The 118,757-nt window shown below is 54.5% G+C and overlaps 10 protein-coding genes and 5 long non-coding RNA genes across 31 annotated transcripts; 10 read left to right on the top strand and 5 right to left on the bottom strand.

Annotated features, from left to right (window-relative positions):
* Positions 1 to 6,258: 6,258 nt before the first annotated feature.
* On the bottom strand, positions 6,259 to 15,845 carry dnaaf4 (dynein axonemal assembly factor 4). 3 transcript variants are annotated; one of them, XM_057052762.1, is made up of 9 exons: positions 15,464 to 15,844; positions 15,216 to 15,363; positions 11,806 to 11,936; positions 11,598 to 11,718; positions 11,382 to 11,515; positions 10,713 to 10,822; positions 6,909 to 7,062; positions 6,723 to 6,828; positions 6,259 to 6,655 (listed from the first exon to the last, which is right to left on the bottom strand). In XM_057052762.1, the coding sequence occupies exons 1-9, from the start codon at positions 15,584 to 15,586 to the stop codon at positions 6,513 to 6,515; spliced, it is 1,170 nt and encodes a 389-aa protein (XP_056908742.1). In that variant the 5' UTR covers positions 15,587 to 15,844; the 3' UTR covers positions 6,259 to 6,512. The 3 variants fall into 3 exon arrangements, with proteins under 3 accessions (XP_056908742.1, XP_056908739.1, XP_056908741.1); XM_057052759.1 differs by lacking the exon at positions 6,909 to 7,062 and having other exon boundaries at positions 15,464 to 15,845; XM_057052761.1 differs by lacking the exons at positions 6,259 to 6,655; positions 6,723 to 6,828; positions 6,909 to 7,062 and having other exon boundaries at positions 10,820 to 11,515; positions 11,591 to 11,718; positions 15,464 to 15,597.
* A 297-nt stretch (positions 15,846 to 16,142) lies between these two features.
* LOC130536659 (uncharacterized) lies at positions 16,143 to 17,305 on the top strand. The gene is made up of 2 exons (XR_008953425.1): positions 16,143 to 16,279; positions 16,361 to 17,305. It is a non-coding gene; the product is annotated as an uncharacterized LOC130536659 (long non-coding RNA).
* Positions 17,306 to 18,995: 1,690 nt separating this feature from the next.
* On the top strand, positions 18,996 to 32,516 carry tango6 (transport and golgi organization 6 homolog (Drosophila)). The gene is given in 19 exon segments (XM_057051084.1): positions 18,996 to 19,158; positions 19,377 to 20,026; positions 20,207 to 20,329; positions 21,543 to 21,753; positions 21,833 to 21,939; positions 23,803 to 23,965; positions 24,073 to 24,140; positions 25,632 to 25,744; positions 26,145 to 26,321; positions 26,385 to 26,523; positions 26,703 to 26,897; positions 27,773 to 27,913; positions 27,985 to 28,485; positions 28,616 to 28,673; positions 29,106 to 29,264; positions 29,344 to 29,397; positions 29,400 to 29,494; positions 30,655 to 30,768; positions 31,973 to 32,516. Coding segments are annotated over 19 exon segments (3,297 nt in total). The 5' UTR covers positions 18,996 to 19,106; the 3' UTR covers positions 32,150 to 32,516.
* On the bottom strand, positions 24,268 to 25,656 carry LOC130535802 (uncharacterized). The gene is made up of 3 exons (XR_008953208.1): positions 25,236 to 25,656; positions 24,958 to 25,177; positions 24,268 to 24,595 (listed from the first exon to the last, which is right to left on the bottom strand). It is a non-coding gene; the product is annotated as an uncharacterized LOC130535802 (long non-coding RNA).
* Positions 32,517 to 32,664: 148 nt separating the features above from the next.
* Positions 32,665 to 38,091, top strand: has3 (hyaluronan synthase 3). Of its 4 annotated transcripts, none has more exons than XM_057051085.1 (5): positions 32,665 to 33,173; positions 35,491 to 35,584; positions 35,714 to 36,246; positions 36,926 to 37,027; positions 37,147 to 38,091. In XM_057051085.1, exons 1-5 carry the CDS (start codon positions 33,072 to 33,074, stop codon positions 38,074 to 38,076), a joined length of 1,761 nt encoding a protein of 586 aa, XP_056907065.1. In that variant the 5' UTR covers positions 32,665 to 33,071; the 3' UTR covers positions 38,077 to 38,091. The 4 variants fall into 4 exon arrangements, with proteins under 4 accessions (XP_056907065.1, XP_056907066.1, XP_056907067.1 ...); XM_057051086.1 differs by having other exon boundaries at positions 32,665 to 33,155; XM_057051087.1 differs by having other exon boundaries at positions 32,665 to 33,119.
* A 2,079-nt stretch (positions 38,092 to 40,170) lies between these two features.
* Positions 40,171 to 60,908, top strand: cnot1 (CCR4-NOT transcription complex, subunit 1). Its single transcript, XM_057051089.1, is given in 49 exon segments — positions 40,171 to 40,330; positions 41,549 to 41,845; positions 41,929 to 42,036; positions 42,600 to 42,698; positions 42,824 to 42,892; positions 43,005 to 43,059; positions 43,497 to 43,700; positions 43,809 to 43,977; positions 44,264 to 44,390; positions 44,571 to 44,681; positions 45,446 to 45,616; positions 45,871 to 45,998; positions 46,608 to 46,848; positions 46,961 to 47,080; positions 48,297 to 48,419; positions 48,500 to 48,651; positions 48,920 to 49,070; positions 49,149 to 49,341; positions 49,894 to 50,007; positions 50,417 to 50,541; positions 50,655 to 50,941; positions 51,028 to 51,106; positions 51,207 to 51,446; positions 51,806 to 51,946; positions 52,015 to 52,194; positions 52,324 to 52,440; positions 52,873 to 52,983; positions 53,453 to 53,530; positions 53,694 to 53,871; positions 54,097 to 54,251; positions 54,321 to 54,617; positions 55,131 to 55,271; positions 55,346 to 55,450; positions 55,519 to 55,638; positions 55,988 to 56,182; positions 56,252 to 56,394; positions 56,719 to 56,827; positions 57,045 to 57,214; positions 57,924 to 58,099; positions 58,102 to 58,150; positions 58,232 to 58,484; positions 58,562 to 58,725; positions 58,805 to 58,922; positions 59,012 to 59,113; positions 59,193 to 59,516; positions 59,593 to 59,773; positions 60,058 to 60,190; positions 60,263 to 60,397; positions 60,510 to 60,908. Coding segments are annotated over 48 exon segments (7,122 nt in total). The 5' UTR covers positions 40,171 to 40,330; positions 41,549 to 41,743; the 3' UTR covers positions 60,589 to 60,908.
* A 1,874-nt stretch (positions 60,909 to 62,782) lies between these two features.
* bbs2 (Bardet-Biedl syndrome 2) lies at positions 62,783 to 73,607 on the top strand. The gene is given in 19 exon segments (XM_057052603.1): positions 62,783 to 63,033; positions 63,394 to 63,511; positions 63,791 to 64,018; positions 64,745 to 64,870; positions 64,942 to 65,004; positions 65,592 to 65,669; positions 65,755 to 65,859; positions 65,982 to 66,068; positions 66,152 to 66,287; positions 66,448 to 66,587; positions 68,597 to 68,723; positions 69,001 to 69,172; positions 69,969 to 70,098; positions 70,159 to 70,278; positions 70,567 to 70,704; positions 70,828 to 70,858; positions 70,861 to 70,940; positions 72,795 to 72,942; positions 73,111 to 73,607. Coding segments are annotated over 18 exon segments (2,133 nt in total). The 5' UTR covers positions 62,783 to 63,033; position 63,394; the 3' UTR covers positions 73,218 to 73,607.
* Positions 73,608 to 76,211: 2,604 nt separating this feature from the next.
* Positions 76,212 to 81,380, top strand: b3gnt9 (UDP-GlcNAc:betaGal beta-1,3-N-acetylglucosaminyltransferase 9). Of its 2 annotated transcripts, XM_057052702.1 has the most exons (8): positions 76,212 to 76,334; positions 76,947 to 77,042; positions 77,155 to 77,271; positions 77,941 to 78,051; positions 78,979 to 79,275; positions 80,001 to 80,242; positions 80,464 to 80,719; positions 80,786 to 81,380. In XM_057052702.1, exons 2-8 carry the CDS (start codon positions 77,040 to 77,042, stop codon positions 81,116 to 81,118), a joined length of 1,359 nt encoding a protein of 452 aa, XP_056908682.1. In that variant the 5' UTR covers positions 76,212 to 76,334; positions 76,947 to 77,039; the 3' UTR covers positions 81,119 to 81,380. The 2 variants fall into 2 exon arrangements, with proteins under 2 accessions (XP_056908682.1, XP_056908683.1); XM_057052703.1 differs by lacking the exons at positions 77,155 to 77,271; positions 77,941 to 78,051.
* A 2,121-nt stretch (positions 81,381 to 83,501) lies between these two features.
* On the bottom strand, positions 83,502 to 91,031 carry phaf1 (phagosome assembly factor 1). 10 transcript variants are annotated; one of them, XM_057052536.1, is made up of 20 exons: positions 90,777 to 91,031; positions 90,210 to 90,352; positions 90,040 to 90,122; positions 89,691 to 89,774; positions 89,583 to 89,626; positions 88,801 to 88,880; positions 88,204 to 88,298; positions 88,004 to 88,068; positions 86,282 to 86,394; positions 86,025 to 86,158; positions 85,864 to 85,947; positions 85,714 to 85,796; positions 85,523 to 85,566; positions 85,356 to 85,408; positions 84,915 to 84,973; positions 84,764 to 84,836; positions 84,203 to 84,660; positions 84,121 to 84,153; positions 84,009 to 84,088; positions 83,502 to 83,839 (listed from the first exon to the last, which is right to left on the bottom strand). In XM_057052536.1, exons 2-17 carry the CDS (start codon positions 90,271 to 90,273, stop codon positions 84,592 to 84,594), a joined length of 1,227 nt encoding a protein of 408 aa, XP_056908516.1. In that variant the 5' UTR covers positions 90,274 to 90,352; positions 90,777 to 91,031; the 3' UTR covers positions 83,502 to 83,839; positions 84,009 to 84,088; positions 84,121 to 84,153; positions 84,203 to 84,591. The 10 variants fall into 10 exon arrangements, with proteins under 10 accessions (XP_056908516.1, XP_056908519.1, XP_056908517.1 ...); XM_057052539.1 differs by having other exon boundaries at positions 83,502 to 83,801; positions 84,007 to 84,136; positions 84,253 to 84,660; positions 85,356 to 85,405; XM_057052537.1 differs by lacking the exon at positions 84,121 to 84,153 and having other exon boundaries at positions 84,009 to 84,120; positions 84,253 to 84,660.
* Positions 84,913 to 85,319, top strand: LOC130536528 (uncharacterized). Its single transcript, XR_008953395.1, has 3 exons — positions 84,913 to 85,031; positions 85,073 to 85,149; positions 85,190 to 85,319. It is a non-coding gene; the product is annotated as an uncharacterized LOC130536528 (long non-coding RNA).
* Positions 91,032 to 93,604: 2,573 nt separating the features above from the next.
* LOC130536712 (uncharacterized) lies at positions 93,605 to 96,912 on the top strand. 2 transcript variants are annotated; one of them, XR_008953444.1, is made up of 5 exons: positions 93,605 to 93,828; positions 95,109 to 95,176; positions 95,247 to 95,324; positions 96,615 to 96,663; positions 96,743 to 96,912. It is a non-coding gene; the product is annotated as an uncharacterized LOC130536712 (long non-coding RNA). The 2 variants fall into 2 exon arrangements; XR_008953445.1 differs by lacking the exon at positions 93,605 to 93,828 and adding an exon at positions 94,153 to 94,233.
* LOC130536714 (uncharacterized) lies at positions 96,898 to 97,772 on the bottom strand. Its single transcript, XR_008953449.1, has 2 exons — positions 97,639 to 97,772; positions 96,898 to 97,213 (listed from the first exon to the last, which is right to left on the bottom strand). It is a non-coding gene; the product is annotated as an uncharacterized LOC130536714 (long non-coding RNA).
* A 3,719-nt stretch (positions 97,773 to 101,491) lies between these two features.
* st3gal2 (ST3 beta-galactoside alpha-2,3-sialyltransferase 2) lies at positions 101,492 to 105,966 on the top strand (the record flags this gene model as incomplete). Its single annotated transcript, XM_057052641.1, has 7 exons — positions 101,492 to 102,019; positions 103,019 to 103,078; positions 103,437 to 103,570; positions 104,090 to 104,269; positions 104,337 to 104,382; positions 104,469 to 104,588; positions 104,695 to 105,966. Coding segments are annotated over 7 exons (1,242 nt in total), but the record flags the coding sequence as incomplete, so codon positions are not given.
* A 1,276-nt stretch (positions 105,967 to 107,242) lies between these two features.
* aars1 (alanyl-tRNA synthetase 1) lies at positions 107,243 to 114,589 on the bottom strand. Its single transcript, XM_057052824.1, has 19 exons — positions 114,431 to 114,589; positions 113,346 to 113,503; positions 113,079 to 113,267; positions 112,641 to 112,978; positions 112,365 to 112,509; positions 112,085 to 112,230; positions 111,889 to 111,997; positions 111,646 to 111,796; positions 111,447 to 111,571; positions 111,064 to 111,208; positions 110,808 to 110,986; positions 110,562 to 110,675; positions 110,288 to 110,494; positions 110,030 to 110,214; positions 109,804 to 109,912; positions 109,600 to 109,713; positions 109,334 to 109,540; positions 107,937 to 108,050; positions 107,243 to 107,871 (listed from the first exon to the last, which is right to left on the bottom strand). The coding sequence occupies exons 2-19, from the start codon at positions 113,487 to 113,489 to the stop codon at positions 107,692 to 107,694; spliced, it is 2,901 nt and encodes a 966-aa protein (XP_056908804.1). The 5' UTR covers positions 113,490 to 113,503; positions 114,431 to 114,589; the 3' UTR covers positions 107,243 to 107,691.
* A 366-nt stretch (positions 114,590 to 114,955) lies between these two features.
* Positions 114,956 to 116,549, top strand: exosc6 (exosome component 6). The gene is made up of 2 exons (XM_057052832.1): positions 114,956 to 115,302; positions 115,437 to 116,549. The coding sequence occupies exons 1-2, from the start codon at positions 115,025 to 115,027 to the stop codon at positions 115,981 to 115,983; spliced, it is 825 nt and encodes a 274-aa protein (XP_056908812.1). The 5' UTR covers positions 114,956 to 115,024; the 3' UTR covers positions 115,984 to 116,549.
* The last annotated feature ends 2,208 nt before the right edge of the window (positions 116,550 to 118,757 follow it).

Below are 118,757 nucleotides of genomic sequence, written 5' to 3' on the forward strand. Positions count from 1 at the left end.
CTCATTTGATGTGGTCTAAACTCATTAGATGTGATCTAAACTCATTTGATGTGGTCTAAACTCATTAGATGTGATCTAAACTCATTAGATGTGGTCTAAACTCATTTGATGTGATCTAAACTCATTTGATGTGGTCTAAACTCATTAGATGTGGTCTAAACTCATTTGATGTGGTCTAAACTCATTAGATGTGATCTAAACTCATTAGATGTGGTCTAAACTCATTAGATGTGATCTAAACTCATTAGATGTGATCTAAACTCATTAGATGTGGTCTAAACTCATTAGATGTGTCTAAACTCATTAGATGTGATCTAAACTCATTAGATGTGATCTAAACTCATTTGATGTGATCTAAACTCATTAGATGTGGTCTAAACTCATTAGATGTGGTCTAAACTCATTAGATGTGATCTAAACTCATTAGATGTGGTCTAAACTCATTAGATGTGGTCTAAACTCATTAGATGTGATCTAAACTCATTTGATGTGATCTAAACTCATTAGATGTGATCTAAACTCATTAGATGTGGTCTAAACTCATTTGATGTGATCTAAACTCATTAGATGTGGTCTAAACTCATTTGATGTGATCTAAACTCATTAGATGTGGTCTAAACTCATTTGATGTGATCTAAACTCATTAGATGTGGTCTAAACTCATTAGATGTGATCTAAACTCATTAGATGTGGTCTAAACTCATTAGATGTGGTCTAAACTCATTAGATGTGATCTAAACTCATTTGATGTGATCTAAACTCATTAGATGTGATCTAAACTCATTAGATGTGGTCTAAACTCATTTGATGTGATCTAAACTCATTAGATGTGGTCTAAACTCATTTGATGTGATCTAAACTCATTAGATGTGATCTAAACTCATTTGATGTGATCTAAACTCATTTGATGTGGTCTAAACTCATTAGATGTGGTCTAAACTCATTAGATGTGATCTAAACTCATTAGATGTGATCTAAACTCATTAGATGTGGTCTAAACTCATTTGATGTGATCTAAACTCATTAGATGTGGTCTAAACTCATTTGATGTGATCTAAACTCATTAGATGTGGTCTAAACTCATTAGATGTGATCTAAACTCATTAGATGTGGTCTAAACTCATTAGATGTGGTCTAAACTCATTAGATGTGATCTAAACTCATTAGATGTGATCTAAACTCATTAGATGTGGTCTAAACTCATTTGATGTGATCTAAACTCATTTGATGTGGTCTAAACTCATTAGATGTGATCTAAACTCATTAGATGTGGTCTAAACTCATTAGATGTGATCTAAACTCATTAGATGTGATCTAAACTCATTAGATGTGATCTAAACTCATTAGATGTGGTCTAAACTCATTAGATGTGGTCTAAACTCATTAGATGTGATCTAAACTCATTAGATGTGATCTAAACTCATTTGATGTGATCTAAACTCATTAGATGTGGTCTAAACTCATTAGATGTGGTCTAAACTCATTAGATGTGATCTAAACTCATTAGATGTGGTCTAAACTCATTAGATGTGGTCTAAACTCATTAGATGTGATCTAAACTCATTTGATGTGATCTAAACTCATTAGATGTGATCTAAACTCATTAGATGTGGTCTAAACTCATTTGATGTGATCTAAACTCATTAGATGTGGTCTAAACTCATTTGATGTGATCTAAACTCATTAGATGTGGTCTAAACTCATTTGATGTGATCTAAACTCATTAGATGTGGTCTAAACTCATTAGATGTGATCTAAACTCATTAGATGTGGTCTAAACTCATTAGATGTGGTCTAAACTCATTAGATGTGATCTAAACTCATTTGATGTGATCTAAACTCATTAGATGTGATCTAAACTCATTAGATGTGGTCTAAACTCATTTGATGTGATCTAAACTCATTAGATGTGGTCTAAACTCATTTGATGTGATCTAAACTCATTAGATGTGATCTAAACTCATTTGATGTGATCTAAACTCATTTGATGTGGTCTAAACTCATTAGATGTGGTCTAAACTCATTAGATGTGATCTAAACTCATTAGATGTGATCTAAACTCATTAGATGTGGTCTAAACTCATTTGATGTGATCTAAACTCATTAGATGTGGTCTAAACTCATTTGATGTGATCTAAACTCATTAGATGTGGTCTAAACTCATTAGATGTGATCTAAACTCATTAGATGTGGTCTAAACTCATTAGATGTGGTCTAAACTCATTAGATGTGATCTAAACTCATTAGATGTGATCTAAACTCATTAGATGTGGTCTAAACTCATTTGATGTGATCTAAACTCATTTGATGTGGTCTAAACTCATTAGATGTGATCTAAACTCATTAGATGTGGTCTAAACTCATTAGATGTGATCTAAACTCATTTGATGTGATCTAAACTCATTTGATGTGATCTAAACTCATTTGATGTGGTCTAAACTCATTTGATGTGGTCTAAACTCATTAGATGTGATCTAAACTCATTAGATGTGATCTAAACTCATTAGATGTGGTCTAAACTCATTAGATGTGATCTAAACTCATTAGATGTGATCTAAACTCATTAGATGTGGTCTAAACTCATTTGATGTGATCTAAACTCATTAGATGTGGTCTAAACTCATTTGATGTGATCTAAACTCATTAGATGTGATCTAAACTCATTAGATGTGATCTAAACTCATTAGATGTGGTCTAAACTCATTAGATGTGGTCTAAACTCATTTGATGTGATCTAAACTCATTAGATGTGATCTAAACTCATTTGATGTGGTCTAAACTCATTTGATGTGATCTAAACTCATTAGATGTGATCTAAACTCATTAGATGTGGTCTAAACTCATTAGATGTGGTCTAAACTCATTAGATGTGATCTAAACTCATTTGATGTGATCTAACTCATTAGATGTGATCTAAACTCATTAGATGTGGTCTAAACTCATTAGATGTGATCTAAACTCATTAGATGTGATCTAAACTCATTAGATGTGGTCTAAACTCATTTGATGTGGTCTAAACTCATTAGATGTGGTCTAAACTCATTAGATGTGATCTAAACTCATTAGATGTGATCTAAACTCATTAGATGTGGTCTAAACTCATTAGATGTGATCTAAACTCATTAGATGTGATCTAAACTCATTAGATGTGGTCTAAACTCATTAGATGTGATCTAAACTCATTAGATGTGATCTAAACTCATTAGATGTGGTCTAAACTCATTAGATGTGATCTAAACTCATTAGATGTGGTCTAAACTCATTAGATGTGATCTAAACTCATTAGATGTGATCTAAACTCATTAGATGTGGTCTAAACTCATTAGATGTGATCTAAACTCATTAGATGTGATCTAAACTCATTTGATGTGATCTAAACTCATTTGATGTGGTCTAAACTCATTAGATGTGGTCTAAACTCATTAGATGTGGTCTAAACTCATTAGATGTGGTCTAAACTCATTAGATGTGATCTAAACTCATTAGATGTGGTCTAAACTCATTAGATGTGGTCTAAACTCATTTGATGTGATCTAAACTCATTAGATGTGATCTAAACTCATTTGATGTGATCTAAACTCATTTGATGTGGTCTAAACTCATTAGATGTGATCTAAACTCATTAGATGTGGTCTAAACTCATTTGATGTGATCTAAACTCATTAGATGTGGTCTAAACTCATTTGATGTGATCGAAACTCATTTGATGTGGTCTAAACTCATTAGATGTGATCTAAACTCATTAGATGTGGTCTAAACTCATTTGATGTGATCTAAACTCATTTGATGTGGTCTAAACTCATTTGATGTGGTCTAAACTCATTAGATGTGATCTAAACTCATTAGATGTGATCTAAACTCATTAGATGTGGTCTAAACTCATTAGATGTGATCTAAACTCATTAGATGTGATCTAAACTCATTAGATGTGGTCTAAACTCATTAGATGTGGTCTAAACTCATTAGATGTGATCTAAACTCATTAGATGTGATCTAAACTCATTAGATGTGGTCTAAACTCATCGTTTAAGATAAAATCCTAGTTAGGGCCATTTTAACAGTGAACTCTGCTCTCCTCTTGTCTTCTTGACCATTGCGCTCCTGGAGGGGGTCACGGGGTCACGGGGAGGGTCCACGCTGGGTGAAGGCAGGTCCCTCCCCGGATCAGTCGGCAGGTCATCACATATGAGCATTTGTGGGTTCGGTACCTTGCTCAAAGGTACCTGGGCGGCGCTCTGACGTGTTCTGGCCCCTCCCCCGACCCCAGAACCCCTCCCGTCTCAGCCGGTCAGGGTCTCAGCCCAGCTGCCGCCACCATCACTGAATCCTGCTGTGATTTAGTGTTTATGAAACATCAGCTTGACCAACAGCCGCTCGGTGCCTGGAGAACCTGGATGTTTGTGCAGGTTCTGCCGCCATCTAGTGGTGAACCTACGCAGCTGCACCTGTGGTGCTCAGTCAGATCATCAGATTACAGTTTTTCTCAATTGGTTTGGTACATTTCTCACATCAGAATTGAAATTCTCAAAAGTTCTTGTTCAATTGTCACATCATCATGCCATTTGTGCAGATGAAAAAGGCAGTTTCTCATTGCATTGAACAAATTGCAAATGCTTTTGTCCATCCATGCAAATGATTGTGTACAATTCTCAGGTTTTTCGTACATTATCAATTGCTTTTGTCAGGCTAATCAAAATGCTTTGTTATAGGAATCTATCAAATAGTCTCTTTCCCCAAAACATTTAGGCTATAGTTCATCATATAAGTCTTCACATGCAAAATGATTTACCAAGCCATCATAACATGTCAAGCATATATACATTTCCATAAGACATTTGTCTGTAAATATGATCTAAATTGGTAAATTCCTCCCAGGTGAATCTAGACTTTCTCTAATGAAAAGAGTTGATCAACCAATGATCGACAGTTTTCTGAATGAGCTCAAGGGAGCATCTCATGAACAATCTACTGGGGAGTATATAGGTAACCAGAGCACAATAGAAAGTTACAATGTCTGACAATGGAAGGACAACAGCCAAGAAGAAGGAGAGGAAGAGGGGTGAGGCTGTGTGGTGGAGGAGTAGGAAGAGGAAGAGGCAGAAGAGGCGGACACATGCGTGTTCCTGATGAAATCAGAGCAACACTTGTAGACCATGTTTTGAATCATGGGCTGACTATGGCTGAAGCGGGGAGAAGGGTGCAGCCAAATGTTGGCAGAACAACTGTGTCCTCAATTATTCAAACTTTCCGCAGAGAGAACAGGTGTGTAATCTAACAGTATGTGCTGAATTACATGGAGTTTACTGTATTTACATGTCAATACAGTAATGCCCCATACAAAATTACAGTAGCCTATTCCACTGATGCTCTATACAATGCCATTGTGTCTTCCTCAAATTTGTTTTGGGTGACATTTCTATTTCCCACAGGACTGCAAGACAAGTACACAGGGGTGGTAGAGGGCGGATTTTCACACCACAGCAGGAGACGGCTATCTGCAACATTGTTGTGGAAAACAACGCCATTACACTAAGAGAGATACAGACTACTATTTTGCAGGACAACGACACATTTGCAAACATCCAAACAGACAGTATCTCTACCATTGATAGAGTGCTAAAAAAACAACACATGCGCATGAAACAGCTATACACTGTCCCATTTGAAAGAAATGGTGAGAGGGTGAAGGAGCTGCGCTACCACTTTGTCCAGGTACAACTTACGTATTGTATTTCACCTTTGTTATGTGCAGTGCTGTCTTTTTTTTTTCTTTACGCACTGCAATGTCAATGTTTGCCAATAAAGAAGTCATTCTGTAAATGTGAATCTTGTCTTTTCCAATCAATCTTACACATATACATTATATGAGGTCAAATGTACAACACTTGTCATCACACCTAAACCACATTTTACATCAACATGTCCCTTCAAAGTGCACTATTCAATTGCCAACATGACTAATGAATTTGACTGTCTTATCCGTACACAATGACACAATGATTAAACATTAAACATTCTGATGGCTTTTGCAGGTGATCCACGGTGTTTTGCTATTTGTTCAAACTGTTTTGAGAAATGCACTTGATCTTCTGCAAATTGCAAGAATGATTGGAAAAATGTACCAAAGTGATTGAGAAAAACTGTAGTTGAACCTACTGTCATCTTCTCCATATGTTCTGCTGCTTCTATCAGGAGAACCGGAATATCAATGGGTGAGATTATTTAAGGGGAACCACACAGATCCAGTTGGGACCCAAACAGAGCAAAAGACGCTTTATTTACAAGAGTCAAAGACAGTTACAAACGGGAGAAACAGGAGCAGGAAGGTCCCAAAGATGGGGATGCTCCTCCCACACCGAGGACTCCCTCAGGTGTAAGGACGAGAGCTCCTCGGAACCCAGGAACCACCTGGAAAAGAGCCGTGGACTGTGGAGAGACTCAGAGCTTCGCCTCCCAATCCAGCTGTTGCTGTTTGGAAGGTTCTGTAGGAGGTTCCAGCGGGTCGTCGGCCCCTAAAGCAGCTTTTGGGGGTCCAGCTTGGGGGTGTTGGTGATGTCAGCAGAGCCTTGAATGGTGTCTCTGATCTTCTGCACGTCCGCCTGTAGCGCCTGGTTGGAAGGTGTGATGGCCACGGCTGCCTGGTAGTCCTGCAGGCCTGGGAACACACAGCAGCACCGAGGCTAGAACCTGACAGGGCGGAAACACTCAGCACCTGTTCGGACCTTCTGCGTAGAGCTGCAGCTGGCAGAAGGCCGCTCCTCGCCGGGCGTGCGCTCTGGCCCTCGCTGCTGCGTTGGCGTCAACGGGCGGAGCCAACAGATGCAGAGCCTGCGTGGAGAACAGAGTCAGACCCAGACCCAGACCCAGACCCAGACCCAGCACCTCCAGCAGCTCCACTGTCACGTGACCTGAGACGAGTCCTCAATGGACTTGTGAAGGTTCTTCAGCTTCAGGTGACACGCGGCCCGGTTGGAGTAGAGCGCTGGACTCTTGGGGTTGAGTCTGAGGGCCAGGCCGTAGGCGTTCAGCGCTCCCAGGTAGTCCTCCCTCAGGAAGCACTTGCTGTGAGGAGGCAGGAACAGGTGAGGCAGGAACAGGTGAGGCAGGAACAGGCGAGGAGGCAGGAACAGGTGAGGAGGCAGGAACAGGTGAGACAGGAAAAGGTGAGGCAGGAACAGGTGAGGAGGCAGGAAAAGGTGAGGCAGGAACAGGTGAGGAGGCAGGAACAGGTGAGGCAGGAACAGGTGGGAGGCAGGAACAGGTGAGACAGGAACAGGTGAGGAGGCAGGAACAGGTGAGGCAGGAACAGGTGAGGCAGGAACAGGTGAAGGCAGGAACAGGTGAGGCAGGAACAGGTGAGGAGGCAGGAACAGTGAGGAGGCAGGAACAGGTGAGGCAGGAACAGGTGAGGAGGCAGGAACAGGTGAGACAGGAAAAGGTGAGGCAGGAACAGTGAGGAGGCAGGAAAAGGTGAGGCAGGAACAGGTGAGGAGGCAGGAACAGGTGAGGCAGGAACAGGTGAGGCAGGAACAGGTGAGACAGGAACAGGTGAGGAGGCAGGAACAGGTGAGGCAGGAACAGGTGAAGGCAGGAACAGGTGAGGAGGCAGGAACAGGTGAGGCAGGAACAGGTGAGGAGGCAGGAACAGGTGAGGAGGCAGGAACAGGTGAGGCAGGAACAGGTGAGGAGCAGGAACAGGTGAGGAGGCAGGAACAGGTGAGGCAGGAACAGGTGAGACAGGAACAGGTGAGACAGGAACAGGTGAGGAGGCAGGAACAGTTGAGGCAGGAACAGGTGAGACAGGAACAGTGAGAGGCAGGAACAGGTGAGGAGAGCAGGAACAGGTGAGGCAGGAAAGGTGAGACAGGAACATGGTGAGGATGCGGAACAGGTGAGGAGGCAGGAACAGGTGAGACAGGAACAGGTGAGGAGAGGCAGGAACAGGTTAGGAGGCAGGAACAGGTGAGGAGGCAGGATTGACAGGTGAGAGGCAGAACAGGTGAGGAGGCAGGAACAGGTGAGACAGAACAGGTGAGGAGGCAGGAACAGGTGAGGCAGGAACAGGTGAGGAGGCAGGAACAGGTGAGGAGGCATGAACAGGTGAGGAGGCAGGAACAGTTGAGGCAGAACAGGTGAGACAGGAACAGTGGAGACAGGAACAGGTGAGACAGGAACAGGTGAGGAGGCAGGAAACAGGCAGGTGAGACAGGACAGGTGGAGGATGCGGACAGGGTGAGGAGGCAGGAACAGTGAGGCAGGAACAGGTGAGACAGGAACCGGTGAGGAGGCAGGAACAGGTGAGGCAGGAACAGGTGAGACGCAGGAACAGGTGAGGAGTCAGTAACAGGTGAGGCAGGAACAGGTGAGACAGGGAAACAGGTGAGACAGGAACAGGTGAGGAGGCAGGAACAGTGAGACAGGAACAGGTGAGGAGGCAGGAACAGGTGAGAGGCAGGAACAGGTGAGGCAGGAACAGGTGAGGTAGGAACAGGTGAGGCAGGAACAGGTGAGGCAGGAGAGGTGAGGAGCAGGAACAGTGAGACAAACAGGTGAGACAGGAACAAGTGAGGAGGCAGGAACAGGTGAGAAGCAGGAACAGGTGTGAGGCAGGAACAGTGAGGCAGGACAGGTGAGGCAGGAACAGGTGAGGAGGCAAGAACAGGTGAGGAGGCAGGAACAGGTGAGGAGGCAGGAACAGGTGAGGCAGGAACAGGTGAGGCAGGAAGAGGTGAGGAGGCAGGAACAGTGAGGAGGCAGGAACAGGTGAGGCAGGAACAGGTGAGGCAGGAAGAGGTGAGGAGGCAGGAACAGGTGAGGAGGCAGGAACAGGTGAGGCAGGAACAGGTGAGCAGGCAGGAACAGGTGAGGAGGCGGAACAGGTGAGGCAGGAACAGGTGAGGCAGGAACAGGTGAGACAGGAACAGGTGAGACAGGAACAGGTGAGGAGGCAGGAACAGGTGAGACAGGAACAGGTGAGGAGGCAAGAACAGTGAGGCAGGAACAGGTGAGGCAGGAACAGGTGAGGAGGCAGGAACAGGTGAGGAGGCAGGAACAGGTGAGGCAGAACAGGTGAGGCAGGAACAGGTGAGGAGGCAGGAACAGGTGAGGCAGGAACAGGTGAGCAGGCAGGAACAGGTGAGACAGGAACAGGTGAGGCAGGAACAGGTGAGGAGGCAGGAACAGGTGAGGAGGCAGGAACAGGTGAGGCAGGAACAGGTGAGGAGGCAGGAACAGGTGAGCAGAACAGTGAGGCAGGAACAGGAACAGGTGAGGCAGGAAGAGGTGAGGAGGCAGGAACAGGTGAGACAGGAACAGGTGAGACAGGAACAGGTGAGGAGGCAGGAACAGGTGAGGAGGCAGGAACAGGTGAGGAGGCAGGAACAGGTGAGGCAGGAACAGGTGAGGCAGGAACAGGTGAGGCAGGAACAGGTGAGGAGGCAGGAACAGGTGAGGAGGCAGGAACAGGTGAGGAGGCAGGACAGGTGAGGCAGGAACAGGTGAGGAGGCAGGAACAGGTGAGGCAGGAACAGGTGAGGAGGCAGGAACAGGTGAGACAGGAACAGGTGAGACAGGAACAGGTGAGGAGGCAGGAACAGGTGAGACAGGAACAGGTGAGGAGGCAGAACAGGCGAGGCAGGAACAGGTGAGGAGGCAGGAACAGGTGAGGAGGCAGGAACAGGTGAGACAGGAACAGGTGAGGAGGCAGGAACAGGTGAGGAGGCAGGAACAGTTGAGACAGGAACAGGTGAGCAGGCAGGAACAGGTGAGGAGGCAGGAACAGGTGAGGAGGCAGGAACAGGTGAGCAGGCAGGAACAGGTGAGGAGGCAGGAACAGGTGAGGAGGCAGGAACAGGCGAGGCAGGAACAGGTGAGGAGGCAAGAACAGGTGAGGCAGGAACAGGTGAGGCAGAACAGGTGAGGAGGCAGGAACAGGTGAGACAGGAACAGGTGAGGAGGCAGGAACAGGTGAGGCAGAAGAGGTGAGGAGGCAGGAACAGGTGAGGCAGGAACAGGTGAGGAGGCAGGAACAGGTGAGGAGGCAGGAACAGGTGAGGAGGCAGAACAGGTGAGCAGGCAGGAACAGGTGAGGAGGCAGGAACGGTGAGACAGGAACAGGTGAGGAGGCAGGAACAGGTGAGGCAGGAACAGGTGAGGAGGCAGGAACAGGTGAGGCAGGAACAGGTGAGGAGGCAGGAACAGGTGAGGCAGGAACAGGTGAGGAGGCAGGAACAGGTGAGGCAGGAACAGGTGAGGCAGGAACAGGTGAGGCAGGAGAAGGTGAGGAGGCAGGAACAGGTGAGACAGGACAGGTGAGACAGAACAGGTGAGGAGGCAGGAACAGGTGAGACAGGAACAGGTGAGGCAGGAACAGGTGAGGAGGCAGGAACAGGTGAGGAGGCAGGAACAGGTGAGGAGGCAGGAACAGGTGAGGCAGGAACAGGTGAGCAGGCAGGAACAGGCGAGGAGGCAGGAACAGGTGAGGCAGGAACAGGTGAGCAGGCAGGAACAGGTGAGGCAGGAACAGGTGAGCAGGCAGGAACAGGCGAGGAGGCAGAACAGGTGAGGCAGGAACAGGTGAGCAGGCAGGAACAGGCGAGGAGGCAGGAACAGGTGAGGAGGCAGGAACAGGTGAGGAGGCAGGAACAGGTGAGGAGGCAGGAACAGGTGTTGCACCTGGACTAACCAAGTCACTCAAACGGGACGCTACTCACTCCCCCTTGTCTTTCAGCCAGGCTGGGTTCCTCTGGGGCTCCTCCAGCTCCTTCAGCTCTGCATCATCTGCAGCCTCCACCTGTCGAGCTTCAGCCTGTCTCCTCAGCCACTGCAGAGTCCACACACACCTGATCCATGTGACTGGGACTGGGACCACTGGGGCCACAGGGGTCACAGGGGCCACAGGGGCCACAGGGGTCACAGGGGCCACAGGGGCCACAGGGGCCACAGGGGCCACAGAGGTCACAGGGGCCACTGGGGCCACAGGGGCCACTGGGGCCACAGGGGCCACTGGGGCCACAGTGTGTGTGTGTGAGCGTGTGGTGTGAGCGTGTGTGTGAGCGTGTGTGTGAGCATGTGAGTGTGTGAGCATGTGTGTGTGTGTGGTGTGTGTGTGTGTGTGAGCATGTGTGTGAGCATGTGTGTGAGCATGTGTGTGTGTGTGTGTGTGAGCGTGTGTGTGTGTGTGAGCGTGTGTGTGAGCGTGTGTGTGAGCATGTGTGAGCGTGTGTGTGAGCGTGTGTGTGTGTGTGGTGTGTGTGTGTGAGCGTGTGTGTGAGCATGTGTGAGCGTGTGTGTGAGTGTGTGTGTGTGTGAGTGTGTGTGTGTGTGTGTGAGCGTGTGTGTGAGCGTGTGTGTGAGCATGTGTGTGTGTGTGTGAGTGCCACCTCCTCCTCCTGGGCCACCCTGGACTCCCGCAGGGCCGTGGGGAACACTCGGGGGGTGAAGGTGACCCCGATCCTCCCTGGGGCTCTGGGAGCAGGCGGCTCCAGGCAGCTCTGGAGCTTCCTCCCTCGCCGGTCTAAACATGAGGGGAAGGTGTTTATTTCAGCAGGGCCGGTCCTGTCAGGGAGGGGGGTCCCCCAGAACCTTTGACCTTTGACCTTCTGGTCTCTTTCCTGCTGGTTCCTCTGGTTTCTGCTGCCAGGCTCTGAGCTCTGCTGAGACTCTCTCCTGCTCCGTTTCCTTTAATTCTTTGATCCTAGCTTGTTGCTTCTCTTCCAGCTGCCATCAAAACAAACACGTTTCACTTATTTTCGGTTATTTTGGGTTATTTGAGGCGGCACCAGAGGAGGAGCGGCTCCGGCTCACCTTCATCATGGTCTTCAGGGCGTATTTGCTGTCTGCACGGCTGCTCTCTGCCCTGAGCCTGGACTCTGAGCGGAGCTTCTCCTGGTAGCTCAGCAGAGCCTTTTCTCTCAACCTCTTTGTTGCTTCCTCACCTGAAACAGAGAAACTTGTGACCAAGAACCAGGAGAAGCTAAAACCCAAACACACGTTTAGTGTCACGACCACACCAGGGTTCAGTCATGAGAGTAAACGCTGATGCTCGCTAGGAAGCACCTCGCTGTCTCTGGCTTCCTTTCCTCTCTCCTCTTGAGGGTGTCAGAGGTCCTAAAGGTCACCTTGAGGTTTTTAACCACAGCTGGATGTTGGCTCACTGGTGTGTGTGGTGGTAGGAACATCTGGCTGCATCCGCTACTGATACTGCTACTGCTAACCCTGACCCTAACCCTGACCCTGACCCTAACCCTGACCCTAACCCTGCTAACCCTGACCCTAACCCTGACCCTGACCCTAACCCTGACCCTAACCCTGCTAACCCTAACCCTGACCCTAACCCTGCTAACCCTAACCCTAACCCTGCTAACCCTAACCCTGACCCTGCTAACCCTGACCCTGACCCTGCTAACCCTAACCCTGACCCTAACCCTAACCCTAACCCTGCTAACCCTAACCCTGACCCTGACCCTAACCCTGCTAACCCTAACCCTGCTAACCCTAACCCTAACCCTGACCCTAACCCTGCTAACCCTAACCCTGCTAACCTAACCCTGACCCTGACCCTAACCCTGACCCTAACCCTGCTAACCCTAACCTAACCCTGCTAACCCTAACCCAGCCTACATACCTGCATGAGTGAGCAGACCCTCCCAAGGCTCAGGAGTCCTAACCCTGACCCTAGCCCTAACCCTGCTAACCCTAACCCTGCTAACCCTAACCCTAACCCTGACCCTGACCCTAACCCTGCTAACCCTAACCCTAACCCTAACCCCTAACCCTAACCCTAACCCCTACACCCCCCTAACCCCAACCCCTACCTTCCCCCCAACCCTAACCCCAACCCTAATTCTTGCCCCAACCCCAAGGTCAATCCTAACCACATACCTACTTGCCATTCCACCAAAGTCTTCTCTGACTGGGCGATCCAACTCTCTCCCCTATCCTGTCCGGAACTTCTCGAGCCCTGGCTAATTGCCCCGGGGGGGCCCTCACCCTCCGCACTCCCCTGCTTTCCCAATCAGTAGGCCAGTGCAAAAAAAGTTTTATCCCAAACCTGAACCCTAACCCTAACCCAACCCTAACCCTAACCCTAACCCAGCCTACATACCTGCATGAGTGAGCAGGCCCTCCCAAGGCTCAGGAGTCCTAACCCTGACCCTAGCCCTAACCCTGCTAACCCTAACCTGCTAACCCTAACCCTAACCTGACCCTAACCCTGCTAACCCTAACCTGCTACCCTAACCCTGACCCTGACCCTAACCCTGACCCTAACCCTGCTAACCCTAACCCTAACACTGCCTAACCAGCCTACATACCTGCATGAGTGAGCAGACCCTCCCAAGGCTCAGGAGTCCTAACCCTGACCCTAGCCCTAACCCTGCTAACCCTAACCCTGCTAACCCTAACCCTAACCCTGACCTGACCCTAACCTGCTAACCTAACCTAACCCCTAACCCCTAACCCTAACCCTAACCCCTACACCCCACCCTAACCCCAACCCCTACTTCCCCCCAACCCACCCCCCCTAATCTTGCCCCAACCCCAAGGTCAATCCTAACCACATCCTACTTGCCATTCCACCAAAGTCTTCTCTGACTGGGCGATCCAACTCTCTCCCCTATCCTGTCCGGAACTTCTCGAGCCCTGGCTAATTGCTCCCCCCCGGGGGGGCCCTCACCCTCCGCACTCCCCTGCTTTCCCAATCAGTAGGCCAGTGCAAAAAAAGTTTTATCCCAAACCCTGAACCCTAACCCTAACCAAACCCTAACCCTAACCCTAACCCAGCCTACATACCTGCATGAGTGAGCAGCCCTCCAAGGCTCAGGAGTCCTAACCCTAACCCTAACCCTAACCCTGACCCTAACCCTAACCTAACCCTGCTAACCCTAACCCTAACCCTAACCCTGACCCTAACCCTGCTAACCCTAACCCTGCTAACCCTAACCCAGCCTACATACCTGCATGAGTGAGCAGGCCCTCCCAAGGCTCAGGAGTCCTAACCCTAGCCCTAACCCTAACCCTAACCCTAACCCTAACCCTAACCCTAACCCTAACCCTGCTAACCCTAACCCTAACCCTAACCCTGACCCTAACCCTGCTAACCCTAACCCTGCTAACCCACCCAGCCTACATACCTGCATGAGTGAGCAGACCCTCCCAAGCTCAGGAGTCCTAACCCTAACCCTAACCCTAACCCTAACCCTGACCCTAACCCAGCCTACATACTACATGAGTGGAGCAGGCCCTCCCAAGGCTCAGGAGTCCTAACCCTAACCCTAACCCTGCTAACCCTAACCCTCTAACCCTAACCCTAACCCTGACCCTGCTAACCCTAACCCTCTAACCCTAACCCTAACCCTAACCCTAACCCTGCTAACCCTAACCCTAACCCTCTAACCACCCTAACCCAACCCTGACCCTAACTAACTGCTAACCCTAACCTCTAACCCTAACCCTAACCCTAACCCTGCTAACCCTAACCCTACCCCTCTAACCCTACCCTAACCCTGACCCTAACCCTGCTACCCTAACCCTGACCCTGCTAACCCTAACCCTGACCCTAGCCCTAACCTAACCCTGCTAACCCTAACCCTAACCCTAACCCAGCCTACATACCTGCATGAGTGAGCAGACCCTCCCAAGGCTCAGGAGCCCTAACCCTAACCCTAACCCTAACCCTGACCCTGACCCTGACCCTAACCCTGACCCTGACCCAGCCTACATACCTGCATGAGTGAGCAGGCCCTCCCAAGGCTCAGGAGTCCTAACCCTAACCCTAACCCTGACCCTAACCCTGACCCTGACCCAGCCTACATACCTGCATCAGTGAGCAGGCCCTCCCAAGGCTCAGGAGTCCTAACCCTAACCCTAACCCTAACCCTAACCCTAACCCTGACCCTAACCCTGTCTACATACCTGCATGAGTGAGCAGGCCCTCCCAAGGCTCAGGAGTCCTAACCCTAACCCTAACCCTGACCCTGACCCTGACCCAGCCTACATACCTGCATGAGTGAGCAGGCCCTCCCAGGCTCAGGAGTCCTAACCCTAACCCTAACCCTGACCCTGACCCTGACCCAGCCTACATACCTGCATGAGTGAGCAGGCCTCCCAAGGCTCAGGAGTCCTAACCCTAACCCTAACCCTAACCCTGACCCTAACCCTAACCCTAACCCTAACCTAACCTGACCCTAACCCTGACCCTGACCCAGCCTACATACCTGCATCAGTGAGCAGGCCCTCCCAAGGCTCAGGAGCCCTCTTCAGCAAACGGAGGAACACAGCGGAGTCAGTGACCCTGGCTGAGCTGCCCACGTCATCAATGGGCTGGAGAAGGAAGGCTTCGAACAGGTAGGGTGGGTGATGGACCTGAGCACACACACCATCAGATAAGAAATAATCTAGTTAGAACAGATCCTCCATCCGTTCCTGAACGGGGGACCTTTAAATGCTGAATTTGTGTGGTTACTTTCAGATAGTCCTGAGTCAGCACGATGTCCACCTTCCCCGCAGCGGCTCCTCTCAGAGGTAAAGTAACGTAAACGGTGGATTCACTCTGAGTCCACGACCAGTTGGAGAAGTTTAGAGGCATTTCGGCTGGATGTCCTGGAGATCGCTGCTCCTGCTCCTGGAACGGAGGCACAATAACACAGCCACGTCGCTCCGCTCAGCGTCTCGTTGCTATGGTGACGCAACAGACGGGACGGTTCCGCAGAGGTTGGGACGGTTGCTTCTGCCTCTTGACCCCAAACGCGTTTTCCGCGCCAGCGCAACGTTAAATGAACGCAACTTTTACCATTTTAACGCACATTAATCGCAATTTTCGTTGTTTGCAAGCGTCCGAGTGTCATCAAAGCGGGACAGACCAGGGCTACTTCCGGTCTACTTCCGCGCCTCGCGTCTTTACTTCCGGTCAGCAGGAAGGCGGTTTGTTCGCTCGCATGTTAAAAACGGGAAATTCTTCGTTTTTCTCGACCCGTTAAAGTTGTTTCACAAAGACTCACCCGCCGGTAGTTTACGGTGAAGCCCAGAAATATCGGTAGTTGCTAGTCGAGATAAGCTTTTATTACGGTGGATCTCTGCCGTAGTCATCAGCGATGATGAACAGTTTAAAACCGACCCACATTAACAAGTGCTCGCCACTGAGGCTCATACCTAAAGAGGATGCTCAAAAGTAACAAACTGGTAACTTTGAAATGTGTCTGTGCCCCATTTGTAAGCTTACATTTGTAAAAACAAATTACGGCTCCAGCATCCTCTTGGTGACCCAGGAGGGGATAAAGCGGTCAGGAAAAAGAGGAAACTATTAAGTTTGACAGCACGTGTGTCACGGCCACATCTTGACAGTTTTCCTCCCTCTCTGCAGGACTTGATGTTACATTCAGGAACATCCACATGAGGGAACGCCGCCATTGTGGGACATGTTTTGTGCATCTTGTATTTTATGCAGCTGCACACAGAATCAAACGTTTTGTTTTCAGTGTTTCACCTTGTGGACTTTGTATTTCTGTAGTTTCTAAATGTAACCGGTCTTGGCGTCGCAGCAGGCGGTTGTAACAGCGTAACAGGCCGATAGTATCGATCAGATGTCAAAGCTTCTTCCATCCTTTGATCTTTAGCCTTGCCTGGTCCCATTTCTGCTCAGTTAGGGGTGAAGGGGTTAACAGACAACACACTTTGCTTTCCTATGGGCCAAAATTCTAGCACAAGGAAATTCTGAGACAAAAGTCCGAACGTCATTACAGCTGAGCTCCTTGGCCAGATGTGAAAAAGATAAAGGTATCAACCCAAACCCAGAGGAGACCGTGAAGTTCAGATAGAGTTCAGATTTCATTGCTCTTCCTTGGAATGTTGAGACAGTTAAGTTGTTGTTGAGGAAGCAGCTGTAGTTCCAGTCAGGAAATCAGAGAGAGTTACAGGCCAAAATTAAGATGATAGATAACTGAGTGTCTGAGTAGCAGGAAAATACAAGTGAGGGGAAATAACTGATAATAAATAACAAATAAGTATTCAGAATGTATGACAGTAGACGGGGGGGCTCCTCAGGGCAGTATTATTAGCCCAATTATACTTTCAATTATGATAAATGACAAGTGAGAATCAAATATCTTTGTTTGCTGATGCTGGAGCAGGAATGTGGTTAAACGTTTACAAAATGTCTTTGCAAGATGCCATTCTGGTCAACAAGTTCAGATTTACAGTGGGGAGGACAAAAGTTGGATTTTTCACAAAAGAAAATTCAAGTGTAACCTTTATAAAAAGTTAGTGTGAGTTGTTAAATTTCTAGAGATGTGGTTTGATAAGAGAGTCACTTGGCAGATACACAAAAAAGAAATGGGTTGGGAGTAAAGTGGAGTAAAATGTTCTGAAATCAATCAGAACATTTGATTAATTGGATTAATAAGATCAATTATAGGTTATGATATACAGCAGCACAAACAGTTAAAAGAGCTTGATGTCATTTAAAGCACAGTGATGAGAATATGGTTGGAATGATCACCAGTGTGTGTGTGTGTGTGTGTGTGTGTCTAATTAAATCATTATTAGGCTGAAAGCCCTTGCAGTTACCACCATCCACCACAAGGCGGAGCTAATCTCAAACAGGGACATAGAGCGTCAACCGTCTATACAGGTTTAATCGGGTCTGTGTTAAATTGCAGGTTTATAGTAGATGAATCTGCTTCTTATACAATATTGGGCACTAGGAGTGTGCTGTGGTGCCAAGAAAAGCGCACCAGTGTCAGCCCTAACCCTAAAGCGCACCAGTGTCAGCCCTAACCCTAAAGCGCACCAGTGTCAGCCCTAACCCTAAAGCGCACCGGTGTCAGCCCTAACCCTAAAGCGCACCGGTGTCAGCCCTAACCCTAAAGCGCACCGGTGTCAGCCCTAACCCTAAAGCGCACCAGTGTCAGCCCTAACCCTAAAGCGCACCAGTGTCAGCCCTAACCCTAAAGCGCACCAGTGTCAGCCCTAACCCTAAAGCGCACCAGTGTCAGCCCTAACCCTAGCCCTAAGTGGAGATGGGTGTAGAAATAAGACCAGAGCAATCATGAGTGGCACATTTAAGGGTACACAGCTTTGGAGGGAGGATTCAAGGCTGCATTAGAGAGAATAGGAGTGAGGACACAAGTGTGAGTAGGACAGTCCCTCGGTGTTGTCCCGCCTTGGACACTGGAAGAGACACATATTGATTTGAGTCTCCTGGAAACAGATCAAGGGAAAAGGGAGACTGAAGGGAATACAGTGATCCCTCGCTATATCGCGTTTCATCTTTCACGGCTTCGCTGCTTCACGGATTTTTTTTACAGTGCGGATATTTTTACAGTGCATTGTGCTCTGAATCCTGATTGGCTCAGGGGCTTTACTGTTGTCTAGAAATAAAATATTGGCGCTGTACTGTATTGGTTTTTCACTTGTCAACAGTTTTCGTTTCTGTACATTCTGCCAACTTTACATTTGCAACTTTACGTCCTGCGCCTTCAGTAGAAACAGACGCTCCAGCGGAGCGGAGTCAGGACGCAGAGGCACAGCTGGGACTGGGAAATACGCGAGGGACAATGTTTCCAACCTTGTATTACTATATTAAAATTATTGTTTTAAACAAATTTTGGGCTTTAAAACAGGTTTTGATTTTTGGTTTCATTCTATAGTTCAGTATTGCATTGTAAAATAATAAAAAAAAATAAAGCTGACTACTTCACGGATTTCACTTTTCGCGTGTTATTTTTGGAACGCAACTCCCGCGATAAACGAGGGATCACTGTAATTATATAAGAAAAAGCTCCAGGTATGTCCAGAGTTACAAATTAAACACATACACTAAAATTAACACTTAAAAGAAAAATGTACCGTTTAACCTTACAGAATTATTGAGGACATCGAACGATGTTACTTTTAGGGTGATTTTTAGATGTGCCAGGGCTCAGCAGCAGGGTTTAGAGCTGCGCCGCGCTCCGGTCCAGCAGGTGGCGCTAATGCACTTAAAGCTGGGTTCCAACCGCCATAAAGAAGAAGAAGAGCGGAAGCGGAAATGGCTTGAATCGGTTCTTGTCGTTCCGTAGAAGAAGATGCGGAGTTGCTTCGCATCGTTTTGAGGTTGTAAAACTGGGGAAATGACCGCGTTAATCCTCTCGGCCATTAATATTCTGACCAAACCTCTTGGCGGTAAGTGAATATAAACCTGATCCAACCGGGGACTAAACTCAGTCGCGGTTAGTGCAGTTTGGCCATATGACATAAAACAAGGAAGCAGTTTAACTTGTTAAAAACTTCACACATGCAGCTAGAATACAGATCTGGGAATTAGGTTGGTATCCGAACCCCTTCCTGGATCAGGCCCCTTCCCTAATATCTGTCACCATGTGTGTGTTTGGAATCTGCAGAAACATCAGGAGATGATGCTCAGTGTAGCCCAGAAGAAGCTGTTTCTGCAGCGCTGCAGGCAAACACGAGCTCGCTGCTGGAACAGCTGGAGGAGGACAGGGCCCTTGGGGAGGTGCGGAGGCTGCGGGAGGCCGTGAGGGCACAGGCGCTGTGGTTCTCCAGCCCTACCGGAGATGTCGCCTGGGATTTTGTCCAGGAGTGCCTGATGCTTCTCCTCACTTTAGCCAGGCATCTTTCTGCAGAGCTGGAGCGGTTCCAGCAGAGCTCTGCCTCTGTGCCAGCCGAGCCCCCTGCTGCAGAAGCGCCGCCTCCTCTGTCTCCAGACGTCCTCAGCGTCGCGCAGCAGAAAGCGCTCTCCTCGGCTCTACAGTTCGTGGTTTCTCTGGGGCTGTGTCCCTACCTGGCTCCAGGCGTGGGCCTGCCTCTGGCCCACAGGTCCGCCTTTGGTGCCAAGGTGCAAAAGCTGTGTTGCAGGACAGTGCAGGAACCCAGACGGCGCCTGTTTACCACCACCACCGTCCTGCTGAAGGTGGCAGCGCTGCCATCTCTGGCTGCAGTGGTCTTCATGCAGCACCTGAATGATCTCATGGCTGCGTTGTGCCAGCTCGGCTACCAGACAGAGTGTGTGAAAGGAAGCGATGCGGAGAAGGTAACTCAGCCGGGAATATCCACCAAGGTTGCCCTCAACGACCTGACACGGTTCTCAGGACTAATCAATCACTGGATAGAGAAATGTGCAGTATAACTGGAACAGAGAGAAACGCTTTATCTCCCAAAACGTTCCGGTCCAGATAAATAAGGGATGCTTTGGGTCTTGTCAACCTCTCAGGTTCTGGAGCTCAGTGCTGAGGAATGCCAGGCTTGCAGAGAGGCCCTTAAAGGTCTTCTGAGGAACATCTACCAGCCCATCGTGATCCAACAGCTGCTTCTTCTCCAGAACGGTCCAAAAAAGGTGAGCATATATTTGCAACATTACGCAACCTGTGAGTTCAGGGATGGAACTGATGCCAGGAAATACCAGTAAATACCAGTAAATACCAGTAAATACCAGTAAATATGAGTCGTTTTGCTGATACTGATATTTCCTAGAATTTGTGGGATCCCGGGAACTTTGGGAATTGTCTACGTTGAGTAATAGAGTGATGAGTCGGTGACTTGTTGAACTACAACATGTTTCACACTAAAATCCTTTTATGTTCGGCTACATTCAGACTATATTAACTCGTTATTAAGCCTTCGTTTGGAGTTGCAGTGAAACAATGAAGATCTTTATTTTTACTGGCTGAAGCTGCATCTGTTCATGCTGGAGATTACCAGGATAGAGGGTTGTGTTACCATGGTGACAGATCAGCTTCCTGCACACATCACACGTGACAATGTCATCATCGGCTCCAGAGTGTCGGGTTGGTATCACCAGGGCTCTGCAGGGTCTCTGGCAGAGCAGGAGGGGGGACCACATGGGTCTGAGGACCACTGGGTCTGAGGGACCATGTGGGTCTGAGGGACCACTGGGTCTGAGGGACCACGAGGGTCTGAGGGACCACTGGGTCTGAGGGACCACTGGGTCTGAGGGACCACGAGGGTCTGAGGGACCACGTGGTCTAAGGGACCACTGGGTCTAAGGGACCACGTGGGTCTGAGGGACCACTGGGTCTGAGGGACCACGGGGGTCTGAGGGACCACTGGGTCTGAGGGACCACTGGGTCTGAGGGACCACGTGGGTCTGAGGGACCAGCAGAGAGACAGAGGTGACTGGACTGGTCTCCTCATGCTATGGATACTTGGGTGGATGTGGGTGGTAATAAGAGCAGAAGGGTTCATGTCGTCATGGAAACCGTGTTGTTGGGCAGTTTTGAGCAGACCTGTTTGCAGATCTCTGTAAACGTGACCGTTGATGTTCTGAGGAAGGCGAGCCCTGACCAGCACTGACAGCATGTGAACACACACAGCTGGTGCAGCAGAAGCCGGAGAGTGGACTCAACTATGGGATGGATGATGCTCGAACCCGAACCCTTCAGCATCAGCCAAGGCCACATTAGACTGCAGCCACACACTTCCTTTATCTTCTTCCTCTTCATCTTTTCTCTCTCATTTGTAACTTCTCAGCATCATCTGGGATCTGGGTGGTTTGACTTTCCCATTTTATGTCTGGTCTCTGTCCTCAGTCCAGGTCCAGAAGAGCCTCCAGCAGCAGAGCCGCTCCAGGACCCAGTCCAGGACCCAGTCCAGGACCCAGTCCAGGATCCAGGCCAGGATCCAGTCCAGGATCCAGTCCAGGGTGGTTGAGACGTCTCTGCGGTCAGCTGCTGTCGGAGCGCCTGATGCAGCCTCGCGGCGTTCATGCTGTGGTGACGGCCATCTTGGGTCAGGGTGCAGGTAGATCAAAGAACCTACAGGACAGAATCGAATAGTTTCTTTGATGTCAGTAACACAAAACGCTGTTGCTGTTCTTTAGAGGAGACGTTGGACTGGAGGAAATGTGAGGCAGTGGCCAGGATCCTGGTGACCTGTCCACAACAGTCAGCCTCAGCAGACAGCTACTACAGGACAGTGTGTCCACAGGTACGGCACACACCTGCCTACTACAGGACAGTGTGTCCACAGGTACGGCACACACCTGCCTATTACAGGACAGTGTCCACAGGTACGGCACACACCTGTCTATTACAGGACAGTGTCCACAGGTACGGCACACACCTGCCTATTACAGGACAGTGTCCACAGGTACGGCACACACCTGCCTATTACAGGACAGTGTCCACAGGTACGGCACACACCTGCCTATTACAGGACAGTGTGTCCACAGGTACGGCACACACCTGCCTATTACAGGACAGTGTGTCCACAGGTACGGCACACACCTGCCTACTACAGGACAGTGTGTCCACAGGTACGGCACACACCTGCCTACTACAGGACAGTGTGTCCACAGGTACGGCACACACCTGCCTATTACAGGACAGTGTCCACAGGTACGGCACACACCTGCCTACTACAGGACAGTGTCCACAGGTACGGCACACACCTGCCTACTACAGGACAGTGTCCACAGGTACGGCACACACCTGCCTACTACAGGACAGTGTGTCCACAGGTACGGCACACACCTGCCTATTACAGGACAGTGTCCACAGGTACGGCACACACCTGCCTACTACAGGACAGTGGTGTCCCACAGGTACGGCACACACCTGTCTATTACAGGACAGTGTCCACAGGTACGGCACACACCTGCCTACTACAGGACAGTGTGTCCACAGGTACGGCACACACCTGTCTATTACAGGACAGTGTCCACAGGTACGGCACACACCTGCCTACTACAGGACAGTGTGTCCACAGGTACGGCACACACCTGCCTATTACAGGACAGTGTCCACAGGTACGGCACACACCTGCCTACTACAGGACAGTGTCCACAGGTACGGCACACACCTGTCTATACAGGACAGTGTCCACAGGTACGGCCACACACCTGTCTATTACAGGACAGTGTCCACAGGTACGGCACACACCTGCCTATTACAGGACAGTGTGTCACACACCGGCACAGGCACACCTGCCTATTACAGGACAGTGTCCACAGGTACGGCACCACCTGCTACTACAGGACAGTGTGTCCACAGGTACGGCACCACACCTGCTATTACAGGACAGTGTCCACAGGTACGGCACACACCTGCCTACTACAGGACAGTGTCCACAGGTACGGCACCACACCTGTCTATTACAGGACAGTGTCCACAGGTACGGCACACACCTGTCTATTACAGGACAGTGTCCCAGGTACGGCACACACCTGCCTATACAGACAGTGGTCCACAGGTACGGCACACCACCTGTCTATTACAGGACAGTGTCCACAGGTACGGCACACACCTGTCTATTCACAGGACAGTGTCCACAGGTACGGCACACACCTGTCTATTACAGGACAGTGTCCACAGGTACGGCCACACCTGCCTATTACGGACAGTGTCCACAGGTCGGCACACACCTGCCTATTACAGGACAGTGTCCACAGGTACGGCACCACACCTGCCTATTACAGGACAGTGTCCACAGGTACGGCACACACCTGCCTATTACAGGACAGTGTCCACAGGTACGGCACACACCTGTCTATTACAGGACAGTGTCCACAGGTACGGCACACACACCTGCCTATTACAGGACAGTGTCCACAGGTACGGCACACACCTGCCTATTACAGGACAGTGTGTCCACAGGTACGGCACACACCTGCCTATTACAGGACAGTGTCCACAGGTACGGCACACACCTGCCTATTACAGGACAGTGTCCACAGGTACGGCACACACCTGCCTATTACCTGTTTTAGCCTCGCGGCTCTTCATTATTCTGGATCCTCGTGTGCTTGAATAATGAAGAAATGGTCAGATTAAAGTGTGTTTCTGCTTGTAGATCCTTGATCTCCTGCACTTCAGAGATAAGCTGGTAGCTCGGCCGTATCATGGCGTGGCGGTCAGGACCGTGCAGGTGATGGCGGAGGAGAGGCCCGGCGTTGCTCAGCAGCTCCTGCTCCTCCCGCTGTTGACACCTCTTCACCGCTGCATCCCTGCACCCCGTCAGTCTTGCTTATCTCCCCCTTCCTGTGATACACTCATGTTTGGAGCCAATCAGCAGCTTCCAGCTTTAGGTGGTGTTTAACTCATGGCTGTGACCCTTTCCCAGGAGAACCTGGTTCCCAGGAGGCGGTGGAGGAGTGGGAACTGAGCCGCTGTATCGATGGTGTGCACAAGGTGAGGCCAACAAGGCGTCAGGCAGACCCAATAGTCTTCTGCTGTCCCGGTTTGGGGGCCGACCAAGAAGCACGATGTGACCTCGCCCCCGTGCAGTAGCACGAGCTGCATCAGCTGGAGGGTGCGGGCTTCACTGTCATGTGATCTCAACATCAGACAACATGTGGACTGTGAGGCTGATTCTAGAAGGTGCTGTAGTCCGGGCCCAGAGGAGGGTTAGCCCTCATAACACAGAGGCACAGACGCCTTCCAGGCTTGGATGGGAAGCAGCTTCCAGGGGTTCCTGCCAACATCTTCTGCCTCCCTCTGACCACAGCTTTCACACCATCATGCCAACGAAACTGGTCTGAGGCTGCCCGTCTGCATCTGGACACTCCAGCCTCACCAGCCTGGAGGAATGTTGAATCAGGAACCGGGGCCAGTGGAGGTGGGGGTTAGCAACAACCGCTGTTAACCTGCAGGGTCCCGGTGGAGGCGGGGGTTAGCAACAACCGCTGTTAACCTGCAGGGTCCCGGTGGAGGCGGGGGTTAGCAACAACCGCTGTTAACCTGCAGGGTCCCAGTGGAGGCGGGGGTTAGCAACAACCGCTGTTAACCTGCAGGGTCCCGGTGGGTTAGTGGATTAGCAGAGGGTTAGCAACAACCGCTGTTAACCTGCAGGGTCCCGGTGGGTTAGTGGATTAGCAGAGGGTTAGCAACAACCGCTGTTAACCTGCAGGGTCCCGGTGGGTTAGTGGATTAGCAGAGGGTTAGCAACAACCGCTGTTAACCTGCAGGGTCCCGGTGGAGGCGGGGGTTAGCAACAACCGCTGTTAACCTGCAGGGTCCCAGTGGGTTAGTGGATTAGCAGAGGGTTAGCAACAACCGCTGTTAACCTGCAGGGTCCCGGTGGGTTAGTGGATTAGCAGAGGGTTAGCAACAACCGCTGTTAACCTGCAGGGTCCCGTGGGTCAGTGGATTAGCAGAGGGTTAGCAACAACCGCTGTTAACCTGCAGGGTCCCGGTGGAGGTGGGGGTTAGCAACAACCGCTGTTAACCTGCAGGGTCCCAGTGGGTTAGTGGATTAGCAGAGGGTTAGCAACAACCGCTGTTAACCTGCAGGGTCCCGGTGGAGGCGGGGGTTAGCAACAACCGCTGTTAACCTGCAGGGTCCCAGTGGGTTAGTGGATTAGCAGAGGGTTAGCAACAACCGCTGTTAACCTGCAGGGTCCCGGTGGGTTAGTGGATTAGCAGAGGGTTAGCAACAACCGCTGTTAACCTGCAGGGTCCCGGTGGGTCAGTGGATTAGCAGAGGGTTAGCAACAACCGCTGTTAACCTGCAGGGTCCCGGTGGGTCAGTGGATTAGCAGAGGGTTAGCAACAACCGCTGTTAACCTGCAGGGTCCCGGTGGAGGCGGGGGTTAGCAACAGGGAGGAAGGAAGGGAAGGGAGGGAAGGAGAGGAGTGTGTTTCCATATTGAGCTTTTCTCTCTGATGTCTCGCTGTCCTCAGATCTGCCTGCTCGGAGACGGCCAACCAGCGTCTCTCCTCAAAGCTCTCCAGGAAGTTCTTCCCATCATCTTCACGCTCTTCTGCTTCACCAAGCAGAACGTGTCCCACTTACGGTACTGTTGTTCATGCACATTCCAAAAGTACACGTGTTCATAGCATCATGTAGAGACAAAGCCGAGTCGAGAAGCTCCACCGGAACCTTTAAACGAGCTCAAGAATGAGGATGTTGGGAATTCTTCTCACAGCTTTATCTTTAAATCCTGGTTCCACCTGGACCACCTGGTGATTCCAGAGACAATTCAGGGCATTTAAGCACCAGTAGAACATCAGAGGTGGAAGCTCTCATCTAAACAGGGGTTGCATCATCACTGCGGGGTGGGTCATGTGACCCAGGCGGGTTGGATGATACTGGTGACCTCTAATAACCTAATCGAGTAATTCTCATGTCTGTATGATGTCGTCTGTGGTGTAAAATGACTTCAGAAGGTGAGTGTGATGCGTGTGTCGTCCCAGGACCTCCTGCCAGGAGATCCTGCTCTGGTTCCTGGGCCACGCCCACCCGGGTGAGGCCCTGCTGGTGCTGCAGCAGCTGTCCGGCCTGCAGGGGCCACGGGGCCAGGCTGCTGCCTCCCTCCACTTCAGCCCGGGCAGTGAGGGGGGGGCCCGGCTGTGTCCCAGGGACAGCACCAGGTAGGACCACCTGAGCTTCTGTCCCTCTGTAGACGTGGCTTCTCAGTGTTCCTGTACTGACAGTGAGGAAGATGAGGATGAAGAGGACGTCCTGTATGAGAAGCTGTCAGCAGAGCAGTGGAGGCTGGAGTGTCTGATGCACCTGCTGGCTGAGCTCCAGGACAGCGACCTGCCCGGGGCCTTCTTCCTGCACCTCCTGCAGGCAAGAGTCCGCAGAAACCCTGAGCAGAACCAGGCTGGGACGGGAGACCCTCCTGCTGTTGGACAGATAGTTAAAGAGGGGGGACAGGACAGAAGAGACACGTAGTCCGCGTAGATCCTCAATCACAGTCTGCTTCATGTAAAATCTGACCTTGTTCGACCTTCTGCTGCGCCTGACAGGAGCTAACGACCTGGGCCTCCAGTGAAGAGGAGGGAAGTGATGAAGAGGAGCTGGCTGTTGGGTCCATGACGCTCCAGGCTGGAGAGGACGGGCCCAGGACGGAGGGGCGGGGCGGCAGGCTGGCCCTGCTCCAGGTGCTGGCTGGGATGGTGGAATGTCTTCATCACACTGTGCTGCTGAGGAAGCGCACACAGGTGAGTCACCTCCGCCCACCAGGTCTGATCTGCACTGCGTAGACAGGGGACACACCTGTGCCAGGTCTGATCTGCACTGCGTAGACAGGGGACACACCTGTGCCAGGTCTGATCTGCACTGCTCAGACAGGGGACACACCTGTGCCAGGTCTGATCTGCACTGCTCAGACAGGGGACACACCTGTGCCAGGTCTGATCTGCACTGCTCAGACAGGAGACACACCTGTGCCAGGTCTGATCTGCACTGCTCAGACAGGGGACACACCTGTGCCAGGTCTGATCTGCACTGCTCAGACGGGAGACACACCTGTGCCAGCTCCAGGTCTGATCTGCACTGCTCAGACAGGAGACACACCTGTGCCAGCTCCAGGTCTGATCTGCACTGCTCAGACAGGAGACACACCTGTGCCAGGTCTGATCTGCACTGCTCAGACAGGGGACACACCTGTGCCAGGTCTGATCTGCACTGCTCAGACAGGAGACACACCTGTGCCAGGTCTGATCTGCACTGCTCAGACAGGAGACACACCTGTGCCAGGTCTGATCTGCACTGCTCAGACAGGGGACACACCTGTGCCAGGTTTGATCTGCACTGCTCAGACAGGGGACACACCTGTGCCAGGTCTGATCTGCACTGCTCAGACAGGAGACACACCTGTGCCAGGTCTGATCTGCACTGCTCAGACAGGAGACACACCTGTGCCAGGTCTGATCTGCACTGCTCAGACAGGAGACACACCTGTGCCAGGTTTGATCTGCACTGCTCAGACAGGGGACACACCTGTGCCTTGGCCTCCATCCAGATGTTGCTCTCCATGATGGTGTGTGAACAGCTTCTGTATTTCATGTGCTGTCTGCTCTGATGTTCTCTCCAGGTGGTGGATTTCCTGGCGACCCTGTTTCAGAGGGCCTGTGTGGGTCTGGATCAGGCCTCTAATCCTGGTCTTGTGAACCTGGTGGACAGGGAGACGCTGAGCCTGGGGATGGGCCTCCTGGCCTCTCTGCTGTCTGAGCAGGTACCTGTGACACCGCTCAGATGTTCCACTGTTCCTCAGCTCCTGCTGATCTTCTGGGCTTCCCGTGGCAGCTCACTGCGGATGACTACCTTCCCATGTTGAAGCTGCTCCCGGTCCTGGAGAAACTGTCTCAGGTCCACTCTGTGGCAGCGGTCCAGGAGCTGGCCTTCAGCCTCAGAAGTGTCATCGCCACCCGCGGTGCCTTCCAGCCTGAGGACCTCCGTCAGCATAGCAGAAGGTTTAGGTCCACAGGGAAGCAGAGGACCCCAGCCCAGGTGGACCACTCTCGGATGCCCCCCCAGTGTTCTGCCTCAAATCGTTTCCCACCTCCCAGCACACAGAAGATACCCTCGGCCTCCTCTGGAGGGGCAGCAGGAGAAGCTCTGAAAAATGCTGAATGCTCTTCAAGACCCACGGACCCACCTCAGACCCACTTTAGGGGCTTTTCTGATGTGCTGCTGGAAGCTTTGGACCCAGATGTGCCCACTCGAGCTGCTGCATTAAGGGAACTGACCCAGATGGTGCAACATAAGAGACCAGAAGCTCTGCAGGCCCAAGAGGAGATCCTCAATGTCAGTTAAGCCCTTGGTTTCTTCCTTTTTAGGAAGCAGGTCTGCCAATGCTGTAGTCGCCACCACTTCTTTAGCTTCATTAGCTCTTACCTGGTGTCGTACCCTAACTCCTGACTAATGTCTCTTCTAGCTGTTCTTAAAGAACGTGGAGCACGAAGACTCGTTCATCTACCTCTCAGCTATTCAAGGTAACACTTGTGTTGGGTTTGTGCAATTCAATCATCAAATTATCACAGATTTCAAAGAGTAAAGTGAGATCATAAACCAAAGTCGTATTTTGAGACCCTGGAAGGTTCTTGCTGCCCTTTGATCTCCATCAGACTGATCAGAAGGTCATTGGCTGCATGTTTCCTGCAGTGTGACCTGATGTGGTCCACCAAGCTCCAGACGTCCCTTAAATGTTGTAGATGAAGCTTTTTCAGTTAGTCAGCAGTAAGAGTGCAGGTAACCAGCAGGTAACCAGCAGGTAACCAGCAGTAACCAGCAGGTAACCAGCAGGTAACCAGCAGTAACCAGCAGGTGCAGATGATTAATGGTCACTAGAAGCTTCTGCTGGCAGCTCTTGGTGGAACGCCTGTGTCAGGTGATGGTGACGTGCTTCCTGCCCGGCTGTCACACAGGCCTGGCTGTACTGGCTGATCTACACCCCGAGCCCATTCTCAAAAGGCTGCTACAAGATTTCCAGCGTGGTTCCTCATCGCCAGCGGCCGATCACGGTCGTTCTCTGGAGATCCGCCTGAAAATGGGAGAAGTCCTGATGAGAGCCAGCAGCGCTCTGGGTAACCTCTCACTCTGCCGACTCTATGACCCATCCTCCCTAAATTAGAGCTTCAAAGCCTTCCTTTCTTCTCGCTCCAGGAGATCTGACCCCACATCTCGGCTACCCTTTGGTTGGTGTCTTCCTGCAGGGGACCAAGACCCCGACCAGAGCATCCGAGCCAGCAGCCTGGCCAACCTGGGGGCGCTCTGTCGGGGGTTGGATTACTCTCTCGGACCCCTGGCTGCAGAGGTGAGAAGGCCCCCCCCCAGGACCTTCACGCAGCAGCGTGGTTACCAGAAGCGGTCGGAACCTTAGAGATTGGCGCCGCTCTTGGTGAATGTAACAAACGCCTGGTCAGAGTATCGAGGCGGCAAATCCAAATGTTGTTGGAGCAATGAGAAAGGAAGAAAGGGAGAAAGGTAGAAAGGAAGAAAGGAGAAAGGTAGAAAGGAAGAAAGGAAGAAAGGAAGAAAAGAGAAAGGAAGAAAAGGAGAAAGAAGAAAAGGAGAAGGAAGAAAGGTAGAAAGGAAGAAAGGAAGAAAAGGAGAAAGGAAGAAAAGGAGAAAGGTAGAAAGGAAGAAAGGTAGAAAGGAAGAAAGGAAGAAAAGGAGAAAGGAAGAAAAGGAGAAAGAAGAAAAGGAGAAAGGAGAAAGGAAGAAAGGAAGAAAAGGAGAAGGAAGAAAGGAAGAAAGGTAGAAAGAAGAAAAGGAGAAAGGAAGAAAGGTAGAAAGGAGAAAGGTAGAAAGGAGAAAGGAAGAAAGGAAGAAAGGTAGAAAGGAGAAAGGAGAAAGGAAGAAAGGAAGAAAAGAGAAAGGAAGAAAAGAGAAAAGGAGAAAGGAAGAAAAGGAGAAAGGAAGAAAGGTAGAAAGGAAGAAAGGAGAAAGGAAGAAAAGGAGAAAGGAGAAAGGAGAAAGGAAGAAAAGGAGAAAGGAAGAAAAGGAGAAAGGAAGAAAAGGAGAAAGGAAGAAAAGGAGAAAGGAAGAAAAGGAGAAAGGAAGAAAGGGAGAAAGGTAGCATGGTTAGCAGCAGGTGTTGCTCAGTGATTGGCCAAAGCTGCTGATGGGGGTGGGGGGGTTCCCGGGTTAGGGTTAGGGTTAGCTACTGGTTAGGGTTAGCTACTGGTTAGGGTTAGTAAGTGAGTAGGGTGAGTAAGGTGTCACCATTTTCACTAAAAATGGCACTTCCTGTTTACATGGAGATGAAAACAACCTTTTCAAAACTCTTGATGCTGAGCCCATAGCTGGTTCCCTTCTGACCCCCCCCCCCCCCGTTGGTGTAACGCTGTATCAATGATCTAAAACTCAAGAATGGAACAGAATCATTGAAAAAAACACCTGGACAAACATGAAGGTGTCCTGTAATTTGTGTGTGTGTGTGTGTGTGTGTGTGTGTGTGTGTGTGTGCTACAGCTGAGCTCCTGTTTGACTGCCCTGATAAAGACAGAACGGGAGGCAGAGGTGAGACGAGCAGCCGTCCACGTTATCACCCAGCTGCTCCGAGGCCTGTGTGACAGGACAACCCAGGTACACACTCACACACACGCGCACACACACACACACACACACACCATGAGCCCAGTGCTGCAGCCGCTCCTGGTCCGGGGCCGCTCCTGGTCCGGGGCCGCTCCTGGTCCAGGGCCGCTCCTAGTCCGGGCCGCTCCTGGTCGGGGCCGCTCCTGGTCCGGGGCCGCTCCTGGTCCGGGGCCGCTCCTGGTCCGGGGCCGCTCCTGGTCCGGGGCGGTGGCGTGTTAAGACCGTGTTAAGATCTTCTACTGAGCACTAAAAAGACACGAGTAGCTTCTCCTTGAAAGAGAGTGGTCATTTGTGTGATTTTGCCCTCTGGTTATCTGGTGGAAGCACAGCTGTGGTCTCAGGCCAGTTCCTGTCATTAGAAACAGCTGGACCTGCTTAATGATACAGGTGATGGGACAGAGGACCTCAGAGGCTGGGACAGGTGTGCTTAGGGTTAGGGAGTGTGTTTAATGTGTGTGTCGCGTGTAACATTGGTAAAGTGTATATCGTATCGTGCGTAACGTATCGTGCGTATCGTATCGTGCGTATCGTATCGTATCGTATCGTGCGTATCGCATCGTGTGTATCGTATCGTATTGTGTGTATCGTATCGTATCTATCGTATCGCATCGTGTGTATCATATCGTATCGTGTGTATCGTATCGTATCTATCGTATCGCATCGTGTGTATCGTATCGTATTGTGTGTATCGTATCGTATCTATCGTATCGCATCGTGTGTATCGTATCGTGCATATCATATCGTGCGTATCGTATTGTGTGTATCGTATCGTATCTATCGTATCGCATCGTGTGTATCGTATCGCATCGTGTGTATCGTATCGTATTGTGTGTATCGTATCGTATCTATCGTATCGCATTGTGTGTATCGTATCGCATCGTGTGTATCGTATCGCATCGTGTGTATCGTATCGTATTGTGTGTATCGTATCGTATCTATCGTATCGCATCGTGCGTATCGCATCGTGCGTATCGTATCGTGCGTATCGCATCGTGCGTATCGTATCATGCGTATCGCATCGTGGTATCGTATCGTATTGTGTGTATCGTATCGTATCTATCGTATCGCATCGTGCGTATCGCATCGTGTGTATCGTATCGTATCGTGTGGTGTGAGAACAGAAACACTGTCTGAAATGATTGTCTTGGGGTGGGTGGAACAGGAATGGTTATTAATGAGACTCGGCCTCCTTCAGGTCCTGAGCGAGGTGCTGCTGGACCTGTACCGAGCTCTGCGGTGGGTGGTGGGCTCTGATCCAGACGATGTGGCCGTGCTCCATGCCCAGCTGGCTCTGGAGGAGCTGGATACCATCATGAGAAGGTTCATCTTCCCTGAACAGAAGCTGCAGAAGAAGATTGTTGTGCTCCCCTAGAGCTCGCGTGTCTCCAGCACGTTGGACCCACTCGAGGAGGAGGAACCTGAGCGCCGAGTCAGCTGTGATGACAACAACCATAAAATCCTGTTTATCAGTAAACAGGAAGTGAACACCAATACAGGAGTACTGGTAACCCTGATGCTCCTATCGGAATCTTCAGGTTACTGAGGTTTACACAGTACTGATTGTTTCCACGGATCCTTCCGGACACTTCCTGCTCCGCCTGGAGGCGTGAAAATCGGTGTAAAAGCTCCTTATGGAGCCGTTAGCATGTAGCTTAGCATCTCAGCACAAAATACATGTTTGCTAATCAAAGAGTGGGTGAAACTGCTTCATGATGAATAAAAAAGAACTTTCCCCATCATTCCCTGTGTCTGTAGGAGCAAACGCTTGTTTTCCAGGTGGGGAGGGGCACAAATAAGCTCATAAAGGAAACTTTGAGCGGGCAGGGAGGAGGGTGGAGGGGTGGAACAGGAACGGGGTGGGGGTGGGGAGTTGGAGGGGTAGAAGAGGTGGTGCAGGTGAGACGGAGCAGCACCATGGTTCCCACCGATGTGGGGGGGGCTGCAGCAGCAGAGATGATGATGCTGAAGGACACGTCTGTCTCCACCTTCGTCCCAGCGTTGACGCCTCAGGCAGCAGAAGCTGGGGGGGGGGTTCATGTCCCGACTCCTCCAAGATTAATTCAGGAGCCGGAGCAACGGAGGAAAGCTGCCTCTGAACTGCTGGAGGGCGGAGCTCCAGGCTTTATTTTTGGATTGAGGATCTCCTGGAATAAAGATGTAGTGTGAGCTGGTGGAAGGCGTGGAGCAGAACAAGGAGGGTGCTGTGCTGAGGAGGAGGAGGTGGAGGAGGTGGAGGAGGAGGCGGGAGGACGCCTCCGCTCAGGAAGCAGCCCAGGCAGACGCCGGCGGGGGGGATGGTCCTGACAGGGAGACGAAGACGGAAGGTAACGTGGACCAGGAAGGTAACGTGGACCAGGAAGGTAACGTGGACCAGGAAGGTAACGTGGACCAGGAAGGTAAGGGACCTTCATCAGAACTTTGTTCATTCATCATGTGATCGACCTAATGAAGGTCAGGCTGCAGCGGAGCTCAGGGGGGGGGAAAGACCTGAAACAGGGAATGGAGATGAGTGGGGGGGGGGCACGTCTCAGCCAAGTGTCCCACCTCGGGGGGTTAGTTAGGGGGGGACACGTCTCAGCCGAGTGTCCCACCTCGGGGGGTTAGTTAGGGGGGGACACGTCTCAGCCGAGTGTCCCACCTCAGGGGTTGGGGGGGGACACGTCTCAGCCGAGTGTCCCACCTCAGGGGGTTAGTTAGGGGGGGACACGTCTCAGCCGAGTGTCCCACCTCAGGGGGTTGGGGGGGGACACGTCTCAGCCGAGTGTCCCACCTCAGGGGGTTAGTGGGGGGGGACACGTCTCAGCCGAGTGTCCCACCTCGGGGGGTTAGTTAGGGGGGGACACGTCTCAGCCGAGTGTCCCACCTCAGGGGGTTGGGGGGGGACACGTCTCAGCCACTGCCTGTGTGTGTGTGTTTAACTGTGTGTAACTGTTTGAGTCTGTGTGTGTCTGTAACTGTGTGTTCAACTGTGTGTGTAACTGTGTGTGTGTGTGTAACTGTGTGTGTAACTGTTTGAGTCTGTGTGTGTGTAACTGTGTGTGTAACTGTTTGAGTCTGTGTGTGTGTAACTGGATGGATGGGTGGACGGGTGGGGGGGGCTCCTGCTGTGGGCCTGCTGAACCTGTCTCCTGCTTGTCCTCTCCTGCTTGTCCTCCCCTGCTTGTCCTCCCCTGCTTGTCTCCCCTGCTTGTCCTCTCCTGTTTGTCCTCTCCTGCTTGTCCTCCCCTGCTTGTCCTCCCCTGCTTGTCCTCTCCTGCTTGTCCTCTCCTGCTTGTCCTCTCCTGCTTGTCCTCCCCTGCTTGTCCTCCCCTGTTTGTCCTCTCCTGCTTGTCCTCTCCTGTTTGTCCTCTCCTGCTTGTCCTCTCCTGCTTGTCCTCTCCTGCTTGTCCTCCCCTGCTTGTCCTCTCCTGCTTGTCCTCTCCTGCTTGTCCTCTCCTGCTTGTCCTCTCCTGCTTGTCCTCCCCTGCTTGTCCTCCCCTGCTTGTCCTCCCCTGCTTGTCCTCTCCTGCTTGTCCTCCCCTGCTTGTCCTCCCCTGTTTGTCCTCTCCTGCTTGTCCTCCCCTGCTTGTCCTCCCCTGTTTGTCCTCTCCTGCTTGTCCTCTCCTGTTTGTCCTCTCCTGCTTGTCCTCCCCTGCTTGTTCCTCTCCTGCTTGTCCTCCCCTGTTTGTCCTCTCCGTTTGTCCTCTCCTGCTTGTCCTCTCCTGCTTGTCCTCCCCTGCTTGTCCTCCCCTGCTTGTCCTCCCCTGTTTGTCCTCTCCTGCTTGTCCTCTCCTGTTTGTCCTCTCCTGCTTGTCCTCCCCTGCTTGTCCTCTCCTGCTTGTCCTCCCCTGTTTGTCCTCTCCTGTTTGTCCTCTCCTGTTTGTCCTCTCCTGCTTGTCCTCTCCTGTTTGTCCTCTCCTGCTTGTCCTCCCCTGCTTGTCCTCCCCTGCTTGTCCTCTCCTGCTTGTCCTCCCCTGCTTGTCCTCCCCTGCTTGTCCTCTCCTGCTTGTCCTCTCCTGTTTGTCCTCTCCTGCTTGTCCTCTCCTGCTTGTCCTCTCCTGTTTGTCCTCTCCTGCTTGTCCTCTCCTGCTTGTCCTCTCCTGCTTGTCCTCTCCTGCTTGTCCTCCCCTGCTTGTCCTCTCCTGCTTGTCCTCTCCTGCTTGTCCTCTCCTGTTTGTCCTCTCCTGCTTGTCCTCCCCTGCTTGTCCTCTCCTGCTTGTCCTCCCCTGTTTGTCCTCTCCTGCTTGTCCTCTCCTGCTTGTCCTCCTCTTGTCCTCTCCTCCTGCTTGTCCTCCCCTGCTTGTCCTCTCCTGCTTGTCCTCCCCTGTTTGTCCTCTCCTGTTTGTCCTCTCCTGCTTGTCCTCTCCTGCTTGTCCTCCCCTGCTTGTCCTCCCCTGCTTGTCCTCCCCTGTTTGTCCTCTCCTGCTTGTCCTCTCCTGTTTGTCCTCTCCTGCTTGTCCTCCCCTGCTTGTCCTCTCCTGCTTGTCCTCCCCTGTTTGTCCTCTCCTGTTTGTCCTCTCCTGCTTGTCCTCTCCTGCTTGTCCTCTCCTGTTTGTCCTCTCCTGCTTGTCCTCTCCTGTTTGTCCTCTCCTGCTTGTCCTCCCCTGCTTGTCCTCCCCTGCTTGTCCTCTCCTGCTTGTCCTCTCCTGCTTGTCCTCCCCTGCTTGTCCTCCCCTGCTTGTCCTCTCCTGCTTGTCCTCTCCTGCTTGTCCTCCCCTGCTTGTCCTCCTCCAGATGTCCTCCCACTGCAGGGACGCGCTGAAGGTCGTGGTCACCAGTCTTTTCGCGGCGGTGGTCCTCCTCACCATGCTGCTGGCCTACGTCACAGGTAGAGACGAGCAGCACCTGGGCAGGTGACGCTAACGCTGCGTCCACCCAGAGGTGCTGGACAGGTGCAGCAGTGCACGTGTGAAGGCTTGTGCACGTGTAGCTGAAAGGGTCCTTGTCCTTCTGCCAGGTTACCAGTTCATCCACACAGAGCAGCACCACCTGTCCTTCGGCCTCTACGGCGCTCTCCTGTCCCTCCACCTGTTCCTGCAGAGCCTCTTCGCCTTCCTGGAGCACCGTCAGATGAGGACCGTCCCCAGGACCCAGCACCTGTGCTGCTCTGTGGCCCTCTGCATCGCCGCCTACCAGGAGGACCCAGACTACCTGAGGAAGTGCCTGCGGAGTGTCCGGCGGATCTCCTTCCCCGGCCTGAAGGTGGTGCTGGTGGTGGATGGGAATCGGCCAGAGGACCGCTACATGATGGACATTTTCCAAGAGGTTATGGGTGGAGCTGAGCAGGTGGGCACCATGGTGTGGAAAGGAAACTACCACAGCAGTCGGGGCGCAGGTGCAGGAGCCCCGGAGCACTCGGAGGAGGGGGCAGGTGTGGTTCACCTGGTCAGAGGCTTCCAGTACAGCTGCATCATGCAGGAGTGGGGAGGGAAAAGAGAAGTGATGTACACGGCCTTCAAAGCACTGGGGGACAGTGTGGACTACATACAGGTGAGACACCCTGCTGTGTTCCACCTGCTGGTCTCCAGAGACCAGTTGGGATGCTAAATGAAGGAGTTCATGTGGTGATGAAGATGGTGATGATGGTGGTGGTGGTGATGGTGGTGATGATGATGGTGATGTTAATGATGATGATGTTTGTCTTCATCCTGTTGTATCAGGTCATATTTGCAGTCTAGAGTGTTTAGAGTAAATTACTTGTGAATCAGGTGGTAACAGATGAGTCTAATCAGACTGTCTGGACCTTCTGGACTGTAGGTGGAACCTTCAGCTTCTGCATCTCTTTGTGCTGTTGTTGTAGTTACCGTGTAATTATGTGTCTGCATCGCGCTTCTGACGGTCTACTACACTTTTCCTTTGAGTCGTCCTGTTCCGAACATCAGCACCAACCCCTGAGAGCAGGACATGGGTGTCCCAGGTGGTCCTGATGGAAGCTAGCTCACGTTTAGCTTTAGCAGCTATGAGGAGACAGATGTCAGCAGATGTGTTGACTCTGTCTCTGAGGGTAGATGTTCTCCTCCCTTCCTGAGCAGGACAACTCTCCCAACACTTCATCCAGTCTTTCTGATGTGTGTGTGTGTGTGTGTGTGTGTGTGTGTGTGTGTGTGTGTGTGTGTGTGTGTGTGTGTGTGTGTGTGTGTGTGTGTGTGTGTGGTGGCTCTTTTGTCAGGTGTGTGACTCGGACACGGTTCTAGATCCAGCGTGCACAGTGGAAATGCTGAAGATCCTTGAGGAAGATGCGACGGTGGGTGGAGTTGGTGGAGATGTGCAGGTAGAGCGTGAGAGAATTCTCCTCCATTTTGACCAGTGTTGAAACTAAAATCACCAGTTAAACGTGTGAACTAAAGTGGATCAGTGCGTCGTCGTCACGTTCCCCATCTTCTCTTCTAGATCCTTAACAAATACGACTCCTGGATCTCCTTCCTCAGCAGCGTGCGCTACTGGATGGCGTTCAACGTGGAGCGGGCCTGCCAGTCCTACTTCGGATGTGTCCAGTGCATCAGCGGACCTCTGGGCATGTACAGGAACGCTCTGCTGCAGCGCTTCCTGGAGCCCTGGTACCACCAGACCTTCCTGGGCTCCAAGTGCAGCTTTGGAGACGACCGCCACCTCACCAACCGGGTGCTGAGCTTTGGCTTCAAGACCAAGTTCACGGCTCGTTCCCGGTGCCAGACGGAGACGCCGACGCAGTACCTGCGCTGGCTGAACCAGCAGACCCGATGGAGCAAGTCCTACTTCCGGGAGTGGCTCTACAACTCTCTGTGGTTCCACAAGCACAGCCTGTGGATGACCTACGAGTCGGTGGTCACTGGCTTCTTCCCGTTCTTCGTGGTTGCCACGGTGATCCACCTTTTCTACCGGGGACGCCTGTGGAACATCCTGCTCTTTTTACTGACGGTGCAGCTGGTGGGGATGGTGAAAGCCACCTATGCCTGTTTCCTGCGGGGCAGCCTGGTCATGACCTTCATGTCGCTCTATTCTCTCCTCTACATGTCCAGTTTACTTCCAGCTAAAATCTTTGCGTTGCTGACCATAAACAGGGCTGGATGGGGGACGTCGGGCCGCCGGAGGATTGTGGTGAACCTTGCTGGTGCTGTACCGGTGACGGTGTGGGTCATGGTGCTTCTCGGAGGTGTTGCCTACACAATCTACTACGAAACGCAGGAGGCCTTTAATGAGATGGAAAAGGCCTTGCTGGTATCGGGGACGCTGCTGTACGCCTGCTACTGGGTCGTCCTGCTGGTGCTCTACCTGGCTATCGTAGCCAAGCGCTGCAACAAGAGGCCGGAGCAGTTCCACCTGCCTCTCACCCTGGCCTGACCCTGCCTTCAGAGAGGCCGGCTGCTCTTTGCACTGAGCTCCTCTGTAGTCTGGGAGGGTCATCGTTGGCCTGAGAAACCGCCGACCAGGTGCAACGCTCACGTCTTCGGCTACAAAGGTGGAGTCTGAAATCAGAGCAGCACAGCCAACGTGGGACGAAGGTGCAGCCGTAAGCCCAGAGAAGCCCTCCGTTTCTAAAACAACCTCCTCTTGTAATCGTAAAGAAGCACTCGGACTAAGGTGACACCACCCAAGATCCTCGGTAGAGGCTCCTCATGTTCTCACGGCCTCAACAACATGAGCCGCGTTGGCTTTTCCCAACAGACAATGAAATGAAAGCCGATATTATTCAGTCCAGGAGACCCGTTGGAGTTGTGATAATGTTACAGCTTTTTAGGACAACATCTACTCTCCTGATGTCTTCTGATGTCTCCTGATGTCTCCTGATGTCTCCTGATGTCTTCTGATGTCTTCTGATGTCTTCTGATGTCTCCTGATGTCTCCTGATGTCTTCTGATGTCTCCTGATGTCTCCTGATGTCTCCTGATGTCTTCTGATGTCTCCTGATGTCTGCTGATGTCTCCTGATGTCTGCTGATGTCTGCTGATGTCTTCTGATGTCTCCTGATGTCTTCTGATGTCTCCTGATGTCTCCTGATGTCTGCTGATGTCTCCTGATGTCTGCTGATGTCTTCTGATGTCTCCTGATGGTTGCGTAATCGTGTCATTCATATTTTTAAACATGTAGCCTCTCTTGAACATCACCGTCTCGTGGATATCGGATATGCAGCAAGCCATGTAGTTTAGAAAGTCCTCGATCACAAAGAGACCGAGGACACCATGAGAGGACGTAGCCCGGAGCCCTGGTCCAGGATCTCTGGAACCGAGGTCCTCTGGAGACAGGAGACAATCAGAAGAGGCTGTGTTTGACTCCAAGACGAACGAGTCCCTGCCTTCATCTGTCCGTCCGTCCTAAGTGTGTTTGATCTGGGGGACGGGATGTCTGCTGTCCCCAGGGGAGACGCACAGTCCATACAAGACTTTGTGAATGGCAACAACCTTCTTGAATAAAGAGCCTGAGATCCTGGAGATCCTTTTCTAAAGCAGCTGTTTCTTCTCAGCATCATTATTTCTCACAACCAGAACCACCAGTAGCATTGTCCACCGGTAGCACCGTCCACCGGTAGCACTGTCCTCCGGTAGCACCGTCCACCGGTAGCACCGTCCTCCGGTAGCACCGTCCACCGTTAGCACCGTCCACCGGTAGCACTGTCCTCCGGTAGCACCGTCCACCGGTAGCACCGTCCTCCGGTAGCACCGTCCACCGTTAGCACCGTCCTCCGGTAGCACCGTCCACCAGCACTACGCGGCGCTTTAAACACGAATGCTGTGTTCCTTTGTTTTATTGCTGGACAACTGCACAGTTCAGGTGGGAGCGCATGTGCTGCTGCAGCTGTGGGTCAGGTTCACCTGTGCGTGAGGTTCACCTGTGCAACTGTGCAACAGGTTCACCTGTGCCTGAGGTTCACCTGTGCAACAGGTTAGGCCTGAGCTGCTTCCACCGCCTCCAAACACGACTGAATCAGCGGCCTCCATGAGCGCAATGGATTGTGGGTAAGAGCGCCGCACAGAGAGCGTTAGCGGCTAACCTGCTAGAGAAGTGCGTGCGTGCGTGCGTGCGTGCGAGCAGCAGTTTCTGTGAATTCCTCTCGTCGGTGTGATTAATGAAAGTAAAACAAGCCAGTGGTTCTAGTTCTGTTGAGCTAAAGAGCGGAAGTGAACCGAGTGCTCCCCCAGTCGTTTAATGGCTTTAATCTGTTTATCTGTGGGATGTGAACACATTATATAGAGCAATAAACACCACGTGACTGTGGGAAGGAAGGTTGGTTTCAGAATGATAAACTCTTGTTAAATAGCAAAACAATATATATAAACCTTCCTCTCTATATATTTATATTGATCTATATGTGCGTGTTGCCGCTGGGTTTCAATAAAGAACAACAGAACACACGGTGCATTTATATTTACACGGACATTCATATTTATATTCATATTTATACGCCGCGAGGACCGCTCGCGAGCGGCCGCGTGTCGCGCGGATATCTTCACGTCTCGTGAGCGCGCCGAAGTGCTGACGGTCGCCATTTTATTTTGAAAATCAAACCAAATTGGGAGGCTCGTCGTCCCTCTGTTCGCAAAGTTTGTTGTGAGACTCAAGAAAAGATGAAAATCTAAGTCGCTTTCTTGGGAACACGGTGAGGTTATGAAACAATGAAACCAACTGTCCGCAGGTTCCAATCGAGGGGAAACGAAGAGACGCGGCCGTTAGCCGCTACCAAAGGGACACTTACGTACTGAAAAGTCGGTGTCTATATTAGTCTGGGCAATATGGTCTTTATTTGGAATAATTCCCTGTGCACCTTTAAAGCTTAATTGTGACGTTGGAGGCGATATTGGCGTTATCTATATACAAATGTAGCAACTAGCCACAATGATAGCATTTGTGTAATTGGTCCAAGCTAACAACGCAGTGTTAGCTGGCATCCGATAAAAGCTATCAAACATAGTCATGCCGTTTAAGCCCAGGATCATACTATGTTAGTCGCTTATGTGGTTTGGGTAGCATAGTGATACAAAACGTTATGTTAATTCGATATTTATGACACACGAAACGGTCCACATGCGGCTAATGCTAGCCACATGTAAATGCTAGTTTTCCTTAGCGTTAGCCACCAACTTGTTTTACAGACAAATCCAATGCGTTCGCTTTAGATCCGAGTGGTACCAATAACCAGCACGTACATTGTAATAAGTTCTTTAAAACTGATTGAAAGTATAAACGGCTCATTGTGTGGACAGGTTTGATGTTGGCCAAAGCTAAGTGGTGGGAACTACCATGCTAGCTAGCGTCGTCTGTGCTCGGTGCCCTCCGTGCTGCTAGCTTCAGATAGTATCGGTACCTCTAACATTTGCCTAGTTTTGGTCCTAATCTTAGTCATTTCCAAACCACGGCGATGCTGGGTAGTATCTTGACGAGCATTCCACCTTGTAACACGAACGTGGCTACTTTGTATTTGAGAGTTGCTAACGTGAATTAGTGTGTTCTTTGTTTCAGTGAACGGTTTTAATCTCCCTTCAGTCCTTAGGTGGTTGTTTCCACATAGGCCTTTCTTTAATAACCACACTGGTTTCTTGTACAAATGTCCCTGCCTGGAGCCGCTGCCCCAGTCCCGGAGGTCCGGTCCGGTTCGGTTCGGTCCGGTCCGGTCCAGCGTGTATTCAACATGTCGGGGTGCTTCTTACTTTCTGCCCTTGACCGAAATGATTGCGATAGTTCTGCAGGGTCCCATTTCCTTGCCTGTTGCCCTATTATCTTGTGTTTTTGACCCAATAAGTACTCCAAACCTGTCAAAAGTGCCTAAAGTTGTTCCTGTGATTGTCGTCCTGTTAAAGCTGCTTGTTCCTTCTTGCAGATGCTGAACTTGATCTTAAACTGAAGGACTCTGCCTTAACATCTGGAGCCATCGACTGACAGAATTCATCTGGACTCAAACATCTTTCACACCTTTGGGGGGGGGTAGCTGAAGTAACCTATTATTGAAGTGACTAAAGGGGAATAATGGTGATTTTGCGCCTTGCTCGGCCGCCTGCTTCCGCCCCGACCAGCAATGAATCTTGACTCGCTCTCGCTGGCTTTGTCTCAAATCAGCTATCTGGTGGACAATTTAACAAAGAAAAACTACCGAGCCAGCCAGCAAGAAATACAGCATGTAAGCCGACGTCCAGCTCACCCTGTCCGTCCGTCCGTCCGTCTGTTGTTGACCCTGCTAACGTCTGTGTCCTTGGCCACTAGATTGTCAATCGTCACGGTCCTGAGGCAGACAGGCATCTACTACGCTGTCTCTTCTCCCATGTGGATTTTAGTGGAGATGGTAAAAGCAGTGGAAAGGATTTTCACCAGGTATTTTTTGTTTTGCCAGAACATTTTTAACCATTTTCTGCTTTGAAAGTGTGTTGAGTTTTCAAACATTCACTCATTAGAGAAAGCTGCTGCTGCGCTGCTTCACGTGGGGTTTTACTCCTTCACTGCCCTTTGTTTGTCCACTCGGCAATGAAAGGCAGGCGGCATCGATGCGACGAACCATTGGCACATGCAGCCGTCGTATATCTCAACTATATAAATATATATATTCAAACTATATAAATATATTTAAACACCGAGCCGCATCACTGAGTCGCGACACCGAGCCGCATCACCGAGCCGCGACACCGAGCCGCGACACCGAGCCGCATCACCGAGCCGCGACACCGAGCCGCATCACCGAGCCGCGACACTGAGCTGCATCTCAGCCACATGCGACACAAGCATCCTTTAAGCACCCAAAGGTGGCGCTGCTGCATGGTGGCAGCAGCTCGGAGGTGAACTGCTGCCTCTGGTCGGCCATTTGTTGGTGAGAGCTTGTTTGTTTACTTCCTGTCTCTGATCTTCACCTTCTTCTCTGTGTTTCTGTCAACGTGGCCAAGACACAGTTTCTGATCCAGGAGTGCGTGTTGCTGATATCCAAGCCAAATTTTATCTCTTCTCTGTGTTACGCCATTGACAATCCCCTTCACTACCAGAAGGTAAAGAGCACATGGAAGCATTTTGTTTTAGCTATCAACATGCTAACACACCTTTAGCCAAAGCTGGAAGAGATGGCAGCCTTGTCTTCTACCTCTAAAGTTGTCTGACCTGATCTGTGTTTCAGAGTTTGAAGCCATCAGCCCACTTTTTTACTCAGTTGAGTAAAGTTCTTAAACTCAGCAAGGTCCAAGAGGTGAGTGAGCACCAGCATCGTTAGCATAGCGGGCTCATTTAGATACTGCTGTAGCGAACACGCTGCTTTCAGCTGGCTGATTTTGTTCTCAGACGTTTTCTTTCTTTTTTAGGTGATATTTGGGCTTGCTTTGCTCAACTCCAGCAACACAGACCTTCGTGCTTTTGGTGAGTAGCTGCTTGAACCCTTGAATCCACCAACCAGCACCAGACGCTACAGCTGCTCAGGGCTTCTTCAAGCAGGGGTCTTTATATTAAAGCTGGGGGCCGTTACTTAAAGTGATCAGTCCTGCACATCACACGTAGGGGTAAAGCTAGCATGCCTTTCCTTTCTGCTTCACATTAGCTCCTGTGTTAGCTAGCATGGCTGGTGACGGATGCTGTGGTGGTGCCTCTACGGACACTTCCAGTTCCACCAGTTTAGTTTGGATGGTTGCAGGCTGGACTGATCAACCAGCGTCTGGGCTGAACGGCCCCTCCAGGCTACTGTAGCCGCCGGCTGCTAACAGAGTCTCTTAAACAGCTTAAGATGAACTAAAGATGCCGGTGTTGACCTGCAGCCTTCTGCCGAGCCCCTTTAACCAGATCCCTTTATGTTGGCGCAGCTGCACAGTTCATCAAGCAGAAGCTTCCAGACCTCCTGCGGTCATACGTTGACGCAGATCTCGGAGGAAATCAGGAAGGTGGCTTCCAAGACATCGCCATAGAGGTGCTGCACCTGCTGCTCTCCCATCTACTGTTTGGTCAGAAGGGAGCCAGTGGGGTGGGACAGGAACAGATCGACGCCTTCCTCAAGACCCTTTGTCGAGGTACGGACACACGGGGTGTGTGTGAGTGTGTGTGTGTGTGTGTGTGTGTGTGTGGTATGCAGCAATAGCAGGCAGGACGCGTGACCCTTTGTGCTTGTGGCTCTGCAGATTTCCCCCAGGAGCGCTGTCCTGTGGTGCTCGCACCACTGCTGTACCCTGAAAAACGGGACATTCCCATGGACAGGATCCTGCCAGACTCAGGAGAGTTAGCGAGGACCATGATGGAGAGTTCTCTTGCTGAGTTCATGCAAGAGGTTGGCTACGTCTTCTGTGCTAGGTGACTGGCTCTGGATGATTTTCAGGAATATTGCTTGAAATGATCTTTGCAGTGCTGCCAGAGGCCTAAAGAGGCGGCAAACCTGCCTTTCTTGGGAAGGGTCGTTTCAGCTCTCTGGGCTCCTGCCCCGCTCTGGCCCCCCAGCATTTTGTAGTTGTGCGGCTCTCAGCAGCCAGAGCGGCGGTTCTTGCTGGAGTTGGAACTCTTCGCCAGCAGTATTTTGTGATGGTGTGGCTCACCAAGGTGTTGAAGTCCATGTCTGACCTTTTGGGCCTTGTGTCTCCAGTCTGGATGAGTGCAGAACCATAATCCACCAGTATGGGGTGAGAGAGGTGACGGCCTGCCAGGTAGCCAGGGTGCTGGGCATGATGGCACGGACCCACTCGGGCCTCTCCGATGGCATCCCCCTACAGGTGAGTGGCTGGACTGGAGCCATGAAGGTGAGGGCACACTCGGTCCTAGCTGAAGCTTCCACCTTCCTCCTTTAAGTCCACTATCTTCACCTCGTGTACGGACCTAGAATCAGCTGTGGTCTTCACCAGATAAAGGCTTGTTGGTTCTGGCCTCACACTCAGACGGCGTCTCTCTTGCAGAGCATCTCCAGCCCAGGAAGTGGCATCTGGAGCGACGGCAAGGACAAGAACGACGGCTCGCAGCCACACACGTGGAACGTGGAGGTTTTCATCGACGTTGTGAAGGATGTGGTACGTGAACGAGGTTTACTCCTGATGCCAACAGGTGGACGCACACACACACAGGCAGAGACACACACAGGCGGACGCACACACACACGGGTAGAGACACACACACACACGGGTAGAGACACACAGGCAGGGTAGAGACACACACAGGCAGACAGACACACACACACAGGTGGACGCACAGACAGAGACACACACAGGTGGAGCACACACACACACGGGTAGAACACACACAGGCAGACAGACACACACACACAGGAGGACGCACAGACACACAGGGACGCACACACACACGGGTAGAGACACACACAGGCAGACAGACACACACACACAGGTGGACGCACACACACAGACAGAGACACACAGGTGGACGCACACACACAGACAGAGACACACACAGGTGGACGCACACACACACGGGTAGAGACACACACAGGTGGACGGACACACACAGGCAGACAGACACACACAGGTGGACGCACACACACAGACAGACAGAGACACACACACACAGGCAGCAGACACACACAGGCAGACAGAGACACACACACACAGGCAACACACACACACAGGCGACAGACACACACAGGCAGACAGAGACACACACACACACAGGCAGACAGACACACACAGGCAGACAGACACACACAGGTGACGGACACCACAGACAGACAGAGACACACACACACAGCAGACAGACACACACAGGCAGACAGACACACAGACACGTGACGTGACCATCTGAACTGTTTTCACCTGTGTTCCAGAATCCGAGCCTGAACTTCAAGGAGGTGACGTACGAACTGGATCATCCGAGCTTCCTGATCCGGGACAGCAAGGGCTTGCACATCGTGGTCTATGCTGTTCAGAGGGGGCTGGGCATGGAGGTCTTCCCTGTTGACCTGATCTATCGACCCTGGAAGAATGCCGAGGGACAGGTGAGTCTCTCACTCTCTCACACACACACACACACACACACACACACACACACACACACACACACACACACTGAGTGGGTGCTGGAGCTCAACTGACAGACCAGAACCTGGGGGACGTTGGCGTTGACACAAAATGGCTAACCTGGCGGCGGAAATAAGACTCCAAGGACCCTTTGGGATCTACTGGATCGCACAGCTGGAGCAAACACACACCTTCACACACGTCCTCCACTAACAGCAGTGTGTGTCTGCAGCTGTCGTTTGTTCAACACTCCTTGATGAGCCCGGAGGTGTTTTGCTTCGCCGACTACCCCTGCCACACTGTGGCCATTGACATCCTGAAGGCCCCCCCAGAGGATGACAACAGGGAGATCGCCACCTGGTAGGACCCTCGTTTCGTTAACCAGCACCAATCCGCCATCCTGAGGCACCATTTAAACATTGGCCAAGTTTCTCCTGACCTGGAGGGCAGAGTTGGGCCTCTTCAGACCCCATCGTGGTCACAACACGCCTGCATTTGCCACATGAACTCACAAAAGCAACTCAAGCACTTATGATCAGCTCAGCACAAACTCTTGAATATATCAGACGTTTCTTATTGGGTAAATGAGGTATTAACGCCATTTGGAACTCCACAACCGGCCAGCGTGTATGGTATCCATATATACATATGGTGGATATCTGATGTGGATCTTGGAAAGGTGGTGGACTCAGGCTGCAGAGTGTGTGTGGGGGGGGCACAGCGGCCAGTGAGGGCTGGTAACGAGCAGTGGATACAAAGGATGCCTGTTAGAACCGTAACTCTTTACTGGGCGCTCTACCTGTTTACATGATCAGGTTTAAAATGCCAAGGTGCTCTCACCCTGGTAACGACGCTATTGTGATTATAATAATTATAGTGTGAGCGTTGTGCTGTCTGTACCAGAACAAGCGTGTGGAGAGGAGGGAAGCTGGTGCCTCGGCTACAGCGTTTTTGTGTTTCCCTTCACAGGAAGAGTCTGGACCTGGTGGAGAGTCTGCTCAGGCTCTCCGAGGTGGGCCAGTACGAGCAGGTGAAGCAGCTCTTTGGGTTTCCCATCAAACACTGTCCGGACATGTTGGTGCTGGCGTTGCTGCAGATCTCCACGTCCTGGCACACGCTGCGCCATGAGCTCATCTCCACCCTGATGCCCATCTTCCTTGGCAACCATCCCAACTCTGCCATCATTCTGCACTACGCCTGGCATGGACAGGTATCACAGGCTCCTCTGTTCCCATGGAAACACACTTGGCCGGTTCTGTTTGTATTTGGATTGTGTTGCTTAAATATGTGCGAGTTCCTGATGGCTTCATTGAACTCCGCAGGGCCAGTCTCCCTCCATCCGCCAGCTTATTATGCATTCCATGGCAGAGTGGTACATGAGAGGGGAGCAGTACGACCAGGCCAAGCTGTCTCGCATCCTCGACGTGGCCCAGGACCTGAAGGTTTGTGCAAAGCTAATGCTTCTGCTGCACCCCCCTCTGTCCGTGGTGAACTCTGGTGGGCTCTTGAGGGGGCCACAGTCTTAAAAACAGGGAAACGGGAATGACCCTTTTCAACCGGACATCTTCTGAAGTGATCCCCCCCCATCAGGAAATCATTTTTATTCCCATTTATTTCAAAGGCACAAACTACAGAACAGTCTCTGACTCGGGTTTGACCAGGCAGATAAAAACACAGCTGCTACTGACTGTATTTCTCCCCTCTAAGTTCTGGTACTGTCCAAAAAAGAAGGGACGCAGACCCACGAGCTGGGCCTCAGCAGCTTTGCTTCATGGTAGAGTAACAGCTGCTGACGGCACCCTCCTCCCACATGTGGGACTCCTTTAATGCCAATGCATGTGTGGAGTGCTGTGTAAACGAGGGTCCCACAGCCCGCTGCAACACACTGAGGGATCAGGTCGTCCATTTGGTTAAGCTTCTCCTGACATCTCACAAAGCAGCTCTTTCTGGACACGATGACCTGCTGAGCTCTCCAGACCCAACGGGTCCAAGGTCAGATTTAGAAGAGGAGATACTGTACCTGGAGATGTGACGGACTCTGAGCACAAGGCCTCAGATTTCTCAGATCCTCTGGTGCAGTTTGAGCAACACCTTCGATTCCTGTGAACTTGTGGAGCTGTTGGACACAAACACTCATCTCAATCAGGTGATATTGGGAAGCTTCAGCAGAGGTTCAGGACAGAAGCAGCTGCAGTGATGCCTTTAGAGATAAAATGGGGACGGTAGTTTAATAAGCTCATGGTGCGTCTGCCTCATTCACTGATGGTTGAAATGATGCGAGCAGGCCTCCTTTACATCACGTGCGTACGAGCTTCTCTGCTGCTACGGCTAAAGGCTAACATTTACGACATCTCTGCACCAGTAATGGTGACACACACCCTGCTCATGGGACTAAAACAGTTGGGAATCCTGAAGGCAGATGGCGCTGATGAAGCAGTCTGACCTCAGGACCCAGAACAAGACCAGCTTCTTTCCAAAGGCTTCTTGTTTCTTGTCCTCAAACTCTTGGCTGTTCCTTCATTAAAAGTATCTGTGCCGTAAGAGAGAAACGGTCCGTCAGGCTTCCTCACACCTAAACTGCTGTGATCATTCATGCTAATGAATGCTCAGACGACCTGATTACCGTTTGGACTGACGCCAGTCTTTGTCCCCCTCTAGTCTCTCTCCATGTTGCTGAATGGGACCCCGTTTGCCTTTGTCATCGACCTGGCTGCACTCGCATCTCGTCGCGAATACCTCAAACTTGATAAATGGCTAACTGACAAGATAAGAGAACACGGCGTATGTATTCTAATGTTTGATATTCTCCCGGCTGTCGGTGTTTTGGAGGATGCTGCTTACAAAGCCTTTGTGTCTTTCAGGAACCGTTCATCCAGGCGTGCGTGACCTTCCTGAAGCGCCGCTGTCCCTCTATAATGGGGGGTCTTCCCCCAGACAAGGACCAGCCCAAGAGTTCCCAGCTGCCTCCGGAGACCTTGGCCACCATGCTGGCCTGCCTGCAGTCCTGTGCTGGGTGAGAGGTCCTATTTAAGGTGGTGCTGGACACAGCCAGGGACGTCCCCTGTCCACGTGTCTGAGCAGAGGCTGAATTGATGTGTGAATGAGCGTTGTTGCCTTGGTTAAGTGTTGCTTTTTACACCTTTCCTGTACACGGGAGCGCGTGCAGACAGAATCGGCCACTCTTCTCACCAAATCTGTCACTTTAATGTAAAGATCCGTCTAGTTTGAGGTGAATCTCTGGATGTTACGTCCAGCTTCAGTCCAGCTGCTTTGTTGTGTAGGAGCGTTTCCCAAGAGCTGTCGGAGACCATTCTCACCATGGTGGCCAACTGCAGCAATGTGATGAATAAAGCCCGACAGCCGCCACCAGGGGTCATGCCTAAAGGACGTGCCCCCAGCACCAGCAGCTTGGATGCAATATCTCCCGTACAGGTAATCTGAACTCAGATGTTTCACGTTCAGGCTCTGCTGCAGCGTCAGGGCTGATTCTCTTCACTTGGTGTTCTCCAGATGGACCCTCTGGCTGGTATGGGATCCCTGAACCTGGGAGGCACGGCAGCGTCACACAATCCTGGGTTCCCCACCTCCCTGAGCTCTGCCTTTAGTAACCCCCAGTCTCCAGCAAAGGCTTTCCCAGCTCTGTCCAACCCCAATCCCAGCACACCTTTTGGAGGAATTGGCAGCCTGTCTACTCAGCTCTCTGGTATGGAACCTGGAGCTCTTCCTCTATTGGGGCGAGTCAGGAATGGCTGAATCAAAGTACTGAGCAGCAGTCAGAGCAATAAGTGCTGGTATTTCCTGCACTGGGCCTGTACCTAAGCTAGCATTCCTCTTCATTATCGAGTTCTGCTGGCCTTGTATCCCTACCCTTGTATTACTCTAAGTGAAGTACATACATTCATGAAGTACATGTATTCATTCTGTATTTTAATGGTCACTTTATTCCAGATGTGTTTTCCACATATCCAGTCTAAAGCTGCCCAGTTATTGTCTTAGTTCCCTCTCCTCCAGCAGCGTCTACGTTGATGCTGTCACATCATTTTTAGATGGTTCCTGGTAGTTTGGGTTTGGTCAACGATGCTTTAGAACAGTGGAAGCATGGCCAGCGCCCCAATGACAACGTCTATTGAGCTGATGATGTCGTTGAAGCCATTCGGTGCATCCTTAAAGGATGAGTGAAGCCTTTTCACCGCCCGTCTGTTCACGCTGGCGTGGCGTACGTTTGATCACATGTCTGTCTGGTTTTTACCCACAGGTCCTCTGAGCTCAGGTATTGGATCGAGTCTGGGCATGCAGACTGTCAACACGGACCCTTTTGGCACCAGGAAGATGAGCACACCAGGCCTGAACCCACCGACCTTTCAGCAGAGTAAGATGAAGGCCTGTAAGTGGTGGTGGTCGTGGTGTGACTGAGAGCCCCGCCCTGCGCCGCTCCCTGCTGTATTTCCTCCAGATAACTTGGGCCACCGCGGCGTTAGCCACATTTTTAGCAGAAGTGAGCCGTTTTATGGCGTTTGCCATCATGAGACACATCAAAGAGTGCCAGAAATCAGAGGAAATACAGATCAGTCTTCCATTCTTGTCTGCTTATGCTTACAGCCCCATTTTCTATCATTTGGATTTGACCTCACCTGCAAAGCAGCCTCCTCACTTGATTCAGTTCTCTTCACTTGGTTGCTCTTTTTCTCCACTAGTTGATTTTATTTTATTTTTTTTAAAAGCTATTTTTTTCCAGTGTGTGTAAAATTGAAGTGTAATGGGAAATGCTCTTCTTCTAGCTGACCTCTCTCAGGTTTGGCCCGAAGCAAACCAGCACTTTAGTAAGGAGATAGATGATGAAGCCAACAGCTACTTCCAGCGGATTTACAACCACCCACCTCACCCAACTATGTCTGTAGATGAAGTAGGTGGTCTCGTACTGGCCAGCCTTGACGGCTGTCTTCTCATAAGCGTCCCAGTTAATTAGTCTGTGCGCTTGCTTGAGCTCATGCTGGGATGTGTTGATTTCTCCTGCAGGTGCTGGAGATGCTGCAGAGATTTAAGGATTCAACCATCAAACGGGAGAGAGAAGTCTTTAACTGCATGCTGCGGAATTTGTTTGAGGAGTACAGGTTTTTCCCCCAGTACCCCGACAAGGAGCTGCACATCACTGCCTGCTTATTCGGTGGCATCATTGAGAAGGGCCTCGTGACCTACATGGCCCTGGGCCTGGCCCTCCGATATGTCCTGGAGGCTTTGAGGAAACCATACGGCTCCAAAATGTATTACTTTGGAATTGCTGCTCTGGATCGCTTTAAGAACAGGTAGGAAACCACTTTGTTTCTCAGTGGAAACCGCTGTTAATGAGGCGGTGGTGCTGTTGACCTGACTGCTGCTGGTATATCTGCAGGCTGAAGGACTACCCTCAGTACTGCCAGCACCTGGCTTCTATCGCACACTTCCTGCAATTCCCCCACCATTTACAGGAGGTGAGACTTTTCTCACTTTGCTTTTGATCAACAATCTTGAGTATTCCATCACAGTTAATGTTGTACATAATGTGTCCTAAAGCTGCTTAAATCTGTCCAGTATATTGAATATGGGCAACAATCCCGGGACCCACCAGTAAAGATGCAAGGCTCCATCACCACTCCTGGCAGTCTGGCACTGGCTCACGTGCAGGCCCAGACACAGCAGCCCGGAGGCCCCAAAGCTCCGCCGCCGAGTCAGCCCAGCACGTTGGTTACCACCACCACCACCACCACCACCACAGTCAAGACGCCCACCATCACGAGGCCCACGCCCAGCAACTTCAAGAAGGACGTTCCTGTAAGTTCAGTTGATGTTTAGCTGCGTTCACACCAAAGACGAGTCAACGAAAGCACGCGTGATGATGCTAATTAGAGCTGAGCGGCGTGAATCCCACCACATTCACCACAGCTCCTGACTGGCCTGCTGGTGAGCCCACGCGTGCGGCGGCGTTCCCCACGTCAGGCCCGCGTGGCCACCTGATGCTACCTTCTCAGCAGCCTGCCAAGTTAAAGGTGTGGGCTCATAGCGCGGCGCCTGCTCCGTAGCGCTCAGCTGGTGATGCCTCTTGTGTTTGGTGTGAACGCCCCATCAGGTTTATAGTGTGAGCTGATTCTGCTGGCTCGGATTGTTGTCATGTGTCCTGATGTTGCCCCCAGCCCTCGATAAACACAACCAACATTGACACCTTGTTGGTGGCCACTGACCAGACTGAGAGGATTGTGGAGCCACCAGACAACGTCCAGGAGAAGATTGCCTTCATCTTTAACAACCTTTCTCAGTCCAACATGACACAGAAGGTAAAGAGACGGATGCAGTCGACTGTGATTTAGGCTGTGAGCAGTTTAAAAGCAGCATTTTTCACCAGGTGGAGGAGTTGAAAGAGACGGTGAAAGATGAATTCATGCCCTGGGTGTCCCAGTACCTGGTGATGAAACGTGTCAGCATTGAGCCCAACTTCCACAGTCTCTATTCCAACTTTTTGGATACTTTAAAGAACCCAGAGTTTGTCAAAATGGTCCTAAATGAGACGTACAGGAATATCAAGGTAAGATTTGGGGGACTGAGTTAACGATTGACGGGCTTTAAACCGACTAAAGCGTTTGACTGAGTACAGATGTTCAATGTGTTGCTCTTTCTAGACAGCGTTAAAAAGTGCGTTTCCCTCCCTTGGCAGGTTCTGCTGACATCAGACAAGGCAGCAGCCAATTTCTCTGACCGCTCTCTGCTGAAGAACCTCGGCCACTGGTTGGGCATGATTACACTGGCCAAAAACAAGCCCATCCTTTACACTGTAAGAACTGCTGTCGTTCAACATTCTTGTCTTGTGGAGGAACATGTGTCATCCCTTAATAGGTAAAACCCCCCACATTGGTGGTGTAATGTAAAGGACAATGTGTGCACCCCTGCCAGCTGCTGAGGGCAGGTGAACCCTCAGGGTTGAGGACCGATGGATCTTTCTTGGATCAGTCAACCTGATCTCACTTTCATCCTTCTAACCTGGTGTCTGATTGGCTCAACATTTAAGAGGAAGCTAAATACCTGAAATGATGTTTGACCATTAAATAAAGCTGGATCTGAATGACTGAACATTGGTCTGTGGGGCCAGTTTTAGAGTCGCTGCTCTGAGTGCACCGTTAAACCTGGAGGATGAAGGCTGGAAGAGGCCTTTTGGCTCCTTAAGATGTCACCTTGCACCTTGAGTAATGCACATTTGTCCTGTCAGGATCTGGAAGTGAAGTCTCTGCTGCTGGAAGCATATGTGAAAGGACAACAGGAGCTGCTGTACGTAGTTCCCTTTGTGGCCAAAGTTTTGGAGTCCAGTTTGAGAAGCATGGTGAGTAATAACGTGATAAACCGACCAACATCATCAGTCTGTAGGTGTGAGCGTGCCATCAATGAAACAGGCTAACGGTCAAGCATCTGCTTTTAAAGCATTCTTTGATGTCTTTGTACTGAGAATTGATTTGAATCAGCACTACAGGGTTCTGAGAGCCCATGTGGCTTCACAGTACAGCAAACCTATTACATGGACCCAGTTTGGGTCACGTAAACACGTCATTTTAGCTTCTCTATGGCCTTTATGATGAACTTGATTAACATGGAGATCCAATTCTGCCACATTCAACGTGGTCTTCTCAGTTGTCTGAGGCCCTCAGCATTAATGTGGGTGAACACACCTGTGAGGTGGAGCTCGCTGGTCTCTAGGAGGCCACTGAACCGGTCCGTGTCCAGTCCCAGTCCTCATGTGACGAACATGTCTGCACTCTTCCTGCTAACTTCAGTTCTTCCTTTCCCTGGTGTAGGTCTTCAGACCTCAGAACCCCTGGACCATGGCCATCATGAATGTTCTTGCTGAGCTCCATCAGGAGCATGACCTGAAGGTACTGAAGTTACTGGACTACATTAGATGCTGTAGCGGTCTTCAGCAGTGGAGTGTGTGTGTGGTGCACGTCCCTGTGCACAGTGAGCAGCGGGTCCTTCGTGTTTGCCTCTGGAAACATTCTGTTGATGAGGGATTGTTGCCGCTGTGCTTTTCTCCTGCAGCTGAACTTGAAGTTTGAGATTGAAGTCCTGTGTAAGAATCTGTCTCTGGACATCAACGAGCTGAAACCTGGAAACCTGCTGAAGGACAAAGACAAGCTGAAGAACCTGGAGGAGCAGCTTTCTGCACCAAAGAAAGAGAGCAAGGCTCCAGAGGAGTCGTTGGCCGTTCCCACAGCAGGTGGGACACCAGCACATCGTTACCGTCCTGTCCTGCTCGTTCAGGCCTCTGCTACAATTCTCATTGTACTTCAGACACGTTGGAAAAGAAAAGGGTGAAAATATCAACCTCCGTAATCTAGTTGTGGATGTAAAGTGGAGCCAGGTTTAGTTGGGTTACACAGACGGTCTGAAGTCCTGCTACATGCTGTCATTTCTAACCAAACTCATGTTTTGTGACCAACAGGAGAATTTGTTCCATTTGCAGCTCCTCCATCAACACCAGCTGCCACCACAGCGTCCTGTGCAGCCACGGGGCCCCCGACCCCCCAGTTCAGCTACCACGACATTAACGTGTATGCCTTGGCCGGCCTGGCTCCACACATCAACATCAACACCAGTGTAAGTGCACTGCTGGCTGCCTCCTGCTCTACTGGGGGGCTCTCTCACCCTCTCCTCTCCCCTCCTCAGGTCTCTCTGCTGCAGGCGCATCCTCAGCTGAAGCAGTGCGTGCGGCAGTCGGTGGAGCGAGCCGTCCAGGAGCTGGTGCACCCCGTGGTCGATCGCTCCATCAAAATCGCCATGACCACCTGTGAGCAGATCATTAGGAAGGACTTTGCACTGGACTCGGAAGAGTCGCGCATGCGTCTGGCGGCCCACCACATGATGAGAAACCTGACGGCTGGCATGGCCATGATCACGTGCCGGGAGCCTCTGCTCATGAGCATCGCCACCAACCTGAAGAACAGCTTTGCAGCTGCTCTCAGGGTAAGCTGTTGAACGGGCAGACCTGATCCTACTGTGGTGCCCATTTATTCATCATCACGAATGTTGGAGCTTTGCTGTTGGGTTGGCGACGTTGGCACCATGGAGGCCTCCCTTTACATGATTATTGATTATTATTATTACTATTATTGATGAGCGGCAGCATCGTCACAACAACATAAACCCAGAAACAGCCAGCCTTGTCCAGACTGGCCCCCTCAAAACTAACACGGATCAAATGAGGTTGTTGTGGAGGGTCACAACATTCAGCAGCCCCCAGTCTGCAGTCATTTCATGTACAATGGAACATTCATGGTCATCAGAGATCCAGCAGCAGCCCAGGTAAAGCCGACCTGGCTTCTGCCTCCATGGTGTAGCTTATGAGAGGTGGCTCTTCCTCCCTTAGAGCCAGAGGTTATTAGGGACTAGAGCAGAGGATGGAAGGGAAGGCAGCATCACACCCCTCACACATCCCTCCTGAGTTCTCCTCTTTAACTGGAAGCTTCATTTCCACAGACGCCGACCCCTCAACAGAGGGAGATGATGGAAGAGGCTGCGGCCAGGATTTCTCAGGACAACTGTGAATTGGCCTGCTGCTTTATCCAGAAAACGGCCGTGGAGAAAGCCGGGCCTGAGATGGACAAGAGACTAGCAACAGTAAGGAGAGGCTCCCCACCTTCATCACTGCCAGTAGAGTTTGCATCTGGAGTGATTTCCATTTCTCTCTGTAGGAGTTTGAGCTGCGGAAACACGCGCGGCAGGAAGGCCGCCGCTACTGTGACCCTGTTGTGCTGACCTACCAGGCAGAACGTATGCCCGAGCAGATCAGGCTCAAGGTCCGTGGCCTTCAACCTTGAGTTCCTACTGTGCAACAGCACTCTGACACCTTGTGGATGTGTTCTAGGTGGGAGGGGTGGATGCCAAGCAGCTGGCTGTGTATGAGGAATTTGCCAGGAATATTCCAGGGTTCCTTCCCAGCAATGATCTTTCACAGCCCACCGGCTTTTTGGCTCAGCCCATGAAGGTGAATGAACAATCCAAAGTTAACGTTAGCATAGGCATGTTTCCACTGCAGGAACCTTTTAAAGGAACTTATACGGAGTCCCTGCTCCAGGGGAAGGACTGGGATCAGCCCCAAAACACTCCTGGGTTAGGGTGAGAGGTTTACTGGGCTAAACTAGAGCAGCATGTAGCGATGGCGGCTGCAGGACATCATCTTCTCTTGGAGGTGGGAACCACAGCAGAGCGAAACGGTTCCTCCTGCAGTGGAAACGCCTGATTCGAGGCTCTTTGTCCTGTTGCCCCACTGCATTAGTGCTGTTTCCTGAAGTGTTTGAACTGGAGAGAGAACGCTTGTTTCCCTGTTTCCACAGCAGCAGGCATGGGCCACAGACGACGTGGCTCAGATCTACGACAAGTGCATTGCAGATTTGGAGCAACACCTTCACGCCATTACTCCAACCCTGGCCATGAACCCACTAACCCAGGCCCTGCGCAGCCTGCTGGAAGCTGTGGTCTTGGCGAGAAACTCAAGGGATGGAATTGCTGCGCTCGGCCTCCTGCAGAAGGTTGGACAGAGGAGGAGGCCAGGTCCTGGTTCATCTGTGCCAGGTTGTCATTGAGCTCTGTTTCTCCAGGCTGTAGAAGGTCTTCTGGATGCTACGAGTGGGGCTGATGCAGACCTGCTGCTCCGCTACAGGGAATGTCACCTGCTGGTCCTGAAAGCCCTGCAGGACGGACGCGCCTATGGACCACAGTGGTGCAATAAGCAAATCACCAGGTGAGTGCACACGCAGGTGAACATGAACACAGGTGAATATTGGGGGAGGTTCTCCCCACCATTTATCCCAATGGGGACAAACCTTCACATGTTCTGGAGAGCTCCAGAAACCAATCAGCACTAAGGATAAGACGAGGCCTTTAACAAAGGGGGTTTCCTGTCTAAGACGTCTGGCTCTATCTGCCGCGCTCAGACAACACGATCACCTGGAGGAGGCTGAGCTGAGGTCCCAGTGCCGACCTTGGCTCCAGTCGGGCCCGACTCGGCTATTATAACAAGGTGTTCTTTCCTCTGTGAGAGACTGACGGCTGGTGTCTGCTGCAGGTGTCTGATAGAATGTCGTGATGAGTACAAATACAACGTGGAGGCAGTGGAGCTGTTGATCCGGAACCATCTGGTGAATATGCAGCAGTACGACCTCCATCTGGCACAGGTATCATCACGGATCCCATCACCTCTGAACCACGGTCACCTGACCTGTACCCTTAGGGCTGGGTGGGGCAGATATCAGCCAGGACGGCTCAGTGGGAGTAAACATGGTGCAGCCAGACTGTTCTGGCTATGATGAAATCACACACACACACACACACACAGATCTTTGGCGCTGGTGATATTTGAGCCTAATAAAGTGGCCGTGCTGGTGTCCACAGTCCATGGAGAACGGGCTGCACTACATGGCCGTGGCCTTCGCCATGCAGCTGGTGAAGCTGCTGCTGGTGGATGAGCGCAGCGTCAGCCACGTGACCGAGGCCGACCTCTTCCACACCATCGAGACCCTCATGAGGACCTGCGCCCACTCCAGGGCCAACGCACCTGAGGGGTAATTATGAGCAGCCCGGGGGGACCTGTGGGCAGACGCCCGTGACGGGACGTGACCCGCCTGTGTGACGTGACGTGACCCGCCTGTGTGACGTGACGTGACCCGCCCGTGTGACGTGACCCGCCTGTGTGACGTGACGTGACCCGCCCGTGTGACGTGACGTGACCCGCCTCTGTGACGTGACCCGCCTCTGTGACGTGACGTGACCCGCCTCTGACGTGACCCGCCTGTGTGACGTGACGTGACCTGCCTCTGTGACGTGACCTGCCTCTGTGACGTGACCCGCCCGTGTGACGTGACGTGACCCGCCTCTGTGACGTGACGTGACCCGCCTCTGACGTGACCCGCCTGTGTGACGTGACCCGCCTGTGTGACGTGACCCGCCTCTGACGTGACCCGCCTGTGTGACGTGACGTGACCTGCCTCTGTGACGTGACCTGCCTCTGTGACGTGACCTGCCTCTGTGACGTGACCCGCCCGTGTGACGTGACGTGACCCGCCTCTGTGACGTGACGTGACCCGCCTCTGACGTGACCCGCCCGTGTGACGTGACCCGCCCGTGTGACGTGACCCGCCCGTGTGACGTGACGTGACCTGCCTCTGTGACGTGACGTGACCCGCCTCTGTGACGTGACCCGCCTGTGTGACGTGACCGCCCCGTGTGACGTGACCCGCCCGTGTGACGTGACCCGCCCGTGTGCCCCTGCAGCCTTCCCCAGCTGATGGACGTCGTCCGCTCCAACTACGAGGCCATGATCGACCGGGCCCACGGTGGACCCAACTTCATGATGCATTCAGGCATCTCTCAGGCTTCGGAGTACGACGACCCGCCGGGCCTGAGGGAGAAGGCGGAGTACCTGCTCAGAGAGTGGGTCAACCTGTACCACTCGCAGCTGCTGGCAGAGACAGCACCAAGGCCTTCTCTGCTTTTTTGGCCAGGTGAAGCCCCGCCCCCCCTGAGCGTGAGCAGACCTCAGCAGGAGGTTCCTCGCTCATCTCTGGTCCCGTCTGATCTCTGCAGATGCACCAGCAGGGAATCCTGAAGACGGACGACCTGATCACCAGGTTCTTCCGGCTTTGCACAGAGATGTGCGTGGAGATCAGCTATCGTGCCCAGGCGGAGCAGCAGCACAACCCGGCGGCCAGCGCCGCCATCATCAGAGCCAAGTGCTACCACAACCTGGACGCCTTCGTGAGGCTGATCGCCCTGCTGGTCAAACACTCCGGAGAGGCCACCAACACGGTGACCAAGATCAACCTCCTCAACAAGGTGCAGCTCGCGTGGCGTTGAGGGACCGTTGGGCCTCTGAGCTCTCTGATCCCACTCCCGTCTCCTCGCTCTTCCAGGTGCTCGGTATCGTCGTCGGGGTGCTGATCCAGGACCACGATGTCCGGCAGACAGAGTTCCAGCAGCTGCCCTACCATCGGATATTCATCATGTTGCTTCTGGAGCTCAACGCCCCCGAGCACGTGCTGGAGACCATCAACTTCCAGACATTAACCGCCTTTTGGTACATTTCTGCGTTCTTTGGCTGGTGGGATGCTGAAGTTGTGCTGGGTCCTTCACGCTCCTCCTGCTTGTGTTTGCAGCAACACCTTCCACATCCTGAGGCCCACCAAGGCGCCTGGCTTCGTGTACGCCTGGCTGGAGCTCATCTCTCACCGCATCTTTATCGCCAGGATGCTAGCGCACACGCCTCAGCAGAAGGTATCCAGGCCTCAGAAATGTGGCGTTTGTGAGGGCAGACGTGCCGCTAATGCGTCGCTAACGTGCCGCTAACGCGCCGCTGTTTGCAGGGCTGGCCCATGTACGCACAGCTGCTCATCGACCTCTTCAAGTATCTGGCGCCGTTCCTGAGGAACGTGGAGCTCAACAAACCTATGCAAATCCTGTATAAGGTACGTTCCTGACGGGCGCGGCGGCCCTCTGTCCTCTGTCCTCTGTCCGTCCACAGCAGCACCTTCTTGGCTCTTTCAGGGGACGCTCCGAGTGCTGCTGGTCCTGCTCCATGATTTCCCAGAGTTCCTGTGTGACTACCACTACGGCTTCTGTGACGTGATTCCGCCAAACTGCATCCAGCTGCGCAACCTCATCCTGAGTGCCTTCCCACGTAACATGAGGCTGCCCGACCCCTTCACCCCCAACCTGAAGGTGGACATGCTGAGTGAGATCAACATCGCTCCACGGATCCTCACCAACTTCACGGGCGTCATGCCCTCCCAGTTCAAGAAGGATCTGGACTCCTACCTGAAGACGCGCTCACCTGTGACCTTCCTGTCTGAGCTGCGGAGCAACCTGCAGGTAGGAGCAGCGCGGCCGACAGACCAGTCGTTGCCGTGGAGACGTCCTTGAGTAAACGCCGCCTTTGTGCTCGCAGGTGTCCAACGAACCAGGAAACCGCTACAACATCCAGCTGATCAACGCGCTGGTGCTGTACGTGGGCACCCAGGCCATCGCCCACATCCACAACAAGGGGAGCACGCCGTCCATGAGCACCATCACCCACTCGGCCCACATGGACATCTTCCAGAACCTGGCTGTGGACCTGGACACGGAGGGTGAGACGCCGTCCATGCAGGGCGCCGCTACGCCAGGACACACACACACACACACACACACACACACCCCGGGACCCGGTAGCTCACCTGCACCTGTTCCAGCTTCTCTTCCTGTTCATTTCTGAGCCTTTTCCCGCCCAAATATGGTCAAAGACTGATGCCTTCAGGGTTCTAGAAGCCACTATTTATTTTATTAGAACGTTGTTAGAACGTTGGCGATGTTCTGTAATCAGAAAAAGGCCCTTTGAGTCCATGACGAGACTGAGCGGCTCTTGTCTCTGCAGGACGCTACCTCTTCCTCAACGCCATCGCCAACCAGCTGCGCTACCCCAACAGCCACACCCACTACTTCAGCTGCACCATGCTCTACCTGTTCGCCGAGGCCAACACCGAGGCCATCCAGGAGCAGATCACCAGGTGAGCAACGCTGGCGTTCCAGCCTCACGCACGCTCTGGGCCGGGCCTCAGCCTCTCAACCGGGTCTTTCAGGGTTCTGCTGGAGAGGCTGATCGTGAACCGGCCGCACCCCTGGGGTCTCCTCATCACCTTCATAGAGCTGATCAAGAACCCCGCCTTCAAGTTCTGGAGCCACGACTTTGTTCACTGTGCCCCGGAGATCGAGAAGTATGTTGGGTCGGTCGGGGGGGTGGGGGGGGTGGGGGGGGTGGGGGTGTTGTGCCGGACCTTCATGTCCTCTCTCCTGTGCCGGACCTTCATGTCCTCTCTCCTGTGCCAGGCTGTTCCAGTCGGTAGCCCAGTGCTGCATGGGCCAGAAGCAGGCCCAGCAGGTGATGGAGGGCACCGGAGCCAGCTAGTCTGGGCCGGGGCACCGGCGCCGCTGGAGGACCAGCCACCCGACATGAGGACTGATTGACTACTACACCTGAGTTGGACTTTAGTGGATCTCTGCTGGGCCGGGGGGGCGGATCCAGACGAGCGGGTTAATGTACTGATTCAATGATCTGATGTAAATATTGTGGGGGAGGGGGCACAGCAGTGTAGATAGAAACCATGTTCTCACACTACCAAAGTTTTGGTTTGCCCCCCTCCCATGTGGAGATTTGCCCCCCTCCCATGTGGAGCCTTTTTTGACTTTTGTGTTTAAATGCTGAACGATAGATACCTGAAGGACGAAGCTGCGTTTCTTTTCTTTCTTTGATACGCTTGATCGCTCGGTGCACATGAAATGGCGTCTGGGGGGGTCTCCTGGGGGGGGTCTCCTGGGGGGGGTCTCCTGGAGCGCCTGGGGGAGGGTCTCCTGGGGGGGGTCTCCTGGAGCGCCTGGGGGACGGGTCTCCTGGGGGGGTCCCCTGGGGGAGGGTCTCCTGGGGGGGTCCCCTGGGGGACGGGTCTCTTGGGGGGGTCCCCTGGGGGAGTCCCCTGGGGGACGGGTCTCCTGGGGGGGTCTCCTGGGGGGGTCCCCTGGGGGACGAGTCTCCTGGGGGACGGGTCTCCTGGGGGGGTCTCCTGGGGGACAGGTCTCCTGGGGGGGTCTCCTGGAGCGCCTGGGGGACGGGTCTCTGGCCCGGATGGGTTCTGGTTCTGAAGTCTGTCCTCACTCCTGTAAACTGTGCAAAGCAGAGGTGACGCAATACTTTGACTGATTAAGAGAAGATCCAAATTGGAAGGAGCCCGTCAGGACCAATCAGCCCATTTTGTAACATTTTGAATGTTTTGTAAATGTCTCGGTCCACATGTGCATTTTGTAGTCCTTTCTAGTTTGGGTTTAGCTGTTGCTACTGAGCCGCAGTATGCAGACATACAGGTAATAAAGCATTCTAACTGCACCGCCTGGTCCTGACTGCCCCACCTGGTCCTGACTGCCCCTCCTGGTCCTGACTGCCCCGCCTGGTCCTCTGACTGCCCCGCCTGGTCCCCTGACTGCCCCGCCTGGTCCCCTGACTGCCCCGCCTGGTCCTCTGACTGCCCCGCCTGGTCCTCTGACTGCCCCGCCTGGTCCTCTGACTGCCCCGCCTGGTCCTCTGACTGCCCCGCCTGGTCCTCTAACTGCACCGCCTGGTCCTCTCACTGCCCCGCCTGGTCCCCTGACTGCCCCTCCTGGTCCCCTGACTGCCCCTCCTGGTCCTCTGACTGCCCCGCCTGGTCCTCTGACTGCCCCGCCTGGTCCTGACTGCCCCGCCTGGTCCTGACTGCCCCTCCTGGTCCTCTGACTGCCCCGCCTGGTCCCCTGACTGCCCCGCCTGGTCCTCTGACTGCCCCGCCTGGTCCCCTGACTGCCCTGCCTGGTCCTGACTGCCCCGCCTGCCCCTCGGTGGTGCCTGCACATCTGCCTGCTGAGCTCCACAATCATCAGAACCAGCGTTCCTGACCCGGGAAAGTCCGAAACGGCTCCGCTGGAGCGACTCAACCTTGATTTCCCAGGTTCTTGATGTACGAGCAGGTTTCCCGTCTTGTAGGTCTAATAATAACGGGCTCAACACAACCGGGTTTATTTATTCTTGACGCTGGTTCTGGAGATGCCGATCAGAACCATGGCCCACTGGGCCCAGCTCAGACCTCTACCTCAAGTCCAGTACTGGTCCAGTAATTATCATCTTTGGAGACACCTCCTGGGAACCCTGGTGCAGGGCTGGTTCAGGCAGCTGTGGTAGGAAACACCTGGGAAGGTCACCTGGGGGGGGGGGGGGGCTGCTGTAGTGGACCGGAACATCTGCACCTCAAAGTGAGACACTTCAAAGGTGGTGGAGGAGGACTGAGCTACTGGACCGCTCACAACATCCCGGAGGTTTCACCGGAGCTACGGAACATCTGGGTCCCCTCGCATCCCGGGGGGGGGGGGGGGTTAGGCATCAGGGGACCCAGAACCATCAGGGGACCCAGAACCATCAGGGGACCCAGAACCATCAGGGGACCCAGAACCATCGGGACCCAGAACCATCGGGACCGAGAACCATCTGAGAACCATCAGACATTGAGCCATCAGCAGCCCTGAGTGACACCAGTTGGAGCCACATTCAGACTGGCCTCCTGTTGTTCGCGCACACGCGCACGCACACATACACACGCGTACACATCCATGCAGATATCTACGGGACTTTCTTGGCCGGTTATTTAGATGCTTCATGTTATTTTCTGCGCTCACCCGGAGGCTCTTATTTTGAAACGGACCTTCCGGGAGTGTTGTCCGGGGACTCGGTTCGGTCCATGGCTGCGGGTCCGAGCAGCGTTGTGGAAAGAGTTCTGCTCCTGAACAGGGTCGCTTAAGCTGAAGACAGTCAAACATCGCGGCTGAAGACGAGGTCTTGTTAACTTAGTTAGTTCTCAGTCTTCGTTACGGAATCGTCCATGTTAGCTTAGCTCATGCTAGCTAGCGGGATTCGGCTGCGTCGCGTTAAAACGAAATGTTTTACGGGTTATTTCGCTAACGTGTTGTGTTGTTTTTGTGTTGGACAAAGTTAAAGGTGTGTGTTCTGTGTTGTAGATGTTTACACTTGTTTAAACGGGTCAAACCAGCGACTGGGAGATTAGCTAGATGAAAAGCTTTAGCCTGCTGCTCTCTGTTGCTAGGCAACGGGACTCGGAAGGTAAAGCCGATAATAACATTAGCGCTGCCAAAGTTTGACTTTTCATCGGGACAAATGTGCGTCTGTCCTCGCCAGGATGTTGGTGCCGATCTTCACCCTGAAACTGAACCATAAGATCAACCCTCGCATGGTGGCGGTGGGGACATTCGATGGCGTCCACCCGTGTCTCACGGCGGCCACGCAGGCCGGGAAGGTGCGAGGACTCGTCCGTCACCGGTGTCCCTCCCTCCAGGACATGCTGGACACACGTCCCCTGGGGTGGGACACAGGACCGTCTCCTTTAGAACCACGAACCTGCTCTCTTAGGACAGAAACAACTTCCTGTCCAGTGAAATGAGTCTCTAGTTTGTGTCCTGTGATAAAGTGTCCTGACGTCCTTCCTGATAAAGTGTCCTGACGTCCTTCCTGATAAAGTGTCCTGACGTCCTTCCTGATAAAGTGTCCTGACGTCCTTCCTGTCTCTGCCGGGAAGGTCTTCATCCATAACCCTCATGTGCGCGGCCAGAGAGCGGCGGCCCACCGGCTGAGCCACAGCAGCCAGGACTCGGACGTCTGTCTCCTGAACATCAACCAGGGCGTCACCTGTCTGACGGCGGGACAGCTGGGACCCAGCACGGTGGGGGACACCCTGGTGGTGGGCTCCCAGACCAACCTGCTGGCCTACGATGTCCATGACAACGCTGACGTCTTCTACAAAGAGGTGGGTGGACTTCAGGTGCTGCTCGGGCTCTGCTCCTGGATCAGGGAGTGAGAAGGTTCTGCTGTCAGGGCGACCACAAGCTAACAATGAGCCGCACAGCGGCCCCTCGGGGGCCACGGGCCCCCTGCCCGGGCCCCCAAAGGTTGGGACTAAGACTCAGGGTTTCAGGCTCGTTCTGCTCCAGTTTAGGGGTCTTAAAGCTCCAGTTTAGGGGTCTTTCTGCTCCAGTTTAGGGGTCTTTCTGCTCCAGTTTAGGGGTCTTAAAGCTCCAGTTTAGGGGTCTTCATGCTCCAGTTTAGGGGTCTTCATGCTCCAGTTTAGGGGTCTTCATGCTCCAGTTTAGGGGTCTTTCTGCTCCAGTTGAGGGGTCTTAATGCTCCAGTTTAGGGGCCGTTCTGCTCCAGTTTAGGGGTCTTAATGCTCCAGTTTAGGGGTCTTTCTGCTCCAGTTTAGGGATCGTTCTGCTCCAGTTTAGGGGTCTTCATGCTCCAGTTTAGGGGTCTTTCTGCTCCAGTTTAGGGGTCATTTGCCAGCTTTCAGCACCTGCCTCCACCTGGAAGCTGCCAGGACCAGAGTCCTTTTACTCCTCTGGGAAAAAGCTAAAACATCTTGTAGATCTTGATGCTCTTCAGACGGACAGAGAGACAGAGACAGGCCTACGTATGCGCCGTTCTCCTGACTGTCCTGTGTGAACGCACCTGCGTGAACACACCTGTGTGTTTGCAGGTGGCGGACGGAGCCAATGCTGTCGTCCTGGGGACACTCGGGGACATTCCAGCTCCTCTGGCCATCATTGGAGGGAACTGCGCCCTGCAGGGCTTCGACTATGAGGGCAACGACCACCTGTGGACCGTAAGAACGTCCCTCTGCCTCTCTGACCTTCTGGTTGCGTCTGTACACAGGTAACTGTCCTTTCTTCTCAGGTAACCGGGGACAATGTCAGATCTCTGGTCCTCTGTGACTTCACAGGTGATGGAAAGAACGAGGTAACGTGTAAAGATTTAACCTGAACTCCAATATTCTGAAGGCTCCTCACAGTCTCTAATAATCCTGAAAATGAGCCGACAGCAGCAGACGGTCCCAGTAGGGTCCAGTAGGGTCCAGTGGGGTCGACTGGGATCATCTCAGATCATCTCAGATGGTCCCAGTAGGGTCCAGTAGGGTCCAGTAGGGTCTACTGGGATCATCTCAGATCATCTCAGATGGTCCCAGTAGGGTCTACTGGGATCATCTCAGATCATCTCAGATGGTCCCAGTAGGGTCCGGTAGGGTCTACTGGGATCATCTCAGATAGTCCCAGTAGGGTCCACTAGGGTCTACTGGAATCATCTCAGATCATCTCAGATGGTCCCAGTAGGGTCCAGTAGGGTCTACTGGGATCATCTCAGATCATCTCAGACGGTCCCAGTAGACCGTCTGGATGTCCTGGTCATGGGACCTGGGTCAAGGGTCTGCTAGTTGACTCTCAGCAGGAGGCTTCATCAGTTCTAGCTGACTGTTGGGGAGTTCCAGATGCTCTTCATGAAGACATTTGGAGCTTCAGTCACCTGGTTGTTGGTTGCCCCCCCCACAGCTGCTGGTCGGATCGGAGGACTTTGACATCCGAGTTTTTAAGGAAGACGAACTTGTGTCAGAGATGACTGAAAATGAGGTAGATGTTCAGCCACCATCTCCGCCCTTTGCTAACTTGCTACGCTAACGTGACCATCACCTGGTGTCGTGTGGTTCTCCTCCAGACCATCACGTCCCTCTGCCACATGCACGGCAGCAGGTTCGGCTACGCCTTGGCCAACGGCACCGTGGGAGTTTATGACCGAAGCTCTCGCTACTGGAGAATCAAGGTGCCGTTGATTTAGCTCCTCGTGTGGTCTCTGGAACTGTTGGCGTGGGTCTTTGGACCGGCGGCACCGCAGAAGCTGACCCGTTCCTTCAGAAGCTGACCCGTTCCTTCTCACCTCTGCAGTCCAAGAACCACGCCATGAGCATCCACGCCTTCGACCTGAACGCCGATGGAGTGGTGGAGCTCATCACCGGCTGGTCCAACGGGAAGGTGAGACCCACCTCGCGCTCCAGGCGCTCCGGGCGCTCCAGGTGCTCCGGACCCGCCTCTGACATCGGTCCCCTTCCTGCTAGATCGACGCTCGCAGCGACCGCACGGGCGAAGTCATCTTCAAAGACAACCTGCTGTCCTCTGTGGCTGGCGTGGTGGAGGGCGACTACCGGCTGGACGGCCAGCAGCAGCTCATCTGCACCTCCGTGGATGGAGAAGGTACCGTGGTGGGGTGGGCTCCTGGACCCTACCGCCACCCAGCTAACCCTAGCCCGGTCCTTTGATCTTGGCTGGGTTCCTGCCTGCTGGCATGAGGAGCTGGAAGCTTTGACTGCAGCACTGTGGTGTCGCTCAGGTGTGCCCACCTTGTCTGTTGTAGTCCGGGGTTACCTCCCAGCCAGCAAGGACCTCAGAGGGAACCTGATGGACTCCACGGCTGAGCAGGACCTCATCAGGGAGCTGAGCCAGCGCAAACGCAGCCTGTTGATGGAGCTCCGCAACTATGAAGACAACAGCAAGGTAACGGCAGGCAGACAGGTAGGCAGGCAGAGAGGCAGGCAGAGAGGCAGGCAGACAGAGAGGCAGACAGGCAGAGAGGCAGGCAGGCAGAGAGGCAGGCAGGCAGACAGGTAGGCAGGCAGACAGGTAGGCAGGCAGAGAGGTAGGCAGAAAGGCAGAGAGGCAGGCAGGCAGACAGGCAGGCAGACAGACAGGCAGGCAGGCAGACAGGTAGGCAGACAGGCAGGTAGGCAGAGAGGCAGGCAGACAGAGAGGCAGACAGGCAGAGAGGCAGGCAGGCAGGTAGGCAGAGAGGCAGGCAGACAGAGAGGCAGACAGGCAGAGAGGCAGGCAGGCAGAGAGGCAGGCAGGCAGACAGGTAGGCAGACAGACAGGTAGGTAGGCAGGCAGAGAGGTAGGCAGAAAGGCAGAGAGGCAGGCAGGCAGACAGGCAGGCAGACAGCAGGCAGGCAGACAGGTAGGCAGACAGGCAGGCAGGCAGGCAGGCAGGCAGAGAGGCAGGCAGACAGGCAGGCAGACAGGTAGGCAGACAGGCAGGCAGGTAGGCAGGCAGACAGGCAGGCAGGCAGACAGGCAGACAGACAGGCAGAGGCAGGCAGAGAGGCAGGTAGAGAGGCAGGCAGACAGGTAGGCAGACAGGCAGGCAGACAGGTAGGCAGACAGGTAGGCAGACAGGCAGGCAGACAGGTAGAGAGGCAGGCAGCGAGGCAGGCAGGCAGACAGGTAGGCAGGCAGACAGGTAGAGAGGCAGACAGGTAGAGAGGCAGGCAGACAGACAGGCAGGCAGAGAGGCAGGCAGGCAGACAGGTAGAGAGGCAGGCAGACAGGCAGGCAGACAGACAGAGGCAGGCAGACAGACAGGTAGGTAGGCAGACAGACAGGCAGGCAGGTAGGTAGGCAGGTAGAGAGGCAGGCAGGCAGACAGACAGGCAGAGAGGCAGACAGACAGGCAGGCAGGCAGGCAGACAGGTAGGCAGGCAGGTAGGCAGGCAGGTAGGTAGGCAGGCAGGCAGACAGGCAGGCAGGCAGGCAGGTAGGCAGACAGACAGGCAGAGAGGCAGGCAGGAAGATGCTGGCTGTAACTCCTGAGGAGCTGTGATGATCTCCATGTCATTGACCAAAGCTCAGCGTTCACCAACCAGAGCCACTCTTGTCCCTCTCTTGTCCCACTCTTGTCCCACTCTTGTCCCACTATTGTCCCACTATTGTCCCTCTCTTGTCCCTCTCTTGTCCCTCTCTTGTCCCACTCTTGTCCCTCTCTTGTCCCTCTCTTGTCCCTCTCTTGTCCCACTCTTGTCCCTCTCTTGTCCCTCTCTTGTCCCACTCTTGTCCCTCTCTTGTCCCACTCTTGTCCCTCTCTTGTCCCTCTCTTGTCCCTCTCTTGTCCCACTCTTGTCCCTCTCTTGTCCCACTCTGTGTCCCTCTCTTGTCCCTCTCTTGTCCCTCTCTTGTCCCTCTCTTGTCCCTCTCTTGTCCCTCTCTTGTCCCTCTCTTGTCCCACTCTTGTCCCTCTCTTGTCCCTCTCTTGTCCCTCTCTTGTCCCACTCTTGTCCCTCTCTTGTCCCACTCTTGTCCCTCTCTTGTCCCTCTCTTGTCCCTCTCTTGTCCCACTCTTGTCCCTCTCTTGTCCCTCTCTTGTCCCTCTCTTGTCCCTCTCTTGTCCCACTCTTGTCCCTCTCTTGTCCCTCTCTTGTCCCTCTCTTGTCCCACTCTTGTCCCTCTCTTGTCCCACTCTTGTCCCACTCTTGTCCCTCTCTTGTCCCTCTCTTGTCCCACTATTGTCCCTCTCTTGTCCCACTCTTGTCCCTCTCTTGTCCCACTCTTGTCCCACTCTTGTCCCACTCTTGTCCCTCTCTTGTCCCACTATTGTCCCTGTCTTGTCCCACTCTTGTCCCTCTCTTGTCCCACTCTTGTCCCTCTCTTGTCCCTCTCTTGTCCCTCTCTTGTCCCTCTCTTGTCCCTCTCTTGTCCCTCTCTTGTCCCTCTCTTGTCCCCCGTCTCTCTTCCAGTGTGTGTCGGACTCAGACGGGATGGGCTTCATACCAGCCAACACTCAGCTGCAGACGGCTCTGGCAGTGAGACCTGCCACCCTGGTCCAGAAGGCCCACGTGGAGCTCAGCATCTCAACACCCAACGGTAGCAACCCTGTTCTGGGGTTGAGGGTGACGGCGTGCTAACGCTCAGGCGTGCTAACGCTCAGGCGTGCTAACGCTAAGGCGTGCTAACGCTCAGGCGTGCTAACGCTCAGGCGTGCTACCGCTCAGGCGTGCTAAGGCGTGCTACCGCTCAGGCGTGCTAAGGCGTGCTAACGCTAAGGCGTGCTAAGGCGTGCTAACGCTCAGGCGTGCTAAGGCGTGCTAACGCTCAGGCGTGCTAACGCTAAAGCGTGCTAACCATGACCCTCCTCCTGCAGAGACAATCATCCGTGCGGTGCTCATCTTCGCTGAGGGGATCTTTGAGGGGGAGAGTCATGTTGTCCACCCAAGTGCCCAGAACCTCTCAGGCTGTGTCAAAGTCCCCATCATCCCTCCCAAAGACATCCCAGTAGACCTTCACATCAAAGCTTTTGTTGGAGGGAAATCCAGGTAGGACAACTGCTGCTCAGCAAGTTCTCCTCAGGTGGTCCGCAGGCTCCCTCAGGTGGTCCGCAGGCTCCCCTCAGGTGGTCAGCAGGCTCCCTCAGGTGGTCAGCAGGCTCCCTCAGGTGGTCAGCAGGCTCCCCTCAGGTGGTCAGCAGGCTTCCTCATGGTCAGCAGGCTCCCTGAGGTGGTCAGCAGGCTTCCTCAGGTGGTCAGCAGGCTCCCTCAGGTGGTCAGCAGGCTCCCTCAGGTGGTCAGCAGGCTCCCTCAGGTGGTCCGCAGGCTCCCTCAGGTGGTCAGCAGGCTCTCCTCAGGTGGTCAGCAGGCTCCCTCAGGTGGTCAGCAGCTCCCTCAGGTGGTCAGCAGGCCCCCTCAGGTGGTCCGCAGGCTCCCTCAGGTGGTCAGCAGGCTCCCTCAGGTGGTCCGCAGGCTCCCCTCAGGTGGTCGCAGGCTCCCTCAGGTGGTCCGCAGGCTCCCTCAGTGGTCAGCAGGCTCCCTCAGGTGGTCAGCAGGCCCCCTCAGGTGGTCCGCAGGCTCCCTCAGGTGGTCCGCAGGCTTCCTCAGGTGGTCAGCAGGCTCCCTCAGGTGGTCCGCAGGCTCCCCTCAGGTGGTCAGCAGGCTCTCCTCAGGTGGTCAGCAGGCTCCCTCAGGTGGTCAGCAGGCTCCCTCAGGTGGTCAGCATGAGTCTGTGTGGGCTCCTCCACCACCAACGCAGACACCTCAGGTCCACGGTGGTGGAGCGGCTCAGCTCCGACCCGCCTGACCTTGAAGTGACCTCCTCCTTCTCCATGTTCCTCCCCAGCACGCAGTTCCACGTGTTTGAAATCACTCGTCAGCTTCCTCGTTTCTCCATGTACGACTTCACAGCTGAGGCCACAGCTGCCCCCCCCTCTGGATGGGTGACCTTCAGCATCAACGACCGGCCACAGCGGGTAGCCCCCCCCCCCCCCCCAGTGCTGCCCTGCTCGTTGGTCACGCGTGTTTGTCTGCAGGTGGTCATGTGGTTAAATCAGAACTTCCTGCTGCCAGAGGGAGTCGACAGCACCGAGGTGACCTTCAGTTCCCTCAGAGGTCAAGGACTTCTGTCCATCAGCATGGCCAGCAGTGGACAGGTAAACCTGTCTGTGTCTGTGTGCGTGTGTCTGTGTGCGTGTGTGTCTGTGTGTGTGTGTGTGTGTGTGAGGGTGTGTGTGTGTGTGTGTGTGTGAGGGTGTGTGTGTGTGTCTGTGTGTCTGTGTGTCTGTGTGTCTGTGTGTGTGTGAGGGTGTGTGCGTGTGTCTGTGTGTGTGTGTTGTGTGTGTGTGTGTGTGTGTGTGTGTGTGTGTGTGTGTGTGTGGGAGGGTGTGTGTGTGGGAGGTCCCAGCATGAGGACAGGGGTCATGATCTGCTGTGGCCCTCAGGTCACCCTGAGGACCGATGACATTGACCTGGCAGGAGACCTGGTCCAGTCTCTGGCCTCCTTCCTGGCCGTAGACGACCTGTCAGCAGAAGCAGATTTCCCAGGATACTTTGAGGAGCTCCGCACGACACTGGTGGAGGTGAAGGGGGACTTCCTGCTCAGCTTACTGGCCTTCCTCTCCTCTTCTGGACCACGTTGGTCCTTTCAGGGGCTTTTGTTGCCTTTCTGAAGTGTTGAAACTCCAAATTCTAACCCCAACCAGGTGGATGAGTTCCACTCGGTCCACCAGAAGCTAATGCAGCCATGGCTGACCACTCCAACCACATCAGGAACCTGCTGGTGCAGGCGGAGGACGCTCGCCTCATGGACGACATGTGGGTGAATTGGTGAATAGAGGGTAGGGGGTTAGAGGGTTAGGGTTAGAGGGTTAGGGGTTAGGGGTTAGGGTTAGAGGGTTCAGGGGTTAGAGGGGTAGGGGGTTAGAGGGTTAGGTTAGAGGGTTCGGGGTTCGCTGGTTCGGGTTCGAGGGTTCGGGGGTTCGAGGGTTCGGGTTCGAGGGTTCGGGTTTGCGGTTCGGGTTCGCGGGTTCGGGGTTCGCGGGTTCGGGGTTCGGTTCGGGGTTCGCGGGTTCGGGTTCGCGGGTTCGGTTCGGGTTCGCGGGTTCGGGTTCGGGGTTCGCGGTTCGGGTTCGCGGTTCGCGGGTTCGGGTTCGGGGTTCGGGTTCGGGTTCGGGTTCGGGTTCGCGGTTTGGGGGTTCGGGTTCGCGGGTTCGGGTTTCGGGTCTGCGGGTTCGGGTTCGCGGTTCGGGGGTTCGGGTTCGCGGGTTCGGGGTTCGGTTCGCGGTTCGGGTTCGCGGGTTCCGCGGGTTCGGGGTTCGCGGGTTAGGGGTTCGGGTTCGCGGGTTCGGGTTCGGGTTCGGGTTCGGGTTCGGGGTTCGCGGGTTCGGGGTTCGCGGTTCGGGGTTCGCGGGTTCGGGGTTCGCGGGTTCGGTTCGCGGGTTCGCGGGTTCGGGTTCGCGGGTTCGGGGTTCGCGGGTTCGGGTTCGCGGGTTCGGGGTTCGCGGGTTCGGGGTCGCGGGTTCGGGGTTCGGGTTCGGGGTTCGCGGGTTCGCGGGTTCGGGGTTCGGGTTCGCGGGTTCGGGGTTCGCGGGTTAGCGGGTTCGGGTTCGCGGTTTTGGGGTTCGCGGGTTGGGGTTCGCGGGTTGGGGTTCGCGGGTTCGGGTTCGCGGTTCGGGTTCGCGGGTTCGGGTTCGGGGTTCGGGTTCGGGTTCGGGTTAAGGGTTCGGGTTCGCGGGTTCGGGTTCGCGGGTTCGGGTTGGGTTCGGGTTCGCGGGTTCGCGGTTCGCGGTTCGCGGTTCGGGGTTCGGGGTTCGCGGGTTCGCGGGTTCGGGTTCGCGGTTCGGGTTCGCGTTCGCGGTTCGCGGGTTCGGGTTCGCGGTTCGGGTTCGGGTTCGCGGTTCGGGTTCGGGGTTCGCGGTTCGGGTTCGCGGTTCGCGGTTCGCGGTTCGGGTTCGCGGGTTCGGGGTTCGGGTTCGCGGGTTCGGGTTCGCGGTTCGCGGGTTCGGGTTCGGGGTTCGCGGGTTCGGGTTCGCGGTTCGCGGGTTCGGGGTTCGCGGGTTCGCGGGTTCGGGTTCGCGGTTCGGGGTTCGGGGTTCGGTTCGCGGGTTCGGGTTCGCGGGTTCGGGGTTCGCGGGTTCGGGGTTCGCGGGTTCCGGGTTCGCGGGTTCGCGGGTTCGGGTTCGCGGTTCGCGGGTTCGGGTTCGGGGTTCGCGGTTCGGGGTTCGCGGTTCGCGGGTTCGGGGTTCGCGGTTCGCGGGTTCGGGTTCGCGGGTTCGGGGTTCGGGTTGCGGTTCGCGTTCGGGGTTCGCGGTTCGGTTCGGGTTAGCGGGTTCGGGTTCGCGGGTTCGGGGTTCGCGGGTTCGGGTTCGCGGGTTCGCGGGTTCGGGTTCGGGTTCGGGTTCGGGTTCGCGGTTCGCGGGTTCGGGGTTCGCGGTTCGGGGGTTCGGGTTCGGGGTTCGGTTTCGGGGTTCGCGGTTCGGGGTTCGTTTCGCGGGTTCGCGGGTTCGGGTTCGGGTTCGGGTCGCGGGTTCGGGTTCGCGGTTTGGGTTCGAGGTTTCGAGCGGGTTAGGGTTCGGGTTCGGGTTCGGGTTCGAGGGTTCGGGGTTAGGGTCTGCTGTCCCCATCTGCTCTGTTGCAGTTGTTTCTTCTTCTTCCCTCCCCCTCTGCCGACCGATCGATGAAGAAGCGCTACAGAGAGCTGTACCATCTCAACAGGGACCTGATCAACGAGTATAAGATCCGCTCAAACAACCACAACGCTCTGCTGGCCTGCCTCAAGGCCGTCAACCAGGCCATCCAGAGAGCTGGTCGCCTGCGAGGTACGTTCCAGCTCGGTTCAGAACCAAGAAGGTCCAACAGTGCTGAAGCTCAGCTTTTAGTGACTCCACAATGGGAGAGCAGGGTTCCATGTTTCACCTTTAACCTTTGGGTCGGAACAGCAGCAGTAACTAACCCTAACTAACCCTAACCCTGCTTCATCTCCTCAGTGGGCAAACCCAAGAACCAAGTCATCTCCTGCTGCCGGGACGCCATCAAGAGCAACAACATCAACGCCCTGTTCAGAGTCATGAGAGGCGGCACCGCGTCCTCCTGAAGAGGGGCGGCCGGACGGACCAGTGTTTAGAATGAAGTAACCTCCCCAGAACACGGCCTCTCCGTCTCCATGGCGATTGTGAAAGAGGCGGAGACGTGTGAAGGCATCAACCAGTTGTAGTTTATGGTTTGGCTGTGGTTTCTCACTCCTCCTGGCAGCAGCTCCTGCTGACTCACACTGAAATGTTCCCGGCAGCCTTCCTGGAAACCTGGAATCGCTCCAAACACAGAGATGTGCGTTGCATCGGGACCATCTGGAGGAGTCAGGACTTAGGGTTAGGTTAGGTTAGGACCCTAACCCCAACCCTCTAACCCCAACCCTCTAACCCCAACCCTCTAACCCTAACCCTCTAACCCTAACCCTAACCCTCTAACCCCAACCCTCTAACCCTAACCCTCTAACCCTAACCCTCTAACCCTAACCCTAACCCTCTAACCCTAACCCCCTAACCCCCTAACCCCCTAACACCCTAACCCCAACCCTCTAACCCCAACCCTCTAACCCCAACCCTCTAACCCCAACCCTAACCCTCTAACTCTAACCCTAACCCTCTAACCCCAACCACCCTCTAACCCCAACCCTCTAACCCTACCCCCAACCCTCTAACCCTAACCCTCTAACCCTAACCCCACCCTCTACCCCAACCCTAACCCCCTAACCCTAACCCCCTAACCCTACCCTCTAACCCTAACCCTAACCCTCTAACCCCACCCCTAACCCCCTAACCCCCTAACACCCTAACCCCAACCCTCTAACCCCAACCCTCTACCCCAACCCTCTAACCCCAACCCTAACCCTCTAACCCTAACCCTCTAACCCCAACCCTCTACCCCCACCCTCTAACCCTAACCCCAACCCTCTAACCCTAACCCTCTAACCCTAACCCCAACCCTCTACCCCAACCCTAACCCCCTAACCCTAACCCCCTAACCCTAACCCTCTAACCCTCTAACCCTAACCCTAACCCTCTAACCCTAACCCTCTAACCCTAACCCTCTAACTCTAACCCTAACCTCTAACCCTAACCCTAACCCTCTAACCCTCTAACCCTAACCCCCCCTAACCCTAACCCTCTAACCTCTAACCACAACCCTCTAACCCTAACCCTCTAACCCTAACCCTCTAACCCAACCCTAACCCTAACCCTACCCTCTAACTCTAACCCTAACCCCTAACCCTAACCCTCTAACCCTCTAACCACAACCCTCTAACCCTAACCCTAACCCTCTACCACAACCCTCTAACCCTAACCCTCTAACTCTAACCTAACCCTCTAACCCTCTAACCCTAACCCTCTAACCCTAACCCTCTAACCCTAACCCTAACCCCCCTAACCCTAACCCCCTAACCCTAACCCCTAACCCTAACCCTCTAACCCTAACCCTCTAACCCTAACCCCAACCCTCTACCCCAACCCTCTAACCCCAACCCTCTAACCCCAACCCTAACCTCTAACCCTAACCCTCTAACCCCAACCACCCTCTAACCCCAACCCTCTAACCCTACCCCCAACCCTCTAACCCTAACCCTCTAACCCTAACCCCAACCCTCTAACCCCAACCCTAACCCCCTAACCCTAACCCCAACCCTAACCCTCTAACCCTCTAACCCTAACCCTAACCCTCTAACCCTCTAACCTAACCCTCCTAACCCCTCAACCCTAACCCTCTAACCCTAACCCTCTAACCAACCCTAACCCTCTAACCCTAACCCCCTAACCCTCTAACCCTCTAACCTCTAACCCTAACCCCCTAACCCTAACCTCTAACCTCTAACCACAACCCTCTAACCCTAACCCTCTAACCCTAACCCTCTAACCCAACCCTAACCCTAACCCTAACCCTCTAACTCTAACCCTACCCCTAACCCTAACCCTCTAACCCTCTAACCACACCCTCTAACCCTAACCCTAACCCTCTAACCACACACCCTCTAACCCTAACCCTCTAACTCTAACCTAACCCTCTAACCCTCTAACCCTAACCCTCTAACCCTAACCCTCTAACCCTAACCCTAACCCTCTAACCCTAACCCCCTAACCCTAACCCTCTAACCCTAACCCTCTAACCCTAACCCTCTAACCCTAACCCCCTAACCCTCTAACCCTAACCCTCTAACCCTAACCCTCTAACCCTCTAACCCTAACCCTAACCCCCTAACCCTAACCCTCTAACCCTAACCCTCTAACCCTCTAACCCTAACCCTCTAACCCTAACCCTAACCCTCTAACCCTAACTTCTAACTCCAAGTCCTACTCAGCCTGTAGCTTAGCCTCGTTCTCCAGAGCTGCATTAGCAGTAGCAACAGTCTTTAGCATATTTGCAGAGGAGACCTCTGAGTGTTGTTGAGTGTTTATTGGTAGTAAACGATCCGCTTGCTTCTCCTTAATCTTCTCCGGGTTCTTCTCATGTTCTTCCTCTTCTTCCACCTTCACATGTGGACGTTCCGTCTTGTAGACTGCTGACGTTGTGATTATCAAAGCTGAACATCTGCTTTGATGGGTCCAGGACTCTTCCTCCTCCTCTTCCTCAGTTGCTGTGTTGGCATCTGGCTTCAGGCCACGCCCCTCTCGGGTCACGTGGCCAAACTGTGGGGTGCTGCGTTCAGTGGTCCTGGGATATAGTGGTTCCCTCGTCTCTGATGGGCAAACTTCAATAAAACGATGGTTTAGAAACTACACGCATTTCTCCTTCTTTTGTGCTTTGATAGGAAGTGATGTCATTTATAAAAGAACAGCCATTACTGAGCTGTGGCCTGCGTGAAAGACTTTATCATTGGATTCATGCTAATCATTTTTCTTTGTCAAGTTCTTTGTATCTTTTTTTTATCCAACCGACTCTGATCCGCAACCAGCAGGAAATCACGCAGGTGCGATAAAAACCACGTGTTCACGTGCGCGTTTAGTCCTTTAAACGTCATCGTGATTTTGCGGCTACTTCAAAACCGCTATAATTTCCGACAGACCTGAAGGCCTCACGGGGAGCCTCGGGCCGCAGAGGTTCGGAATGAGTTCTCCCCAGACCTTCAGATGCAGATGTGCCCCCCCAGATGCAGATGTGCCCCCCCCAGCTGCTGGACACCCTGGCGTGGTCGTGAACACCGCGAACATCGACTGCGGTGAGTTCCATCACGCAACCTCGTGATGGTTTAACTGAGCAGAGACGCGTGAAACTTTTGGACCGACGCATCAGACACTCATGGACACCAGGACAGAGTGTTCCGAGAGGGCTGATGGCTCGGTCCGGTTCCGAGAGGGCTGATGGCTCGGTCCGGTTCCGAGAGGGCTGATGGCTCGGTCCGGTTCCGAGAGGGCTGATGGCTCGGTCCGGGTTAGGCTTTAAAATTGGCTTTAAAGCAGATCGCGCGCGCACACACACACACTTCAACTAAATGTCAGTAAAGTAACGAGGGCTCAGTTTTCTCTTGTTAACTATCACGACTGAAGTAGCTGAGTAATAAAACCATTATTACATGTAGTAAAGGCAGAGTCCGCGTGCGTGTTTCATGTCCGCTGTCTCCAGTCATTCAGCGAAGGCTGAGCTTCCAAACGTCCCTGAACACATCACTGCTCATGTCGGGGCGGGTCAGTGAACGCACCATGGCTGACTGCTGGTTACTGACTGCTGGTTACTGACTGCTGGTTACTGACTGCTGGTTACTGACTGGTGAGCTGAGGCTCCACAACAGTCACATGTGCAGACAAACATCTGCTTTCATCTGGTTTCCCAGCATCCTCTTCTGCAGAAGGTGAGGAGGGATGAGCACCTGAACATGGTGGACACACAACGCTGCTTCCTGTCTGCATAGAAGCTCGTCCACGTGATGGTGAGTGTCAGAGTCCAGAGAGACAGACAGGCAGGCAGAGAGACAGACAGGCAGGCAGAGAGACAGGCAGGCAGGTAAAGGGCAGCAGGAAGTGACGTCATGGCTGTTCCAGGCGCCGCTGCTGCTCAGGAGGCTGCTGGGCCTCAGGAGGCTCCTCCATGTGAAGGCAGACGTGATGGTGACGCTGCTGCTGCTGCTGCTGCTCTGTCTGCTGCTCTACATCCGCCAGGTAACAGCACCTCCACCAACATCTGCTCCCTCCAACATCTGCTCACCACCAACATCTGCTCACCTCCAACATCTGCTCACCTCCAACATCTGCTCCCTCCAACATCTGCTCCCTCCAACATCTGCTCCCTCCAACATCTGCTCCCTCCAACATCTGCTCCCTCCAACATCTGCTCCCTCCAACATCTGCTCCCTCCAACATCTGCTCACCACCAACATCTGCTCCCTCCAACATCTGCTCCCTCCAACATCTGCTCACCTCCACCATCTGCTCCCTCCAACATCTGCTCCCTCCAACATCTGCTCCCTCCAACATCTGCTCACCTCCAACATCTGCTCACCTCCAACATCTGCTCCCTCCAACATCTGCTCCCTCCAACATCTGCTCCCTCCAACATCTGCTCCCTCAACATCTGCTCCCTCCAACATCTGCTCACCTCCAACATCTGCCTCACCTCCACCATCTGCTCACCTCCAACATCTGCTCACCTCCACCATCTGCTCCCTCCAACATCTGCTCCCTCCAACATCTGCTCCCTCCAACATCTGCTCCCTCCACCATCTGCTCCCTCCAACATCTGCTCCCTCCAACATCTGCTCACCTCCACCATCTGCTCCCTCCAACATCTGCTCCCCCCACCCCCCACACACCTGTCGGCCTCCTGCTCAGGTCGCCCTCTCTGGCTGGGACTCACCTGCCTGGAAGATGCAGCTCCACAGCTCCACCAGCTCCAGCAGGACGCTCCTGGGGACCGGAGGGGACAGAGGAGCGATCCTGGAGGTGGGTGTGTGTGTGTGTGGGTGTGGGTGTGTGTGTGTGGGTGTGGTGTGTGTGTGTGGGTGTGGGTGTGTGTGTGTGGTGTGGGTGTGGGTGTGTGGGTGTGTGTGTGCGTGTATGTGTGTGGGTGTGTGTGCGTGTATGTGTGTGGGTGTGTGTGTGTGCGTGTATGTGTGTGTGTGTGTGTGTGCGTGTGTGTGTGTGTGTGTGTGGGTGTGTGTCTGTCTCTCTGCCTGTCTCTCTCTCTCTCTGCCTGTCTCTCTCTCTCTCTCTCTGTCTCTCTGCCTCTCTGCCTGTCTCTCTCTCTGCCTGTCTCTCTCTCTCTGTCTCTCTGCCTGTCTCTCTCTCTCTCTGTCTCTCTGCCTGTCTCTCTCTCTCTGCCTGTCTCTCTCTCTGCCTGTCTCTCTGCCTGTCTCTCTCTCTCTCTGTCTCTCTGCCTGTCTGTCCACACTATCCACTGATTGGATGGATCATGGCTGGAGGGATGATCAATCCCAGCTGCAGTTAGCATTAGCATTAGCTTTGTGGGAGGCCTACTGGGGCGTAGACCTGGATCTGGGCCCTTCCGCCCCCATAAGGGCGCAGACCTGGATCTGGCCCTTCCGCCCCCATAAGGGCGCAGGCCTGGATCTGGGCCCTTCTGCCCCCATAAGGGCGCAGGCCTGGATCTGGGCCCTTCTGCCCCCATAAGGGCGTAGACCTGGATCTGGGCCCTTCCGCCCCCATAAGGGCGCAGGCCTGGATCTGGGCCCTTCCGCCCCCATAAGGGCGCAGGCCTGGATCTGGGCCCTACTGCCCCCATAAGGTAGCAGCAGAACCTGCTTCTCCACAGCTGGAGGCTCCACTCGGACCTCTGAGGGTGGACGTGTCCCCAGGGTTTGTGTGTGGGCGCCTTTGATGTGGTGTCTTTGATGTCTTTGCTCCTCCCAGCGTCCTGCCAGACCGTCTCTGTCCCAGCTGCCTCCCTGCAAACCTCAGCCAAAGTCCAGCCGCCTCCAGTCCAAGCTGCAGCTGAGATCCAAGAAGAAGAGGAGGAGCGGCGCCACCGTGAGTCCGGCTCCGCCCACGCCGCCCACCTTCGACTTCAAGAGCTACGTGAGAGACAAGGACAACAGAGACTTCAGGCTGATCATCGACCAGCCGGACAAGTGTCCCCTGGACGGCTCTGCTGCCCCCTACATGCTGATCGCCGTCAAGTCTGAGGCGGCAGATTTTGATAAACGCCAGGTAACCTCTGGGTCTGGGTCTGGCTCTGGCTCTGGCTCTGGGTCACCTCTCTGACTTTGTCCTCTTAGACCAGCACCTGGAGGAGGAGGCGGAGCAGAACGGAGCCAGTCAGGGTCATCTGTTCTGGGTCAGGGTCATCCGTTCTGGTCAGGGTCATCCGTTCTGGTCAGGGTCATCCGTTCTGGTCATCCGTTCTGGTTCAGGGTCATCCGTTCCAGGTCATCCGTTCTGGTCAGGGTCATCCGTTCCAGGTCATCCGTTCTGGTCAGGGTCATCCGTTCCAGGTCATCCGTTCTGGGTCATCCGTTCTGGGTCAGGGTCATCCGTTCTGGTTCAGGGTCATCCGTTCTGGTCATCCGTTCTGGGTCAGGGTCATCCGTTCTGGGTCATCCGTTCTGGGTCAGGGTCATCCGTTCTGGTTCAGGGTCATCCGTTCCAGGTCATCCGTTCTGGGTCAGGGTCATCCGTTCTGGGTCATCCGTTCTGGGTCAGGGTCATCCGTTCTGGGTCAGGGTCATCCGTTCCAGGTCATCCGTTCTGGGTCATCCGTTCTGGTTCAGGTCTTTCAGGTGTCACACTCACGCCCAGACTGGCTGGAGGAGGGGGGTCAGAACCATTGGCGATGGGTCGATGGTGCTCAGATGCTGTAGAGCCTCTGGTTCCGTCACGTATCCTAAATGTTGAATGAAGTCTTGACCAGAACCTCTTTGCTGATTATTGGTCAGGTTGTCCGTGGAACGTGGGGCAGGGAAGGAATCTTCAGGGACGGTTTGTCCATTCGGACCATTTTCCTGCTGGGTGCCCCCAAGAACCGGACTGGGTTTCCTCTGTGGGACCAGCTCCTGACCTACGAGAGCCGGACCTTTCAGGACATCCTGCTGTGGGACTTTGACGACACGTTCTTCAACCTGACGCTGAAGGAGACCCACTTCCTGAAGTGGGTCAACAGCAGCTGCCCCGGTGTCAGGTGGGTGTGTGAGCGGGACGCTGGCTCCGGACCCGGTCCTCATGGACCCGGTCCTCATGGACCTCTGTGTCTGTGGTCACACTGGCTCCGGACCCGGTCCTCATGGACCCGGTCCTCATGGACCTCTGTGTCTGTGGTCACACTGGCTCCGGACCCGGTCCTCGTGGACCCGGTCCTCGTGGACCCGGTCCTCATGGACCTCTGTGTCTGTGCTCCTGCAGGTTCATCTTCAAAGGAGATGCGGACGTCTACGTGAACGTGGAGAACATTCTGGAGATGCTGCAGGGCCAAAAACCCGACCAGGACTTCTTCGTTGGCGACATCATCGTCAACGCCAAACCCATTCGCCGGCGAAGTTCCAAGTATTACGTCCCGGAGTTCATCTACGGCGTGGCGCTGTACCCCAACTACGCCGGCGGGGGCGGGTTCGTCATGTCGGGCTTCACGGCCCGGAGACTCAGCTCGGCCTGCGACCAGGTGCTGCTCGGCTGGAGGTCCGGCTGTGGTCCAGGGCCTTTGACTGACGCCTGTTCTCACCTGCAGGTGGAGCTCTTCCCCATCGATGACGTGTTCCTGGGAATGTGCCTTCAGCTGATCGGCCTCAAACCGTCCCGGCACCAGGGCTTCCGGACCTTTGGAATCCCGCGGCCGTCGGCGGCGCCGCACCTTCAGACCTTTGATCCCTGCTTCTACAGGGATCTCATGGTGGTCCACAGCCTCAGTGTTCCTCAGATCTGGCTCATGTGGAACCTGCTGCACGACCCCAAACTCAGCTGCCACAACAGGACCAGTCCGACCTCTTGGCCCTTCAGGTGGAGGAGAGGACCGGGAGGGGGGGCGGACTATGCTGACAAGGAGGTGTTTGTCACCCATTAGCGGGTCTCAGGTCCAGAGATCTGCAGGGATCTGGTGGTTCTGTTAGTCGGGCCAAAGGAACCAGCTCTTCAGGCTTGGGATGTGGTCCAGCGGTGGACTGGCTGTCCTCCAGCCGCCACATCGTCTCCTGGGGCTTCATTTGGCAGGTCTAAACTGTGAGGGTGGGTCCAAAACGGTTGGGTCCAAAACGGTTCTGGTTTTTCTGTGTCAGTTCGTCTTTCTTTGATGCTCCGCTTGAAATTAAAGAGTCTGGAACTTTGAATGTGTCGCTTCATCCTGTTGGGGCAGATGTTGAGGTAACCTGGTTCTGCCCCCAGCCGTGACCTCCATGACCCCGAGGACGGGTCCATTTCATCTCCTGGGGTCCTGCATGATTAGTTTAGTTCTGATTCTGGTTTCATGTCAGAGCGCAGCAGATGTTCCTTCTGGTACCTGGATCTGGACCGTCTGGGTCCTTCACCTGGTCACCTGTCCCCCTGGTTCCCCTGGTCACCTGTTTCACCTGTCCCCCTGGTCACCTGTCCCCCTGTTTCCCTGTTCCCCCTGGTCACCTGTCCCCCTGGTCACCTGTCCCCCTGGTTCCCCTGGTCACCTGTTTCACCTGTCCCCCTGGTCACCTGTTTCACACCTGTCCCCCTGGTCACCTGTCCCCCTGGTCACCTGTCCCCCTGGTCACCTGTCCCCCTGGTCACTTGTTTCCCCTGGTCACCTGTTTCCCCTGGTCACCTGTCCCCCTGGTCACCTGTTTCCCCTGGTCACCTGTCCCCCTGGTCACCTGTCCCCCTGTTCCCCTGGTCACCTGTCCCCCTGGTCACCTGTTTCACCTGTCCCCCTGGTCACCTGTCCCCCTGGTCACCTGTCCCCCTGGTCACCTGTCCCCCTGGTCACTTGTTTCCCCTGGTCACCTGTTTCCCCTGGTCACCTGTCCCCCTGGTCACCTGTCCCCCTGGTCACCTGTCCCCCTGGTCACCTGTTTCCCTGTTCCCCCTGGTCACCTGTCCCCCTGGTCACTTGTTCCCCTGGTCACCTGTCCCCCTGGTCACTTGTTTCCCCCTGGTCACCTGTTTCACCTGTCCCCCTGGTCACCTGTTTCACCTGTCCCCCTGGTCACCTGTCCCCCTGGTCACCTGTCCCCCTGGTCACCTGTTCCCCCTGGTCACCTGTCCCCCTGGTCACCTGTTTCCCCTGGTCACCTGTTTCCCCTGGTCACCTGTTCCCCCTGGTCACCTGTCCCCCTGGTCACCTGTCCCCCTGTTTCCCCTGGTCACCTGTCCCCCTGGTCACCTGTTTCCCCTGGTCACTGTCCCCCGGTCACCTGTTTCCCCTGGTCACCTGTCCCCCTGGTCACCTGTTTCCCTGGTCACCTGTCCCCCTGGTCACCTGTCCCCCTGTTTCCCCTGGTCACCTGTCCCCCTGGTCACCTGTTTCCCCTGGTCACCTGTTTCCCCCTGGTCACCTGTTTCCCCTGGTCACCTGTCCCCCTGGTCACCTGTCCCCCTGTTTCCCCTGGTCACCTGTCCCCCTGGTTTCCCCCCCCCCCCCCCCCCCCCCCCCCCCCCCCCCCCACCCCCTGTTTCCCCTGGTCACCTGTGTCCCCTGGTCACCTGTCCCCCTGGTCACCTGTTTCCCCCTGGTCACCTGTCCCCCTGGTCACCTGTTCCCCCTGGTCACCTGTTCCCCCTGGTCCACCTGTCCCCCTGGTCACCTGTCCCCCTGGTCACCTGTTTTCCCCTGGTCCACCTGTCCCCCTGGTCACCTTTTCCCCTGGCACCTGTCCCTGTCACCTGTCCCCCTGTTCCCCCTGGTCACCTGTCCCCCTGGTCACCTGTCCCCCTGGTCACCTGTTCCCCCTGGTCACCTGTTTCCCCTGGTCACCTGTCCCCCTGGTCACCTGTTTCCCCCTGGTCACCTGTCCCCCTGGTCACCTGTCCCCCTGTTTCCCCTGGTCACCTGTCCCCCTGGTCACCTGTCCCCCTGGTCACCTGTTCCCCTGGTCACCTGTTCCCCTGGTCACCTGTCCCCCTGGTCACCTGTTCCCCTGGTCACCTGTTTCCCCTGGTCACCTGTCCCCCTGGTCACCTGTTTCCCCTGTTCCCCTGGTCACCTGTTTCCCCTGTTCCCCTGGTCACCTGTCCCCCTGGTCACCTGTCCCCCTGGTCACCTGTTTCCCCTGGTCACCTGTCCCCCTGGTCACCTGTTCCCCTGGTCACCTGTTTCCCCTGGTCACCAGTCCCCCTGGTCACCTGTTCCCCTGGTCACCTGTCCCCCTGGTCACCTGTTCCCCTGGTCACCTGTCCCCCTGGTCACCTGTTCCCCTGGTCACCTGTTTCCCCTCCACAGGTGGAACCACAAAGAACCGAGGGATCTTGAAATGGACGCGAGCATCTTTTAAAATCATCAGTTTATTCAAACGTTAGAAATATTCCTACATTTGGAAGGAGATGCAGATAATCGGACCGTTGACCTTTGACCTCCAGGTCAACGCACAATAATTAACGGAACTCCAACCCTCAGCAGGCAGAAAGGTCACGGAGGTCAGCAGACGGGCGGCACCAGTCGGACCTCCTGGTGGTTCTGGAGGACATGAAGACGGACCCACGACTGACAGGCTGCTGGCTCAGCCAGCAAGCAGGACACACACACACACCGCACGCACAGACACACACACACACACACACACTCACTCACGCTCACACACACACACACTCACACACACTCTCACTCACACACGCACTCACAGAGACACACTCACACACGCACGCACGCACACACCCACACACACCACACACACACACACAGACCCACTCACACAACACACACACTCACACAGACACACACACACTCACCACACACTCACACAGACACAGACACACACACACCACACACACACACCACACACACACACACTGTGTTGTCTCCAACAGCTTTATTGTAGCACAGTTCCATGTAGGACCTGGTGTTGGGAGGAACCTTCGGCGGGAGGAACCCTCGGCGGGAGGAACCTTCGGCGGGAGGAACCTTCGGCGGGAGGAACCCTCGGCGGGAGGAACCCGCGGGGAGGAGGAACCCGCGGCGGGAGGAAACCGCGGCGGGAGGAACCCTCGGCGGGAGGAACCTTCGGCGGGAGGAGGAACCTGCGGCGGAGCCGCTCTGCTGCCTGTTGCAGGTCTTGGCAAACTGGTTTGGATGTTGAACTGGTTCTGCTGGGTTGGCAGTGAGCATCTTCAGACTGGGTCAGGGTACAAGGTATCCCATAATGAGGCGGAGGCTGGTGTCATGGACACCCTCCCCATTGCTGCCTGGTCAGAACCCAGAACTGGGGATGGTTTAGTCTTGGTGGTTCTGGACTGAACGGGTCGGGTCTGTTTGGTTGATGTACCGGCTCTGTTGATGCGGTCCGCTGATGCAGGACTGGCCCAGTATGGGACCTGGTTCTGGAGAGTCTCTGACTGGGACCAACACTGGGACTGAGGTCAGGCCTGAGCGGGGGTCCGTGGGGCACCATAGAGGCTCACTGACGCGATGTGGTTATTCTGCATCACCTGAGGACGTGCAAACAGAACCATGAACGGTCCGGGTCCGGGTCCGGGTCCGGGCCCGGGTCAAGCAAGCGCCTCCCAGCAGGTCTGGACCACACGGGCTCACCTCAAAGATCATCCGCTGCAGGCCGAAGCAGAAGGTGGATCCGAAGGGGTTGGTGTTGTTGGCAGAGGAGGACCTGTCCAGCACAAGCACTTAGACAGGTGCATGGTGTCGATATACAGGTGTCAAGATACAGGTGAAAGAGCTGCGTCACCTGTGGAGCACCACCGGCTTCTCCATCGGGTGGCCCAACAGCTCCTGGAACTGGTCCCACTGCCCACGGAGGTGGCACACAGGTGGTACAGGGGTGGGACACAGAGGTGGGACACAGGTGGTGGGACACAGAGGTGGGACACAGGTGGTGGGACACAGAGGTGGGACACAGGTGGTGGGACACAGAGGTGGGACATAGAGGTGGTACAGGGGTGGGTCACAGAGGTGGGACACAGGTGGTGGGTCACAGGGGCGACACACAGAGGTGACACACAGAGGTGGGACAGGGGTCAAACCAACTTGCTATGTTATTCTGGTCTGTTTCTGCTGACTCATGGTCGCTGCAGCATGACTCAGCAGGCTCCTTCTCTACATGGCTCCTCCCACACACACCTGACTGGGGCAGGTGACTCTAAACTAAGCCCCTCCCCCAGGGACTCACCTTGCTGTAGGTGGTTAAGATGCACTCTTCCATTTGGGAGTCAGATCCTTCTGCTGAGCACACAGAGCCATTAACCTCTGGTCACATGACCACTCTGGTCACATGACCACTCTGGTCACATGACCACTCTGGTCACATGACCACTCTGGTCACATGACCACACTCACCCTTTTTGATGATGAGCGGAATCTTGAAGTCACATCGATGATATCTGAGACAAGAAGAAGACACAATGAATGAAGGTGTGGAGCAGGAACCTGAAGCAGGAACCTGAGCAGGAACCTGAGCAGGAACCTGAGCAGGAACCTGAGCTCTTAAAGCTGAGGACCAGCAGACACGAGTCCACTCAGATACTCACATGTTAAAGTTGTAATGTCCTGGGAAGTTGGTGTGGAGGACAAACTTCTTGACCAGGTGACTTGTGGAGTCAAACAGGATGTCCTGGAACAGAAACAGATGTGGGACAGGTGTGAAGGCAGAGTCACCTCTGGAGAGCTGCTGCACCTACCACTCCCAGGGTGAAGTAGTTGAAGAAATAGTCGTTACACTTGGAAGAGACCTGCTTGTGAGGTGACGGAGAGTGGATCTTCATCTGGAACGAGGACGACCAATGTAAATATCCTCAATCACCCAGAGGTTCTGGCTCGGACCCTGGTTAGTGCCACCAACCTTGTCTTCAGACTTGTAGAAGACTTTATGAGGGGAGCCCAGCGCTCCCAGAACATCCTGGCAGGAATCTCCAAAGAAGATGTTCCTCTCCAGCGACCTGACCTTGGTGTCGGCGATGACGCCGGGGCTGCAGGCTGCAAAACAGAACCAGGTCTGAGGTTCTTCTGGAGGTCTGCCAGGCTGCCAGACTACACCAGGTGACCTTTGACCTTCAGCCGTTTGGGTAAAGGGTCCAAACTGAAGGTGTTACTGAGTACCTGCAGTCAGGAGCCGGAGCCGGAGCCCCAGAGGGCCCGAAGGGTCTCGCAGGACATCCACACCCTCGGCGTAGATGTTACCAAGGAAACAAGGCAACGGCATCAGTGGAGCCCTGCAGAGAGAAGAGGGCGTCATGTTCTCGTCTCAGAACTCCCAGGAGACCCCCCCAGGAACCCTCTCAAGAGGACCTGGGGGACGAACACATCAGGTCACCGTCTGTAGAAACGTCCCGAAACCATCAGTAAGGTTCCTGGACTCGAGCACACAACAGGGAGAACCTTGACCCACACGTGGAGACAACTGGGAAGGACCTGGACCACTGCTGGGATCGGACCTCCTACCATTCTCGGAGGTGGAACCTTTCAGAAGGTGTGGAACCTTTAATGAGGCCTGGAGCCTTTTAGAAGGTGTGGAACCTTTAATGAGGCCTGGAACCTTTCAGAAGGTCTAACAAAGGTGCGAGTGTCCATCTGGGGGTACTTCAGTGCAGCAACCAACTGGACCACGGGTGGACTCCAGAGGGACCACGGGTGGACTCCAGAGGGACCACGGGTGGACTCCAGAGGGACCACGGGTGGACTCCAGGGGGACCACGGGTGGACTCCAACTGGACCACGGGTGGACTCCAGAGGGACCACGGGTGGACTCCAGAGGGACCACGGGTGGACTCCAACTGGACCACGGGTGGACTCCAGATGGACCACGGGTGGACTCCAACTGGACCACGGGTGGACTCCAACTGGACCACGGGTGGACTCCAGAGGGACCACGGGTGGACTCCACTGGACCACGGGTGGACTCCAGAGGGACCACGGGTGGACTCCAACTGGACCACGGGTGGACTCCAACTGGACCACGGGTGGACTCCAACGGACCACGGGTGGACTCCAACTGGACCACGGGTGGACTCAGGGGGACCACGGGGGGACTCCAACTGGACCACGGGTGGACTCCAGAGGGACCACGGGTGGACTCCAACTGGACCACGGGTGGACTCCAGATGGACCACGGCTGGACTCAGGGGGACCACGGGTGGACTCCAACTGGACCACGGGTGGACTCCAGATGGACCACGGTGGACTCCAGAGGGACCACGGGTGTGACTCCAACTGGACCACGGGTGGACTCCAGACGGACCACGGGTGGACTCCAACTGGACCACGGGTGGACTCCAGACGGACCACGGGTGGACTCCAGACGGACCACGGGTGGACTCCAGAGGGACCACGGGTGGACTCCAACTGGACCACGGGGGACTCCAGAGGGACCACGGGTGGACTCCAGAGGGACCACGGGTGGACTCCAGACGGACCACGGGTGGACTCCAGAGGGACCACGGGTGGACTCCAGAGGGACCACGGGTGGACTCCAGAGGGACCACGGGTGGACTCCAACTGGACCACGGGTGGACTCCAGACGGACCACGGGTGGACTCCAGAGGGACCACGGTGGACTCCAACTGGACCACGGGTGGACTCCAACTGGACCACGGGTGGACTCCAACTGGACCACGGGTGGACTGGACTCCAGACGGACCAAGGGTGGACTCCAGAGGGACCACGGGGGACTCCAGACAAGGAGCAGAACCTGGGTGCTGAGAGCCGATTGGGCAGAACCTCTTTTCTGCTTCAGCATCAGAACAGGTGACTAACGGAGGAGGAGGACGGTTCTGGAAGCCTCAGCGATGCTAAAGCTAAAGTCTTTGGTTCCGGTCTCATCACCTGGTCTCCTGCAGGTTGTTGCCAGAGTAGATGTGCATCCTCTTGACCATGGCGCCATGTGGGATCTGTTGGGGGGCCACAGGGTTAGCATCTCACGTTAGCATCTCACGTTAGCATCAGTCCAACGAGCTCGTGATATGATGGAGCCTCAACTGTCAGAACTGTCAGAACCAACCCTCCAACCAGCAGAACCTCCTCACCTCATATTTGGGAGCTTCGTTCCACGAGTCCAGTTGAAAGGAGAAAGAAAGTCCACGGAAGTTGAGATGGAACAACTGTTCTGCAGGGACGTAAACTGTGGGGACAGAGAGACGGGTCAGGGTCGGGGGACAGAGAGACGGGTCAGGTCGGGGGACAGAGAGACGGGTCAGGGGTCGGGGGACAGAGAGACGGGTCGGGGGACAGAGACGGGTCAGGGGTCGGGGGACAGAGAGACGGGTCAGGGGTCGGGGGACAGAGAGACGGTCGGGGACAGAGAGACGGGTCAGGGGTCGGGGGACAGAGACGGGTCGGGGGACAGGGGACAGAGAGACGGGTCGGGGGACAGAGAGACGGGTCAGGTCAGGGGACAGAGAGACGGGTCAGGGGACAGAGAGACGGGTCAGGGGTCGGGGGACAGAGAGACGGGTCAGGGGTCGGGGGACAGAGAGACGGGTCGGGGGACAGAGAGACGGGTCAGGTCGGGGGACAGAGACGGGTCGGGGGACAGGGGACAGAGAGACGGGTCAGGGGACAGAGAGACGGGTCAGGGTCAGGGGACAGAGACGGGTCAGGGGACAGAGAGACGGGTCAGGCACCTCCTGGGTGTGTGGCTCCAAACGACTGGTCGATCTGTTCTATCGTCGGCACAACGGCCTGAGAGTTGAAATGGACCCCACTGAAAGAGAGACAGGACAGTTATAACAGGGGCCCCGTAATAGACCAGTTATAACAGGGGCCCCGTAATAGACCAGTGTTATAACAGGGGCCCGTAATAGACCAGTTATAACAGGGGCCCCTAATAGCCAGTTTATAACAGGGGCCCCTAATAGACCAGTTATAACAGGGGCCCCTAATAGACCAGTTATAACAGGGGCCCCGTAATAGACCAGAGTTATAACAGGGGCCCCTAATAGACCAGTTATAACAGGGGCCCCTAATAGACCAGTTATAACAGGGGCCCCTAATAGACCAGTTATAACAGGGGCCCCTAATAGACCAGTTATAACAGGGGCCCGTAATAGACCAGAGTTATAACAGGGGCCCCTAATAGACCAGTTATAACAGGGGCCCCGTAATAGACCAGTGTTATAACAGGGGCCCCGTAATAGACCAGTGTTATAACAGGCCCCGTAATAGACCAGTGTTATAACAGGGGCCCGTAATAGACCAGTGTTATAACAGGGGCCCGTAATAGACCAGTGTTATAACAGGGGCCCCGTAATAGACCAGTGTTATACAGGGGCCCCGTAATAGACCAGTGTTATAACAGGGGCCCCGTAATAGACCAGTGTTATAACAGGGGCCCGTAATAGACCAGTTATAACATGGTCTCCCAAAGGTCCTGTCAGACCGCTGGAGGCACCAAGGTGCTACTCACCAGTACTTCAGCTTGACTTTGCTCAGGTCGTACACTTCAACCACCTGTGGAAAGACACCGCGTTAGCGCCCGTGAGCGTTAGCATTAGCTCACACACCTCAAAATTACCTTCAGCCTCTGGTTGGTAGCATCAAATAGCAGTTTGATGCCATCCTGAGTCAGGTTCAGTATGAGGTCGTGGCTGAGGGGCATCTGGGAGGGGCAAAACCAGGGGAGACGTCTGAGGCTTATATTTAAATAAACACGAAGCCAGACAAGTCGTTCTGGGAGTATCAACAACAATAACATAATAATAATAATGAACCGCTGTGAACCGTTATTTCAAACCCGGATTGGCGCCACCTGGTGGCCAGACCTGCTTACGTCATCAGCTTTTTCGGTTGAGAATTCTAAAGTCCAACATGAAGAGTTGAGCAGCCACGAATGTACAGGAGAGAAGATCAAAGGCCGCAGTTACCTGTTCGCTGTAAAGCACCTGGACGTTCTTGATGATGCGACAGTGCTTCTGCAGGATGGAGATGGCCTGGGCCAGAGGCATCCCTGGACCGGGAGAGGCGCGTGAGACCAGCACCACCACCACAACAACAACACAACAACACAGCGCAGAATGACGTCCCGCTAACCCACCGAGGGCGAATTCCCAGTGCTCATTTCCTAGCGATCTTTCAGGCACCACCTCCAGATCCAGCATTGGCGGGTAGTGGGGGATCCGGTCTCCGCACAGCAAGGGGGCTTCTGGGTCCCTTTGTCAGATCAGAGTCGGTCTCTGCCTGCGTCGGCGAGTAAAGCAGAGAATGTAGAAAATGCTGCTAAAACTGAGGATATGTCCCAGGACCAGGACCAGGACGGGAGCAGCTCGGGGAGCGGGTCCAATGTTCCCAACTGGCTGGATTTAAAATCTCTCTTTAAAAAAGAGACCAAGTTTGGGCTGCTGCAGCTAATCCCGATGATCAACAAGGCAAAATGAACATGAAAGCCAGACACACGGAGATCTTTTCTCCAAACGGGATTATTTTCAAGGTTATTTATGAGCTCGACGATAGCGCCGATTCCTGGTCACCGTTAGCCGACAAGCTAGCTCCCTCTGAGCGACCCCGAGGGTTAAATGTACAGACAAATGATGCGTAAGAAGGTAAAAACGTATGTTTGTGACGACTAAGATGAGCCGTTCATTAACAAAGAGAGGCGGCTAACCTGGATGCTATTTCTGCTCTTTTTTCGAGTAAGCGACGCTTTGGCGCTCGTGAATCCGCTGCTACGGCCCAAATTCCGCCCTGACGCGGCGAGAAGTTCCGCTAATAAGTTTAAAATCTGCTACAGATCCTGTTTCTCAGCGCGGGCGGCAGGAGAAGATAAGCAGAACCAGTATCAGAACAACTTAAGCGATCAACAACAGTCGGTCCAATCAGCTGATTACAGCTTCCGGTTGGAGACGCATGTTCCTGTTGACTTCATGACGTCACAGTCAGGTGACCTCGACACCCGGAAGACAGATAAACGCAACATCTTCTTTATTATCTTTATTCTTCTTCATTTATCTTTTATTTGTAGAAGTGAAATGTCCTGATTTTCAAAACTCGACTCCAACTCGACGTGTTTATTAATACGCCATTTTTAGATGTGTGTGTGTGTATATATATATATATATTATATATCTAGATATATATACATCCTCTTGTATATTCCAAATCCTGTTCTATTTGATTTTATCTTATTTTTCTCTGAGTGCTCTTGCTGCTGTTGTTGCACTGTAAATTTCCCCATGTGGGACAATAAAGGATCTGAATCTGAATCTGAATCTGAATATATATAGATGTTCCAGCTGCCTGGATGGTGACCAGGTCAGGGGTAGAAGTCAACTGGTGTCCTCCCTCCTGCCACCCACCCAAAGCCTGGGAGATGGAGAAGGAGCGAAAGCTGGACTCAGTCCACTGGTCACACTGGTCATCGTCTAGAGCTCTCAGTGGTGACGACATAGCACCGCAGACCCTCCATCACCCTGTGGATCAGCCGGGACAGGGTTCAGCATATTAACCCCTAACCCAGGGTGCTACATCCAGCTCCCCATAATCTAGAACAGAACCCGGCAGATTGTAAAGTCTTAGAAGGAAACTGTTGAAGAACGGGTTCCTGTAAGGGGGTGTCATGACCCAGGAGTCGTGGGTTCATCCTTGACCTTGAGAATCCGTCACAGCTGCTACAGGAGCTGTAAAAAGGCCTCGGCCCCATGAGGTCCATGTTTCCAGGCTGTAGGAAGAAAAAACGATCTTATTAGCGTAACTACCTGGTGCTCCTAAGCAGAGTTCTGGCTGTGCTGCACTGAACCTCTTCAGGGAGCCAATATTTTCAAAGCTGATTGGAGCATGTTGAGGGCAGCAGAAGATGGCGTCTCCTCTTCAGCTGGTGGTGGCAGTAAACATGATCCATGGATTAATGTGCAGACCTCAGAGCGCTTCTCTACCAGCAGGGTCCCAGCAGACTCCTCCAGGTACCCAGCAACCATCCTGGTCACTCTGGACCCAGCAACCATCCTGGCCCGTTTAGGGTGTTGGAGGTGGGCTCAGTATGGATGGAAGTATGGAGAGTATCACTTTGGAGAGGCTCAAGCCTGTTTCATCTGTTGCCAGGCAACGGCACCCAGATCCATTTGTGGACCCACCCCAAAAGAGGAAAATGAAGGTGCTCAGGTCCATGTGGCACATGAGCCTGAGAGGTGGTTGAATGGTAATAAAATCTTCTTAATAATGCTCATGATTAAAAATAATAATATTAATAATTAATTCCTGATGGAATTAAAAAGAAACACGGATTTAAAAGGGGCAGAATATTGCAGCAGCAGTTCATTCATTCATCTGATGGCTCCTTCACGCTCACAGAGGAACATCCAGGGATGGTGTGAACGGCCACAGGTGCCCCCCAGCATGGCTTGACCCCCCAATAGTGGGTCTGCTCCATGTTTATCCCTGGTCAATAATCCACCCTGGATCTTAAATCTCCTGTTTAAATTCATTTCCTGGGTGAAATTCCAGGGTGGAGCTGTCTGGCTTTTCTTTGTTTCTGATTAAAATAATTTGTTCCGTTCCAATAAAATAATTTGTTCCGTTCCACCTCCTCCTCCCCCCCTTCTTCCTTCTTCCCTCCCTCCACCAACCCACCAACTTCTCCACCAGACTTACCAACTTCTCCACCAGACCACCCACGTCTCCACCAGACCCACCAACTTCTCCACCAGACCCACCAATTTCTCCACCAGACCCACCAACTTCTCCACCAGACTTACCAACTTCTCCACCAGACCCCCAACGTCTCCACCAGACCCACCAACTTCTCCACCAGACCCCAACTTCTCCACCAGACTTACCAACTTCTCCACCAGACCCACCAACGTCTCCACCAGACTTACCAACTTCTCCACCAGACCCACCAACGTCTCCACCAGACCCACCAACTTCTCCACCAGACCCACCAATTTCTCCACCAGACCACCAACTTCTCCACCAGACCCACCAACTTCTCCACCAGACCCACCAACGTCTCCACCAGACCCACCAACTTCTCCACCAGACCCACCAATTTCTCCACCAGACCCACCAACGTCTCCACCAGACCCACCAACTTCTCCACCAGACCCACCAACGTCTCCACCAGACCCACCAACTTCTCCACCAGACCCACCAACGTCTCCACCAGACCCACCAACTTCTCCACCAGACCCACCAACTTCTCCACCAGACCCACCAACGTCTCCACCAGACCCACCAACTTCTCCACCAGACCCACCAACTTCTCCACCAGACCCACCAACGTCTCCACCAGACCCACCAACTTCTCCACCAGACCCACCAACGTCTCCACCAGACCCACCAACGTCTCCACCAGACCCACCAACTTCTCCACCAGATCTACCAACTTGTCCACCAGACCCACCAACTTCTCCACCAGAACCCACCAACGTCTCCACCAGACCCACCAACTTCTCCACCAGACCCACCGTCTCCACCAGACCCACCAACGTCTCCACCAGACCCACCAACTTCTCACCACCAGACCCACCAACGTCTCCACCAGACCCACCAACTTCTCCACCAGACCCCCCAACGTCTCCACCAGACCCACCAACGTCTCCACCAGACCCACCAACTGAACCTACCAAACGACCGTCCTGAATATCTCCTGCTTCTCTGGTCCAACTCTGGTTCCCAGTGGAGGAGAAGTCCAGGAACAATGGTTCTGCTGATTAACAACGGTGCTGATGCTAATAGAATTAATAGAATTCTAGTTTTAGAGTTGGAACATAACGAACTTGAAGAACAAACCCAGAGAGACGATGATACTCAGACATTCGTTCCTACACAGGACACACCTCAGTTTAACCCTCCTGAATAAACATCATGTTTAAATCTTTAATTTATGATCACGTTCATCAAAGTACACACACACACACACACACACAGACACACACACACAACACACACCAACACAGACACCCCACCGCACCCAGCACACACACACCACACACACACACCACAGACAGACAGACACACACACACCACAACACACACAGACAGACACACACACACACACAGACACACACAGACGCACACCCCACACACACGGTGCTACAGGAGCGTATAAAGGCAGGTGGAGACAGGTGAGCTGAGAGCAGCTACTGAAGGTGAGTTCACATGGATCAGCTGACACTGATCACCTGATTCATCTGTCCGTCTACTTCCTGTCCCTTCCTGCCCCTGTCCCTCCCTGTTCCTGTCCCTCCTTGTCCCTTCCCGTCTACTTCCTGTCCCTGTCCCTGTTCCTTCCTGTCCCTCCCTGTTCCTGTCCCTCCCTGTACCTGTCCCTGTCCCTCCCTGTTCCTCTCCCTTCCTGTACCTGTCCCCCCCTGTCCCTGTCCCTTCCTGTCCCTGCCCTCCCTGTCCCTTCCTGTCCCTATTCCTTCCTGTCCCTGTCCCCCCCTGTCCCTGTCCCTCCCTGTCCCTTCCCGTCTACTTCCTGCCCCTGTCCCTCCCTGTCCCTGTCCCCCTGTCCCTGTCCCTTCCTGTCCCTGCCCTCCCTGTCCCCCCCTGTCCCTTCCTGTCCCTGTCCCTTCCTGCCCCTGTCGCTCCCTGTTCCTGTCCCTCCCTGTCCCTTCCCGTCTACTTCCTGCCCCTGTCCCTCCCTGTCCCTGTCCCCCCCTGTCCCTGTCCCTTCCTGTCCCTTCCTGTCCCTGTCCCTTCCTGCCCCTGTCCCTCCCTGTTCCTGTCCCTCCCTGTCCCTTCCCGTCTACTTCCTGTTCCTGTCCCTGTCCCTCCCTGTTCCTGTCCCTCCTGTCCCTGTTCCTTCCTGTCCCTCCCTGTCCCTTCCTGTTCCTGTCCCTCCCTGTTCCTGTCCCTCCCTGTTCCTGTCCCTCCCTGTCCCTGTTCCTTCCTGTCCCTCCCTGTCCCTTCCCGTCTACTTCCTGCCCCTGTCCCTTCCTGCCCCTGTCCCTCCCTGTCCCTGTCCCCCCCTGTCCCTGCCCTCCCTGTCCCCCAGAACCATGAAGCTCGTCATCGTCCTCCTCCTGCTGACTGCTGTCTGTCAGACGTCCAGTCTGCCTCTGGGTAAAGAAAGAAGATTCAGAGGGATTCAAACGTGCCAGAAGAAAATCTCACCTTTGAATCTGTTGTGCAGATGAAGCTGAAGTCGGAGATCTTCATGATGTTGAGGGGACAAATGTCCACACAGTGTGACCTGGAGGAGAGCCCAGCGGTAAGGCTTTGTCCTGTCTGGTTCTCCTGTCAATATCTTTAGACCCTGGACCAGGGTGGACCACAGATGAGGGATCCGTCTCTCAGGACTGGACAGACATGCGATCAGGGTCAGGGTCAGGGTCAGGGTCAGGGTCAGGGTCATGGTCAGGGTTATGGATAGGGTTGGGGTTAGGGTTGGACTACAACAGGGTTATTGTAATGGAGGACATCAACGCATGGGCTGATCTTTCTGCTTTGGGACAGGAAGTTCCTAATTTTAGGGCCATGCAGGGTGATCTGACCCTAACCCCTCACCCTGTCCCTCACCCTGACCCCTCACCCTAACCCCTCACCCGACCCCTCACCCTCACCCTCACCCTAACCCCTCACCCTAACCCCTCACCCTCACCCTGACCCCTCACCCTAACCCCTCACCCTGACCCCTCACCCTGACCCCTCACCCTAACCCCTCCCCCTAACCCCTCACCCTGACCCCTCACCCTGACCCCTCACCCTCACCCTCACCCTAACCCCTCACCCTGACCCCTCACCCTAACCCCTCACCCTGACCCCTCACCCTCACTCTAACCCCTAACCCCTCACCCTACCAACCCCTCACCCTCACCCTAACCCCTCACCCTAACCCCTCACCCTCACTCTAACCCCTAACCCCTCACCCTGACCCCTCACCCTAACCCCTCACCCTAACCCCTCACCCTGACCCCTCACCCTAACCCCTCACCCTCACTCTAACCCCTCACCCTGACCCCTCACCCTAACCCCTCACCCTGACCCCTCACCCTCACCCTAACCCCTCACCCTCACTCTAACCCCTCACCCTGACCCCTCACCCTAACCCCTCACTCTACCCCTCACTCACCCGACCCCTCACCCTAACCCCTCACCAACCCCTCACCCTGACCCCTCACCCTCACCCTAACCCCTCACCCTCACTCTAACCCCTCACCCTGACCCCTCACCCTCACCCTCACCCTGACCCCTCACCCTGACCCCTCACCCTAAGGAGACACGATCAATGTGGAGTTAAAGACAGATCCTGATGGAACGAGGTTCCTCCTGAGGCCAGGCCAAGGCTCCACCCCTAGACATGTTTGGGTGTTTCCACTGTGAGAACTGTTCTGATCCAGGCCCGGAGGTCTCTGAGGCAGGTCTGGTGTTTCAGGAGCTGGTGCAGCTGGTCTGGCTCCACTTGTGTGTGTGTGTGTGTGCACGTGTGTGTGGGACATTGTGAAGACCTGGAACCATCAGTAGAAAAGAAATAACCACAAAGGGAATCCTTCTTTTCCAGGGTTTCTCTCTCGTCCTGGTTGAAGATGTTTCTCCTAAAGGTTCCTCAGGTTCAGTTCTTATCTTCAGTTCTCTTAAATCACATTTGACTGCGATCAAAGTAACGTTGCTGCATCATGTGATCAACAGCTGGGTTGTCATGACGACAGAGGACACCACAGAGTAAAGCAGTCACCCACCTTCATCATCTTCATCATCAGCAGCAGCAGGTTCCACAGAGCTTCAGATTCCCTGTTGTTTCCATGGTGATCATGGCGCCGATGTTTGAGTGACGGCTACAAATAAAGAGTTGCAACGCTTGACGGCGTCTTTATTCAGGTTCTCTCAACGTTTCCTCATGTTCACAGCGTGTTTCTGTGTTGGGGCGTGAGAACGATGGATGTTCTTGATGAACCCAAGCTGATCTAGTCCTCACGGGTCTACAGGCAGGGAGAGGCTGAATGGACCAGGAACCAGCACCTGTGGGCCCGTGGGAGGAGACCACCAGCCCGTTTGACCTGGTGATCCTTGTAGATCCCAGTGACATCACTCCCAGGAGGCTCCCAGGAGGTCCTGGTCAGTCTGTGGTGGGGTTAAAGGTCACAGCACCACCAAACATCCCTGAGTGGAGGAAGCAGAATAAAAACATGTCTAAAATGTCTAAAATGTGCCGTTATGGCCTCATAGTTGGAGAATAAATGTGCAAGTAAAGAATCAAGATCAAAAGTATCCACATGGGCGTCCATTTACTCATCTATCTATCTATCTATCTATCTATCTATCTATCTATCATCTATCTATCTATCTATCTATCTATCTATCTATCCATCTATCTATCTATCTATCTATCTATCTATCTATCTATCTGTCTATCTATCTATCTATCTGTCTATCTATCTATCTATCCATCATCTATCCATCCATCCCTATCTATCTATCTATCTATCTATCTATCTATCTATCTATCTATCTATCTATCTATCGTCTGACTCACACACACACACACACACACACACACACGCACACACACACTTATGGCTAATGACCATATAAAAGGACCCTAAAACAGGGGATGCTAGCTAGCCCGACAGCGGAGACCAGCGGTGTCTGGGGGGGGGTCTGAGGACAGTCCTGTCCCGCCCCGCAGGAAGACGCAGCCGGCGCCGCCTCCTGCCCCTCCTGCCCCGCCGTTCGGGTCTGTCCCGGTGGAGCTCGGTCCTCGGGCTTCCTGTCGTCGAGCAGCGGCTTTATCGCGGTTGTGTTCGCTGTTAGCACCGTTAGCCTCCCAGCTAGCGGAGACGCGGTGCTCAGACCAGCGCTTCTACATGCTCATCAGCGTGTCGGAACCACGCGTGTATCTGGACCAGAACCGCTGGATCTCCACAATCGCAGCAGCCGCGGCAGCGACGTCGGGAAGGAGCCCGGCCGAGGAGGCGCCGTTCCGGGGTTTCTCCAGGAAGGTGAGCCTCCGACAGCACGTTCGTCCTGGCTTTGTTGTCTTTGATGCTCGGCGGTGATGGGGAGCGGACATGTCCCCCTGCCGCGGGCCGCTGCCTGGCTTGTCCACATGGTCCAGCGGTCCAAGTGTGAGGACAATAGCGGGCCTTCATCAGACATGTCCCCGCCTGTGGTTTAACCGTGACGGTCTGCAGCCCCAGGACGGTGCAGCCCCATCCGTCCTGCGTCCACATGTCCACTCTTTGTCATTTCCTCTTTCTGTCTCCGTCCATTCGCACCCTTTTGTCCGTTGAGCCCCCTCATTCCCCCATTGATGAGACTGGGGTGTTGCTAGGAGACAACAGCCATCCAAGCAGGGTGAAGAAGAGCGGACGCGTGTCATCGTGGTGTCTTCGTCTCACTGGTCACATGGTTCCGAGGAAGTCCGGGTGCTCACTTCCTGCTGTGGTGGACACCCTAAACCAAGAAGCAGCTCACCTGGGACCCCCTGCTGGTTGAGGGGTTGATCCCAGGCCCCTGTGCTGCACCTGCCAACGTGTCCTTGAGCAAGACGCTGAGCTCCAAGCTGCGTCTTTGATGTGTGTGGTTGGTCCAGACCAGGATCCAGACCAGGATTTGGGATTTTCTTCTCATTTCTTTCACATCTGGAGGCCAAAGCAGAACCGGATCATGTTGCCGGCAGCATGAAATCAATAATCAATACTTGATTAATACGTCCAGCCTGACTTCACATCAGTTTGTTGGCTTCAGGCTCCTTGAAATACCAGGACCACAACAAAGATGCTAGTTTAAAAGCCTATTAGCATTAGCCATCAGTCACTGAGCTAAATGTTCGCTAACAGGATTTTTACCTTTGAGCCGTTTGTGCACACACACACACACAACACACACACCACTCACACACAACCCTCACTCACGCTCACACACACACACACACTCACACACACACCCTCACTCACGCTCACACACACTCACACATGCTCACACACACACACACACTCACTCACGCTCACACACACACACACCCTCACTCACGCTCACACACACACACACACTGACACACACACCCTCACTCACACTCACTCACCACCCTCACTCACGCTCACACACACACACACACACACTCACACACACCCCACTCACGCTCACACAACACAAACACACTCACAACCCACTAACACACCCCTCACTCACACACACACACACACACAAACACACCCAACACCTCACACACACCCTCACTCACACTCACACACACACACCCTCACTCACCACTCACACACACACCTCACTCACAACGCACACACCTCATCACGCTCACACACACACACACACACACACTCACACACACACCTCTTTATTCCTGTCTGACATTCCTAGAAGCCACAGAACTGATTGGAAGTGTAAATCTGTCCCTAAATCCCGCCTGTCCGTGACTGAAGCTACCAGAGGACCTCATGAAGGTGTGATCCAGCTTTACTGTCCAATGGGGACCAGATGAAGAGAGAGGTGGGACAAGAGAGGGTCCAGGAGTAGGAACAAGATGTTCAGGTCTCCAGCACCTGAACTGGACTTTAGTCCACTCTGCCCCAGCCAGGAGGGAGAAGGTGCAGAAAGACTGGAGACCAGCAGACCAGTTCGCATGTCCTTGTCCTCAAGTGTCTCCTGCTGTGGACCTTTAGGACATCTTGTTCCATTTCAGATTTTCCAGTTGTTTTGTCCTCCTCCTGTCCTCTTGTTCCCTCCTCCTGTCCTCTTGCCTCTTGTCCTCCTGTCCTCCTCCTGTCTCCTGTCCTCCTCCTGTCCTCCTCCTTGTCCTCCTGTCCCTCTCCTGTCCTCCTGTCCTCCTGTCCTCCTCCTGTCCTCCTGTCCTCCTCCTGTCCTCCTGTCCTCCTCCTGTCCTCCTCCTGTCCTCCTGTCCTCCTCCTGTCCTCCTCCTGTCTCCTGTCCTCCTCCTGTCCTCTTCTGTCCTCCTCCTGTCCTCCCTCTGTCCTCTTCCTGTCCTCCTCCTGTCTCCTGTGTCTTCCTGTCCTCCTCCTCCTCCTCCTCCTCCTGTCCTCCTCCTGTCCTCCTGTCCTGTCCTCCTCCTGTCCTCCTCCTGTCCTCTTGTCCTCCTGTCCTCCTCCTGTCCTCCTCCTGTCCTCCTCCTGTCCTCCTGTCCTCCTCCTGTCCTGGCTGTCACCTCCGTCTTCAAGCTCGTCCACCAGGGCTGCTAACTGTCTCTTTATCCATTCTAGATTCAGCTCAACATTGATATTCTCTGATTACTAAATGTGAGCGGGAGGGGGCGTGATCCATGGAATCGTCCGATCCACGGGATCGTCCGATCCACGTGATCGTCCGATCCACGTGATCGTCCGATCCATGGATCGTCTGATCCACTGAGCCCAGTTGAATCCTCATAATCTCCGTTTGCAGGAACCAGATAAGCTGCATCTTGATTATGGAAATTGTATGAATTTAATTCCTGTCAGCTCAGCGGTCCGTCGTGGCTGCTCTAACCTGTTTCTGCTCAGGGTCCAGTCGGTTCCACTGTCCTCTCCTGTCTCCCCTACAGGTCCTCGACTGGGTCCGGATCACACGGTGCCTTCAGGAGCCGGTGTGTGGTCAGAACCGGACTGTGTTGGACCAGTGTGTCCCTGCAGGTGAGCGCACCGCTGGATGGATGCGGGAGGGGGGGCAGCCGGGATTAGAGATTAGAGCCAGCAGCAGGCACCTTACGCAGCAGCTGATGAGACATATGCTGCACACACACACACACACACACACAAACACACGCGCACACACACACACACACACAACACACGCACACAAAACCACACACACACAACACACACACACACACACACACACACACACACACGCACCACGCACACGCACACACACACACGCACACACACGCACACACACACGCAACGCCACACACACGACACACACACCCGCGACACACACACGCACGCACACACACACACACACACCACACACACAGCACACACACACACCACACACACGCGCACACACACACACACACACACACACACACACGCACGCACACACACGCACACACACACACACACACACACACACACACACACGCTGTACCATCAGATTAGCAGAGCTGTCTCCGTCCCCCCTCCGCAGGACTCGGGAGCAGCAGATGGCGGATGGAGACGCAGCCGAGCACTGATCCAGGACGAGGACGGGGACGAGGACGGGGACGGGGACGGGGACGGGCGCTGCTGTGAGGACGCGTGGGGGACGTCGGGACGCTGCACCTGAAGGACGGCAGCGGTGGTGCAGCCCGCTGTCGCCCCGCGTGTGCACGTGCACTTTCTGCTCCGTGGTCCGACTGGCCTGGTGGTCCGGTCGCAGCCTGGTGGGGGGGGTCCAGGCGTGGTCCACCACAGGACGTGCTGACGGGGACAGTGGCAGGTTTAGGGAGGGGCGGGAATATGGCCGTGGGGGGGCCGCGTCCCATCCTCCACCCTCTACCGGGAGAGACGGTGGGGCTGGGGGTCGTGGGGTGGGGGCCCGTCCAGGGATGTCTACAGGCTGTCTGAGCTCAGGGACTGGCCCCCCGGGGGGACGCCCGGTCCAGGGGGGGACGGCGTTGATAAGGGGAGCAAGGCCAGGTGCTCCTGCAGGGTCTGGGTGTTCCTGGTCTCGCTGACCCTGGTCTTCCTCACCTCGCTCTTCTTCTCCGTCTCGCTGCGCGGGGGCGTTGGGTTCAACTACCTGGAGGCGCCGGGGTGGGAGGAGTCGAGGCGCGTGAAGCTGGTGCCCAGCTACGCAGGTGCACGCCGCCCGTCTGCCGCCGCCAGCAGCCAGCAGAGGACCTGCGAGTGTCCTCGCTGCGTGGGCGACCCCGGCGCCTCCGACTGGTTCGACGAGAACTACGACCCCGACGTGTCTCCGGTCTGGACCAGGGACAACGGCCAGCTGCCTCCGGACGTCTACTACTGGTGGGTGGTAAGTATGCTCCTCTACTCACCCGTCCTGATCCACAGGTGCACCCCAGCGTCTGTGTCATCAGGGAGCTTCAGCTTTGAAGTTTGGGTTATTTCCTGTCCAGGTCGGCTTTGATGTAGCGACAGAGAGAATGTAATGAGCAGGTTGAGACACGTTTTTAGGTCTAAGAGGGACGTCCAGGCAGAGGAGGACGTCTCCGAACCGAGCCGGTCCTCCTCCTCCTCCTCCTCCTCCTCCATCATCATCATCATCATCATCATCATCATCATCATCATCATCATCATCATCATCATCATCATCATCATAACGAGAGGAATCTTTACGTTTGAATAAACGACGACCGGAGGCGCTCCGTCGCTCCACCCTGAGAAGATACGATGAAAGGAGGACCAGGACGTGGCCGGGACCAGGACCAGGAGGCGGTCGGGACCAGGACCAGGAGGCGGTCGGGACCAGGAGCTCCAGCCGTGCTGGTTCCCGGGGACCCGTGAGCCGGGCCAAAGCCTCCGGACAGAAGCGCTGGGATAAACATTTATAGGAATTCATCTCCTTTGGTTAAATCCTCTAATCCTTCATCAGGAAATCCAAATGATTACTGAGGGATTCTGCTATTGTCCTCTGATGAGGAGCCAGGACCCAGCTATGGATTTAATGCCCAGCTGCACTGCAGACGTCAGGGTCCAGGTCCAGGTCCAGGTCCTGGTCCTGGTCCTGGTCCTGGTCCTGGTCCTGGTCCTGGTCCAGGACCCTCCTGGGACCGGTCCAGGACTGGCGACCCCCTACTGGAGCGTCCTTGTCTTCTTAAAGAAAGTGTAAACAAGCTCCTGCACATCTGGAGAATCTCCGTGGAAACTCTCGCTCTCCGGGTCAGGGTCTCCGGGGACCCTGTTCCGTCCAGATGGGCCGGTCCTCCTCAGGTTCTGAGGAGAGGGTCAGGCTGTCGGTGTTCTGGTGCTGGGGTGTCGAGCTGCTGTCTGACCACGTCTCTCCTCACTGCAGATGCTGCAGCCCCAGTTCAAGCCCCACAGCATCCAGCAGGTCCTGCTCAAGCTCTTCCAGGTATCTCCTCCCTCTCAGGAACCTCCAGCAGAACTTTGGGTTCATGTGGACACTTCAGGGGCAGAAGATGAAATGATCCTTCAAATATTGATTGGTGACAGCTGCACCCTCAGCATAACAGGGGATCTGAGCTCTGGACCCACAGGGGCCCAGACCTGAACCTCCCAGGCCTCTGGTAGACCACCTGGGCTCGGAGGAACCCACCGGTTTCATCTTCCCCTGAACTGTTCACTCTGGCTGGGGGGTCCAAACCTTTGTAGACCGGTAGCTTAGCGAATGTGAGCCCGCGCTGCTAACGACGTCACTTCCTGTTTAGCAGGAACTCCGCTGGGTTGATCTGATGTTGTGGCTGTTTCAGGTGGTCCCAGGAAGGTCGCCCTACGGCTCCTGGGACCCGGGACGCTGTCTGCGCTGTGCTGTTGTGGGCAACTCCGGGAACCTGCGGGGGGCCGGATACGGAGCCACCATCGATGGGCACAACTACATCATGAGGTATGAGGGTGGACCAGAACCTGGAGCTAAAGGTGAGGCCCAGAACGTTACTGTGACCTTACCTTTACCTTCTGACGCCACAGCAGCGGCTCCACAGAACTAAAGCTGCTTCTTCTCTGCTGGACCTCAGAACCAGGTACCAGAGTCACCCGCGTCCTTTAAACCGGACTCGTGAAAGTAAAACCTTAAACTGGAGCGCTGCTCCTCCGGGGTCAGGGATGGTCTCGCTGGGCCAGAAGCCCATGAAGCGGGTCGAACCTGAACTGCTCTGAGTCCGGCCTGTCGGCCTTCAGAACCATTTGTTCAGTCTCACGTTCTGGACTGTAGGTCCCTCAAAGGTCCGTTTAGGAGCCTCCTGAGCCAGACTGCTCCACCTCACCTCTCCACGTCCTTTAGCTCCGACCCCAAACAGCTTCTTTTCTGCACTTTCAGCCTTTTTCCCGTAAATACCAGAATCCAGAGTGTTTTCCAGAAGGTTCCTGGTGTCCCAGTAGCACCAACACCCCTGTTGATTCCCAGGATCAACTTGGCTCCGACCGTGGGCTTCGAAGAGGACGCGGGCAGCCACACCACTCATCACTTCATGTACCCGGAGAGCGCCAAGAACCTGGCGGCCAACGTCAGCTTCGTTCTGGTCCCCTTCAAGACGCTGGACCTGGTGTGGATCACCAGCGCTCTGTCCACGGGTCAGATCCGATTGTAAGGACTCAGGTCAGCGCTCAGTCCGGCCTCCCTGCAGCACCACTAACCCCCCTCTCCCCCCCAGCACCTACGCTCCGGTCAAGCAGTTCCTGCGGGTGGACAAGGACAAGGTGCCTCCTCAGCTCCATCCTGAAGGCTTTGATGGGCCGGATTGGACGGCGCCGTTTGACGTCTCTCATCTGTGTCCACCCCGCAGGTCCAGATCTTCAACCCTGCGTTCTTCAAATACGTGCACGACCGCTGGACCAGACACCACGGGCGCTACCCGTCCACCGGCATGCTGGTGCTGTTCTTCGCCCTGCACGTCTGCGATGAGGTCGGTCTCCACTCTGAAGCTCATCCAGCAGTCCTGGTTCCTAGTACTGGTTCCTGGTACTGGTTCCTGACACTGGTTCCTAACTGGGCCCACTGCTGTCCTCCAGGTCAATGTCTTCGGCTTTGGGGCGGACGGCCGTGGGAACTGGCACCACTACTGGGAGCAGAACCGCTACTCTGGAGAATTCCGGAAGACCGGCGTCCACGATGCGGACTACGAAGCCCAGATCATCCAGCGGCTGGCCAAGGCCGGCAAGATCACCGTGTTCCCTGGGAAGTAACCAGCGGCCCGTGAGGATCGGAGCCTCCGGTGCTGGTTCCTGTCCTCGCCATCACGCCGCCTCTCATCATTTAGAGGTCGCCAACGACCCCGGTGGCCAGTGGAGATGAGCCCGTCGCCATGGAGACTGCCAACGCCCTTCAGCATCAAACAGGACCCCAGGAGCTCCGAGTCTCCCAGAGGTGACCCACAATGCATTTCACCTCTGGAGCATCGGCGATGGTGCTCACGTCTGAGCGGCGTCCAGACGTTGGCAGGACCGGACCTTCAGAAAGGGGACGTCCCAGACGGGTCAGTGTTGGCCTCGGATCAGACGGACTGGGATGGAGCACAGACTTCAGCTTCTGGTCTTTGGCCACTCCCGTCTGTCCCTGATCCCGTTGTAGCTTCAGGACAGGCTGGACCCAAACCAGGACCACGTCCAATTAGCAAGAGTGTTTCGGGTCTTCTGAACTATTCTGGGGTCTTTCACACCGAGATGGTCTTTTTGTAGTTTTTGATCCTGCAGGACTCTTGCAGAACCTTCAGAACCAGTGTCTTCAACGGGTGAAACCGGTCCAGTGGGACCAGGAACCAGGAGTGCAGCTGCTGGGACCTGGTGATGCAGAGGAACAACGGGACACCAAACCAGGGAAAGAAAATGTTTCAGAACTTGAACTGGGGCAACCTTAAAAGGTCAGGTGGGAGGGGCTTGAGACATGGATCATATGGACCAACCCCCTCCCATTATAACCTTAAAAGGTCAGGTGGGAGGGGCTTGAGACATGGCTCATATGGACCCACCCCCTCCCATTATAACCTTAAAAGGTCAGGTGGGAGGGGCTTGAGACATGGATCATATGGACCAACCCCCTCCCATTATAACCTTAAAAGGTCAGGTGGGAGGGGCTTGAGACATGGATCATATGACCAAGCCCCTCCTACTATAACCTTAAAAGGCCAGGTGGGAGGGGCTTGATGCTTGTTTCCATGGCGATGGGTTAGCAGCACAAATGCTGGAACCTCAGAAGTTTGTCCAACCCGATGGAGGATCCCAGCAGGGATGTTATTACCTGCCGTCTTCATGTGTCGTAACACTGTAATTACACATCAGTCTTCACCTGCGTCTATAGAATGTTGTGGACTAGTGAGACCACACGGACACACACCTGCTCTGGTGCTGGTCCAGCAGAACCAGAACCAGAGCAGCTTCCTCACCTGCTGATTACATTTGGGTTTGGTGAGGAGCTGTGCCTTTATAGCTGCACACACACACACACACACACACACACACACACACACACACACACACCAACACACACCACACACACACACCTACAGACAGCTACACACACACACACACAGAGCTACACACACACACACACAGAGCTACACACACAGCTACACACACACACACACACACAGAGCTACACACACAGCTACACACACACACACACACACAGCTACACACACACACACACACACAGCTACACACACACACCTACAGACACACACACAGCTACACACAGCTACACACACACACACACCTACAGACAGCTACACACAGAGCTACACACACACACAGCTACACACACACACACACACACACACTACAGACAGCTACACACATAGCTACACACACACACACAGCTACACACACACACAGAGCTACACACACAGACACACACACAGCTACACACACACCTACACACCTACACACACACAGCTACACACACACACACATAGCTACAGACACACACAGCTACACACACACACACAGCTACACACACACACTCTCTCTCTCTGCCTTCTGCTCTGTTTCCCAGCTGAACTGAAGCAGCTCAAACTGTCAGAAGCTTCTAGATTTGTGGAGACGGAACATTCCCGACGTTCCGTGGCTGGCTGCAGGCAGCGTGGGGGCGTCCCAACACCGCCGGCGTCCTCACGTCCTGGGACGCCTCCCCTGACCCGACTCACCCGCGCTGAGGTTGCAGCCGCAGCGCCTCCACGTACTGCTCCATGCTAACACATGCTAACGCAGCGTTAGCTTTGCATTAACCAACGCTGGGAACTGGGAATGATAAACTGGGAGCAGCTGTGTGAAGGCAGGATGCTCTTCAGGACCTGAACTAGCTTCACACACATCAGTCTAACGCTTGTAGCTTCTGTTAGCAGCAGCTCGATGAACTAGCCTGCTAACGTGTTCCGGAGGAGCTGGAGGAGCTGGATGGGAATCGTCTGTTTCCCTGGGTTGGAACCACTGGTGGAAGGAGTGAAACATGTCTGTGATCCCACTTTGTATCTTCTGTATTGAGTAAAAGCTTCGTGAAAGACAAAGTTGAAGTTGTTCCTGCCGGTTCCTCGAGCATCAGGTGGGGGTAAAGAACAGGCCTGGGCCGGGACCACCATCTTTATTCCAGTTCAACAACGTACATGAAACAGCGACAGTTCTCCACATGAAGCTAACACATTATTCTGGAGTCGCGAGGGACAGGGAGACGATTCTGTGAGGGGAGCGGTGATTAAAGAGTTACAGCTCGAACCCGTCCAATCAGACCCTCCAGAGGCTCAACGGCTTTGAGCCAGAATCCAACATGTGATTTAACTTTTCGTAGCTGAGCTGAAAACAAGACAGATGTTTGAGGAGAGCAGCCTTTGATCCCAGAAGCTCCGCCCTCGGAGCAGCTGGAACCCATAGTGAGGACCTAAAGTGATGAGCAGAACCTCCCAAACATGCAGAAGTGAAGGGGCCTCCTCACAGTGGACGGCTCATTGTTACTGGATGCTCACTGGGGCACCTCTACTATCCCCCCCCACAGAAGATTCCCAAACCCGCTCCCTCCTTTCAGTTCTCTCCCAGCTTCATGCGAGCGAAGCGGTCGGCCACCTGCAGCGCCTCCTGCAGGCCCTGAGGGTTCTTCCCAGTCGCCTGAGCCGACATGTCCTTGCCGCCTCCTTTTCCATCCAGGAGGGGGCACAACTCCTGGACCCACTCGCTGGCCTTCAGGCCACGGCTGGCCACTTCCTGCGGGGGGGGGGGGCAGGTTAGACACGTCGACAGCGAGGGAACAGAGGAGAGCAGCTTCCTACCTGAGGGACCTGGCACAGGCAGGTGACCTTGCCAGCGTCAGGGTCTACGGTGAAGAGCATGGCGGCCGTCTGAGGAGACTGAGACTTGAGCAGCTTCAGCGACTCGTTCAGAGCCTGAAAGGGGAGAAACAGGAAGCAGAGAGAGTCTCGTGACCCGGGTCCTGATGCAGCCTCTGCAGAGACAGGCTCCGCCCCCAACTGAACCCTCCAGAGACAGGCTCCGCCCCCGACAGTGAACCCTCCAGAGACAGGCTCCGCCCCCGACACTGAACCCTCCAGAGACAGGCTCCGCCCCTGACAGCAAACCCTGCAGAGACAGGCTCCGCCCCCGACACTGAACCCTCCAGAGACAGGCTCCGCCCCCGACACTGAACCCTCCAGAGACAGGCTCCGCCCCTGACATAAAGCCTCCAGAGACAGGCTCCGCCCCCGACACTGAACCCTCCAGAGACAGGCTCCGCCCCTGACATTAAAGCCTCCAGAGACAGGCTCCGCCCCCGACACTGAACCCTCAGAGACAGGCTCCGCCCCCGACAGCGAACCCTCCAGAGACAGGCTCCGCCCCCAACATTAAACCCTCCAGAGACAGGCTCCGCCCCTGACATTAAAGCCTCCAGAGACAGGCTCCGCCCCTGACAGCAAACCCTGCAGAGACAGGCTCCGCCCCCGACACTGAACCCTCCAGAGACAGGCTCCGCCCCCGACACTGAACCCTCCAGAGACAGGCTCCGCCCCTGACAGCAAACCCTGCAGAGACAGGCTCCGCCCCCGACACTGAACCCTCCAGAGACAGGCTCCGCCCCGACACTGAACCCTCCAGAGACAGGCTCCGCCCCTGACATTAAAGCCTCCAGAGACAGGCCGCCCCCGACACTGAACCCTCCAGAGACAGGCTCCGCCCCCGACACTGAACCCTCCAGAGACAGGCTCCGCCCCTGACATTAAAGCCTCCAGAGACAGGCTCCGCCCCCGACACTGAACCCTCCAGAGACAGCTCCGCCCCCGACAGCGAACCCTCCAGAGACAGGCTCCGCCCCCAACATTAAACCCTCCAGAGACAGGCTCCGCCTCCGACACTGAACCCTCCAGAGACAGGCTCCGCCCCTGACATTAAAGCCTCCAGAGACAGGCTCCGCCCCGACACTGAACCCTCCAGAGACAGGCTCCGCCCCCGACAGCGAACCCTCCAGAGACAGGCTCCGCCCCCGACAGTGAACCCTCCAGAGACAGGCTCCGCCCCCGACATTAAACCCTCCAGAGACAGGCTCCGCCCCAACAGTGAACCCTCCAGAGACAGGCTCCGCCCCCGACAGTGAACCCTCCCGTCTCTGGGCTCACGTGCACCTTTAGACCTGCTCCCGGAACACCTGGTTCCCCAGGAGACCCTCGTGGCTCACCTTTGCCGAGGCTCCAGTCTCCATCTCCATGATGAGCAGCGGCTGGTTGGGCTTGTTCTGGATCACCTCGCTGGTCTTTTCCAGGACCCTCTTTTGGATGTCGGCCTTGTAGCTCCGGTCCAGGTCATCCATCACCTTCTTCAGGCCCTTCACAGCTTCTCTCATCTCATCCTTGCGCCACTGGGAGATGACTGCGGTGCCTACGGACTGAAGAGGGACAGCTGGCACCAGAACCTTCCAGCAGGAGCGGCGCCAGAATCATTTACCTCCGTCATGTCGGCGATTTCTTTCTGGACGTCCTTGTTGGGGGCGGCCTGCTGCTGGACCTTGGCGCTCAGCGCAGACAGAGCCTGGTGCAGCGCCTCTGCCTTCCTCTGGGCCTGTGAGCAGCAGAACCGGGAGGGGGGAGAGAGGAGAGGTCAGCGAGGGGGGTGGGACAGGGTTCTGGACCCGGTGGGAACGCGGCCGACCTTCTGCGCTTCTCCCCCCGTCACAGCCACGATGCGGCGGATGCCCTTGGCGATGGCCTCCTCAGAAACGATGACAAACGGAGCGGCGTGAGCCGAGTTCTGCAGGTGGCTGCAGAAGAGACAGGACCGAGCTCAGCAGCGGAACCAGCACAGCCGGGTCGGGCCATTACAGAGGGCGGGAGCGGGGGGGGCGCCCCCGTGCTTCCACCCGTCCACAGTTACTCACGTTCCCCCACAAAACTCGATGGAGGTGAGCGACCCGGCGGTGCTGTCGGGGTCCTTCAGCAGCTCCTCCACGGGGATGCCGATGGACACCACTCGGACCGGGTCGGGGTAGGTCTCGTCAAACACCGCGCGCAGCCCCTGAATGGCCTTGGCCTGAGCTAGAGGGGCGTCCAGGGCGTACACCGTCTGGGGGGGGCAGAACCAGGACCAGGTCAGCGTTGGTGCTGGGAGACAGCTGCACGCACGCCGCTCCACTGACCTTGGCTTCCTTTATCAGGGCGCACGCGATCTCCTCGGTCCGCCGCACCTCGCCCGTGCTCAGCGCCCCTTTAGCCGTGAAGTCGAAGCGCAGGCGGTCGGGGGCCACCAGGGAGCCCCTCTGGTCCGCCTCCCCCAGAACTCCCCGCAGAGCAAAGTTGAGGATGTGCGTGGCCGTGTGGTTGCTCATGACCAGGCGCCGGCGAGCCTGAGGACACACGAGGCTCAGCCCCCAAGGAACGTTCACGCCGACCATGCAGAGGACGTGTCCTCACCTCGTCCACATGTAAGGTCACTTGGTCTCCCAGCTTCAGCGTCCCGTAGACCGTCCCCACGTGGAGGACATACCCCCCCCGGACCTGGGTGTTCTTCACCGTGAACTCCATCCTCTGGGAGAAACAGGAGAAACATGAGCGCTGTGCTCGCCACGCTAAAGCGGCGCCACGCTCAAGCGGCGCCACGCTCAAGCGGCGCCACGCTCAAGCGGCGCCACGCTCAAGCGGCGCCACGCTCACACTTACGTCTCCGGTGCTGTCGTCCTCTCGGACCATGAACCCCTCGTCGAACGTCTGCCCCCCCTGCTCTGCGTAGAAGGACGTCTGGTCCAGCAGCACGCCGCACTCCTGCCCCGAGCTCACCTCAGTGCAGAAGGTGCGGTCCCGACGCAGGGCCAGCACAGTGGCGGAGGCCGGCTGGAACTCTGCGCACGTACATGCGCACGCACGGTGAGAACAGCGCAAAAAGGAGGTGAAGAAGAAGGACTGAGCAGACACCCACCGTACTGGCCCCGCTCGTCTGAGGAGTATCGGTACTTGAGAGAGTCGTCTGTGGCGGCCACGCCTTTGGTGCGCAGCTCTTCAATGGCATAAATGTCCAACATGATGTGGTCCTCGTCCCCGGCACCCTTCCCCTGGGACTTTAACTACGCACACACACGCACGCACACACACACACACACGCACACACACACACACACGCACACACACACACACACACACACACACACACACCAGCACTTGCAGGTCTGCTCAACTGTCGCTCTAATTTATGCAACATTCTTCACAAAGCTACTGTCAAGGACGCCCTGGGGGACAGGGGCGGAGCATTCCCGTGCACACAGATGTACACCAGGTATTTATGAGCCAAGACTCAGCGCCCACCTGTGCCGCCTTCTTCTCTTCCTCAAAAGCAGCCAGGTCCACGTTCAGGCCTTTCTCCTCGGCGATGAGGGAGGTCAGGTCCAGAGGGAACCCGTAGGTGTCGTACAGCAGCCACGCAGTGTCACCTGCACGGTGCACAAACAGGTGTGAGGCTGAAAAAGCAGGTGCAGCGTTGGTGAGAGACCAGGAGGACATTTACCTGGGACGGTCTTTGACTCTCCCAGACTGATGATCTTCCGGTCGAGGATCCGGCGCCCTCTGCTGAGCGTTTTCAGGAACTGCACTTCCTCCTCGTTAATGACGTCCTTCACCATTTCCGGGTCTTTTCTCAACTCTGGGAAGGCGTCACCCTGGAAGGACGAGTGGGTCCAGAGGTGAGGGCTCCAGCGGAGGCCGGGGGGCTACACGAGGCCACACACACAAATCATTTTGAAGAGCTCACCAGAGATTTGACCACCACGTCGACCAATGAGGCAAAGAATCCTCTCTGAGCTCCCAGCTTCTCGTGGGAGTAGCGGACGGCCCGGCGCAGGATCCTCCTCAACACATATCTAAATGTGACCAAAGACCAAATCTTAAACAGGGGCTTCAAAAGCCGCCAGGATAAGGACATTCCTCCCGAGCCGAGTCGGCCTCACCCTCTTCCCGTGTTGTCAGGCCGACCGCCATCCGACAGGGCGATGGTGAGGGTGCGTGCGTGGTCGGCCAGGACGCGGTAGGCCATGTCGATGCCGTCCACGTCCTCAGCACCTACTTTCCCAGTGTAGGGCCGAGCACCTGTCCCCTGAAACAAAGACAGGTGTGAGTAAAGCCCGTCCCAGAGTGGGCCTGGACCCCCCAGGAAGCTGCTCCAGCTGGACTGGAACTGCTGTCTGAGGGGGGCCAAGCTTCCACAGCTCAGTAACCAGCTGGTCCCACCTGCTGAATGGCTTCGAAGTAGGGCAGGAAGAGGTCCGTGTCGTAGTTGGACATCTTGTTCTGCAGGACGGACACCAGCCGCTCCAGGCCCATCCCCGTGTCGATGCTCTTCTTAGGCAGAGGCTTCAGGACGCTTTCAGACTCTCTACAGAGGGAGGGGCAGAAGAGTCAGGCTCCACCGACAGATCCCTCAGAGGCGGTGCTGGATGGACACCACTGAGCGTTGAGGGGGCCCCCTTCCACTAAAGGGCCACAGGCACAAGCAGCTTCCGTTACCTGTTGAACTGGATGAACACCAGGTTCCAGATCTCCAGGACATTGGGGTCGTCCATGTTGACCAGGTGAGACGCGTCCCTCCCTCCGATGCGATCGTAGTGGATCTCGCTGCAGGGGCCGCAGGGCCCGGTGTCGCCCATTTCCCAGAAGTTGTCCTTCATGCTGCCGGGCAGGATGCGAGCCTCGTCCATTCCCAGATCGATCCAGAGCTGTTTGCACTCCAGGTCGGCCTCCAGGCCCGCCTCCTCGCTACCGCCAAAGTAGGTGACATAAAGACGGTCTATGGAAATCCCGAACTCCTGAGTCAGGAGCTCCAAGGCCATCTTACAGGCCAGTTGCTGCACAGGTGGAGGACAAAAGGTGGAGAAGACAACGGTGTCAGTACGACCGGTGGGTTCAGAGCTCCGTGGGACCATCAAGGTTCTGTGGGTCCGGCACCTTGAAGTAGTCGCCGAAGGACCAGGACCCCAGCATCTCGAAGAAGGTGTGATGGTAGACGTCTTTGCCCACATCGTCCAGGTCATTGTGTTTGCCTCCTGCACGGATGCACTTCTGGGTGTTGGCGGCACGCCGCAGCTTGGCCATGGGGTGGGACGGGTCGATGGTGTTGAGGAAGATGGGCTTGAACTAATCAGAGCGCACAAGAGGCCGGTCAGGGCTGCGTTCAGGGGAGCGTTTGCTCCGGCAGGTCACACGCGCTCTCACCTGGTTCATGCCCGCATTGGCGAACAGCAGCGTGGGGTCATCCAGCGGCACGGTGGCCGACGAGTGCACGTAGCTGTGCTCGTGACGGAGGAAGAAGTCGATGAACTTCTGGCGGATCTGAGCTGCAGTCAAAGTGGAATCCATTCTGAATCAGGCCTCTGGAGACAAGAGAAAGCAGAGCGGCGTCAGGCGGCAGGTCGGGGAACTGGTTTTGCCACCAACTGGGTCCAGTGGAGCGCTGCGGGACACGGTTCAGACGAGCCAGGAGCAACCGCCACAGGGCTGAACCCTGTGCTCTCCAGCTGCTTTGTGACGTGCAAAAGAGGCGGTTGTGCCTGCAGCGTTGGGGCCGCCATTAGGGGCTGTTTGGACACGCGGGCTCTCAGGGCTTTTCTTCAGCTCCTCCAGCGCAGCGACAACACCTGTTTTAGCTACTTACCTGGTGCTCATCCACCCCCGACGGAGAAGCAGCGAGGCCCTGATCCAACAGTTCAGGGGTGCTACGGAGGAGCACTGACCACCAGCACCGACACAGCTTCAGCAAATTAAAAAGCAACAAAGCTGAATTCCTCTCGGGGGAGCGTGATCAGGAAGGAAGGCCCATCTGATGCCCTCAGCTCCCCGGGGCCACCACAGCCCGTAAACAGCCCCCATCCCCATCCTGACTACGGCAGCACCATGCTGGCAACCACGGCGCTGCGGCTGCTGCTGGGATGGAAACCAGCTGGAGAAAACCGCGCATATAAACCGTTGATTAAAGAAATGTAACAATATCTGTACTAGTATAAGAACTGAGCATCCTGCACATGCAGTCTGTCCAATAGGGGAGGTTGGCTGGACCAAAGCTGTCAAAGCGCTGCTCGACACCCGCATCCAGAGGTGGACGTGGTCGAACCTACCTGCTCAAGCTGACAGCGCTCCCAACACCTGGAGAGCCCGTCCAGGTGTATCCTGGACCAGGCGTTAGCCGGGTAGGCTAGCTACCGCTCTCACACAGACAAACACACGCACACTTTACACACAACGGTGCCTAAAACGCTAGGACGCGGCGGGACACGCAGCAGCCAGGCCGGCCGAATACTCACAGAAATCGCCTTTTTGCCAGAACGACGCTCCGAAGACTCCTTTGGAACTCCTTTTAACTCACGCTGCTCGACCGACAGACCAAGTGCTCTCTGAGCGCTTGGACACGCCCACAGACCACCTGATTGGTCTAGACGCGCCTCTGCAGCCGCGATCGTGCATTCCTATTGGTCGATCTTGGTGCCACTCATTTCCCGGCCCGCCACTTTAATGGCCCCGATTCTTCGGCTGATGCAATGGAAAAGGCCGATGTCACTGTTTGATTTTATTGTATTTTCTTAATTAACAGGCGAGATTATCCATTCGTCGCCAACAGGTGTTTGTAACCTATTAATTCGTGATATTCCCTAGTCATATTCATTTGATTTGTGTCCCAACTGCATCGTTTGGCGCCCTTTCGACAATCTGTGATTTTGAGACGCAATCTCGTGAATTAATATCTGCTAATGTCGCAAATCTTCGAATGAGCGGTTTGTTTTCACCGATGCGGTTTCCTTAAGGGCCACGCAATCGCGGAACCCCTTTCCCGCTTATTTCTGTTTCTTGGGGGACACATTTCGGCGTTGCGCTGCTCAGTTCCGGTTAGTGTGGACGCCATGCCGACGGATACCAAACGTGTCCGCGGGCCGGACGTCTCCCAGAGCCCGTCGCTGTTTGTGTGCCAGCCAGCGGACGGTGTGTCCCCGCAGGGCCCGAGAGCCGACGGCCGGCGGCGGGACCAGGTGGACGTGCGGCCGGTGTTTGTCCGGTGCGGCCTGGTGAGCCAGGCTAAAGGCTCCGCGTACATCGAGGCTGGAAACACCAAGCTGATGTGCTGCGTTTACGGCCCCAGAGAAACAGAAAGGAAAGACGAGACCGACATGAAATGTGGAAGGCACGTACCTTTATTCACTTCTATGAATAAATGTGCATGTGTTTTGGATGTGCGCGGCCCAGGCGTCTTTATGAACTTGTGTGACGGTACCAGACTTGATGATGTGTTTGACGCCTGTTTCCGGTTCTGTCCAGACTGACCACTGACATGCGCTTTGCTCCGTTTTCCTGCCCGGAGAGAGGATCCTGGATTCAGGGAAGCCAGGAGAAGGATTTTTCCACCATGCTGCAGGAGAGTCTGCAGCCCGCCGTGCGCCTTCACAAGTATCCCCGCTCCCAGATCGAGGTCAACATGATGGTTCTGGAGAACAGTGGTTCGGTTCTGGCCCACGCCATCACCTGTGCTTCTCTGGCACTGGCAGATGCTGGGATTGAAATGTATGACCTGGTGTTGGGATGCTCCCTCCGTCAGAACGGTGCCTCTTACGTGGCCGATCCGACCTACGCGGAGGAAAACGACCGGGGTCCGGACCAGAGCCGGAACCAGGGCAGCCTGACGGTGGCGTTCCTCCCCAGCCTCAACCAGATCTCTGGACTGCAGTCAGACGGAGAAATGTCGGAGGACACGCTGACGGCCGGGGTGCGGACCTGCATCGAGGGCTGTTATAAACTGTACCCGCTGGTCCAGCAGGTGCTGAGCAGGTGTGTGAGCAGGGCCGCCTGTGCACCGCCCCCCCGCTGAGCACCGCCCCCCCGCTGAGCACCGCCCCCCCGCTGTGCACCGCCCCCCCGCAGAGCACCGCCCCCCCGCTGAGCACCGCCCCCCCGCTGAGCACCTGTGGTGCAACCAGTCCGCCATTAAACTGTGTTCCTCGTTAGTCGTTCTGGATTGTTTCCACATTCTCTGAATACCACACACACACACACACACACACACACACACACACACACACACACACGGTGTGGAGCTCAGACTTCCTGGGGGGGGGGGGTGTTGCTGCATGACCTCCCGTGTTTGGGTGGAAACGACTGAGAACAACAACATAAAACACCACAGTGTGACTCTGACGTGTCTATGAGACAGTGGGGGCTCGTTCTGAGGGGCTCGGTTCTTGTCAGGTCCGTTACGGCCTGCGAACCTTTGAGCTGGAGCTTGTTCAGACCCGAACACTAGAGGGCGCCACTTCACTAGAGGGCAGCTCAGCATGACGCCCCGCGGCTGCGTTGAGACTCATTCATTTGTAGTGATTTTTTAAAGGGGACATGGAAATAATAAATGTTGAAAATAATAAAGGTTAAAATGTTAAACATTAACGACCAGTGATGGTGACGACGGTGACGCGCTCGTAGGGAGGGTTTCCTGGAGGATCTCCCAGACCAGGATCAGAGCATCAGCCAGTTCCTTGGTGGTCTGTGATGGAGCGGGGAGACCATGAACCAGCAGGGCTTCAGAAAACTGGCAGGGGATCCTGTTGGTCCCCCCCAGCAGTCTGAGCCTGCAGAACAACAGCAGAACAGCAGCAGAACAGCAACAGAACAGCAGTAGAACAGCAGCAGAACAGTAACAGAACAGCAGCAGAACAACAACAGAACAGCAGCAGAACAGCTGGATGATGAACAAGAAAGTTCTAGAAGGCTCCAGCAGCAGAGGAGCAGGTGGAACAGGTGGACCAGGTGCACCTGAGGACCTGGGACCAGGATCAGATGGTGACATGGTTGAGTGGAGCTTCACGGTCGTCCTCACCTCATTCAGCCATGAGAGGAAATGGACCTGAACTGAACGTCCTCCACCTCAGCCTCATGTGACCCCACCAGGGAAGTTATGGCGTCCCACCAGCTCCTGTCCTGGGACCAGTCACCCACCAGCTCCTGTCCTGGGACCAGTCACCCACCAGCTCCTGTCCTGGGACCAGTCACCCGTGACAGGCCTCTTCCTGCCACCACCTGTGGTGCACCTGTGGCCTTTCACACAGGTTGGACATCAGGCTGAGATGTTTGACCACGAGTCCATCGGCTCCAGACGGGAGGTTACTGTCATTTAATCATGACTCTAATCGGTTCATTTGGAATTAGCTTTGCTATCGCTAATCAAAGATAACTTGTCTTATCAAATCTGATCAGCACATTCCTCCTCCTCCATGTGCCACTGCTAGTGTGTTACACCTGTACAGAGCCGGACGGATCCTGCCCCCCCACCAGACCCGAGCCAGGCGGATCCTGCACCCCCACCAGACCCGAGCCAGGCGGATCCTGCACCCCCACCAGACCCGAGCCGGACGGATCCTGCACCCCCACCAGACCCGAGCCAGGCGGATCCTGCACCCCCACCAGACCCGAGCCGGACGGATCCTGCACCCCCACCAGACCCAGGCCGGACGGATCCTGCCCCCCCACCAGACCCGAGCCAGGCGGATCCTGCACCCCCACCAGACCCGAGCCGGGCGGATCCTGCACCCCCACCAGACCCGAGCGGACGGATCCTGCCCCCCCACCAGACCCGAGCCAGGCGGATCCTGCCCCCCCACCAGACCCGAGGGAGAAGCAGCTAGAACAGGCATGGGCAAACTACGGCCCGGGGGCCACACGCGGCCCGTTAAACGTTTTAATCCGGCCCGCCAAACTTGAAAAATTAAATGAATAAACCTTGTTAATGTTAAATTTTCACTGCAATTCTGGTGTTTTCCCACTAGAAAAAAGACAGTCAGGAGGAGAGTGATGGTGATATCCTGAAGGATAACAGAACTTTCAGTGCTTTAAAATAGAAATGGTTATTAATTTTTTTTAAAAAGGCACATTTTATTCATTGGATTTTAAGTGTTTTAAGACTCATTCCAAAGTCAGATATTTTGTTGTAATGCTTCTCTTCATTTTCATTTGAAATTAAAGCACATGTTTTCTCCATATCCCAAGATGTGTATTTTTTCTCCAATGAGGTGAGGTTACCAAAGCACTCCATCCATCCATCTGCTCCTGGTCCGGCCCCTTTGTCAAATGTTAGAACTTATTGTGGCCCACGAATCAAAATGTTTGCCCACCCCTGAGCTAGAAGATAATGGAAAAAGGAGCGAGTGTTTTGTCCTCTCAGAGGAAGTGGGAGGACAGTCACACGCGTGTTTACGGGTTTGGAAAAAGGGAAGCAGGGAACGACAGGAAGTGGCACCTGTGTGCTGCTGTGCTGCGCGTCTCCGGGGGGGTGCGGAGCGGAGCGGCGCCGCTCAGGCGTGCGTCACTGCTGACACCTTGGTGCGATTCGAGGGTGGAGGTGAACTCCTGAAACAGGACCGTCCCAGCATTCCACAGGGCAGCATCACTTCCTGTCTGCAAGCACAAGGGGTCGCGACCTGTTGTCCACAGTGAAGCGTCTGTGGACGTTCCTGGCAGGGTCGAGACCTCTATGAGTGATGGAGACGGCGAGCGTGCGTGCAGACGTCCAGGAGGAGCCTGGATCTGGATCTGGATCTGGATCTGAGACTGATCCAGCAGAGATGAACCGTGTCCGGAATGCTGCTCCGGCAG

Source organism: Takifugu flavidus, chromosome 13 (genome assembly GCF_003711565.1).
Source record: "Takifugu flavidus isolate HTHZ2018 chromosome 13, ASM371156v2, whole genome shotgun sequence".
In the NCBI taxonomy this organism is placed as follows: Eukaryota; Metazoa; Chordata; class Actinopteri; order Tetraodontiformes; family Tetraodontidae; genus Takifugu; species Takifugu flavidus.

Coding starts and splice junctions, on each gene's coding strand:
- phaf1 (XM_057052537.1), bottom strand. CDS start 90,273: ATGCTGGATCTGGAGGTGGTGCCTGAAAGATCGCTAGGAAATGAGCAC. Junction 86,395..88,003: donor AACAACCTGCAGGAGACCAG/GTGATGAGACCG, acceptor TTCTCTCTGCAG/GGCTCCACTGATGCCGTTGC. Junction 85,567..85,713: donor GGACATTACAACTTTAACAT/GTGAGTATCTGA, acceptor TTCTTGTCTCAG/ATATCATCGATGTGACTTCA.
- b3gnt9 (XM_057052702.1), top strand. Junction 79,276..80,000: donor CAGATTTTGATAAACGCCAG/GTAACCTCTGGG, acceptor ATTATTGGTCAG/GTTGTCCGTGGAACGTGGGG. Junction 80,720..80,785: donor TCAGCTCGGCCTGCGACCAG/GTGCTGCTCGGC, acceptor TCTCACCTGCAG/GTGGAGCTCTTCCCCATCGA.
- has3 (XM_057051085.1), top strand. CDS start 33,072: ATGGTCCTGACAGGGAGACGAAGACGGAAGGTAACGTGGACCAGGAAG. Junction 36,247..36,925: donor ACAGTGTGGACTACATACAG/GTGAGACACCCT, acceptor CTCTTTTGTCAG/GTGTGTGACTCGGACACGGT. Junction 37,028..37,146: donor GAGTTGGTGGAGATGTGCAG/GTAGAGCGTGAG, acceptor CTTCTCTTCTAG/ATCCTTAACAAATACGACTC.
- aars1 (XM_057052824.1), bottom strand. CDS start 113,489: ATGGATTCCACTTTGACTGCAGCTCAGATCCGCCAGAAGTTCATCGAC. Junction 112,510..112,640: donor GTGTTCATCCAGTTCAACAG/GTAACGGAAGCT, acceptor CTCCCTCTGTAG/AGAGTCTGAAAGCGTCCTGA. Junction 109,714..109,803: donor CGGGGGGAGAAGCGCAGAAG/GTCGGCCGCGTT, acceptor TGCTGCTCACAG/GCCCAGAGGAAGGCAGAGGC.
- exosc6 (XM_057052832.1), top strand. CDS start 115,025: ATGCCGACGGATACCAAACGTGTCCGCGGGCCGGACGTCTCCCAGAGC. Junction 115,303..115,436: donor ACCGACATGAAATGTGGAAG/GCACGTACCTTT, acceptor GGTTCTGTCCAG/ACTGACCACTGACATGCGCT.
- dnaaf4 (XM_057052762.1), bottom strand. CDS start 15,586: ATGCCTCTAAACTTCTCCAACTGGTCGTGGACTCAGAGTGAATCCACC. Junction 15,364..15,463: donor TGACTCAGGACTATCTGAAA/GTAACCACACAA, acceptor GTGTGTGCTCAG/GTCCATCACCCACCCTACCT. Junction 10,823..11,381: donor GGGTGGCCCAGGAGGAGGAG/GTGGCACTCACA, acceptor TGGACTCTGCAG/TGGCTGAGGAGACAGGCTGA.